Genomic DNA, 143,600 nt, shown 5'->3' with positions numbered 1-143,600 from the left:
TGTACTCATAGGACTCCGATGTTTTGTTAACCTATCCAGCAACCCCAACATTCAGTCTGTAAACTGGGTGGGTGCGACCTTCTCACGGCAGACTGTTTATGAACGTAGATGCCTTTCCTACCCTTCCCCCTTTTTTGTCTGCATTTGTTTGAGGAAGGAGGGACTTTCCTTAAATGACGGATTCTGTTGCTGTGAGAATAGGGTCAGTGAATATTCGTGTCTTCTATAATGACTTATTAGATAAATTTACTGGCTATACATTTCTTTTGCTGTTGAAGTAAGTGGTGACAAAACGTACATCATACTCATTAATCTTGAAAGGAGGAAACTCATGTGGTGAAACATTTGACTGTTTTTTCAAGTTAAGTGTTTATTTATTATTTAAACATGAATTAAGTGAAATAACTGCCATTTCCCATTAAAAAATACATTCGATTCTAAAAGCAACCAGTGGAGCTTATTTGAGTACAAGTAGTAAAAACTATTAGCTTCACGTCAAAAACATTTTTCTTCCAGTAATTAAGATGCCCTTCATGTTGAAAAGTTATAGCGGTCCAACTATCCATCTTAATATTAATGAACAACTGGAGTTGGATTGGAATCAAGATGAATGAGAACAGAGCTTCATCATCCAAGTGAAAGCCTCGGTTGTCACAGCAGCACTTGCACGTCATTTTGTCCTTCTGTAACCCTGACAGGTGAACAAGTTTGTTGACCTCATTGCAGTCGCGTCTGCCAAGGAGCAGGGTACATTATGTATTGAATAAACAGGCAGTTCTTGAAGCTGATGTGCTGGAGGTAGGAAAAATTACAATGGGTTAGGATCTGAGACATGTTGACAAGGGACAAATTGTGATGACATGATGACTGTGTCAGGCCAGGTCAGTACATCTCGCCGTATGCAGTGATTAGGAAAAGACAACATTTGAAATGACAACAGTGCAAGCGATAAAAGCAGCTTGCACTACTGCACTTTTCTACTGCTGGGAATAACCCAGGGTTCTGGCATTCATGTGGACATTATGTTGTCTCGCACCACTTACTTCAACATAACTGCAGACCAGCCACAACTTTTCATGGTGGCTGTGGCCTCATTTGTAAAAAATGCGTGCCATCTGACAAATGTAAAAACTGCGTAACATGATGAGAGTTTAAGGTTTTGACTTGATCTTTGCAATCCCCACTTCTCAATTGACTGAGCATCTATGATCTACTTGAGGATCTACTGCTAAAGCCTCGGTGCCTTCAGAGGTCCAGAGCAGCAGTCACGTGAGTAATAAATGACTGAGCTGTTATGGTCATGAAATTACTACTGTAATAACACCAGAGATGTCAGTAATATAAAGAGGATCTAAGAGTTTATCAAACAAATGCTACTGTGGTTTCTCTCCTCTTCCTTCTTGTTAGAAAGCCTTTTTTAAAATTTTATATGAGACGTGTGGTCTTTTGTGTAAAGTGCTCCGTTTGTGTACAGGGGTGTCCTGGTGTCTAGACAAACCTACATGTAAAGCTCATTCATATGCTCTGTGCTATGCTATGTGAACCTCCCTTGCACACTCACTACTCTCCCTCCATCATCATCTCTCTCTGAGCCACAGTAGGTCTTACTGTACTTAGACATCATACAATTTAAATGAGGCTTCCCTTTTAACCACAGTATATTTGTCTGCCTGATTCTGAAAGTTAAAGTGGATTTACAGTTTTATTTCAACCCGGCATTTTTCCATAAATGCAGCTATTGTGGCTCTAAAGCCCCTTTCAGGCGTGGATGTATTGGTGGCTTAAAGTAATGCCTTCTATCATAGTCACTTTTAAATTAATGTTCCTCTCATTCAGACGCATAGCTGGGTCTAGAAATGTTTAAACCGTGGCAAACCTTTCATAATGTATACCATGGCGCTAAAGATCTGGAATGAACAAAAATATTATATTAGCTGCTGATTTTTTTAACATAGTCCCTCACCCTCAGTGCCTTAAACATAATTGGATAAATTAAAAATAAAGTAAATGTGATCCTTAATTAATGTTTAATGCTTGCTCAGAGTTCTTTGTAGTCAATGACGCCTGGAACTCACTGGCATCAAAGATCGCCATCTTTATTTTATGGAAAGGTGATCAGATTGCTTATTCAGACATGAGCCAAAATGCTAATTAATGCAAAGGAGCGCATGTCTAAAAGGTGATTAAAAGTCATGTTAACTCAGCTATTAACTCTGCCGTATAAATCTCTACAAGTAGAGATTTGGAAGAAAATCAAGAATCAAACAAATCTGGGCTACTGTGCAAGATGACCTAATCACCTTCACCATTCATCTGCACAGACTGATTAGTTGTGAGACTGTAGATAACTTTCCATTGAATGTCTTCCTACAGAAAAGGCAATGCCAGCCTTCAGAAAAATGTTTTGTGTGTTCCAAAAAGTAGCAAAAAAATAAATCATTTTTTGTTTAATGTAATGGCTTGCTAGACTAGCCATTTAAGGGCTAGCATCAGCTAGTGATGAGAAATCACAAGAACAGACTGTTTCATTTCTGTCTGTGTGTTACTGGTTACATTGTTTGTTCATTTCACCTAGTTTTTGTTACACGTTACCTTGTAACAACTTCTTCTTATAGTATTAAGAGGTGAGCATTTGGTCCAGCCACTTTTAGTCTTTTCTGCCAGCATGGCTATGATTTATGAATGAATGTCTCCACCTCCACTGAAAAGGTAGAAGACTTCACTCTTCACCGCCACACCATTACAGACTACAACAGACTTCACTGGTGTTTAGAGCAGCTACCATACTACTATTTGGCATATCCACCGAGGGAGATGTCTTAAATGACCCTCTGCCGACATTGTTCCTGGTTTACTTTGGATGCACAATGAGCAGACACCATGTGGACATCTCTGTAGCACATTTATTTTCAGACATGGCTGCTTCAGTTAACAACAGAGCAGACAGCACAGGAAAACTAGAGTTTCCCTAGTTGGGTTGCCTTTCAAGATGGTGCATTTCCCCTTCTGTCTCTGCCTCAGTACTCAAATCTTTTTGCCCATTTGATTTAGCTCCTTCTCTGTGGGTTACACTAATACAGCTGACCATCAAACTGAAATGACCTACTAAAGTCCTTGTAATGCTAGAGAGGGTAATCATGAGCATTGCATCTAGCTACCAAATTTCCTGAGAACACTTCTGACAGTGTGAACACAATAAAATTCAGCCTCATGCCCATAAAAAAAGAATAGTAGTGTGGGCACACATGAATGTCACAGTTATCCAGATTTGTGCGACTCCTGATTTCTCTACATCTTTATGTTTGAGGTCAAAAGTGGCTGTAGCTCAGGTGGCAGAGCAGGTCAGCCGCTAATCAGAAGATCGGTGGTTCGATCCCACGCTGCCTCCTGGCTGCATGCCAAATATCCTTGGGCAAGATACTAACCCCATGTTTGCCTACTGGTGGTGGTCAGAGGGCCCGGTGGCGCCAGTGTCCGGCAGCCTCGCCTCTGTCAGTGCGCCCCAGGGCAGCGTGGCTACAACGTAGCTTGCCATTGCCAGTGTGTGAATGTGTGTGTGAATGACTGAATGTAGTGTAAAGCGCTTTGGGGTCCTTAGAGACTGACTAAAGCGCTATACAAATGCAGGCCATTTACTATTTACCAAAAGTACAAACTCTAAACCAAACATTTAATTTAGTCTTAATTGTATAACACCAAATCACAACAGCAGTCACTGCAAGCCGCTGCAATAATACAAAGAAACCCCAACTGTCAGACTACCTCCTGTAAGCAAGCACTTGGCGACAGTGGGAAAAGAAATTTCCCATTGAACAGGAAGTAACCTCCAGCAGAACCAGGCTCTGGGAGGGGCAAGCTCCTGCCCCGATCATGACCTAAGGACTAAATTCAGAGTGGTGTAAACACACAGAGAGTGTAAGGACGTGAGAAATATTGTAGAAAACGCATGTCAGAACTACAATTGTGACAATAAAAGTAAAGTAGATTGTAAATATCACGGTCTTATTATCAGAATTTGTAATTCAAAAACATATGATTTCAGATACTATGTTTTTCCGTGTTTTCTCTCTTCTCTATCCTTCCCTCCTTCTTCAGTCTGGTTGCTCATTTTAGATGGCGCTGCGTATCTTTAGGGCAGAAGGCAACGCTTTACGAGTGTCTAGCCTCGCTACAGCTGGGCTCTCAGACCACACACGCTCACCCATGGATGCAAACATGAAGTACATATTTGAAATGAACCTGGAAAAACAGCTCCTTAGCAGCTGTAACCCTGACTCTTCCCCTCTCGCCTGAGCAGTTATTATGCCTGATTTACTCATGTACAGTAAAAACACCTTTTCTGAGAAAAGATTACAAAAGAGTTATTTTCCATCCAAATGGACAATGAAGTGATTTTTTTGTCAGTGTACTTCCACTAAGGAAGTGGTGAAAACTAGCAGTAATTTTGCTCTTCTACACCTCACAATAGGGCAGGTGTCTTGTCTTAGATTACCCCTGTGATTATTGTCAGACCTGCAGCTGCCAAATATTGTGAAAAATAGTTTCCATGCACACAGGCTGGTATTGCTGTTACATACACCCTTTTTACAGGGACAAAAACGAGGAAAATTACGGTTTTACCGATTCACTTTAATCTCTCTTAGCCAGTGCTGATTTTTGTCTGTGTAAAGGAAGCAGTATCAAACATTTGCTTGTGTTTCCCATCCTTTCTCTTAAAAATGCTTTATATTCAGCTAATTTGTTTTCAACAGAGGTCTTCTGTAGAGAATAAAATAGCACCTGAAGTTTTTATCAACCTATCAAAGGTTTGCTTATTAAACATAGCTGCATACATAGCTATCTATTTGTTGCAGATAAACAGTATTGATTTTATGAAATCAAGGAGAGTTAGCTTATCTTAGCAATAAAGATCGTAAACAGAAGAAAACACCTACAGTAGCCCGTAATAGCCAGGTAGCTACTTGTGGTAGCAATGCACTGGACTATTTCTTGGCCAGGTGCAGAGACTTTCTGTTTGTCATAGTACCGTTCATCCAAATTTTCTGTAAATCAAAATAAAATTCAACATTTTTTTTCCACATGTGATTCTTCACGGACCACATTGCAATATAGGACAGACGGTTGTAAATAGGTTGCACAAGATGTTTATGGAAGCGTTAGTGTAGCTGAAGACTGGAATTAGTGAGGTGCATTATATTAACCATATGTCTGGGATTATACGAGAGGAGTAAAAACTGTTTGACTGTCAATCCTTAAATTTATACTATGAGTGTTTTCCCATCAACAGTTATTTGATCCAGATCCGTTCATGACTTTTCAATGTTGAAGTCTTGTCTCATTGGTTTGGTTTCCTTTCACACGCAGAAAAATCCAAGCAGAGTAAAATGCATTAGTATAAACCCACATGATAACTTGCACTGTTTATTGGTCAGCTGTGTCTCAGAGAAAGAGGGTATCTAAAAGTGAAAGAGGGCTTTGTTGCACCCCAGAATAAGAAAACACACCTGTCTACAGGAGCTGTTTGAGTCAAACTTGTGGAGTAAAACTGGTGGCTGGGTTACACTGAGGTGGATTACACTCCCATGATTCCCATGGACTATGGCGCAGGATGAAGATCACCCACTTTAGAGGATCTTGGCACCGTTGTTTTGGTTTAAATTTGTCCAAATGAGCGTCACCAGTCTGGTTTCAGAATGAGAATCAGAGAAACTTTATTAATCCCAGAGGGAAATTGAGTTGTCAGCATACATACAATAGACAACAAAGCAATCGTAATAAATGAAGTGCAGGAATAGAGATATAAATAGATAAATACAGAGATATAAATATAAATATAAAATGACATAAGTAATACTAATGTTTCTGGTATATTACAGGCAGGTATTAAACATGCACAGATGTGCGAGTATTCATTGTGAAGTACAAAAAGTAATTACAGTACAGTATGTTTAGTTCGGTTTGGTATGTGTGGGTCTGATAAAATAAAATGAATATTAACTTAGCAAAAGGTTTTACCCAACACCTTTTTTGACTTTATGTAGGGAAACTGGTGCATATCCACTAACCTCTTTTGTGGCTTTGCCCATCTTAGAAATGCCAATCATCATCATTTATGGGGCACGGATGGCCCCATTTTCCCTTGGGTTAGAGAAAACTGATTAGGGTGCTCTCACAGCAAATATGATTTGAAGTTTGTGTGCAGCATAAAGTTGGATTGACACAAATCTGCATTTATGTGGGTTAAAATGTTTCAGTTTTGGTGAAAATTTTGCTTCAGGCTGCATTGCTAAAAACCCCATCAGCTGAATTCCCCCATAGACTGTGACAACTGAATTCACGTGAGTAAAGCAAGGTGAAATTTTGCTTCACATTTAGTAATCACGTATGTATAATAGTAGTCTTTGTAACCTTTTTGATCTTTGTTGCGGCCTACCAATGTTCTGTCATCAGAAAACATGATGATGCAACTGGAGCTAGATGACTCAGTGCAGTCATACTGAACTATACACCGGGGAAGTGTCAATTTCAGCGGGGTTTGCTGCGATCGAGCTGTATCAGCTCAACAATCAGGTCAAGCAAAAATCAGCGAATAGCATCATGATGCAAGTGTGCGATAGCAGACGTAAGTATGCCATCCACCTGCCCAGTTTACACTGTGGTAAACAAGTGATCAAGCGGGACGACATAGCTGCACGTAATGTTTTGCAGGACCAGCTACTCAGAAGTTACGATGAGAGGAGCGAATGCTCTGGGGTGGCGGTCATTTGGGTGGCATAGAGCAGACTTCTCAGGAATCAGAATCATGAGTGTTGATTTAAAGCTTGTGGAATGACAGCTTGGCTCTCATTCCACAAGCATGACTATTAATGTGCTATTTTGTGAGCAGGCGAATTTAGCTATAGTGGATTCATTTTATCACAGCTTAGAATCAAAAAGCTAATAAGCACATTTCTTTAAATGTCAAACAAATTGTGCTGATTTCTGGTTGTGCTGAGGCAGCTCAGTTCATTCCATCGCTCACGTGGGGTGAACTAGGAAAAAATGTAAGCAATGGGAAAAAAATCTAGAAGTTAAACAAAAATATAAATACTTGATCTAATATAATACACACACAGTGTTAGATAAATTAATGCCACTGTTAGAAAAGACTAACAGTAGCATTAAAAATGAACTACTTCTGTGTGTGGATATTTGTGCAGGTGTGTGCACAAATGCATCTATGAATCATTCGAACGATTAGAAAATGCAGTTTCCCCGGTGATATGTCACGTTTTCAGTCTACACCGTTATATGATGTCACACAACAGTTCCCGATGTGACCAGTTCAAGACTCTTCTCCCATCGTAACATTGTCAGTTTTGTATAACAAGGCTGAATGCATCATCGGTTTGTTGTCGTCTCACTAATGTGTACAAGTATAGGTCTGTGTATGTGCACGCATTTTGTTGTGCAGAAGCTACAGTGCTGTTTTTGTGTGTGTTGTCTGCCGTGATCTTGCCTCGCTACACTGACTCAGTTTGTATGTGTGTGTAGGCCAGCAGTCTGTTTGTTGTATTTCCATGTGTCACAGTGAGTCATCAGTGCGCTTGTCATTGCCATAGCGACAATGCGGTGACATATGCCTCCTTGTTCACTCTGTGACTGACAAGACTGTTGCAGTGGTAAAATGCAAAGGATGTTGGGACAAGTCACACCTCTTCCTCTTCCTTCCTCAAGTGACATTCAGTGCGTCACTCATTTTTTCCCCTGACTTGTTCTGTTTATGTACAACAAGCCCCCCCTGAAAAAAACGCAGCAAAAGAAAACACAGACTTGCTGTGTAATATCCACGATCCTGCTCACTGAAAGAAAATGACCTGAGATGATAAAACCAACAGGAGTTTAAATCAAGTCATTTGATCAGTTTCCATTAGACTGGCTTCCATGTTTCTAATAAAACAGTTGTTTGGGTGTTTTGTGTCTTTACATGCTCACAGGCAGGAGTCTCTGCAGTCGTACTTTTCCCTCATGTTGTCATGTCTGGAAGAAGAGTCGAAACTTTGAACAACCTTCATACACCTCATCACTTGTTCACAAATGATTACACACTGATTTTCAAAAAAAAAAAAAAGACAAAAAAAAACTCTAGAAAAAACCCCTGCAGATCTATTAAGAAGACAGATCTGAACTCTGGGAAATACAATGACATGCATGTGTGGGGGGTATATCTGAGAAGTGAAGCATAGGGTAAGTATTCAGTTGGCAATTGGCAAACAGAGGGTGCTATTTATGCCAGTTTACCCTGTTTATGCTTGCTGCTTTCTCTGCAAGCCACTTTGAAACCTGCCTTTACCCCAGCTCCTTTTTTCATGCCGTGTCCACCTAATCAGTGTCATGTCTGCTGTCACTGATGCCTGCTAGACCTCCCAAGGGTGGTCTAGCTGCTGTTCTCCTTGCCTCAGGCTTTTGGTGTATGTGCATGTTGGGGGTGGGGTGGGGGGTGCTCTCCACCACCTCAGGCTTTCCACATGTATGTGGAAAAATATATCTGCAGATGGACTGAAGTGGTCCTGATAGAGTAAAAATAACTTTGGACTTTCTGGAACCAAATGTCATCACTTTTAATCATCTTTACTCCTTTCTTGACCTTTGACTACCAAATTCAAATTAATCATCCCTGAGTTTAGGTTAATTTGGTGCCACATTTTGTCACATTCCCTCAAGGCATTACTGCGATATCATGTTCTAGAGAATGTGATGGATGGATGAACAACCAGGAAACATAACGCCTCTAGCACAGCTCTCACTGCCATAAAAATGCTTGTCAGGGTCTAATTTAAGCTCTAGCTCTGTTGCAGATGTAAGCTGTTGAGATCTTACATCTGAAAACATGCCTTCATCAGAATGAGGTGAGGTGGACATGTTTGTGCTTGGCGTTTCTAGCAACTTTTTAGATATGTGTCGAGTCTGTTTGTTCTACCAGTAAAGAAGAATCATTCGCCGGCTGAGTGTGGAAATGAAACTGGAAAGAAGCTGTTGGATTAGTGTGGTGAAAGTTTACTAAAGGTATCAGGTAGCATGTTAGAGTGAGTTTAGTCAGGACTGAACAAAAGGGCACAGATCAGACAGATACATAAATAAAAAGATAGTAACTGTTTCCTTGTCTGTTGTTCTGGGTATATAGCTCACCTACAGGCGTTCTTCAGCTGATAAATTCAGGATATATTGAGAATTGACTTTTGCACAAGAGGAAGGATAAGATGAAATTTGAACAAAAACTGGTAAAGTTAGGATCAGCTGATTCTTGTAGAGCAGGGAGGACAATGGCAGGGGAGAGCTACAACTTTTGAGAAATGTAAGTAAGATGTTACTTTAAACTGAAAACTGCACTCACAGAATCGGCTGCTGACACTGACTCTTTCCAAGCAAAGACAGCATGCTAACACAAAGCTGCTGGTGGAAAAACTCCCCAAACCTTTCAAGCTGAGTGTATGCCGACCACAGCCAGCCAGATCCTGATCCTCCACAGGTGACAGACGCAGCAATGAGAAGCCATGCTTGTGATGCTGAAGTCTTCATTTCTACCTGTATCTCTTTCTGCGAGCAGAGCTGCAGTAAAGTTCTGTTTGGGCTGGGCTTTAACTGTGCTGTTGGCTTTGAGTTAGTACTTAAAGACTAAACAAAAGAGCTTCTATGTGTCCTCATTAGGATAGGGATTTGGGTTGGTTCATGGGACTCTAGCCTAAGGTTTCTATTGTTAATTGGTAATTATTTGACAGAGCATGTCAGGCTTTGTTAGAGTAAAGCAATGGAATGAGGAGGAGTATAACGAATCATCTTCTCAAGGGTGTAAAAAAAGGCCTTTACACACCAGACTCGTAGAATCCGTGCAAATATTTCACCAGTTAAAAATATTTTTTCTGACATTGTTCACACTAACTGTGTAATTGTGTGTAATGAATTTACAGCATTTAGTTTTTCAGACCAAGCTCAATTTTGGGTTTTTTTTTTTCAACAAACAGATCTGACCAATCAGACTACTTAATTTGACAACAAACAACAACTACAACTTGAAGCTCAAAATGTGCTCGTGCTGAATATAAAATGACATGGAAATAGTAAAATTATACTATTTTACGTCAGATGCACAGCTACAAGCTGCTCCGGGTCATTCAGAAATCTCGGAAATGACTCCTCAGATGTGGTCCAATCGTTGCCATCAAGAGCTCAAACTTCCCCACTGACATCCTGAAATATGTACTAAAGCAGATACAGATTCCACTCCTGAATCAAACCATCAAATCCTCCCTGCTGCTGCCTGCTCTAGAGAATTGGATAAACCCAGAATTTCTTCCTTTTCTTGTTTAGAATCAGGACTGACTTCAGTTTTTTTAACGGTACATTTTTAAAGGACATTTTCCACAAAAACACAACACGTTTGGTTAATTTATATGTTACATGGATCTGGAAAGTTCTTATTTCATGTCACTTTTTCACAACAAGCCCAATGTGTAATGGCCTTAAGTGAAATAATGCATTACTTTCAAAGAGTAATGACTAATGTATAATACATTACCTTATGTTTTACTACACTGGTAATGATTTGTCTGTGTAGTAAGTCTGTGAAGACTATTCAGTTTAAATTTTATTCAGTTTTATTTATATAGCACCAGTTCACAGCAACAGTCACCTTTAGGTGAGGCCCTATATTAACAGAAACAGTCAGATGATGCCATGTTGAGCAAGCACTTTACAACAGTAGGAAGGAAAAACTCCCTTTTAACAGGAAGAATCTGGCAGAACCAGTTTCAGGGAGGGGTAGTCATCTACCACTAACGGTTGGGGGTGAGAGAAAAGAGGGAGGAAGGGAGAAAGGACAAAAGACTCACCTCTGAAACATGTGTTTTTAAACAAGCATACATGGCCTTTCAGAAGGTTTTCTGCACCTTTTTTATCTCATCAAACAAAAAGTATCTTTTTCAGCAAATCCTCAGACTCCTCAGTGATCGTTTATACTGACCCACAGCAACATGGCAAATCTTCACCTGTACCATGTCATTTGATTCAAAATGTGCAAATCAGTGCTTTTCTGTATGACTAATAAAGACGTCAGTCATCACAGCATTTATCAGCAAATAGTTTTCGCTGAATATTGATAGCATAAAGTGTTTGATCTAACCACCAGTTCATCAACATAAAGCTTTATATTTATACTTTTTATTTATCTGAATGTGTGGTAAAGGAGCCTATCAAAACCTGGCTTATCCAGGTTTATAATACAGCCATATGCTAGGGAATAAAATGAAATAACTAATAAATAAAGGAAATATTCCTCTCTTTTATTCCCTGTGGGTTGGAAGGTATAAAGGGTATCTCACGTATTCATTAGCTGCTATATTCACATGAATACGTGTCGTGGAATGTGTTATCTATAATTTACATTTTCTTTTTATATGCTTGCATGCGAATGTCTTTTGAGAACCACAAATGGGCGCATCCTCATCAGCACAAAGTCGTGCATCTGCAGGTTTCTAATGGGAGAACAAGCTGTGTGAAAAGACAAAATGTCACCGGGCGGTCCCCGCTCCCAAACTCCAAACTCAGGGCATACTTAGCATTTAAAGCCAACCGCGTCCTCCTCTCCCACCCCACACTGAAAGAGGAGCGCTAACATTTAGTGGGGGGAAGAGAGGGAAAGGATGCACAGACGGGCGTTAGCCAGGCAGGCGGCAGATTCCTCCGGCCCTGTAGTGGAGCCGTGGGGAAGTTTTTAATTCCGCCACCCTTATGGTTCATTTGTCCTCCAGATCCCCCTTGTGAAGTTCGGGCAATGACCACTCATGTGTGCACTGCTGTTGAATTATTAACAAGGGAGATAAGGGAAGAAGAAGATGGGAAGATAGAGAAGAGAGGAGGTGAGATGAAGAGGAATTGCAGGGGAGGGAGAGAGGCGAGGGGAAGTGAGAGGCACGCTCAGAGTGCTGCGGTGAGGAGGAGAGGTGTGGAGATGTAGCAGGGAGGTGAGAGGTGAGGTGAGGAAGACAGGGGTCAGAAAAGTGAAGTGAAAAGAGTGACGAGAGGTGGGAGAAAGATGGTGGAAGGGTGAGAAGAGGCAGAGGATGAGCGCTGGACAGCAAAAGGGTTTTTAGTGCAAACCTTTAAAGCTTCAGCTGTGGTGATCAAATACGCACTGCTAATTTAGATATGAGAAGCAGCTTTAAAATACTTTAACATTGTCTCGCATTATTATTATATGACAGCGCGACTGAACTGGCTACCACATATTAATGCTTCTGCCTAATATAAAGACAGGTGACAAATTAAAGGAAAAAGGAAACCCACCATATTGTGCCATCATCTATTGTCAGGACAGCTTCGGTGAAGCTTGGCATTGATTCTTTAAGTCTCTGGAGCTGGAGTGATGAACATCAGTCTGCCAAAAGAAATCAACCTAGAGTCTTCAGATTGTCAGATCTCAGTGTAAATGAATACCTGCAGCTATTCATTTACACTGAGATCTGCCTGTGAAGGCTGCAGCATATGATTCACATCATTTTCATACCCATCAAACCATTCAGCCCTAAGGACGGGGGCGTTGACATCCTAGAGGAGACTACTTCCATCAAGATAGAAATGTTTTATCAAAGGATAAAGTGACCCTTTTTTCTTCTGACAAACCCTCTCCTCTGAAGGGTGAAATGCAACACCACAATTACAATTTGTATGTTTTATACACACATTATATGATTACAAAGGAATTATATGGTCCAATATTTAGTAATAGCCAGTGTATTACCAGTGTATTTATATGTAGCTACGATTTACATTATGATATGTTATGCACAACAAATAACTGGCGTTAAAATAAACTGACCTGTTATCAACCCATAAAAATTCAGATTAATGTGGTTTTCAGTGTTTTAGCCATTCCATTACAAGAAGAAATAATAGCAGTTATATTGTTTTATAAAAGCAGTTTGCCCAAATGATTGATAATATAAAAACGTAATCCACAATCAAAAGAACATGACCTTTGTTTTCATTGTTATCTGATGTGATTTCTGTCATTTAAAAAAAGTAGGTATATTTCTTGGTGTCTATGCTATTCTAGGCTCAATTCTTTATCATTTTTATTATTTATTATTTTTAAAAGATGAATAGATGCCATTCTTGTTGAACTCATATCAACAGAGACAGAGATTTCCTGAAATTTAGGCCAGAGTAGGAGGAGAATATTCAAATCATTGTTGAGATGAATATTGAAACAACTGCATGATATGTTTAATATGTTTCTGGTAGTGTGTTTATAAGGAGCTATAAGGAGCACATAATTGGGCTGTAGAGACACAACACACACGTAACATTAGGTACTCAGGTCACTGTTATCATACAGTCATTAGACAGGGACCTGAGCATGTAAAGTGCACGCACACACACACACACACACACACACGCAAAAGAGCATTATACTGAACCTGCAGATAACAGCATGCACACAGCCATACTGTACATGCAAATGCTTTCTTTTACAAATGAATGAATAAAATATGTTAATGCCCTAAACACACACACACACACACACACACACACACACACACACACACATACACACACACACACACACACACACACAAGAAAGAGTTAGAATCAATGAATGCGTTGATTAGTTTGGAAATTTGTGTGTGCATGTGTGCGTGTTGTGTATTTGCGCGTGTTGTGGGGGATGTGTGTGTGTGTGTGTGGGTTGGGGGGGTATCCTCCAAAGGGAGAAGCCAACTCTCTCACACACACATACACAGAGTATCTGGGGGGTGGGGGTACAGTAAGCCCTAGTGGATTTGTAGAAAGGCCCGGATTGTTCATTAATAAAGAAAGGATGAAAAGGGGGAGTGGATGAAGTGATGTGTGTGTGTGTGTGTGTGGGGGGGGGGGGGTTAGGGAGAGGGGGACAAGGAGAATGGGGAGAGAAGGGAAGAGAGAGAGAGAGAGAGAGAGAGGAGGAGGAGCAGGAGGAGGAGGGGGTACACAGTATTAGACGGTAATTAAATAATCATCTGTGTTGCTCTCGTTTACTCCCTCCCCTCTTCCTCCTCCGCCTTCTCCTGCAGCACTAGCGGCCACAACACCTGTCACAACTCATCACCCTCACACACACACACACACACACACACACACACACACACACACACACACACACACACACACACACACACACACACACACACACAGAAAGAAGAGGCTACAGAATAAATCACATCAAAGGCATAGACGCAGTATGGACACATGCAGAGTCTTATGAAATTTATGCACTCATACATAACATAGACACACTCATACTTGCTTGTGCACACAAATGTGTTGATAAAACACACAGGAGAGCAGTATGAGAACACGGTGTCTGAGGTGGGTGTGTTTTAGAAAGCAGGGGCGGTTTTCAAATTACTCTCCACAACTCAGTTGTCTTCTTAGGCCGCCCCTTCATCCTTAGGAGCCACCTTCTTTCTATTCATGCACTGGGTCTTTCCTCCAACGTAAGTTAGCTGCTGTCCAGTCTAGGTAAATATGACGGCCTTAAAGTACCAACATCAATTCAAAAAATAAAAATAAAAATAAAAGGGCACTGATACAAGGCTGATTAAGTGACAGTTAACAAAAATAGTTGTTTAATTACAACAATAACCTATAAATTTAAGATTTTTGGTTAGTTTCTAACTGTTATAACTGACAGATATCATGAAGTCCAAACAGTTTTAAATGTGGCCAGTTTGGTTTTATCTTTACATAAAGCATTTTTTGATTCATCAGACCACTTCCTTACAGATAAGCTATTCATTTAATGTATATGACTCTGACAAGTGACATAAGAAAAGTGGTAACTAGAAATTGTTTTTGAAATTGAGTCTTTGAAAAAAAAAAAATTTCCCTAGTAACTGAATCATATTTTCTTAATTTTATTCATATCAACATTTTATTCATAAGTTTACAGTAGAGTGCTGGAAAAGGAGGAATATTGGTAGGGATCCCGTCATACATTCAGAGAAGGTTATAATTTAAAATTCACAATGTGTGAACTCACCACCTATTTTAACTTCCTGAACAAAAACTGTCAGGATTGAGAAAAACACCTAAACTCACTGAGCAAGTCTCTGGATTTTCATGAGCTTTGTTCTGACACGCAAGTAACTAATCACTTTCAAATAAAGCATTTTCCATAAATCTTTCTAAAAGTGCAAACATGGAATACGACATGTTTTTGTAACATCAGAAAACAATTCTCCACCCTAATCATTTATGAGAGTACTGACAGTTAAAATTAGGTTATATAGTAACTATGTTTTTCTCTTTAATTAACCGCTACAGAGAATATAAACCATAAGAAACAGCACAAATCACATTTATGATCCACGTATATGAACTGAGGGATCACCTGTATAACCATACCCACTAAAACAGACACACGTTATCAGCTCACATTCACCAACATATAGTCTCCAGATCAGGCCCAACCTGATGGAGAACTACATTATGTATAATTACAGTCAGCCATATGGTCATGGGGACTGCTGGGCAGGCCAGCAGGGTTGAACTCTGAGGAGAAGACACATGCATCCACAACCATGCTGCAGAATACACATTCAGTAGTGTTACTGTGGATTAATTCTCATTCATTGATTCATATTCCTGAGCGCCGCCACAGGGTCTCCCAGTGAAATCCAGTGTACAGGTCAGTATGGCTAGTTAATGAAGATCAGAGATTTGTGCCTCTGTATGGCAGGAAGTAAACAGGATTCTGATTAACATCTGATGGGAATTGCTCATTGATTTTGTCTCCTGTTTTTGTGGTGATTATAATGTTGCTGGAAACGATCAATCTGTCCTGACATAAAGAGTCAGATGAATTTGTGGAGCCAGTGTCCTATATGTAAACCCAAAAAGTGAAATAAAAAGAGTACAGGATTTAAAGGAGATGGAGGATTCTTGTTAGTGTGCTGATCATTTACAGACAGGCAATAAACACAAAATAGACAGAAGAGTGGCACTAATGTTATTCGTTCTGCAGATAGCAGTCGTATCACTCTGATGATGGTCCTGGATGAAAAGTCTCATCTCATAACTCATCAGTGTGATGCCAAAGACCATGAACGTAAGTACAGTTGTTTTTGTTAACATTTCATCAAAAATCAAGGCATATGCAAACACTGTACAGAACATCCAGATTCTATACATTTTGGATTAATGGAAAGTTGGTGTCGATACAAAATTGTATTCTTACATCTGTACAAAACACACCAAAGTGCAACTTTTAACTGTTGGTGGCACCTTACAGTTTACATGAACTCATCACTGGCATGGATGTCATCGTGTTCTTGGGGCTTTAGTGATTTCTTTGAAATATTCTTTTTCAGTGATGATTGAATGATTGTAGACCACACAAAAAGAGTTAAAATTCTGGAAAAAAAGCTCATCATCCACACAGAGATAAAGTATAAGTATAGGTTTAAATATACACATACACACCAGTTAAACTTTCCTTTGGTAGAGTTCATTTCAATTGGTACAGACCCAGTTTTTAAGCACTGTCCCCAAATTTTCTATAGGGTTGAGGTCAGGGTCTTCTTAACACTATTCCAGAAGGTTAATGTTAGCATGCTTTATCCAAAACCAGCTTTAATGTGTTTGGGATCATTGTCCTGCTGGAACACCCATCTGTCCAAGTTTAAGCTTGTTTTTGAGGTGAAGTTGAAGAATTTGGAGGCAGCCCTCCTTCTTCATTATCCCAGCCACTTTGTGAAACAAGTACCACTGGGAGTAAAATAGTCCCAGAGCATGATGCTACCACCACCAAGCTTGACAGTTGGTACAGTTTTCTTAGTTTTGAAATACTCACCTTTACTCTTCCAAACAAACGGTTTTGTTTTATCTGACAATAAAACTTGAGGACAGCTGCAAATTTCAGTCAAGCTTGAAGGTGTTGATTTTGGAGCAGGGTTTCCATGCTTGCTTGGTACCCTCTCAGTCCATAGCACTGTAAAACTGGCTTCACTGTGGATAATGGTGTTGGTGTTCCAGCAGTGTCCAGTTCATGGCAGACATGAGCCTTGATGGTTCCTGGGCTGCTACTGAACATCATAACCAATATTCACTCATCTCAGATCTTCTTCCAGTCTTTGGAAACGTGGTGACACATCTGAATAACTTTTACTTATGTACAATTATTTAAGCTCATGGTCCTGGAATCTGCAGTTGTTTAGAAATGGCAGATTAACCTTCTGGAATGGAGTTCCCAAAACTCTGACCTCAACCGTATTGGCATTTTTTGGACTTTACTGAAAAGCTGGGTCTCTAACAGCAAACAATAGTTCAAAGAAACCATGCAGATTCATGCCAACATTAAGTGTATGCAAACTTTTGCCACAATTGTACATAATCACATACTGTCTATACCATGAAAAATATGAGGTTGTGCACACAACCTATTGGTGATTGTAGTATCCAGATATTTCACTGTGGAACAAAGAGATGATAAGGAGAAGCACTGTGTTATTACACCCCGGAGCTTGTCGAAATTTAATAAGGAAATAACAATAACTTAAAGTTGTTATTTTCTGTATGACTCAGTCTCTCACATCACTGTGAAGGAATTTTGGCTCCAGAGTAACAAACTTTAAAGTCCAATTACCTGCTTTTATAGATAATCAGACTTACTGGTGATTATCAGTTAATTTAATGCATTTGATTTAGCAGAACCTGGCTGCTACTTACCCTCTGAATTCTGATGGAACAAGTAAAAGTGTACTAAATAGTGACATGTAACATAGGTACTATGTCCTGTGTTGTTATTCTTCCAAGGTTTTATTTACTTACAAGATAGATAGATAGAAGTTTATGAGTAGCAAATAAATGCACACACATTTAATGGCTACGGTATCTACAGATACTGAAAGGGCAGGATGTGATTATTGGAAAGAATGAGTTTTTCCATCTATGTAACATAATGAAAAGGAAATATTCATATTAGGGGAAAACAAACCATTGAAAAGCTGCTCATTAAACCTCATAAATAAATGCAAATCATCTTAATTAGTTCGAGGACCTTGGGTGCTTCTGAGCTTCTTCTGCGCCTCTCTCTTTTCTCTCACTTGTTTTTTTCCCCCTGTTGTTTGTTTTCTTGCCGTTGTTGTTTTTGAAGTCCATTCCCCCCCTTCGTCTCCTCCTCTTCTCCATCGCTGCCATTCGTCTCCCTCCGTTCTCCTCCCCTCTGGTTTCATCGCTGTACCGGAGTCTCATGGCTCTTTCATTGATGAGTACCCGACCTGGACTTACCCTCTCTAGATGGCCAATTCATCAGAGGGTGAGAGGGAGGTTTGGAGAGAGCGACTGGGTGCGGGTAGGAGATTCAGAATACTGGTGCCACTTTTGGCATCCACTTTTTGGCGCAGATATGCTTAAGCATAAATAAAAATCACTCACAGCAGGGAATGTGATTAAATTCATGGGATGCATCTAAAACTTCTAAAAAAACATCAGGAGAAAATAATTTCACAGCATTTTCTTCACATAAAAATCTAAGAAATGTTAGCGATTAATGACGATAAAATGTTCTTTAATCACAGGGAAATGCACAGAAACACTATTGATCTGTCAGTCAAACTATCTATGCCTTTCTACAGGTGTAGCAGTGTAGCAGTGCAGAAAGGGCCGTGGGAATTTGTTGGTCACAATTTCTTACTCTCTCACAAGCTGTTATGAGAGAAAGATGTAGACTGGATGTCCATATTGTCACTTGGTGTACCTGTTATTAGTTCAGGGACTCATAATTGGTCTCTAGTCTATCTGTGATATCTTTATGGACCTGTAATGGGGCCTTTTGCTTAGAGGGGACGATGAGAGGAAGAGATAATTGGTCCTGAGGTGCCTACACAGGCTCATAGGTGCTGCTATGTACAATTCACAAATTACCCAAGAAGCTCACACCTATTCACTTTAACAAGGTGCTGTAAATTATGGTACTGCATACTCATCTGGGAAAACACCGGTCTTAAAAAAATGCAAAATAGAGAGGCTCTGCTGTTTTTATTCATTGTTAAAGGGCAATGTGTTGTGGTAACAAATAATGACTCTATGTGCCGTTTATTTCGTGAGAACTAGAAACAGATTCTAGATTCTTTACACCTGCGAATGATCAACAAATGTAAGCAGAACACTGGGCGTGAAAATAAGCAGTGCCCTGGGAACAACAGTCAAAGATTTATACCACATGACTTAAACCTTCATTGCCAATGCAAAAAGTAAAAATTGGGGCTTTAGCACCCCAATTCAAATATACCTTGAGCATACAATTTACAATGTGCAACAGCAAGAGCAGGTCACCATCCATGTCACTATTTATTTATTTTCTTTGAGTTTTTGGCCAGTCTGTTAGTGCTTCAAATTCCTAAAACGGGTTCTATGGGCAAAAAAGCGGATCTGCAACTGTCTTTTTTTGCTGTCTTTTTAAATCCTTGCACATTTTTTAGAAGCACTGCACATTACAAAATACTAATGCAAAGTGGCTATTCAGCATAGCCACACTGGCACTTTTTAGTCTTAATGTTTAATCTTTGGATTTAATAACTGGTTAGTGACCAAGACCAGGCGCTTTAACTGTATGCCATATGCTAATCCTAGCTACGCCTTAAGCACAATCTTGTCTGAACGTCTCAATTTACCATTATATACCAAACACCCCCTGTGATTTTGGTGATGCAAAAATCACCATTCAAGCTATCATACTACTAAACTGCAGTTTCCCTGCAGTCCATGTTCTTAAATGGTTATTGACATCGACATGTTGTTTAAGGAAACTAAGAGAAAGTGACTGTTTCAGTTTTTTGTTTTCTTTTACTCCCCTCGACTTTAACATGGAGGATTCAAATCAGCATCTTTTATTAGCCGAAGTTGTTCGATAACCTTAACTATGTTTTTCTAATCCGGAAAATTTTCAGTAGCGTTAAACTTGATTAAACCTTAAAACAGAGTGCTGCAGTGTGTGAGGCGGTCATCAGAAAACAATCCGTTTGGTTATAAACTTGGAAACAGTGAAGTAATAAGTAATAGTAGTAAAAACTGGTAATTGAATGCATAATTTTTGCTGAATAATTTCAATAATTAAGTCCTTGTTAGCCACGAGGGTTGAAACCACAACAGCAGGAGTTTTGCAGGAATCCCAGCAGCTGGACCGGCAGGCAACACAGAGACGAGTGCTATGGGATCTTTGGAAGTCAATGTATTATGCCACAAAATAGTCGGGTGTGACCCTGGTTTCACTTACCCTGACCTACATACTGTGTACCGACCACTGACACACATCCGCACACTGACGCAAATGAGACCGAACCACGCACCAGAAAGTAGACACAGGTGTTAGAAACACATGCCCCTTGCCACACATAATGGGCTGCAGTCTGCCAACGTTACAGTAAATATGCCAGTTATATGGAAGGTAATAGTCTGTAATGACTGATCAAAGCACAGCAGTTCATAATTTCCAATAAGTTTAATTAAATAGTAAATCGATGCTGTTGTTGGTCACGGATCAGCTGCATCAGCTGCATCTTCAAGCAGTTATGATTATTTCAATGTTACAAAACACCCAGCGGAGGTCTAATTAGATTAAATGACCAATAAGTTGCACTTATTAAGCGCGCTCATCAGCCACACTCCTCATAGACAGACCTCTTTCCCTACATTGGCACTGAGTGCTTGTGATTTCTCATGTTGTTATTCCCTCCACAATAAATTATTCAATATTTGTTTGAATAAATGAACATGAAAAATAATCTCCAATGGCTGCAGAAGGCAATAGCTAATTGGAATTAAAGAAAAAAGTTTGAGCCTTCTTTTTTGTTGTTGTTGTGCTTCTTTCTTTTGCACTCTTGCCTTTTATACTTTCTTGCATTGTACCAACGGACTTTTTTCTTCTTTCATGTAAGTTCATTACGTTTAATTTATTAATGTCCAATATTTAATGTGCCAAAAATGTCAGATTCAAACAGACGAAAATGGGGCATTTTCTCCTGGTACGAGGGATGCACAAGCTGTTTGCTGCTTCTTGTTGTGACTCTGGGGGCCGAACGAGGGATGGGAGGGGAAGAAACAGAGAAGGAGAGAGACAGAGGGGAGGGGAAGAGAGCGAGAAAGAGTGAACTCTTCAGTCAGACCTGAAGTTTATCTTTAACCAAGCTTCGAGCTCCCAAACCACAATGCTGCTTGGTGCCAAAAGGCACAACTTTACAGAAACTAACCTCAAAACGGGGCTGGAGTCGTCGGGAGGAAGACAAGTTTACAAAAACAAACAAACAAACCTTGCAACCTTACTGTAACTCTGAAGAAGAGCAACTTTCTATGGATTAAATTTAGTGCAGCTCTGAAGAACAAATCCTTAACTTCCAACTTTTGTACAGCCGTGAAATTTATATTTGATAGATACAGTGATTTCTTATGCAGCTTCAGTGTGAATATGAAATGTTATCTCCTGTGGTAGGAAAGCTTTCAGCACGCACTTACACAAACGCACAGAGCAGCCGTGCATCCATTGATCAGCGAACAGTTTGTCCTTGATGTCTGCCCCACTGTCATTGTGATCAATGTTTTATTGACGAACTGGGGAAGAGTCAGCTGACTGACACACAGACACGCACGCACACACCTGTGATGAAGATGTGTGAGAGCGTGAGTGACGCTGCCGCCTTTTCCGTCATCATTCTAATGACAGGGATGAAGCAAGCAGACAGAAAAACAGACACGCTTTCAGCAAATCTATTTGTTTAATGCTTTTATATATTCTTTATCGGGTAATCTTTAAAAATCTTTACAAGGGAAGCCTTTAAAAAACATACTAGATTTTTGTCAGAAAAATAATTTTGTAGCATTAAACCGAAGCACTTTTGGATGATTAATATGCGTGTGTGGTCTTGGAAGACGTGATTGATAATCATTTGTGACTTTTAATGTGGACATTGAACAAACTCCCACGCGTGCGCGCACACACACACACACACACGTAGACGCAAATTTAGAGTTGCTATAGCAACAGAAGGCTAGCACACAATGTTCAAGAGACGGTTTCTCGAACCATTTGCCAATTTGGTTAATTATGTCTTTGTGCCCGTGAATAGGCCTTGACTCCCCCCTCTCTCGCTCTTCCCCACTGCCCCCTGTGCCTGTCCTGGTTCAAGCCTGAGCACAGCCAGCTGACACACACACACACACACACACACACACACACACACACACACACACACACACACACACACACACACACACACACACACACATTGTTTTTTTGCGGGCTGGGTCCAGGAAACTGGGAGCAGGCGGATGGAGGTAGGACCACAGAACAGCAGCTCTAATGAGCCACTGGCTGTCAAGAACGGTTAGGCTGCTGCGCAGGGCCAGTGGAGTGGTGAGGCCTCCACACGCATACGCACATACACAAATACAAAAAGCGAGTTGGTCCAGAGACTTCTTTGGTGACTTCTCGGTTTGTTTCCTTTCCTCGTGGTTTTAAAGATTTCCTCAGCTGTGTCACTTTTTGATACATACTAGTGGTGTATCAGTCTTTTCCCTGATATTCTCTTCATCTCGTTTTCATTTACAAAACAAAGCCTACAAAAAATACAGATTATCTGCTACTCATGTTACACACAAGCCACACAACCTGCATTGCACATGCAGCTGAAATATTGCAGAGTGTGGATATAATTGATGCAATCAAAGTGTGTGTGCCGTGTGTTTTGAACGTGCATCCTTTAGTTCCAGTCAGCGAACCCTGCTGTCCACTACATATGTTTACTATGTTTCTCTGCCTCTATTATATGAATGTGCACACCGGGTCTCACACAATGACAGCCATCTGTCAATACACACACACACACACACACACAAACACACGCACTCATGAGTGCACACTCACAAATGCTGTGAGCTCCGCCTTCAAACAAGAATAAAAGCTGAACATAAAGTTAGCAGAAAAAAAATCCACAGATTTGTGCTGACAGAGACAAAAGATCTTGCAGCAGAAGCAGCTGAACTTCTCCGTTTGTTTTCACACTTTCCTCACTGGCAGATGTCACAAGAAAAGTTGATGAGCTTCTCGTCCCACACGCCTGTCGAGATGAGATAGCCGGGGAACCGGCTGAGGTTAAAGCGATGTGAAACCACACCTGAGTCTTACGGACTCTGCTGTCGATTTCATTCAGTGGCTGCTTCACATTGTGCTGTGTGAGATTATGCTTTGATTTGGGAGTCTTGACAGTTCAAAAGCTCAGGCAGGAAACAACCGGGGGAGTGATTTCCATGAGTCTTCACAGAAAACACTTCACTGGTGTAACCTCGGCATTGTCCTGTAGTAAGCATATCTGACTGGAAATAAGTAGACTGTGGAGAATGTTTGCCCACAGCAGGACAGACCGCAGAGGAGACTTGCCCCACAATGAAATTAAAGTACAGATGTTATCAATTATCAAGAGCCTTGGAGTCATTTACTGCACTGTGTATCCTCATCACCACTTTCTTTTGCTTAATTATAAATCTGTCTAGTCTGCAGTCACTAATTCTGTTAAAGAATTTAACAATATTTTAGGTGTTATAAAGATACTTCAATCACCTCAATTTTTTGAGGGAATACATGGGAAACAGCTGATTCAGTTTTCCTTGTATGTAACAACACTCATAGTGTTTTTTAATGCATTTCACTATATTTTAAAGATACGCTGCTGTTAAGGGTTTTTTACTTGATCTTGTCTAGCTACAGTAATTTCTTAGTTGCTATACAGCAGATGTCTGCCTTTAAAGAGAGACAGTCACACAAGTTAACTAGCAAATGATGGTTGTTTTGCATTTATCATGAGAGATTGATCTGGGAGCCCATTACTGATGAGTTAGCCTCTGAGGAAATTTTCAATACTTTGAAGCTTCCAGTCATATATATATATATATATATATATATATATATATATATATATATATATATGTATGTATGTATGTATGTATATATACTATATATACTATATATATATATATATATATATATATATATATATATATATATATATATATATACAGTAATTCTGACGGCCTGATGTGGTCAGCCAAACATTACAAAAATAAAATATATGCAAATTGGGTGTATTCGCCTGCCTAGATTTCAACACCATTCAATGTCATTTTCAATGTCATTGACATTTTTTGTATATGTCTTGCAGCATCTTCCTCTGTTTCTCTTTTTCTGCCTGTCTGTACTTGTTCCGGTGACATGAGCAACACCATTCGATGATGGACGTGTCAAAATTTTCTCTTTTTTTGCAGCTGAGGAGCCAGTCGGTTATGTAAAAAGATCACCTTTTCCTGGAGATTAAAGCCATCAGTAAATTGTCTCTGAGAAAAATCCCTGTCCACTTCCAAACAGCGCTGACCCTGACCTTTGACCTTTATCATGAATCAAAGCTTTGCTTGGACTTGTTTCACCAGTGATGTGTGTAGGAAGGAGAGTAAGAGCAGGAGCATCAGATGCAACAGTGTCCAGTGACTTAACGGAAATGTGTTTTAATAATAGTAATAATAATAATAATAATCATTATCATCATCATCATGGGCTGATAATGAGGCTGGCTGATGATGACACCCCTGCGAGATCGAGAAACAGTCTCACATCAGTGTGGTTTTTAAATCCTCTCTGTCACTGGGTTTGGTTTGTGAACGTGACACACATATAGACTGACACACTGAATAATGAGGGAGTGGAAGAGGAGAACGAGTGACAGTGGTACAGGATGAGATGGACAAACAGGAACGTTGAGTGAGATGAAGGGATGGATGAGAGAGATGGAGGAAGGTAGTAGTAGAGGAGAGAGCTGTCACTGAGACTCTGTTAATGATGTACAGATGGCCTGTGAGTCTCCACTCCCCACACCAGTAATCTAATGAGGAGACATGGATTACCGTTAACTCAGATTAATTTTTAACATGGTGGAGGAGACGGTGATGACAGCCATGATTATTATCATTACCATAATCATTCCCACTTTGTCTGCCACTGTGTGTATGTGTGTGTGCGTGTGGTTTATTAGATATCCGTGTGTGCGTGTGTGTGTGTGTGTGTGTGTGTGTGATCACATGGGTTTGAAATTATTGTACGCAAGCTTGCAAGATTTTTTTTTAAGAACCTTGTTCATTTGCATTGAGTCTAGACATGACATCACGTCATCATCCTTTTGTTTTTCATAAACAATATGTGTTGACCCTCAGTCAGGATGGGGCAACATCTCTAAGACCACCAAAAAACACAGCATAAAATAAAAGCCCTTTTGTGTTGGGTTGAGGGAGTGAGGACAGGAAATGGGATTCAGAAAACTGGATTCCCACCTCGCTAAAGGGTTTTAATGTGGAGTTTCATGAAGTTATGAATGCATGGATAATGGGAGAAGAGCGGGGAGGGAGAAAAAACAAAGAAACATTTAATGTGGAGAGAGAAATGAAAAACTAAAAGGAAGGTTTGGCCCTAATGAGGAGACTGAAATAATGCTAAATGTGATTACTGTATCGACACTTTTCAACATGGAGGCTGATTCGTTCATATTGGAGGGGAAAAGACCGCACGTGGGGTGTTGGGAAAGGATTGCGTGAGTTGCATGAGTTTGTAGGTGAGTGTGTGTTGGGGGCAGAGTCAGACAGTGTCTAATCCTCACAGCTCTTTCTCTTATGACTATGTTAATGCGGATGAGACGAGATAAAACAATCTCAGTTATTGTTACCTTAAACAATGAATTAAACTGTTGTCTGTCGATTCAGTTGGGCTTCAGTCAAACTGAGCATGCTCAGTGAGATTTTTTTTTTTTGTAAAACTAAACCAAAGCATATTCAGTCTATGGGAATTAAGATTTTATGATTTTATACTGAAGGTACTTATTTACACTGACATGTTTCAAAAGTTAATTAGTAGGTTGTGATTTTTAAAAAAAAAAAAAAATTTAACCTCTGAGTTGATTTTTGATATTAACTATTGCATCATGGCAAAAAACCCAAATACGATGTTCAGAAAAATGTAATTTTTTTTTTGGTTGGGACGTTTCATGGGTTTCTGTATTTACTGTGACCGCCACACCTTTTATGCCCTCTCATCTCCAGGCATAGGCACTGTATCACTGACACATTTAAGTACTGTTAAACATTGTTAGTGTTACAGAGATGTCACATGCACACATCGGCACACACATCAGCGATCATACACTGCATCCCTGCCCGCTGATTTGGGGTCTTCGATGCAGGGATGTGGGCAAAGACACTGGATGGTGAAGCCGAGCTGTCACTTTGCTTGCCTGTCTGCCTTTGCTGAGGTGCCCGTCTGTGTGAGGGGTTTCCCTTAATAAGCAGGTCCCTAAAAGCGCGCCGATTACCCCAATTAAATTGTGTTCCCATCACAATTTCTGGGTCCAGGGGCCCAAGAGCCTGTTAGCCTGTCTGAAAGAGTTGACAGTAGAGCAGGCTGACACACCCAGTCGACTATGTGCCACACATACCCGTGTACCCACATTAAACCTCAGCTATATATTCGCTGGCAGAAATCTCTAATAAACTCTTGACTGATATTTGTATTCTTTTGATTTCTCTTTCTGTTTTCTTTCTCATTCCCCTCTTTTTCCCAAGGTTTTTTCTTTTTATGATTTCTCTCTGTTTTGTTGTTGTTGTATTTTTTTGCTGGGCTGCAAAAAGCCCTGCACAGGACTAATAAGCCACTTTTGGACAAAACAGCAGCTGGTAATGCAATGTCAACTTGTATTTTGCTTTTGTGGTTGTATACAATGACGATTAAGAGTACCTTATAGTGCTGTAATAATGTGTTTCACCAAGCAGCATAGACTTGCAGTACAAATCTCCAAAGTCCCATTTTTTTTTCTTCTTTTTGAAGTGGTCCTTTAGCAATAGCAGTAGTGCCACATTATGTAAACATCTCAATCCATAGAACTGTACTACTGGCAACATAATTCCTGTACTGGCCTCACGTGTGTATACAAACAGCCAGAAATAGCAGCTGGCCTCTCAGTTTGACAAGCTCCAGCCTCTGGTAATAGGACAGCAACACACCCATGAAAATGACAGAAACTGTAGATTCCAGTGGCAAACCTGCTTCTACAGACAACTGGAGCCTTAAGATGGCAGTAATTTAAGGGATTGATGCAAACAAGCAAGAAGCTTTATGACAGAATGCTGGCATGTTTTACTCGATGCCTATTTTTTGATCTCACTGGACAAGCACTGCTGCCTTGCTTCCCCTGACAGAACACTACTACTGTATATGAACAATGGGTCAAGCTTCCAAAAAGCCGTTGGTTTTCTCACTCTTTGACTGCAGTAAGCACTTTTCTGATGGAGTTTATATCTCAGCAACTTGTTTCAATTCTAATAAAATGAAAACTGAATGTATTTTTATAAATTATACTCTCCACTGTAGTCATAAAAAAGGATAAAGCAGGGTATGCTTGACTGACAAGTGACCAGCCAGTGAAGTGCTGTGCTCCTTTTCATCAAACCAGAATTTAATTCTCAGCTTGACGTTTCACAACAGAACTAACCAGAGGATGAAGTCATGGTGGCCACAGTTATCTCTTCCAGTTTCTGTCCATCCTAAAAAGTATTCTGAGTACAGATATCTACGAAGTATGATGATATCCATTTTCTGCAGTCTGAGCACACCTATGAAAAACTTGGAGGTTTGGAAGCAGAGTTTTCTTTGGGATAATAATAGCATGGCTATTGACCTTTGCAACTTCAGACACCTATTACATCGTGTCATTATCGCATCTTCTTGCACTCTCTTTTTCCTTTGTATTGTCACCTGGCTCGAGTATTATTTCATTAATTCTAGGGAGTTAGACAAATTATATGCATAATGACAGTAGATAGATACAATTTCTTTTGCAGACTTTCTGGAAACTCAACTGATATTTGTTTGCTTTTAGTTGGAGTCTTCACTGCTGTATCTACGTTACATCACAGACATCAACTGAAATTAGCTCCATGAATCTGCATCACCAAATGTTTGGCATCAGGTAGAAACTCGAAATGAAAATTACAAAGTTTATGTGACACTTTTGGCAGTGAGACTTGCAGGCATTTCAACTGCCTGTCTTACCGTTTGCTTCTCTCCCTCATCTTCTTCACATAAATATATTTTGTTTACTTTCACACTCTCACAGTTGCACACATACATACATGCAGAACAGTGGTGTCATTTCTGAGAGTTGCTGTTGTCTGGCTGTCGCAAACCCAGTGCTGGGCCTGCTGTTTGGGAGAAAAACCTGCATTGGGCAGATCCTATTTAGACAGATTAAAAACCCCATGTCCAGCTGTCTACATCAATCCATGCACTGTCTCTCTGACGGTCCCACCAGATACACCCCTGCTCTGTTGCATACTTGCCCCTGTTTCTCTCTATCCCACATCCATCTTAATTTATTCGCGTGCATTATCTTCTCTGTTGCTCTGTCTCCACTCTTGCTTATTCTCCATATCATCTTTATTTTTGCTGCCGTTTCCCTGCAAGACTATAATTTAGTGCTTGAAGCAAGGAGCTGCTGTCACAGTGGTTCTAGCTGTTGAATTAGATTAAGGGGAGCACAACAAATGCTGGTGGGGATGAGTTGGCTTTTCTCAGCAGCGTGGCACTGTAAGCCTTTTTTCCCTGAAAGACTGCAGAGATGCACAAGTGGTGTGGCTTTCAAGGTACATGGAGATATAGGTGACTAAACTGTTTTTCTTTTGTCTTGCAGATGACACATCGAGACTTACATGAATGATAATACAAGATTCGTTTCTCCATGAAGCAACAGGAAAATGGGATGAACAGGTCCGTGCTGTGTTACTGAAGAGATTTCGATGCAAGAAAATAACATGTACGCAACAAATGGCTTTGCACCAGAATTAAGATGGAAATAGTTTGAGACCCCAGAAGGAAGCATAAATTCAGCTATTTGTTTTTTTTAACACTGTGTGAAAACCTTATTGGATTGGACATGGCGGCTCAGCTGTGAGTGTGTCTGTGTGCGTAGTTGTGCACTTGGGTTTTCACATGTGTCTGCTTGTATGGCTCAAAGCACTCAAGCGTGCATGAATGCGTAACTGTACATGTAGTGTGCATTTTGAATATGATTGTTGTGTATGTGAGATTGGGGAAGATTGAGAGCATGGCAGAGAGACATTCATTAGTAGCTCTGACCCAAGGCTGAATCCCTGATGATGCCAGAGAGCCCAGTAATGGTCCTGTACCTCCCCCTCTATCCTTTAGCCTTTATTTTCTTCCTTTTTCTAATCCATGGTTCTCCACCAATCCTTCACTCTATCACTTTATCACATCATGCTCTATCCACGTCATGCGCAGGAAATAGGTGCTGAAAATTGAAAAAAGATGAAGATGCAGATATTAATGTCTGCAATGAAAAAATGTTAAATGGCCTATCCTAGTTGATTAAAAATAGGCTTGGTGTTCTGTGTTATCCATCCATCCATCCATCCATCCTCCAGCTTGTCTGGGGGAACACACTGGAGAGATTACATCTCTCGCCTGGCCAGGGTATGCTTTGGCGTTCCCCCGGACAAGCTGGAGGAGGTGTTATGGTTAATTGTGCTCAATTAAAAATTACACATATGTGACTCATGCTGTTAATTTGTCTTAATTTGTCAATGCTTCAGATTCTTAGTGGTTATATCATAAAGCAAATAGATAGAAGCATAAAATCCATTAAAAGAAAACAAGAGTTAACTGTATTTTGTGTGTCTGGTTTTGCCTTGTTGCTGTTGTTCACACAATAGTGTTAATGTTGTGTCATTGCAGCTAACAGGTGGAGGAAAAATAGTCAAGTGCAAAAAATAGTGCAAAAAGTGTAGAGTGACAAATAAAGGCGATGTTGTGGTGGATGAACAGATCAAACACAGGTTGTTCATCAAAAAGACTTGGGAATTCTGTCCAATACGAGACCAAAAGGAAATGTGGAATATTATTTTAAGAATAAATGGACATTTTATCCATGCATTGTCTTCCATTTATTCAAAGTGAAGCCACAGTGGCAGCAGGCTAAGCAGGGTGTTCCACATGTCCTTCTTGCTGGTTACACTTCCAGTTCCTCCAGGGGAGGATCCCAAAGCATTCCCAGGCCAGATAAGATATATATCTCTCTCCTGTTCTGGGTCTACTGCAGGCTTTCATACCAGTTAGGGGTGCCTGGAAAATCTCCAAAGGGAGGCGCCCAGGAGGCATCTTAACCAGATGCCCTAACCAGCTTCTTTCATCGAGTCACGTTTTCAGGATGGGGACAAATATTTTCACATTTTAGCTGCTCGTTAACGTAAATAATCTAATCAGCCAATCGCATAATAATAATAATAACTTTCATTGTTTAGGATTTCTCAAAAAACACAAGTACAAGGTGTTTCCCACACATTAGAGATAAATACACATGTTCATACATACAGACACATAATCAACCACACAGTCAGACATTCATTACAACATACACGCACACATACAGGCAAATAGTTGCAAACTATAGCCAAAAATAAAGGGCTAAAGCTAACCTGTAAAATAAGTTTTCAGCAGCAATTTAAAACAAATAACAGAATCAGCTGATATAGCTGCATCTAAATGCATTTAGGCGTGTAGACATGACAAAGATCACTTGCTGAATTTCAAACTGAGCCAAATCAGCAAAATGAGGAAGAAAGGCGAGTCAAGTGAATTTGAACATGGCATGGTTTTTGGTGGGGAGATGTATGGTCTGAGTATTTCGGAAACTGCTGATCTGCTGAGATTTTCCCACACAACCATCTCCAAGGTGAAAATGCCTTGTTGATGTCACTCAAATTCATTACAACCAAGGTATGCAGAAGAGAATCTCTGAACACACAACACGTGAAACCTTGAAGCAGATGTGCTGCGGCAGTAGAAGACCACACCGAGTGACTCTCCTGTCAGACTATGATTTTAACAGGCTCACCAAAGCTAGAAAATAGAAGCCTGAAAAGATTTGCCTTCAATTTTGGCTCAGTTCAACTTTACGTTTCCATCAACATAAACCCTTCTTTTAATCACATATTTAAAAAGCACTACTAGTTTGGCTTTCTGCTGAATTCATGACACTATGACATCACAAATAACTGGGCAGTTACAGTGATGCTCCTAAGCCATCACTCACCACGACATTGTAGAGACAACATTTGGATGGATGGACAGACAGACGACCTAGAAAGGCTCCATCATCAGGTCAGGAGTTAGTCTCCATGGGTTGTCCACATGTGAGGGTAGTGAGATGGTGGAGTGTACCAAAGGCGTCAGAAAATAGATGACAGAAAATGAAAGAGAAAAAGTGGGGTGTGTGCACAAGAATGAGGCTTCTCCTGTCCTGGCTCTAATGGTTCAAATGAGGCTGGGGAAGAGGATGCTGTGTATGTGTGTGTGTGTGGTGGGAGAGAGAGAGATAGTGAAGACGTGGAAGAGTATAGGATGAAGGGGTCTAGGCAGAGCAGAGCTAAGTGACTCAGGCTAGGCACCATATGAGCTGGCAGCTTGTCACATCCCAGCCCGTCACCGAGCGACTGGATAGCAGAGGCTGTTTCGCCACAGAGCAGCTCCAATCACTTCAAACTCTCACACATGTGGTTTAGATGATTTCATTTTTAAATGTTATTCTTTTTATTTATTTATTTAATTTCATTAAAAAAGAATCACGGTAAAATCAGAATAGTGTGGAGGAAATGCTACGATCACTGGATTCAACTGAGGAAAAATTATTCTGAGTCTGAGCAAATCTTTCATTTGTTAAACGTCAAAAGCTGCATTGCAGGCACACACACACACACACACACACACACCTATATATGTGTGTGTGTGTGTTAATATGGAAATACGGCTGTGATAAAACAAAAGAGCATCAAACTTTGAGAAAAAAAAGTTCAGTTCATTCAGTAAGCTCATGCCTTTTTATACCACCCCCTTTGCTGTAACATCAGTTTCCTCTGGTTGGCTGCAGCTCACCTGGCTTCCACAAACAGGACCAGATGCTTAAAACCAAGCAGGCTCCAAAGGTAAATTGTCAGCCAAACTTACCAAAAGATATAATTTTTTTTATTCTTGACTGAAAATATAAACTTTTCAAATCCATCAATACATGTTTGAGTGCCAGTCTGATCAGGATCGGGAGAAAGGACAGGAGGAACAAGAAGCAGGATGTGTCTGATGTCTCGATAAATACACTACGATCAGTACCTTCTTACCATAGGACATTTAGCCTTTCAGTTACCTGAAGTGTAAGACAGTGTCTCAGTTGGTTTCTATTATTATGTGTACACGGCTATGGAAACTGTTTTTGTGGTGCAGTTAATTAGCAACACTGGTCTTCTGTTGGTATGCAAACTATTAACTAGTCTAGCTATGATTATGATAATAACATGCCCATGCTATGATGCTACTCACAGCTTGCTGTTCTGAATCCTCAAATATTTTTGCTTTTTAATAATGATACCTGTTCTTCTGTTCATTTGAGCTAATGAATAATAATAATCACATTGCAGCATCAACATAGATTTTGACATGCAGCTCTGATCAAGACAATTACATGAAGTTTAAACTTGGGACTAGAAAGAAAGGTGATTTAAGGGACTTTGAATGGGGCATGGTAGTTAGTATCAGACAAGATGCTCCGAGTAAACTGCTGATATACCCATACATCCATGTCTAGGGTTTACAGAGAATGATCCAGAAATACAAAATATCCAGTGAGTGGCAGTTCTGTGGGGGAAAATCCTTTATTAATGCCAGAGGTCAGAGGCTGATAGGAAACTTATAGCTAATAGGAAGGCAGGAAGTACAGAGGACTGACTCAAGACTTTGTGAACTGGTGCCAGCTGAACTACCTCCAGATCAACGCCAGTAAAACCAAGGAGCTGGTTGTAGACTTCCGCAGGCACAAACATCCTCCACTGCAACCACTGAACATCCAAGGTATGGACATTGAGGCTGTGGACAGCTACAGGTACCTTGGTGTTCATCTGAACAACAGACTGGACTGGACTCATAACTCAGAAGCCCTCTACAGGAAAGGGCAGAGCAGGCTGTACCTGCTGCGGAGACTCAGATCGTTTGGAGTGGAGGGCCCACTCCTGAAGACCTTCTATGACTCTGTGGTGGCCTCAGCTATCTTTTATGGTGTGGTCTGCTGGGGCGGCAGCATCTCTGCTGGGGACAGGAAGAGACTGAACAGGCTGATCCGAAGGGCCAGCTCTGTTCTAGGATGCCCTCTGGACCCAGTGGAGGTGGTGAGTGACAGGAGAATGGCAACTAAGCTGTCATCCCTGTTGGACAACATCTCCCACCCCATGCAGGAGACTCTGACAGCACTGAGCAGCTCCTTCAGTGGGAGACTGCGGCACCCACGGTGTGGGACGGAGAGATTTCGCAGGTCTTTCCTCCCCACTGCTGTCAGACTCCACAACAAAGACTTTAACTGATCAAACACACACATCCACAAATGTGCAATAACACTAATGTGTAATAATCTTTTCTGGCATCGTTGTATTTTTACTCAGTTGTATATAGCATTTGTATTCTATTTTTATTTTATTGTATATTTTACTCTATTTTATTCTACTGTATATAGTATTTTATTTTATTCTATTCTGTACAGTTGTGTACTGTATTTATTCTTATTGTATTCAAATTTTTGCTTCATAACCTTTGCACTGTCCACTTCCTGCTGTGACAAAACAAATTTCCCACGTGTCGGACTAATAAAGGTTATCTTATCTTATCTTAGGAATAACTCCAATACCCACACGTTACAACCACATATGCAGGAGAGCATCTCTGAATGCACAACATGTCAGAGCTTGGGCTACAACAAGACAACAAGACCACACCAAGTACCAGTCATGTCAGCTAAGAACAGGAAATTCAGGCTACAACTCAAACCGGCTGACCATACTTGGATAATAGAAGTTTAAATCACATCACATTCAGGTAGTGGGGTCAGAATTTATTGTAAACAACCCAAAGGCATGGGTCCATCCTGCCTTCTATCAAGGGTTCAAAGGCTGGTGGTGTAATGGTGTTGGGGATATTTTCTTGGGTTAACCAACCCAACTGACTATGGGTGCAACAGACTCAGAACCCGATCAGGCTTTACTTCACCTCTCACCCTATGAGTAAGACACACTTGGTGTGTGGCTTGCTAATGTTGTCTGTGAAATTCGGTGTCTTGTGCTTTCAATGCCTCTTTCTGCAGCCTTTTAAGACAAGCACACACTGTTTACACTGCCGTCTTCAGCACGCGCTTCATTGTCTCTCATTGGAATATTCATGCCAATTAAAACCCTGCTCCTAAAAATAGACTACTATGATTATGTTGGCAGGGAGCAGAGATCCTGTATGAAAATTAGCTGTGTATTAATAATAAGATGGGAGCAGAACATACAGTTTATCCCTACATTAAGTTATTCATTTAAGTTGGGCTTGTTGTTACTGCTCAGACGGCTGCTCAGAAGGTGAACTCATAGCACTTCAGAAGCAACTAATTGAAAACTCTACTCAGGCTTTCATCAAAATGGAAAATGGCTGTTTCTCAATTAAGTTAAGGGGATTATGTGTGTGTCTATGTGCATGTGCGTGTGTGTTTTGATGAATTGCATTGAATTTCTGTTAATTCCCCAAAAAGAAAATTCTCCAAAACACGATTATGAGACACCCTGAAATGACAGAACAAGATAGATGGTCATGTGCTGGCTGTGTTTTACAAATCTGGTATATGTATGAGACAAAATGTTTCAATTTTGAAAACATAAAAAAATAGTTTTCAATAGAACTGAAGGAGAATTTCTGAACACAGCAAACTCAAGTTAAAGCAAAAAGGAACCCACAGTAGCACCATCTGAACGAAGATCACTAGATTCCTTTTGACCTAAATTACTGAACTCACATTGAATATGTCTATGTGCTAAAAAAAAAAAAAAAAAAAAAAAAAACCCTACCAAAATATACAATACCTATTTATTAGACAGAGTGAAGAGTAAAGATGGATCATTTGCCATTTTATAGGAAAAAGTTTTTGTTGAATGTGTGTTTTCGGGTAAGGTGATAAGGTAATATTATGCCAGCATTATCAGACTAATTTGTTGCACATTCTTAGCACTTCAGTCACTGGATATCTCATTTCAGATAATCTCTTTCTGCTCCACTTCTGCTTTTTTTCTATTGCCTTTCACCTGGAAGTGTGAATATTAATACTGCAACATATCTAATGTGCTTAAACCTGTAAAACCCTATGAGTGTGCTAGGGTTTCTCTTTGAATTCCTGGAACGGCAGTGTTTTAGGCAAACAGAGAACGTTGCATACGAGGTTGTTTTTATTATATAGTACTGAAGGTTTATTTTAAGACTACCAGTCTGTCTGGGTTCCTTACAGAGAATTTTATTGTTGTATTGTTTTTGACCAGGGAACAATAAAAATTATTGCGAACTTGTGCAATGAATTTGCAAATTTGCTTTTGAATTGGGTGCGTCAAAGATGGAAAACATGGTCTTAGGTTACTAACAGTCAGTTAATATCTTCAGGGCAGCTTTGGTGCATCAACACAGATTCTGCAATCAGTCTGCTATCAGGCAATTACATGCAATGTGGTCAACTGTCATAAATTGATAAAAAAATACATTGAAAATCTGTTTCCATCTGCATACACAGAAACTCACATTAAATAGAAATGACTACTTACATTTAGTCCAGCCAAACCTCACCGATTTAAAACTTTCCACCACAAATAATAGTGTAGTTGCTGTAGTTGCCTCCCATAAATTGACCTGTGCAATTGAAACTGTTGGTCATAGTAACTTTTTGCGATCTGTCGCTGAAATGCAGAAACATTCAAAAATGACTTTTTTTTTTTACATTAAGTGAAATATTTTCATGTCATTTATCTCATAGCCTTTATAATACAACAGTGTTCAAAAAGTCTATACAAAATGAACTCTGTGCAATACTGAAGAACTGAAGAAAACTTGAAACCAGCAACAAAGACCATAAACTGGGAAATGTATTGTTGGTGACACAAATCAAGTAAGATGTAGGGTTGCTCTCCTGTATTCCAGTATATGGTCAGACTTCTTACTGATTGTGCATTTAGTCCCTTTACATTTAGACACTTCAGACTCTTTTTAATCAGAGTGCAGCATCGAGTCAGTTAAACCTCTGGGATGTTGATCTGGTCTGTTAAGTAGCAGAGTAAGCTGTTGATCGGTTTCAGATGCTTTGCACATTTTTACCTACTTCACCTTTTCTGACTGTTTTTCACTATTTTTGCATTTGGCTAGGGTCAGTGTCACTACTGGTAAAATGAGGTGATACCTGGACCCTACAGAGGTTTCACATGTAGTGCAACTCCTCCAGGATGGGACATCAGTACAAATGATTGCCACATTTGCTGTATCTCCCAGCAGAGTCTCACAAACATGGAGGAGATTCCAGCAGACAGGTAGTTACTCTAGGAGAGCTGGCTTTGGACTTGCCATCTGCTCCTTTATGCAAGGAGAAACAGCTGCCAGAGCCTGCTAAGCACCTCAGATTGGCAAGAAGGCCGGACATACTTTAGTGGTCCCTGTGCTCGCTGCCTGACAACGTGGAGCCCCACTGGCATTTGCCATAGAATACCACAATTGGCAGGTCCACTACTGGCACCTTATGCCAGTAGTGGACCTGCCATTTAACCGATGTGAGCAAGTCAAACCTAGCATGTGACAGATGCCAAAGTGTATGAAGAAGCTGTAAAGAACATTATGCTGCATGTATCATCGTTCAGCCCTGGGTGTTGGGTAAGTGATGATCTGGGGAGGTATATCCATGGAGGGGCACACAGACCTCTATAGGTTAGGTAACAGCACCATGACTGCCATCAGGTATCAGGATGAAATCCTTGGACCCACTGTCATACCCTACACTTTTAGTGGTCCCCCACACTCGTTTTAAAACCCAGAGGGGACCGATCTTTCCAAGCTGTTGCACCCAGATTGTGGAATGCACTTCCCCTATTTCTACGGGGTTTGGACTCAGTGGAGACCTTTAAATAGCAGCTAAAGACATTTTTATTTCAAAAAGCTTTTAATTAGACCAGGGTTTTCATGGTGTATTTTATGACTGTATTATGTTTTTATCTTGTAAAGCACTTTGTAACATATGTCTGTGAAAGGTGCTATATAAATAAAGTTTACTTACTTACTTACTTACACTGGTGCAGTGGGCCCTGGGTTCCTCTTGGTGCACATCAATGCATGGCCTCATGTGGCGAGAATACGCAAGCAGTTCCTGGGGGATGAATGGTCACAGAATGGTCCCCACACTCACCTGACCTAAATCCAACAAAACACCTCCGGGACATTATGTTTTGATCCATCAGCACCTCCAGGTTGCACATCAGACTGTCCAGGAGTGATGATCTGGTCCAGACCTGAGAGGAGATCACCCAGGACACCATCCGTCGTCTCATTAGGGTCATGCTCAGATGTTGTTAGGAAAGCATTTAAGCATGAGGGGGGCATATAAACTGAGTATCATTTTGAACTGCTGCAATGAAATTTACCACATCATTTTTCACACTGATTGTTTGGGTTGATAAGTTTAATTTCCATTAGTAAAGATATCCATATGATAATATGATATGTTTTTAAAGTGCTCCAACAGGACAGTAACTGGCCTTCACATTCATAACCATTAGAATAAAAGCTTGCCTATAAATGCTTGGGGACAGAAGGCAAACATAGTATTCTGTAACACATATAATACCTTGAAGACTAATATGCTGACATTTTGGTTATACCATCAACATTAGATGCATTTTGAATGGTCAGATGGTATTTATTTCCCTAATCTTTCTTTGGTTATTTCAGGTAACAGGAAGTGTCTGAAATCTTTGTGTATCCCATCAAAAAATGTCCTAGAGTGAAGTTAGTCGAGATGGCAGAAGAGGAATACAAAGACTAAAGACAAAGCGGTGGGAAGGAGAGATGAGCTTGGAAGTGAGAGGAGAAGGAGAGAGAGGGAGAGAGAGGTGTCCGTGACTCTCTTTCTCCAAATAAACAAAAAGTAAACACCGGTGGAGGAAACACTGTGACACTTGATGCTGCTGATCGCTCCTCCACCTGCCCACTCAGGTTTCCCAGAAGACCATTCTGCCAACCGCAGGACAAAAGCAGCACCAAAAGCCAACACCTCTCTCCCCCCGAAGCACTCGGACACAAAAGCGAGGGAGAAAAAAGCGATACAACACCTTTGTTTGCCGAGATTAAAACATGTTGCATTCTCTGCCTCCCTCCCTCTCTCCCCAGAGGTAACTCTACCAGGCAGGAGATGTGACTGTCAGTGAACTCTCTCCGTTCTAGGCAGCGCATAAAATCCGCCTTATTATTTCTGTGTTTCCTATTGTCTCGGTGTCATTGTGGCGAGTCTTGTGACACTGTGATTAGCTGATCAGGCTTGGCACAGCGTGAATGGGGCATCTCCTTTTGCTGTGCCTCCTGTGTGATACAGGTATAAAGTTGGTGATGTGACCAGACTTGTGCCCCAACCCAATTGTTAATGAACGAAACACAATCGCAGCTGATAAAAAGCAAAGGGAAAAAAACAAAACAAAACACCCTTACCTTCCCATATAGGGAATGCATCTCTGGTGATAACAGCTCAAGAAAATCCACACATGGACTAACACAAAGTACTGCTGATTCAAAGAATAGGTACAGCTCTATGTGTGCAGCAAATGCCTGATAAATTGAGCCATCTTGTCGTCGAGTTGGCAACAGCTCTTACGCAATTCCCAGGATTTTTATTCCACAAAGTTAGGAGTTAACATGTGCACCAACACGCACATCAAATCCACCAGTCTGTCACTACAATGGGCAACTGTGGTAGGGAGGTCGGCCCCCAGATGCTCACTCTCACCACGGGGAGGTTTGTGGCAATCTGGCAACTGCAGTAGGAGGTCTCACTCTCATCAGCACTGCTGGATCAAGACCACTTCCTTACCTTTCTTTACTTTCATCTGCACGGGCTTTAAAATAGAGCTCACAAATTATTTGCCTGCAGTTGTTTCAAACCTCTTTCTTCATACAAAATCATTTACACTGATCTCTGAGGAAAAATTCAAGGAAAGAAGGGATTGTTTTATGGAGAGAAGTGCAAACTTCGGAAAGGCTTATGGAGACCAAACTCAACAGATACATATAAGGCTCACTTCAAACTCTCCCCTTTATCCCGCAAGACAACAAAATGCCCAGATAACGACAGTGGGTGAAGAAGTGTAAAGTGGAGGTGTATTCAGGTGCCATGTAAGCTGGTTTAATCCTCCTTCATAGCATTTGTTGTGTCATTAAAGCTGTATGGGTTTGGGGATCATGTGACATGGGGCCTATTGACTTCTGTAGCCCTTAGCTAGGACACAACAGAGAGCCAGTGTAGTGTTCAGGGTTGCCACAAGTCAAAAGTGGATTTTCAAAGGCAGGTGTACCCTCAAAGACCACATAGGACCTTTTTATTTTCTAGAATAAAAACGTGATAAAATTCAATAACAGGAAGACAAAAATAGACTCAACGTTTTACTCAGCAACTTTATTTTTGTGCAAATCTCAGGCAACACAGTAGCTGAGAGACAAGAGATATGCTTTGCTTATACGTACCACAAGTCATCGGACCTGGCTACATGGATAAAAGAGTACAGATGTGCTATGGCATCCCTTTATGTGCCATGTGAGTGAAAGCAGGCTTTTTTATTTAGATAAACGTGCTGAGGTTACTGCCTTTATTTAAAACCAGTCCATCGTTGTCCAACAATGAATTTTAAGACTTAATTTCTATTATTACATTCAGCTATGTGAAGGATTTTACTTTTATTCTCACCGAGCCTTGTAAGAAAAACATTCTACATTGCTGTTTCATTCATATATTATAACTGGAGAAAATTATTTTCTATAGGATACAGTACCATAAAGAGTTACAGCATATAGAGCGTGTAATATTGTGCATTTGATATTTTTTTTAACATGAAAAAACACAAAAAAAGTACAATGTTGTCAAGAACTGCAGTTTCCCAGTGATGTTGGTCATTCAAGTTTTCTTTAATAACAAGTTCGATTCAAAGGTGAGACGAGATGGCACCATGCAGTGTGTAAGGCTGAGGTTTCCTACAAGAAGCCAAGTGAAGGATGAATGTATTTGGTAACAAAAGAAAAGAAGTATTAAGGAGTATTGTACTCTGCAAAGAAATGAAACAGAATACAGTCAGGTCCAGTCCAGTCGGCTTGTGTTTGGACAGAGACGCCCTTTGTTGTTTGTTTGCAGTTTTACTCTAAAAGTCCACAATGGATTTTTTTTTTTAAACGAAGCAGTACAGATTTGATTTGAATTTAGACTTTCAGCTTTAATTTAAAGTTTTACCTTACTGTGCTATTCACAGAGCTATTCTACGTTATTTAAGCTATGTTGTGCTTAATGTTTTGGCTGCTGTGACACAGTATTTTCTCAAGTTTTAGGATAAATAAACGATAAAATGTTAAGTGTTTGGGTATTACAGCCATGTAACAAACAGTTTATCTACGTTCATGGGCTACATGAGCATTATTTCCCCATAATATACGACCCTGACTGTAAATACTAAATCTGTAACTCTTAATTCTTTTTTTTTTAATGAGACAGTCCCAGTAAATATGACTCTACGTTGGCTAATTGTTAGATATCATGTTGTATGTGTTGCTGCTCTACTCAGTCTGGCTACTCTGTATTTGCCTCCTGTGCATCGTACCATACAGCGTTGATACGAGGTAGCAATTTTTTTTCCATTTAGAGCTGTAAACCATACAACCCAGGAGAATGACTAACAAATTTACATTCAGTACATTATGACAGAACAAGGAAGCAATATTGCTTTTGGCTACAGCTCTTATTGCTGTCTTATGACAATATTAAAATGGCTCAGATGATTTTATAAAAGGCTTTGATTTTTTTTTCCCTTTGATTCCAAGTGATTTTTTTAGACTCCAAACTGCCCAACATTATCCACAGCTCATCACCCTCCCTTCAGAAAACTCTACACACTAATCCTTACCTACCCAGTATCGGCAAGCCTCGCTGTGCTCCAGTATATTTAAGACTTTATATATGCAAAAAATAAAATAAAATATCGCAAATCTGCCAGGGACATGATGTGCAATTAAGGAAACACACAACAAGAAAAAAACCTCTGTGACAGAGTACTTAAATAGCATGGCTGATTTTCCATTAAAAATGGCTGAGATAAACTTATTCAAGATCTTGTAAACTGAAATGAGTTTCTGAAGTCATGTGAGTTACATTTAACAGGATTCAAGAGCTTTTTAATGAGTCCAAATACTCAAATTATTTCACCACTGTTTCAGCACCTAAGCCAGGATGTTTCACCCTGATCTCATTTGGGCTGCTGGTGTTCCCTAAGAGCACCGGTGAAGGTAGCTGTCCACACGTGCAGGGCCGTTCCGGCAGAGAGGGTGAGGAAGAAGAGGAAGGCAACTTGGAAACCAAACCAATCCACCAAGCCTCCGGCCAGAGCGCTGAACATCAGCTTCCCCAGCACCTCGAGAGTAGCCAAGAAACTGTAGTGGGTCGCCTACAAGGAGAATTGGCAGCCGAGAGGTAGGATGAGGGGAAAAGCGATTAAAAGAGGAAGGTAAAGTAGAAGGAAGTGAGAGGAGAGAAGGGGAAATGGAGAGTTTGGGAAAGAAAGACACATTGTGAGTAAAAAGAGATAGCAGTATTGGGAGTAGAGTGCAACACAGTTACAAAAAAAAAAAAAAAAAAATGTGAGACTTCATCCTATCCATCAGCACAGCTTATCACCTTCTGTCTCTTAGGCATTAACATAGTTAACAAAATTAACCACTACATGGAGAAACAGGGCGAGAGATTAGATCTGAAAACTTCTGGGAAAAACAAACTGCAAAAGAAGAGAAAAATACGAAATGCTGGAATACTGGAAGAGAAAGCGTGAGATCATGGCCTGAGATGATGGAAAGAGGCCAAGCGAAGCAGGCTATCTGATCTCAGCCTTAAGGCTTTCAAGAGCGGAGTGAGAGAGGGAGAACAAGAAGGAAAGAGATTACCTAATCTCCCCACGCCTCCTCCCTCTGCCCAAGAGCAGCAGGTAGCTCTGACAAACATGGGACTCTAGTGACACCTAGACCATTACCTGAGCACATTAATTAAAATTAAGAAAAGCAGAATTCATTAGAACAAATGCTTCGAGTCCTATAATCAGAATACATTTACAAGAAGCCTGCACTGTTAATTGTGAATTTCCCAACTCTGGGGCTAATAAAGAAATCTTATCTTATCTGATAAAGAAATATTTTTACAACTTTGTCGGGTTCAGAATTGTGCTTTTGTTTGCACACTGTCAACGAGATAAACAAGGGTAACATTACAATCCCTTAAATGTCCCGTGCTGCAAAAAATACTCGTAAGTGTTTCTTACTAAGTGACTAAGTGTTTCCTGCGTATTATTTGTATTACTGTAGGAACAGAGCCGTGACAGTTCAGTCCAATAATTTATCAGCAGATTAACCCTTAACTGGGATCACTTTGATTTCTGTTTTTTGTTAAAGCAAAAACATTTAATATTCTCTGCAGTTCACTACTGTCTTTTCTTTTCTTATTTATGACATTTTTTTTTTTGATTTTGGAGAATGGACCATGCTCACTAAATCAGCTGAGGGCATTTCTCACTGGAAAAAAACAAAGACTGAAAATCATATCAGAATCTGATGAGTGGTGAGTGGGGTCTGTGGTCTGCAGGCCGAGGTAGAGCGCTCTGAGAGCCTGTGTAACCACAGTTAAGTGGAGTGCCTTTATTCTGAGCAACTTGTTTAACGGATTCGGTTTCTTTCTCCTGGGGATCGTTAACAAGCACTCACAGTATCAGTTTTCTGTTACTGGATAGCACTACCTTCAGTAACGCACACATTTACACACCAAGAGCAGGTGAGCTAATGCTCTCCTCTCATGTATGTACACACAGACCAAAATCCCACACCGACACTACAAAGCAAAACAGCCAGTCTGCGTCATGAGAATCTCTCAGATTAACCTCTGCTCTCCTCGTGAAATGCTGTACTTGTTCTCTCTACTTTCATTAAGTTTAATTTCATAACTGGATCTTGGTGTCTGTGCTTCAGCTTGTGATTTTTTTCCCCCTTCATCTTTCTTTTTCACTTTAGGACTGACAGCAATTTAAATGATAATTTGTCACCTTCAGAGATTGACTGAGTGACGTCTGAATGGCTGTGTGAAAAACGATCACCTCCAGGCAACGCTGGCCCAGATACGACGGGGACAAAAGGAGTTATGTCAAAGAGGAGAAAATGAGCAAGGAGAGGAAAAAAATCAGAGTTGGAAAAGAGAGTGTTTAAAAGACTAGATAATGACAAAGAGACAGGCAGTAGGAGGGACAATGTCAGCAAGGGGGCCCGCAATGCAAGGAAACTAGGGCTGCTGAAACCTTTGACATTTTCCGGGTAGAAACAGCTGATGACAACTGACAGGTACAGGTGACAAAAGGTATGGCACTTAATGCTGAAAGATTTCCTTCTCCGGCATCACTTTGACAACCAAAGGAAATGAGCTAACATTACACAATTTAACCTAAACAGAGGTGGTGGGGGGGAGAAAGACAGAAGGTGAAAACAATGAAAAGACTGTATTGTTGGCTTGTTGAGCCACAGGAGACCTAACAGTAAAGCACAACACAATTAACACTAAAAAAAGATGATGACAACAGAGCAAAACTTGTACATGAAAGCAGCCCTGGTCTAGTTAATGAGCTTGTTGGCGGGACAGAACTCCTTTTTACCTGAATGCTTTCCTCGGCCCTCTGAGTGCAATGCATCATGGTAGTGAAGGTGAGCGTGGTGATGAGACCACCCAGGAAGTGTTGAACACTCATGCTCAGGACTGCCATACCTAAGAAAGCACACACACGCAAGTAAAATGGATCAAAACCAGCCTTGACGCATCTGAGTCTAACTACAATAAGACAACAGAAAACCCAGCGGTTCCTTTTCTGAAAGCAGGCAGAAAGCTTGCAGCTTTACACGTCGTTTTCTCTGCTACACTACTCACTTTACAATTCTATGTTAAAGTGAAAGCAGAGAGACAAAGCAGCGAGAAACGGTAATCTGCTGAAGTGCAGCTCCCCCCCCCTCAGTCCCAGTCCCCAAAACACATGTAGTGTATCCTCTGAGGGGAAGTGGCAGAGCAGTGTTAGTGGGGAAACACAGAGGAACCACAGAGCCTATCTGTCTCTGCTCCCACTAACACTGAATTATTCACTCAAGCCGCCAGAGTTTTTGCCGAGCAAGACTCTTCAGTCAGCGACATAAGACTGGTGGAGTCAAAAAGATACACCGACTGATCAGACTGGAAGAACGGGAAGCGGAGGGTTATCATGTAATATTGAAATATCTGAAACTGAATGGGTTTTTTTTCTGTTTTGAGGGTTTTTATTCAAGTTTTCCTGAAATCTTTGTTCTGGGTTTAAAATGGAGGCGGGAGATGCCTCCACTTTGAGTTGGAGAAGCTTGATAGGGTAAGAGACGGGCTCAGGAGGAGATGAATGGCGTGAATGTGAATCCCGACCGGCTGTTCAGCGCAATCAGATGTGTCATTCAGACATTAATGAATGAATAACTGTCTGGAGGGAGACCTCTCCTACAGACGTCCTACACGTCATGCATTAAGACTGAACGCTTGAACTATAGGCCACTGGTTAACACAAGGTCTAACAGCATTTGAAACTGCCAGTGACAGGGGGGTAGGGACAAATAAGTAAATACTTCTGCCTACTCCTTTTCAAACAAATAATGGAATGATATTTTGTAATGATTGTGAAGGCTCATGTTTGAAATGTTTGAAATAAAAATGAACTGAACTGAACTGAACATTAGTACCAGGCTTTACATCCCACAGTTAACCTTTCAAACTTGACCCTCTTTTCCTTCTAAGGGTTCTTCACTTGTCATACAGCTGACACAAAAAGTTTCTCTCTCAATCTCTCAAAAATCTCAAACATTTTATATTGTAGTCATTCATGATTTCAACAACTCTCATTTTCCCAATCTTCCTATTTTAGTTGCTCCCATTAAGGGATCCCAATAGGATCGTTCGCCTCCATCTAACCCCTTGCATTCTTTTCCGTCACTCTAACACTCTGCATCACGAATCTTCCTCTTTTCTTCCCGCCTGGCAGCTTCATGTTCAGTATCCTTTGTCCAATAATCCCACTATCCCTCCTCTGCACATGCCAAAACCAACTCACCCTTGTCTCTCTGACTTGTTCCTCTGATATCCTCATTTCTAATCTTGTCCATCCTGGTCACTAAGCACCTTCAACTCTGGCACCTGTCTTTCTGTCAGGGCCGCCATCTCCAAACTACACATCATAAAAGGACTCACTACCATGTTGCAAGCCTTTCCTTTCCCTCTTGCTGCCCTCACCTGTCACAAATCACCCCTGACACTTTCCCCCACCCACTCCACCCTGCCTGCACCCTCTTGTTCACCTTTCTTCTGTACTGTCTGTTGCTTTGGAGGGCTGACTTGAGCCATTTAAACTTATTATACCTGTCTCTCTTACTTTTGCTGACTTTCACTTCTCTTGTCTTCAGAGCACACTTCCACCTAACCAGGCACTCATCCGTCAGCTCTCTACTCTCACTACAGAGCACAATGTTATTTGGAGACATCAGTCTCTCCATAGGCTCCAGCTAACTTCATCTGTCAGCCTGTCCATCACCACTGCAAACAAGAAGGGGTTCAGGGCCCATCCCTGATGTAATCGCACCCCTCACTTCAGACCCACCTGTCACTCCTACCACACACTATACAAATTGCCAGTTTAATTTGATACAACATTCAAACAAATTTTAAAGAATAAAAAAAATAATTAAGAAATAATGGCATCGTGATGGCATTCTGAGATCTCTGCAAGTCAGTTTTGGTTTTTAGTGTTCACAGTTTTCTCCTGTTTTCTCTGAGTTTTTAAATTACATTTTGTACCACAGATGAAATCCCCAAATTTTTTACAATATTGCACTGAGAAATCCATCCATCTTCTTAAGCACTTCCCCAACCAGGGTTGTAGTGGGTGGAGTCTATTTCAGCTGACACTGGGCAAAATGCAGAAAATACCTATCCTCAACAGTGTGAATATGACATGTAACAGTCTGTGATGATGTCTGTGAAGGTTCTCAGTCATCCAGGTCATCGTAGTCTAAGGAGCTTGGAAAGAAAAGCGTCTGGACTTCTTTAAGTTGCTTGAAGACGTTTCACCTCTCATCCGAGAAGCTTCTTCAGTTCTAAGGTCAAATGGTGGAGAGTCTGTGATGATGTGTCTTGGATGAGGTTTTGCTTGGTTCTTTGTATGGCAGTTTTTGGTCTGTATCATCCCCCTTCTCTAACTTCCTGCCCAATCTGCTCTGAAGCCTGACATGACTTTCTTTGCAAATAGACTTGGCATGTATTTTTAATGACACGGAGGACACAAGCCATTCCTGGAATGCTCCAAAATGCGCTTCACCACACCCTGTGGCATCCTAAGCACTGACTGAGAGGCTGCAAACAGGATAGGCCCCATGCATATCTTTGGAGTGTGCGAAGAAGCTGGAGCATCTGCAAGAAACTGTTGACACAGGAAGAACATGCAAACTCCATCGAGGCGGTCCAAAGCAATAATTAAAGAAGAAGGTTTTGGAACCCCTACTTCTAAAAGTCTCCTGTTATATATCCGACTGGAGCGATGACGTGTTAGGCCAATGACTACAGGTCAGCTTCAAGTGCACATGGAAATGCATTAAATCTGAATGAATCTACTGAAAGATTTACATCTTAACCCGTCACAACAAATGTCTAATGTAAAACCCTGCTACCGAAGTCTTACTTAACCTCAATATCAAGTTACTTTCCTGTCACTATAAACAAACAAAGAAACAAATAAATTAATAAATAAACATCAGCTGCTTAACCACAGAACAAACACTACGAACCTCATTTTACACATATCCAGAACCTAAATGCACTAGCAGAAATACCATAAAACAATAGCATTGCAGTAAACCTGACGACTATCATTGCTTGTGTCTTGCTGAGCCTGCCATAAGCACTGACCAGCATTATTTTTGCTGACTTCATTCCCTGCTGATAAAACTGTAACTGTGGCCACTGTTAGGCTTCGTAGCTTCACTGTGTTTGGTGTGTGTGTGATATTATTCACCGCCATTCACAATTTAAAAAAAAAAGAATATAAAAATTCTAGGTTAATATGGGTCAGTGAGTATTAGCACTTGTTTATTTGATTACTGCATATATGCTCATTGACATGATGACCAAACATGTAGCTCTTTGTTTTCATTGCCCGCTTCTGTCATATTTACATCAGAGCACCAAACATAAACCGAACTAAATAATCCAGAATTGTAGCATTTGTTAAAATATTTTGAAATCATTTACTTTGTGACCATTGTCTTATTGTGGGTTTGCTTCTCACCTTTCATGAGCGGTGATGGTTCGAGGACAGTGAGCAGAGAACTCTGGAAGACCATGCTGATTGTTCGCAACACAAACACGCGCCGCATCAGGGCCCCGATGCTGAGGAAAAACCAGCAAACAAGAAGAGCATCAGAGAGCTGTTAACTAACTTTTAAGTGTATTGATGAGCAGTGTGATACCTGATGAAAGCCACTCCGAGCTAATATCATTCAATTTAGAGACACTTTGTTTGTTTCTTCGCATTTCACAGACGCACGCGCGCACACAGTTACATACGTGCACGTGCATAAGTAAACAAGTCCCCAGACACTAATTGATTCCCTGTTAGTGCAAGAAAATCATCCCCCTGTGGGTCTGGTTCATGACGTAATCAATAACCTAAGGAGATCCCCAGCATGAGAAAGATAATTAATCACTGTTAACATACATAAAAACACACACACGCACTCACACTGTTGTGTGACATCAGGGATTAACAATGCCAATCACTCAGAGGATGCCTGCCACTCAAGGGACTGTGTGTGTTTGTTTATGGGTTTTTTTGCATGTAATTATTTATGTGTTTTAAAAAAAGGTTGTGAGAAAGAAAGGGAAACACAAGACAGGTTATCTGATTTAGTTAGGTAAGAAAATCTGAATTTATCTTTCATATTCAGACAGGCTCATTAAACATGTCTGCCAGTATAAATGTGACAGGAAACGAGGAGAAATAATGGTTCCCAAATAGATCTGTACCAGGGCTGTCGTGATTATATTTTCCAGCGGAGCTATCAACTATATTGTTAAGTTATTTGATTACTTGATTAATGTATTAAAACCTGTGCGTTTCAAAACATCTCAAAACCTAAAACCCAAGTTGATGCCATAAACTCTTTTAATTTAAATGTATTTTTATTTCTGTTCAAGACCTCCCCTTTTTCTTCTTTCACTCTTCCCTGTATCTTTATCTGGCTCTCTCTTCCCCCTGCACCCAGCGTTTCCTTACCTCTCTACTGGAAAACCAATCCTGCATCATTCACATGCTAAAGACATTCTTCTCTCTGTTGCTCCTTTGCCTCCCTTCTCAATGACAGCCTTTCATATCACGCACTCTCAAGAGATGCTGAGAGATGTGTGTGTGTGAGAAAAAGAAACCTCCCTGGCTGCCACCTCACACGGGCCAGGCCCAGATAAGAATAACTACGTTCTCAGGTTGCCAGGGGCAGTTGTAAAGGGGGTCACTCACTGACCACTCAGCCGTTTCTGATGGTAGTGAGGATATACCTTCCAACGGAGCTTTTAGAGGAGGAACAACAGCCCAGCCTAACTAACAGCCCTTTCTGTGTGTGTGTGTGTGTGTGTGTGTGTGTGTGTATGTATGTGTGTGTACGTGCAGGTGATGAGAAGTAGTAACCAAGTGGAGGAGCTCAGTGTACGTACAATCAAAAACTAGTTTTAACACTGAATCTACTACACATTTGTCATAACAGACCCACAGGCACAAACCACTGCTGTGCAATGATGTGATTTCACTTTTTAATTCTCACAGCTTGTAAAATCAAGTTAAAACTAAGGGGTTATCTTCAGCGGTCACATGAGAAAGCATCATACCAAAAATAAAAGAAAAACAGTTCATACTTGAGAAAAAGAATTCTTGATGCTCACAAAACAGGAGATGATTATACGAAATATTCACTCCACCTGTACAGGAATGGACTGTGAGAATCCAGACCAGTAAAAACATCACTTTTGCAGAAGAGACACTTTCAAGCCAGAGTGAAGCATGTCAAGGACAACCCGGAAAAAGATTATGCAGACTGGAAGCCATCCTTTGGTCGGATGAGACAAAACTAGAACCACAGTACCTGCAAAGAACCCACACAGGCACAGGGAGAATGTGCAACCCCCACGCTCAAACCCAGAGCTTTACACACAGTTCAAATAAATTACTACTATAAATTTCAGGGGAAGACAGTTTGAGACTGGATGAAGCCAGTGATTTATTTCCCAATGTAGTCTTTGAATTTTATTGTACAATGGTTTTAAGCCTAAAACATCACCAAGAATACTTACTAAGTATATTTTGGGTCAGTGCAAAACCTTGCAAAACTAAAAGATTGGTAATGAAATTGATGGCTTGTACAAAATTAAAGGTATATTTTCCAGGCTAAAGCTGTCTATCTTGTGCAAAATAACACATTTAGAGAGTATTCTCTGTGTTGTGAGGGTGTGAAGATTTTACCGCCTTTACAAGTTACATAGGTGTGAAATGGAGAGGGAGAGTGAAAGATCAAAAGCCAAAGTATGACAATGACATCTTTTGAAAGCATTTTCCCTAAAAAAAGAAAAAGAAAAGAAATCTTTGCCTTTGGAGGCTTTCTTTGTGTTTGCTAGTGTCACCTGACAAGTGGAGAAAGCCTGGAATCCAAGTGGAAGAAAAAGGACAAACAGACTGACATAAGAGAGAGCACATGGCAACTGATACATGTCAACAAACAGGCAAGCAAACACACTCATACAGCACTGACACAGATAACAAAACAGGGCAACAGAGACTTTGCTTATCCATTAGCTCGTCATTATACCATGTACATCTAACATATGCTAATTACTTTATGCACATAGGTGCAGAATATTCTAATCAGCAAAGATGTGAATTAATAGCAAGAATAAGGATTTATATTAAGACTACATCACTACATGGAGTGGGAACTAACACAATATCCTCTGTCCGGGTATTGTTGTTAGTCACAGTTCCCATCACATCACAATGGCCATAGGCAGGGCCGTCCTACAAAGTGATTCTATAGGCAGATGGAAAAATCTTACATAACTGTGGTCAGGTGCAAATGGCACAGTTTTATGATCTCTGTATTTAACATGGAAAATGTTTAAAAATCTTATTATTAACACAAAAGATGTTTATTCAAACATACCAGAGTCTATAGAAATTTCTCTTTTTTTATTATTGTAAGATTGATAGGGGTTTGTTTTTCCTGAAAAGGTTTTTGGTATAAACAGTAATTAACAAATCTCATAACTTTACGAATCTTTAAAAAGTTTTATAAATTACTTTTTTGGCTCCTCCCTTCAAGAGTCACCAGAGTGGATCATCTTCCTCCATCTCACCTGATCTTACCCCATTCCTAGCATCCTCTTCTGTCACAACAACCCTCCACATGTCCTCCTTCACCACAGCCACAAATCTTCTCTGTGGTCTTCCTCTTTTCCTCCTGCCAGGCAACTTAATCTTATCCAGTATCTGTACTCTATACATGCCTAAACCATCTTGCCCCTTTTTGTCTCCAAACTGCATCTAAGCTGTCCCTCTGATGTACTTGTTTCTAATCCTATCCATTCTGGTCACTCCCAGTGAAAAGCTGAGTATCTTCAACTCTACCACCTTTCTTTTTGTTAGTGTCACCATCTCCAATCCATACATCATAGATGGTCTCGCTAACATCTTGCAATTCAATTCAATTCAATTCAATTCAATTCAATTCAATTCAATTTTATTTATATAGCGCCAAATCACAACAAATGTCGCCTCAAGGCGCTTCATAGATACAGAGAAAAGCCAAACAATCATATGACCCCCTATGAGCAAGCACTTTGGCGACAGTGGGAAGGAAAAACTCCCTTTTAACAGGAAGAAACCTCCGGCAGAACCAGGCTCAGGGAGGGGCGGCCATCTGCTGCGACCGGTTGGGGTGAGAGAAGGAAGACAGGATAAAGACATGCTGTGGAAGAGAGACAGAGATTAATAACAGATACGATTCAATACAGAGAGGTCTGTTAATACATAGTGAGTGAGAAAGGTGACTGGAAAGGAAAAACTCAATGCATCATGGGAATCCCCCAGCAGCCTACATCTATTGCAGCATAACTAAGGGAGGATTCAGGGTCACCTGGTCCAGCCCTAACTATATGCTTTAGCAAAAAGGAAGGTTTTAAGCCTAATCTTAAAAGTAGAGATAGTGTCTGTCTCCTGAATCCAAACTGGAAGCTGGTTCCACAGAAGAGGGGCCTGAAAACTGAAGGCTCTCCCTCCCATTCTACTTTTAAATACTCTAGGAACAACAAGTAGGCCTGCAGAGCGAGAGCGAAGTGCTCTAATAGGGTGATATGGTACTACAAGGTCATTAAGATAAGATGGGGCCTGATTATTTAAGACCTTGTATGTGAGGAGCAGGATTTTGAATTCAATTCTGGATTTAACAGGAAGCCAATGAAGGGAAGCCAAAACAGGAGAAATATGCTCTCTCTTTCTAGTCCCTGTTAGTACTCTTGCTGCAGCATTTTGGATTAACTGAAGGCTTTTCAGTGAGTTTTTTGGACATCCTGATAATAATGAATTGCAGTAGTCTAGCCTGGAAGTAATAAATGCATGAACTAGTTTTTCAGCGTCACTCTGAGACAGGATATTTCTAATTTTAGAGATGTTGCGCAAATGGAAGAACGCAGTCTTACATATTTGTTTAATATGTGCGTTGAAGGACATATCCTGGTCAAAAATGACTCCAAGGTTCCTCACAGTGTTACTGGAGGCCAAGGTAATGCCATCCAGAGTAAGAATCTGGTTAGATACCATATTTCTAAGCTTTTCAGCGCCGAGTACAATGACCTCAGTTTTATCTGAGTTAAGAAGCAGAAAGTTAGTGGCCATCCAAGTCTTTATGTCTTTAAGACATTCCTGCAGTTTAACTAATTGGTGTGTGTTATCTGGCTTCATGGACAGATAGAGCTGGGTGTCATCTGCATAGCAGTGAAAATGTATGCTATGTCTTCTAATGATGCTGCCTAGGGGAAGCATGTATAATGTAAACAGAATTGGTCCTAGCACCGAACCCTGTGGAACTCCATAATTAACCTCAGTGTGTGAAGAGGACTCTCCATTTACATGCACAAATTGGAGTCTATTAGATAGATATGATACAAACCACTGCAGTGCAATACCTGTAATACCTACAGCATGTTCTAATCGCTCTAATAGAATATTATGGTCAACAGTATCGAATGCTGCACTAAGGTCAAGAAGGACAAGCACAGAGATGAGTCCACTGTCAGAGGCCATAAGAAGATCATTTGTAACCTTCAATAAAGCTGTTTCTGTGCTGTGATGAACTCTGAAACCTGACTGAAACTCTTCAAATAAACCATTCCTCTGCAGATGATCTGTTAGCTGTTTGACAACTACTCTTTCAAGGATTTTTGATATGAAAGGAAGGTTGGAGATTGGCCTATAATTAGCTAAGACTGCTGGGTCTAGAGATGGCTTTTTGAGTAAAGGTTTAACTGCAGCCACCTTGAAGGCCTGTGGTACATAGCCGATTATTAGAGATAGGTTGATCATATATAAGATCGAAGAATTAATCAATGGCAGGACTTCTTTGAGCAGTTTTGTAGGAATGGGGTCTAAAAGACACGTTGATGGTTTGGAGGAAGTAATTATTGAAGTTAACTCAGAAAGATCGATTGGAAAAAAAGAGTCTAACTTAACATCAATGGAACTAAGAGTAGCTGTAGATAATATTACATCTGTGGGATGATTATTGGTAATTTTTTCTCTAATGATAAAAATTTTATTTGTGAAGAAGTTCATGAAGTCATCACTAGTTAACGTTAAAGGGATGGTTGGCTCAAAAGAGCTCTGACTTTTTGTCAGCCTGGCTACAGTGCTGAAGAGAAACCTGGGGTTGTTCTTATTTTCTTCAATCAGTGATGAGTAGTAAGCTGTTCTGGCTTTGCGGAGGGCTTTCTTATAAAGCAACAAACTATTTTTCCAGGCTAAATGATGATCCTCTAAATTTGTGACACGCCATTTCCTCTCCAGATTACGAGTCATCTGCTTTAGGGTACGTGTTTGAGAATTATACCACGGGGTCAGGTACTTCTGATTAGAGACCTTAGTTTTCACTGGAGCTACAGTATCCAGAGTCGTACGTAGTGAGGAGGTGAAATTATTAACAAGATAATCGACCTCTGTTGGGGTAGCGTTCAGATAGCTGCTCTGCTCTGTGTTGGTACAGGGCATTGACGATGATAACAGTGGCTGGATTATATTCTTAAACTTAGTTACAGCGCTTTCAGAAAGACATCTACTTTGATAAAGTCCACTCTCCACTGCTGCGTAATCAATTATTGTAAAAGTAAATGTTATCAAGAAATGATCAGACAGGAGAGGGTTTTCAGGAAACACTGTTAAATGTTCAGTTTCTATGCCATATGTTAAAACAAGATCTAGAGTGTGATTAAAGTGGTGGGTGGGTTCTTTTACATTTTGAGAGAAACCAATTGAGTCTAACAACAGATTAAATGCCATGTTGAGGCTGTCATTTTTAGCATCTACATGGATGTTAAAATCACCCACAATAATTATTTTATCTGAGCTCAGAACTAAATTAGATATAAAGTCTGAGAAATCAGACAGAAACTCTGTGTAAGGCCCAGGTGGACGATAGATGATAACAAGTAAGACTGGTTTCTGAGTTTCACAGCTGGGGTGGACAATGTTAAGCATCAGGCTTTCAAATGAATTAAAAGTCTGTCTTGGTCTTTCATTAATTAATAGACTGGTGTGAAAAATTGCTGCCACACCGCCCCCTCGACCTGTGCTTCGAGATTTCTGGTAGTTAGAATGACTCGGGGGTGTTGATTCATTTAAACTAACATAATCATCCTGCTGCAACCAGGTTTCTGTAAGGCAGAGTAAATCAATTTGTTGATCAATTATTAAGTCATGTACTAACAGAGACTTGGAGGAGAGAGACCTAATATTTAATAATCCACATTTCACTGTTTTACTCTTTGGTTCAGATGTGGATACTGTATTGTTCTTTCTTTGTGATTGTTTAAGTTGTTTGTTGCTGGTTTTTAGTTTGTTTTTTGTCTTTTTGGAAGCAGACACAGTCTCTATGGAGATGGGTTTTTGGGGGGGTAGCAGGAGGAGAGAAGCTGCAGAGAGGCGTGTAAGACTGCAACTCTGCTTCCTGGTCCCAACTCTGGATAGTCATGTTTTGAGGGGTTTAATAAATTTGTCGATATTTCTAGAAATGAGAGCTGCTCCATCCAAAGTGGGATGGATGCCATCTCTCCTAACAAGACCAGGTTTCCTCCAGAAGGTTTGCCAATTATCTATGAAGCCCACATCGTTTCTGGGACACCACTCAGACAGCCAGCAATTTAAGGAGAACATGCGGCTAAACATGTCACTCCTGGTCTGATTGGGGAGGGGACCAGAGAAAACTACAGAGTCCGACATTGTTTTGGCAAAGTTACACACCGATTCAATATTGATTTTAGTGACCTCCGATTGGCGTAACCGGGTGTCATTACTGCCGACGTGAATTATGATTTTATTGAATTTACGTTTACCCTTAGCCAGCAGTTTTAAATTTCCTTCAATGTCGCCTGCTCTGGCCCCTGGAAGACAATTGACTATGGTTGCCGGTGTCTCTAGCTTCACATGTCTGAGAACAGAATCACCAATTACCAGAGTTTGACCCCCGGCGGGTGTGTCACCGAGTGGGGAAAAACGGTTAGACACATGAACGGGTTGGTGGTGTACCTGGGGCTTCTGTTTAGGACTACGCTTCCTCCTCACCGTTACCCAGCCTTTCCCCAGCTGCTTGGGGTCTGCCGGGGAACAGCTAGCGGGGCCTACGCTATCTTCGGCTGCACCAGCTACAGGGGCCTGGCTAGCTAAGGGTGAGAGCAGGGTGCAAAGCCGAGTCTCCAATTCAGTAAAACCTTCACTTTTTCTCTTGCCGCTTTCCTTCTGTCATACATCACCACTAACACTCGTCTCCACCCACCCCACCTTTCCTGCACTCTCTTCTTTACATCTCTTGTGAACTGTCCATTGCTTTGGATGGTTGATTCCAGGTATTCAAACTCCTTTACTACCCCTTCTCCATTCCATAAGCATTCTGTCTTGCTTCTGACTTTCATTCTTCTTTTCTCCAGAGCATACTTTTACCTCTGAAGTCTATCTTCCACCTCTTCCCTACTCTAACTACAGATCACCATTACCATCTATAAAGACCATAGCGCACAGTCTTCCTTCCTGACTCCTCTGTTAACCTATTCATCACTATTGGAAACAAGTAAGGGCTCAGAGCAGATCCCTGATATAATCCCACCCCTGACAATGTTTATTCATCTCAAACTGTTGTAATTTACAATTGAATGTTCTAACAGGTACCTGTCTGCCACCTGTAGCAGAAAGTCTACCATCTTATACCTGTCTGTAAAGGTGACAATTAAAAAAAACTAGGTGGATATTGTGTCAAACTTGAGGGGTGCTTGTGTGTGTGTTTGCATTGTGTCTTTGCACACATCAGTGTTTGTCTGATGGATTTGCTGCTCATGTCCACGCCCCAGAGAGGGGGTTCCCATGCTCTCAAACAAGGCAGCGTTTACTTAAATTACTGCAAACCATATAAAGAGTGATAGGAGGCTTAAAACATGAGATAGAGAAGTAAAGGAGACAGTCAGTGCACACAAAATCACAGACGAAAATAATGGTGGGTAAGTAATTTCTTGACAGCCACTCTTCCACTTAGACCCTTTCTGATAAAGCTTCAGTGAACAGTAGGTGAAACAAGTGAAGTGAACTTTTTCACCAGTTTCCTCACATTTTTAAGGACTCACTACATACACACAAAGCACAATTTTTGGGCTAATAGCTCTTTGAGAATTGTTTGATATTTCACGTTATGAAACCACTCTGGCCTATGCAACACTGCATAGTGTGAAAAGTATTACTACTGTTTATTTCATCATCCTTAGTTAATCAGTGTGTTTATTGGACTATTATTTTGTCTCAGTTTTACCGAAGTAAACACTAAAAAGTAATTAACACTGGAAATACTCAAAGTCATTATAAATTTACAATAAATGCTGGAGTATTATAAAAGATTAGAACCATAGGACACTTTATTTTAGTTTCCATATAATGGCCCAGTTGCTTAGAAGTACTGTATTTATCTCACAACATGCATAGTGTTCAGAGCAGAAGTTAACGACATATTGTGATCAAGTATCTGCGCTAAAGAGGTGATTGTTTTGTGTGTGCGTTATGCTTGGACACCAGATGTGAAACCCATCCAACAAGACTAACACCTGGGCTCATCGGATGGTGATCATGAGAACACATGGCTACATCAAAAGGGAATGGGTTCTTCAAAGGGGAATGTTTTGACAAATAGTATGACGTTGAAGTCTGACCTAGCTAAAAGTAATAAACTACAAACAAGAGAGTACCATTTTATTAGAGCTGAATACCTGCTAGAATGGAGGGAGGAGGGGGAGGGCACAGTAGGCCATTCTCTATAAATTAAGACCCCCCTCCTACCACCCGGTGTGTCTGTCTTTAATAGGGTTTGATTTTGTTTGTCTACTGTTTGCATCCCCCAGGGCATTTTTGTCTCTTTTTTTGTCTGAGCTTTGGGTTTATTGGAACTGCTTTTCAATAAACTCTTTTATGCAATTTAAACTTGAATCTACAGTGGTTTTTTTGTATTTTCTGACTACATTAGTAATAGTTTAAGATTTTTGTTTAGAGAGTAAATCAAATCTTCACCTCCAATTTTTGAAACAACAGAATAGCCTTGTTGGTGCCTATCAAACTATTATCTCTGCAGTTTATTCTTGGATTCAATGAAAGAAATGGGTAAAAATGATGTGTTTTTGGCACAGCCTGCTTGTAACAAAGTACCTAAAGATACAATTTAAAATTGGTTCTTTGCTACAGTTCTCTGTTATGTATAGAAAAATTACAGGTTCATCTCTTGAGTAAGGAGTCTTTTTATGTTTGAATGATTCAGGGGACAGTGTTATGTGGCTTAACAAAAAACAACTAAACAAAAATAAGAAACCCCAACAACATGCTCTGAAATGGTCAGGTTCAAGGACTAGACTGAAAATGAATGACAAAGCAGTCAATGTCCCAAGAAATATGTTTATAGCCCTTTAGAAAACCCAAAGAACTATTGTGATTTTGCAATGTCTTCTTGGATTGATGGTGATGGATGTTTTTCAGTACTCTTTAGCACTTGATATTAAATAATCGATTAACTGAAGAAACCTACCTGCCAGGTTACTTCATGATTAAATATCTTAGTTTCAAGCCCAGGTGACTATTACACAGTTTCATGAAGAATGTGGAGTTAGTGACATGCAATTTAAAGTTTTTCACAGGCATTTTACACATTTTTCAAGGGCAAACACCCCCCAAAGACGCCGCTTAAATTGAAGGGTTTTGCAAAGTGAGACCACTGAAAAGAGTCACAAAATACTTCTGCCACAGAAAAGAGCCATGGTGAAACCAGTGATAAATGATGGTGCTGATGAAGGCTACCTAAACTGAGCGAGCAGCAGGCCTCCCAGGGATGATCCGCAGATGGAGAAACCCATGGCGATGACGCCGTTCCAGAAGCCGAGCTCCCTGGCAGTCATGTGGTGATCCAACAGGAACAGAGGAAACATGGTTACTGCACCCTGCTCACCTGCATACACAGTGATAGTAGACAGAGGTGGACAAGAAGAAGAAGTCCAAATGAATGATGAATTAAAATGGGTGAAGTGTCAGGGTGGTGGTAAAGGGGTTGTAGGATACAATGAGTAAAAGACGCATTATCTACCGTATACATCTGACTAAGCATTGCTATTTTCACCAACGGTAAATATAAGAGACACTTTCTGAATACACATGCGTATTCCAATCACAGTCAAATATTATGAGGGTGCTGTATCAAACTGTTTAGCCTGCAACACTGAGAAAAAAAAAAAAACATGGTTTTCCTGAGATGACGACTGCAGAATCAAATGCGGAACATGTGGCGCACCCAGGCCTATTCCTGGAAAGTGTCAATAATAGATGCCTGACAAGAAAAAGAATACCCTCAGTCACTTTATCAAACGGGGGCCTAGCACTTTTCCTAAAGCACAAAAAGGAAAACACAACAAAAACACAGAAACTTCCACAGATGAAACAGACCGCACAAAGACCTTTCAGTCAAAATAAAAAGTTTCTGTCAGGCAGTAAGACTTTCTCTGTGTGGTATTGAGTGTGGGGGTAATGTTCTGCTGAACATTACAGTAAAATATTCAGTGGTGCCGACTATACGCCATTATTATATTAATGGAGACTGACTTCAGAAAGACAGTGGGACCAAGGAGCTGTATGAGTGACAGCTTGGCTCCCAGACTGCTGTCAAATACGACACAACACAACCGACGACTCACTCACTCAGTCAGCCAGGAGACAAACAAAAATAGAGAACGAGGGGGGGGAAAAAAAGACAGATGAAACAGACTGAAATGAAAAAAATAATAAGAGAAAGCCGAGAAGCTAGGTAGGGAGTGCAGCAGCGGAATTAGAGTGTCACTGCCGAAACAGCGGTGTGACAAGCCTGCGGAAATTCGGGGAAGGAAACGTGGATTCTCCACGTCTCCCTCCTCTGTCACTCATATTTTATTGCTGGAAATTTGCATATGGCTATCAGAGATGGGAATGACCATGTTCGAGCTTGTCCTGAAAGGTCATTTAGTCAGTTAGAAAGGATTACTTCTAAAACAAAAGTGTTTGACTGTAAAATATTTGTTGTTTAGTGCTTCAGAAAATATGCAAAAATGACCCAAGAACTGCCACTGCAGCAAATCTAAAAAGGTTTCTTACATCACACAAAGGAGGGAAACCCCATAAAATGTGCAGATTTTAATAGTGGTTGATTTATATTGCTATCTTGAAATGAATAAGTCACATGTACTAACAACACATAAAACCAGAAGTTTAAATTTCACAACTTGTGCATAAATAATAATAATAATTAAGGAAAAATAATATTACACTGATACATCACTAAAAATCAATGTCTCAACTAACTACTCAACTACTATATAGTCAAAACTATTTTTACAATAAATCTAAAATAAGTTTGACTAATTATAGAATGGATTCAGAACAATTTTGACAATTCTTCAAGGAGCAAATTCAGATTCAGAGCAGAATGTTTTTGGGTTCCAGCCACACAAATGTAAGGATATGATGCTTTCCCTTTTTCTACATCCTGATAAAGTAAATATTTTTAAGTGCTGGTTGTAAAAAAAAAAAAAAAAAAAACCCAAACAAACAAACAAAAAAAAAAAACCCCAAGCCATATTTTACTGCAGTAAAAGCAATTAAACGGTGGCAAAAAGGGAAAATCTGAGTAAATGAGTGGTAACAACGATGCTGCAGACATTAAAATCCTTGAACTTTAATGCACCTCGTGGGGAAAAAAAACAAAACACTGGAGTTCATATTAGTTTTCATCATCGGTATCTTATAGAGATTACACTCATGAACAGTGACACAGGAATTTATTGTTGATTACAGTATGGCACATTTTTTTCAGCGGTCAAGCACAACTTAAACATATAGCAGCAAATTTCTACAGAAAACAGTAAAATCCTTTCAGTCCATGCACTCTGTGGGTGATGTCTGTGCATTACTCACATTTTAATCTGTCATCCTCTGTGCTGAACCGTTCTGAGTTGCATCAACTGAGCAATAACCATGTTAGTCATAATAAAGTAAACACTGGCAGCAGCAGTACCCATGATGCCAGAGTTGTTTACCCATGGTTCTGCGCTCCTGTGCCTGTCTGTCTGTTGTTCAGCTCAAAGCTCAGAGCTTTCACAGTCCTGCCTTCAACTAATTATTTCTTTAAAGGGGGGAAGGGGTGGTAACATGCAGGCACGCACACACACACACAACACAAGGCTGATTATTCCTTTCTATAAATATTCTCAAAGCAACAATTGTCCATTTCAGCAGGGATTTCATTAAACATCTGCTAAGATTAAACAGAGTGGAGGGAAAATCAGAACGAATGGAACAAGACTGAAGGAGAGAGATGGCAAGAGAAGAAGAAAGTGAGGAGGGAGAAATAAAGAAAAGGTGAAAAACTAAGAGAAAACAGGAATATAAAAAAAAAGAAAAAAAGGAGAGAAACGAAGAAAGAAATAGGTGAAAAGGGCAAGAAAAGCAGGGGCAAAAGTGATGTGGTGCAAGAGACGACAATCATAAAATACATAAAATGATATGAGTTAAACATGACTGGAGAGATAGGACAGGGATGGAGACTGCTAGAGACAGAGGAAGAGGAGGAGGGGCAGATGAACACAGACAATGTTAGGAGGTTAGTGAAGAGGAAACAGAGGAGGAATGGCAGGCTCAAAGAAAAGTGTTTACAGAGAGAGCAGAAAGACAGCATTATTTAACATTAAGAGTGACAGCATGAAGGAAGCTCTGTTTATTCTACTAATTTAAAAAGCGCCCTATAGTAAGGTGGTGCAGATGGACAATGATCTCTGGGATAAGTGACGATCTCTTGACAACCAAGAGAATATTTTGTTTTCTCATCAAATCATGAAATTATTACCATCAATAATACATTCATATGACAGTTTATCATGTCTCCTCAACTTTTTAGCTCTTGGTGTGAGTGGCCGTGAGAGAAAAACTGTAGGTGAAGAGTACAGAACAGACAGATGAGCTACTTTAAACATACATAAAGAAGTTGGAAGAAATCAAAAAGAGCCAGGCAAATGTTATGACATAATACTGTTTTAGCTGTCCAGCTGATATCTGTCCACTTCTGTTAATTACAGCAGACAACAAAGCTCTCCTGCTGGTATGCTCTGTTATTTCTCTTTGTGCTGGAAGTGGGAAATAAGCTCCCCGGTGTGTCTTTTCCTCGCTTTCATCAGGAGCAGTAACACTGTTGTTTTTTGGGGCACACAGTATGAATCAGGGTGGGTGGCTAGCAAGTGCCAGTGCACAAACGAATAACAAAAATACAAAATCTGGCATTGATCGATGACACTGATGATTCACATCATTCTGATAGATATCAAAACCATTCAGTGAACCCACGTGCCCTATGGATGGAGAACAGATGACAAAAAACATGCCATCATAGGATAAAAGTGATCAGATCAAGCAGGACAAGTGGGCCCAAAATATGCATAACAGTGATTTTCCCACTGAACTGGTCAACTTTTCCTTAACTCTTTGCCCCTTAAAAGTCTACTAGGAATAACCTTTGAAGCTCTCTTCTGAACTGAGAGGTTTCTGTCACATGTCATACACTGTGTGTCCATGAGAAGTGCATCGGCTCGCCTTGGAAAAACCTGAAAACTATTGGTCATTAAACCACGTATTTATTGAGATATACAGAAATATCAAAAAGCGTCATTAAGAGTATTGGGCAGGTCATCAAATGTCGCCTTTATGGGGGAAAGAGTTAAGCCTCTCGCCTGTCTGTATAAGCGTGTTTGCAGCAGACGGGGGATAATTGGTTATACGTATAGGGATCACAGACAGATAAGCTTGAGATGAGGGGAAAAGGTCAACGAGGGCATTGGGGTGAAATGCTGACATTCATGCTGCACCTTAAACAAAAGAGCTGGCAGAGCAGGTCCAGGAGAGATCACCGAGGACACACAGTCAACATTTAGTGACCCTTTATCACTCCCTGCTGAAAGCAAGGTAAAAGGAGACAGGTTCATACATACTACATGTCTCAGCAAAGCACTACACACACTCTCTCACACACTCACACACACAAACATAGGTATAAACACACATACACCTTCAGCTCTTTGGGTTCCCTCAGGACAAAAGAGTAAACAGAACCCTCTCTGAACACAATTACATATAATCCTGTGTATATTAGGCTATTGACACAAACAAGTCCCTGCAGATCGATGCAGATGTTCCCCATGGCCCGTAGGTCTCACGAACACTGAACGATACATCATCACTCCAACTCAAACCTGCTGCATTACTGGGCTGCTTATGCTTGTCACTTGTGTTTATTTTCTGAGTGCAGTATTACTATGCACATCCTTTCCATCTTATGGCAGCTGCACAGTTTCCATTTAGGTTTTTAAAGCATTTCAAGCAATCGGGGCAATATCCTCAATAGTCGTCAATTAATAAAGGCAGCTGATGTTGATTTCAGTTCATTAAGGCAAATAAATCATAAATACCTGTGGTTCATGTGGTAAAAAGGAGGATTGATATCTTTAAATGTCTAAAATGATCATGCACCCATGGATAAATGTGTTTATTTCTCTTTCCATTTTGGTCTCTGTTTCTCAGGGCACCATGTGGCGGTTGTTCATTAATTCATCCCCTCCTTCAGCCTCCCTTCCTGCAGGCCTTCCTTTTCCCTCTGGAAAATAACCCCCACTCTCTCTCCAAGTTTTTCTCTAAATCTGCTAGCTAAATCTAATGCAGCAGTGCTGCATTAAATCCTTTCCTTGCAAACCTTATATATTTTTTAAATTGCTGAGGCATTGATGCAACTTTGTGGTTATCCTGGAGACATTAGTTGATGGTGCCAATGAGCTGTATCACAGTACACTGCTGCAGTTTCTTATATTATGTTTCCTAAATTCATATATCCTCAAAGCCATCTTTTGAGCAGGAAATGCTAAAGTTAAAAGCAGGAACAAAGCTTCACTTCTACTGTTCATCCATCCATCCTTACACCTGAGCTGTTTCCTGGAGAAAGTCACCAGGGTTCACCACTTGTCAAGCATACAGGGCCTCTGTTTGACAAGTGGTGGACTGCAAATTGCTGCTCTGATGTATTTATTTAGTATTTAAAAATGCTACTTATTATAAATAAAGGTGGCACAGGCACACTTGTACAGCAAAAAGTGCTTATATGGACACACAATCAGATTTTAACTTCCTCTATATTTATCTATTCATACACACTAAAGCATCTGTATTCCAAGGATAGAAAGCTGACTTTTAGTGTCTTTAACACATTCACATACATATAGTATTTAATAAATTAGTTCGCCTTATAGCCACACTGATGTCCAAACACTCTTTTGTTTAGACACGTGCACTCGTAGTATCGTGACTTAGCTAAATGTGTTTTCCTATGGATCAAATTCCAGCTTATCCGATATTTAATGAACTGATGTAAAGGAACCTCATGGAAGTTTGCTAACAATCAAAAGTGACCAAATGCACCATGGGAATATTGGATGACAGCAGGACATCAAAATGTTTGTGTCCAACACTGAGCTTATTTGGAACTCATATCCACCATTGTTTGTCTCTTTTTTTTTGGCTTTTTTCCCATTTTCTCCGTCTGCTTCCCTCCCCCTCGCTCCCTACGTCCATTGCTCTACCCAGACAGTTCTCCCATCATGCCTGTAGCCTCAGATGGCACAGGGGTCACAGTTCACACAAGGCTGCCAATGATTGGCTACAGTGTTGGATGCAGCACAAACTCAGAGTTCATTAGGGATAGATGAGGGAGAGGGGTGTAAGTTTGTATGTGTATGTGTGTGTGTGTGTGTGTTGGTGTGTGCGAGTGTGAGAAGTTGGGGGTTCAGACAGGCAGATTACCGGTCAAACATACCCACATAGCCCTTGAACAAAAACAATACTGTCTCACATAGGCAATTATGCTGGCACATCTAGGCCTAATCTAAAATATTACACAACCATTTATTTTTTGTAATGCAAAGAAGGGGGACATTTAAATCAAACCAATATGAAAACCTAACAAGTGAGAAGACTTTAAATGTATATCAAAGGCATTTATTGCTGTCATCATTAGCATGAGCCAATGGCGTGCACGCGCGTGTGTGTGTGTGTGTGTGTGTGTGTGTGTGTGCATGCTATGTAATGGAGAGAGTGTTGGGTGTGGAGGGGGATGCTCCCGAGACAGATTAGGGGGTCCAGCCAGCCTTCATATTTTGTCTAGTAGTATCGTCTGCTGGGGCTTATCCGATTACTGAGCCACCCTTAACACTCTCCCAAAACAGACACACACACACACACACACACATACATATATATATATATATATATATATATATATATATATATATATATATATGTACATATATATATATATATATATGTACATATATATACACGCATACACACACACACACACACACACACACACACACACACACACACACACACACACACACACACAACTGAAGACTATGAAAATATGAGGAGACAATTATATTCCCACCACCCACGCACAGTGTAAACACACGCACAGAAACACACATCACCAGGATGCGCCATCTTCCATTTCAGGTTCTGAATGCCACAGACACAAAGACACTCTAATCCTTACATAATCCCCTTCTGCTACCAAACACCAAACTCTGGCCACATCAACTCTCTCCCCCCCATACACACAAGCTCAACTATTTCAAAACTACTTTAATTTTTTTCCCTTTCTTTTCTTTTTCTTTTTTTTTGCTTCTTGTTGGAAGAAACTCGTTCAAATTCAAAACTCTGTGCATTCAATTAAGAATGCATTTTCATCTCAACTTTGTATGTGTGTCACTGTGACTTTAAAAACAACTGCTTTATCTGTCTAACGTCTCCATTTCCCAATGTGCACGCAGGACATGCCTTGCAAGGATCACTTCTCTAACTTCTTCAATGCGCTTGTGAGAGCAGTACTCACAGAAAAACCACCAGAGACATCTAGTGGTGATCTTTGGGCCCTACATCAACACAGCAGCGACTTCAGAAATTCAAACTGGGACGAAAAAGGGCTTGTTTCTAAAAATTCTGCATTTTATTGCCTCTGGAAAGTTAAGACTGGACTAAACAGAAAATAAATAAAAACAAATCAAGTGTTTTTATTTCTAAAATTGGTATTATAATCAAATCCAGCTCTATGTTTAATACTTATTTATCCTATACCGGGCCTTGGTAGAGCCTCTCAATTCATCCATTCTCTTAAACAAGCCTCCCTTTAAGCTTTGCTCTTATGGGCCTCTCATCACTAACAGAAGGTTGAGCAGCAGGTGGGTGAGGTTTCTGTACTTGCACCCATCCATTCATTCTCATCCTTTTTAGATTCGAGGGTGGGGGATGACACAAAGACACAGACAACCATTCGCACTAACATTCACACCTATGGGCAATTTAGAGTTTTCAATAAAGCTAAATTGCATGTCTTTGGGTGGGAGGAACCCACGCAAACACAGGAAGAACATGCAAACTCCACACAGAAAGACCTGATGGTGGAATTAAACTCAGGACCTTCTTGCTGTGAGGCAAAAGTGCTAACCACCGTGCCACCATGCCAGGTGCCACTTGCAACTTTTACCAAGTTAAACCATGTTAGAGGCATTTCCTACCTTTGACATGATACAAAGATTTTTGATATAATAATCCGACACTGCAATAGTATAGACTCGCTGGCCACTTTGTTAGATACACCTGTTCAACTGTTTACTAGCACATATCTAATCAGACAATCATATGGCAGAAACACTATAAACTTAGGCTTGTAGACATGATCAAGTCAGCCTACTGAAGTTGAAGTGAACAGAAAGAAAGAATTTAAGGGTCTTTGAATGTGTCATGGTTGTTGGTGGCAGACTGGCCGGTCTAAATATTTCAGGAGCTGCTTATCTACAGGGATTTTTTTTCCAAATATTCATGTCTAAAGTTATGGAGAATGGTCTGAAAAGGGAAAATATCCAATGAGCAGCACTTCTCTGGGCTAAAATACCTTGACACTGACTATGTCAATACCCATATGACCATAGTGAACTCATCTTTTTGGTACACTGGTTTCTTGAAGATGACAAGGAGTTCTTTGTACTCAAGCGCTCTCCAGAGTTACCAGATTACAGTCCAATAGAGCACCTTTGGGATGTAGTGGAACAGGAGATTCACATCATGCATGTCCAGCTGACAAATCTGCAGCAATTGTGTGATGCTACTAAGTTAATATGGTCCAAAATCTCTGAGGAATATTTCCAGCAGCTTAATGAACCAGATCAATGAAGAATTAAGACAGTTCCAAAAGGCCAAAGCAGGTCTAACTTGATACTAGCAAGGCATTCCTAATAAAGTGGCCAGTTAAGTGTATAAGTGAAAATAACAAAAAAGGAAAATTCTGCTTTAAAAAAAAAAAACATACACTATGAGAGAACAATTAAAAAACAATCTATAACTACTTTGACAATAAATACTGAGCATTATTGCCCTTCTGGAAAATAAGCGAACATTTATCACGACAGATCACTTTACCTAAACTTAAACCAGTGCTTGAATAATAATCAGACTTACCCAGTTTGTATGTTAGCACATAGAGAACTGTCCAAGGTGTGCCAGGCACTGCCAGCAGCTTCCTCCACACCCTCCACGGCCGTACAGCATCTGCTCCCTGCCCTCCCTTTTTGCTGCCTTCTGCCTGCTGGCCCCTCACAGTCTCATCATCCAACACAGGGGCCCCCCACACAAACAGGGCTACACCAGCATACACAAATGTCAGCAGCATAAACATCCAGCTCCATCCAGCCACGTCAATCACAGCTAGCAGCCCACCTCCGGCAAACACTGACCCAGCTTTATACCCTACAACTTGTGCTGTGTTCCCAAGGCCCAGCTCCCCACGTCCTTTTAACAACCCCACTGCAGCTCCATCTACAGCAATGTCCTGAACAGAGGCCAAGGTGTTCATTGCCAGCAGGGTTCCAGCTACACCCCAAATATGTGCCTCTGGGGCCAGGGCAGCACTGGAGAGGCATGTTAGAGCAAGGCCAGAGACTGTTCCCACCAGCCAGCGACGCTTAGTACCAACTCGGTCCACCAAAGGCGCCCAGAGGACTTTGAGTACCCAGGGGAAGTAAAGGACCTTGGTAAAACCGATGCGGGTGAGAGAGTGCCCAGCTCCTCGCAGGTATACAGGAAGCAACGATGACTGGAGACCATAGGGAATGCCCTGGACAAAGTACAGCAGGCCCAAGAACACTAGTTTGTCATTCATGATCTATCCCCAAACGTGACCCTGTGGTAGAGCAGACACTGGCTTGGTCCATTGGTCAGGTCACCGTCATTGTTTTGATTAAAGGGGACTCCCTCAAATGGACTGGTTGTTCCAGGTGCGCAGGGCCTGAAATAAAAGACAGAGTGTGAAATTAAAGGTTGTTACAGTTAACGTCCACAGCTCATACAGGCAGCCTTAAAAGGCTGGGTCTTCACTGCTGCTTTATTGCTTCTCTGCCCAGCTCAGTTACCAGCAACGTTGCCCCAGCTAACGAGAGCCCCCTCAAAGTCAATGACTCGTGCTAATCATGTTCAGTACTGTTGTCATTACATCTGGTTCATCGTTTACCCTGAATCACAACTCAAACACGACTTTGCGTCGTTTACATTTCACTACAGGTGCACAATTTAAGTTTGTTGCCTAGCTACCGTTAGCAAGCTAGCTTGCTCTCAAGCTAAACGTACTCAAGCGATCAGCTTAAAACATATTTCATCGGAAGTCTAGTATTATTTTTGGAATTTTATTTTGACCCGGAAGTAACTAGAAAAATATCAGCGTCTGTTCTAAGCAAAATCTTAAAGCATACTTAAAGGAAAGTTAGTTAGCTCTGTGCCAGCTAACCGGAGAAGGTGCTCCGCTTGTTTTCAGTCGGGATGAGCTATGAGGTTGCCAGATTCTGGCCAAACAATCCCCCTTTCTGCGATGCTAAACCAAGAATAGTTTATTCCATCATTTAAACTTGTTTTTTTTTCACGTGTAATGATGTATACCGGCTTTTAAATCTTTTTTATTTTTTTATTTTTTACAATTACCACGCAAGATATTTTCATTACTACCCATCTAGTAATCACATAACGGCTGAACACGCTTTCTGCATCTGACTCGGTGTTCAACACCAGCATTTCTATATAGCACATGATGGGAAAACATGGATTTAAGAGACTCATTTAAAATGTATTCATATTGTACTCATACTACCAATGTGTAAATGTTCGTCATGGAAATGTATGTCATGGTAATTTGGGCTTTTAATAATTTCTTTGAACTTTTCTTTTTACAAAGTGGATTTATTGCACAGAATACATATTTAATGACTTAGATCAGAGCATGATGCCACCACCACCATCATGCTCTTAGGTTTGAAATCCTCACATTTACTCCTCCAAACAGAGATCTTGTAATTATGGCCTGAACGCTAATTTCTCATCTAATCATAAAACATCTCCAAAAGACATTTGGCTCGTCCGTGTGGGAAGCTGCAAATTTCATTCGAGGTTGTCAATTCTGGAACAAGGGTTGTTGTTTTGGTGGGCACCGACGCTGGCATTCCAGCAGTTTCCATTTCATGACAAGCTTGACCCTTGGTGGTTCCTGAACATCCTAACCAATTTCCTGTTATCTGTGGGTGACAGTTTGGGTCTTCTTCCAAACCTTGGTAAAGTGTTGATATAATCCAAATAACTTGTACTTCTGTATAATTTTCAGAACTAATGATAAATTAGCTGGTTCCCCCCCCCCCTTTAGAAATAGCTCTAACAAATCTGGTTTATGCTGGCAAAAGTAAACTACCAGTTGTCAATCACGATCACTATCAAGTCAATAGGCCTTGGCTTTGTCCAGTTAAAGACATTGTAGAACCTTCAGCACCACTCCTTCCACCCTGGAAAAATAACAATTCAAAGACTTTCACACCCATAATGTATGTATGTAAACCTTGACCACTTATTTGTTCTCATGTCTGATATGTATTGTACAAAGAATCAAGACCACTTCAGTAGAAAAAGCTTTTATTTGCAGAATATCAAATCTCCTTCAAGAGTAATGGTAACATTAAGCTATTGGCATGTGGTGATCTGGATACGTGAGCTGCACTGTGATCACATCAGCTTCTCTTTGGACTTTAGTTATAGAACCTAGTAAGTGCAAGCAAAGTCTGTCTAGAACATAGATCTTCTGGCATAATGCTATGAGATCTGCGCTGAAATAAAAAGAATTTCTCAGAAAGGAAACGGCCTACCTGCACTGCCCTGCCAACTCCAGGTTAGTATTCGCTCATTGCCAATATCATCTAACTATCATGACGTCTTGCAAAGAAAGACAGTCTTGTCAGGTCTCCACAAGCACAAAAGGCACATTATGTATTTAAGAGATAACAGGCGATTTTCCACAGTTGTACACTGGCATGGATATTCTGCTGTATGAGCTTTGATCCCAGCGATAGGCTGTTAGTTTTCACCCCCACAAAGAGCGAGCAGAATCTTCTCATAATCATCTGCGGTGTCATCCTAAATTGGGAAAAAATACAAGTTGTTTTTTTGTTGTTGTTTTTAAATCCATAAATCTTTACATGTTTTCTTTTGACATTTTTTTACCGTCATATGCACAATCCATTCAAAACTGAACATCTGGAATGGGTTTAACTTTTAGATGTTTGCTCACCAGAATGTCCTGGTGGAGTGTTTTGCCATAATTCTTCTTGTAGTCTTCCTTGATCTGCTTCATGTCAATTTCAGAGCGGCTCACCATGATGCGGGTCAAGATAGGCTTGCGGGTACCTTTACCCTGAAGGGCAGAAAAGAGCCAGTCATGAAACATTTATATTATAACATACCATTGATTATATTATGTGGAAAAGATAACAGAAATATGAGATTAATGGGAATTTTTAAAAGTAAAAGGTTTTAGATTTGACTATTATTTCTATTTAGTGAAGAGCTGTTTTGCTACAGAACTTCAAGAACTGGACAAATTATAGGGGATTTACTCTTTATATCTATGCAACTGACTAAATGCAAGTCAGTTTGTAACTTAAAAACATCCACCTAGTTATCTTGTTTTGTAAAAACTGAGATCAAACATGTCAAAAGGTGCTCCAGTGGGCAAAGGAATACCCTTTTTCAGCATTATGATGCTACTATGTTCAGACATTCACCCAGTGATAAATGTATTAAATGCATTAAGACTCCTTTGTCCATGGCTCAGGTTTCTCATGCTGGGACACTTCTCCAGTTCATGGGAGCCTATTTCTGACACTGACTAAGCCGTTTATTATTTATGTGAATTAGCCGATTAGATCATTTGTGTGAATTAGCCAAAGTTAGCAAATTCTGATCCAAAGCAGCCCAGCATTGTTCACCAGTGTCTAATTATCTTCTGTGAGAAGGAGGTATTTGGGGTTCAACAGCTTGCCCAAGGACACGTCAATATATAGATGCAGAAACTGGGCACTGAACATCCAACCTACTAAATAGCAGACAACTGGCTCTAAAACCTGACCACATTGACAGCCAATCAGTTTTTTCAAATGGCAATTGGCATCACCCAAATTAAAGAGTACTTCTACATTTATCCCCTTGTGAATTATTTTCCCTGTAATATTTAGTTGTTCCTGTAGCAGCCTACATATACTGTACCTTCATGGCCAAGTAGAGTTTCTCTGCAAAGAAGGCAGTTCTGCTTCCAGCACACTTCACTGTGAATATATATATATATATATTTTAAGTTTTAATCCAGTCCATCCAGAATATGCTGATTTAATGCTAAAGTAATAGAGTTTAGAGGTTTCGTAAACAGAGGTTTATGACTTTACCAACTGCTGTGAGGCAATTCTCAATATCTCCCTTCAGTTCGAGGTCGAGGGCTTTGGCCACATCCACTTTGCTGTACTTTTTGTACCTATCAAACACTGAAGCAGAAGAAAGATTAGGTGTTATTCCTAAGAAGGAGACGTTAAAGATAAGACTTAAAAATATATATATATATACTTAGCGGTGCAAGAATCAAACCAACCTTGACGGAGATGAAGGGCACTCCTGCTGGTTAGGATGTCAATAAAGACAGCGCAGTTTGTGCCCTTCCTGGCCTCTCCCGCCTCATACAGAGCCCTGGCATCACTGTCAACCAGCTGCTCGCTAACTCCTTCAGTCCTGGCAGCCTGTGATATGAAGAAACAGATTGATTCCATCAGCACAGCAATCAAACTAGCTAATTTAATAAATCATGGATATTTTTAAGAGTTGGCAAGTTGAAAAAGCACAGTAAGCACAAACAATGTTCTATTTAATGCCACTGAATTCACCAAGAAAGCTTAACATTTCTCAAAATTTAATTAAAATGTGGCTTTTAACTTTAAAATGTGAACAGAGTTTGTAAGATATCCAAATGTGAGTACACGTGACTGTATGTGTGTGTCTAGGGAGTAAGTTTGCTTTTTATAAACAGCTCAGTGTTCCAGCTTCAGTGGGGAGTCTTATGTTGTTTCAGAACTTAGAGCATCCTGGTGCTATGACAGAAATGATTTTGGTAAAGATCCTGCAACAGAGCAGTAAATAAAAACACACTCAAGTACCTTGCAGAGTGCAATGAGGGCCGTTCTGAAGTCTCCACTAGTGTCAGACTTGATGTCGTCTTCCAGCTCTTTCTTGTATTCTTGGCAAAGTAATCGCAAAAGAGGAATTAGTTTTCCCACTGACACTTGTGTCATTGTTCAAATTTTAGCTTCTGGAAACTGAAGATTGTTGCTTGAACTTTGGCACAAACCTTCCTTGTAGACTTTCTTTAGGTCTAGGATCTGCCTGTTGGTTCGGGAAGCTAAAATCTCAATCAGGGTGTCCTCGTCTGTTCCCATACCCTGAGGCAGAGTTACACAGATAGAAGGATTGAGACAAAGTCTCTTAATGCTTCACAAAACCAGTTAAACACCTTTTAGCCACCTCCCTTTAGAAAAACAAAGGATTAATATGTTTAAGTGGGTGGATATCATCATGTGCCAACAATAAGAGATCATGGTGAAACCAGAGAAAGCATTTACACAAATGTAGTCAAGTACTTTCTAATAGCTTTTTCTGTCAATGTGCTCATCTTAGTAATGTGTGTTTGTGTACCTTCATTGCCAATTTTAGCTGCTGGGCATCATACTGGGCAGGAGTTTTCAACAGAGCCAACACGACTTCCTCCAGATCTCCCTTCAGAGCATTTTTCAGGGCCGTGTCCAGAGGCTATGAGGTATCAACGGATGATTAAATGTATGATCCAGAGGAAGTAATGTTTCCTGTCAGTTTTGGAACGTCTTGTTCTGATCGTGTTTGTCTAATTGTCATTACCTTGCCGTTGGCCTTCTGGTAAGCCTCTTTAATCTGCTGCCTCTGCTCGTTGCTCCTTTTGACCAGAATTTCAATAATAGTGTGCTCATCCACACCTGCACAAGCGAGTAAAACAAGCATTCCTGTCATTCTGCAGCAGTATGACTGTTCAGCATTCATTGTTTGGTGTGTGTGATCCCACAGAGAACAGAAGGTAATCACACATGATGGCCAGCAGAGGGTGTTACGATTCTTGACGAGGAAGACAAGAAAGTCTGTACTTAACACTTCAATACACATTGCAACACCAAAGCATGCTCGCACACGCTCCACAGCGTCCCTCATGCATTTCAGCTTCACCTTTTGTCTTGATGGCCTTGTCCAAGACTGCTGCATCTCCACTAGGGTTGAAATTGAGCGCTGGCTTCACCGTTCCTTCATTCTTTAAAGCCTGAAACGTGCCAGATTATTGTGTTTGGTAAATACTTGTCTGCAGTTTAGAGGAATGTACAAGGTGGGATACAGAGGTGAATTTTTCAAATGTTTTAACTACAAAAGTGTTGAAACCCAGTAACTAGATCCTTGAAATTAAGGCAGAAAAAAGGAGCCCCTACGGTTCCTCCCTCATTATTTCAGATGCCAACACAAAACTTTTAAAATGTTGGCAGATGCCCTGTTTGGACTGAAGTGAACAATAAAAAAAAAAGAGTCCAAACTGTTATCCTACAACTTGTGCAACTTTTTCTAAGCTTACTTTAAGAAATCAGGGAAAGGAGAAGTACCATTTTGTTCTGTTTGCAGAGTTTATAAAGGGAGGAGCTCAAATTCCGGCTTCAGTGACTCATACATTCCCAAAACACTCTTGTTATCATTCTCTGTGCATATAATCTTTACAGGCCCCTTTTTACTTTAATGATGTTTCTATAATTAATCTACCACCATTTTAATTAATTTCCTTCCTCTCTTCAACATCTAAACTCATTCAATCTTTTTATATCGACACCTCCTACGCAGCGTTTTTCTACTCCGCTCTACTGCCAGATCACTTTTTCCACCCTAGCATACCACAGGAAGAGACGAAAAAAAAGGAAAAACAGGGTGTTTGGCCTTAGCAACTGGAAACACAGTGTTACGTACTGAATCATCGGGCATGCCCAAGTAAACGCTCTGCTCCCAGAAGCCCTGGATGAAAGACATGGTGGGGAGTGTAGTCTGTCTGTAAGAGAGGAGGAGAAGGAGAAAGTCAGCAGTGTTTGATCCAAATATGAACATTTATCGTAGCATTTAAAGTTTTGTTTCTCCTTGTGAGAAACAGTTGAGCATCTAAAACTAAAGTTTTTTTTGTAAATGTTGCTCAAAGTAGTGACTCTTTTGGCAATCTTCTAAGTGAAGTTCTAAAGTATTAAACAAAAAAATGTGTTTTCTTTTATCTGCTGTTGGAGAGGTCAAGTGAAAGTTCAGATATCTACTCTGGATTTACAATAACCAGTTTTCTATAATGACAAGCATCTGTAGCAAACACCCTGGCCACACCCACTCTCATCTCTGATACGGACATACATTATAATGTGGGATAGAACATATCTATTTATATCATCCGTTTGACTGATTTAATGTTAGAATTTGCTTTCTCTACGTAGTTGGGACAGCCGAGCACTTCAAGACAAACTTTAACCTCACACTCCCCTCCGCCTCGTAAGTTGCACCAATCAATATACCTTGCTCCAACTTTAGATCTCATCGGGGAGAGGAGACCAAAAGCCATCAAATCTCGCTCCAAACTCAGCTGAGTTCAGAATCTACAACGCCAAAGATTTCCTGGGAGTCAAAAGACTTACCGTGTTGCCTTAAAGAGAAGAAGTTTGTCTCACCGAGTTTCCAGGGGCGTTGTAGTGACAGAAAGCGTGTATTTATACTCGAGCACAAACCACTCCTAGTGATGGGTCCAGCCCACGCCGCCCTCCGCGGCTACCATTGGGCTGAATCTCTGTTGTGTGTCCTCGGCAGCTGCAATCTTAACGCAACATCCGGATTCAGTGTAAGAGCTGGCAACAGATCCTCCTGCAGATTTAAAACAGCCCCTTTGCTTACTTGAAAACATCTGCCGATCACGTGCCACGTATAAAAAATGTTAATAAAAATTGTGATCTCGTGGACATGTAGGACATCTGGGAGTGGTGTGTTCAGGGTTGGGTTGCTGCTTGCGGCACAGGGAGGAGAGGGCTGGGCGGCGGGGGACTCTCTGGCTGGCTGGAGCACCAACCCGCAAAATAAAAAATAGAGCACATTTCATTCATAATGTTGTAAATCCAAGCCCATTATAATTATAATTTGAATCTTGGGCTGTGCGAAAACCCAGAAATACACCCTAGACAAAGTGAATCCGTGAACTAAGGTGTAGGTCTATTAGGTTATGTTGTGGTGATCCTCTGGTTGGGGGATGTTTGTTCATACTGGAGTGCAAAATTAAAACCAATGGAAGATGGACAAGAAAAGATCAAAGCCATCAGGTGCTCAGTTTAGAAAAAAGAGAAAAGAAGAGGAGGAGAAACGAGCAAAAGATACAGATAAGCAGATGTGTTGTTGGATAATGGCAGGTCATGTATCCTGAAACAATCAGAATCAGAATCAGAATACTTTATTAATCCCTAAGGAAATTATGTGGGTTACAGTTGCTCCAAGAAGAAATTGTAAAAATAGTAACAGTAACAGACTAAACTCCAAACAATACATTATGTTACAGATTTTACACATTTAAGAAATAGTGCTAATATATACAGATCACTCAATTATAAATATCAAGGATTAACAAAGGTGATTATAAATAAATATCAAGAAAATTGACAAGAATATTACAGAGTAGAAAAGAGCGTATGGATAAAGGGTGTAACTATTGCAGTGTTGACATTGTATTAGATGGAGAGGTTGTACAGGGAGATGGCCACGGGCAGGAATGATTTCCTGTCTCGTTCAGTGGTGCTTTTTGGTAATCTCAGTCTCTCACTGAACGTGCTCCTGTTGGTAGCCAGCATGGCATGGAGTGGGTGGGAGGTATTATCCAAGATTGTCCTTATCTTATCTGCCTCTCAGACACCACCTTAACGGAGTCCAGCTCCATCCCTACAACATTACTGGGCTTGTGGATCAGTTTATTTAGTCTGTTGCCATCTGTGACCCTTGACCTGCTGCCCCAGCATGCAACAGCATAGAGGATAGCACTGACCACAACAGAGATACACCAAGATAACACTTATTAGTAGAGATAGTGAAAACTTCTGTTTACGTTTGTTAGCCACTTGGCTATGATAGTAAACAGCAGACACTGATGTAGCTTACTGAATCTTTTGGACTGTGTTCAGCACAATATTAATTAGTCATATCAGTTGTTGATTTGTCCTATTCTCATTGTATGGTGAATTATGATGGCTGTTTGGTAAGTGTTTGCATACTATGCATACTCTCTCTCTCTTCATATATATGTGTGTGTGTGTGTGTGTGTGTGTGTGTGTGTGTGTGTGTGTGTGCATGTTTCGCCAAAGGGAGTGTTCGTCTAGGGCGCCAAACAGGTTAGGACCTCTACTGGTCTTACTGGCTGGTAGATCAAATATCTGTCTTTGACGTTCCTGCTGTTTTCTCTTGTCTTTGCAACAAGGTTATCCACGGTGACATTAAACAGTATGACAGCACTACTATCATGTATTTATGTGGGAGTCCAGCATTACATTGTGTGTATGAATAACTAAGCTAACCAAGACCTCAAAATTCCTCCAAAGTCTAAGCTTTGGAGTGATGAGATAATGCGTGTCTCTGAGGTGTGTTGTGTTGTCATGACAGCAGGGCCAGGTTGTCATACTCCTTGAAGTCTGCCTGTCTCAACAGAGTGTTAATGCTGTCAGTGATTGCAATATTTTAACCCCGTCAGACTTTGTAATCAGACGGAACAATTGAATTCCCAGAGGCTAGTGGCGACATGCAATAAAACCTCTGTCACATATACGATATGTCCTGATATTTTCCGGTGATGAAAGACTTGTGTGATTAATTGGTTGGAGTTTCCAGACTGGAGAAAAAGGGTCAGTTTGATATCCAGGGTTAGGGTTGCCAATGTGGAGAAATAAAGGGAAACAGCAGGCAAAGCTGCATTTTCATTAAAGTGGTATCACGGGTGGATTTACCTCTAAGGAAGGTGTGTTAAACAGATGCTCAAGCTGTGGGCCAAATGTTCCAAATGAGTTTCTCAGTCTAAGAAAGAAAAAAAAGGAAACTGTAACAGGGACCCTGAGCCAAGGACAAAAGGACAACAGTAGCAGCTGCAACTGATATGATTTTATTACAAAATAAATTCTATTAGCAAGAATTTCTGATTTTGTCTTCATTCTCTTCTTATTTTCTGCATGTAGGTGGTGTGTTTCAGTTTTATTAACTTTATTTGGGTAAGTGTAGGTTTCCAAGAAAAGAAAGAGAAAAAACAGAGCCCAAGTGAAGTGTGTGTGTGTGTGTAAACTATATATGTGTCTGTTAGTATGAGGAAGCATCCAGTTACAATCTCTATCTCACACACAGGAAACCTGAGGACTGTTTATGGCATCTTTTTACCCTCTGGCTGTGCAGAGTTTAAGCTGGTACCCGGTGAAACTCCATCTCTGCAGGTTTAATATTTAAAGACTGTTTAGAGTTTGGTTCCCATAAGAGATCAGGATCATCTCGTTCTCCTGATCAGCACAGCAGCACCCTGGCCTGAATCACATCAAAGGGATCTGAGCTGTTCTGACAACCAGGTAGTTCTGCTTTTTTTTCTCTCTTTTTTACATTTTTGTATTTAAATATACATTCATTTGCATATTTTTTACAGTTTAGTGGATGCTGTTATAGTAAATTTGCACAAGTTTAGTAAAGGAAGCTGAAGATTTGTCCTGATACGGCACAGTGAAATGACAGAATCTGAAAATAAAAATAGGTCCACAATGAAAGTTTGGGATTTTCAGTTTTTCCTGTTCTGAAGCTTGCAGCTTATAGTAGCTTGGAGTGGCTGACTGAAGGATTACACTCCTTGAGTGAAACTGCTGAGTGGGCATTTAGACATCTGCACATAGTTTGAGGGCGCGATTGAAAGTTCAAGATATAGATTAAAATATTTGAGGATTTTCAGTCTATAAGTTCATTTTTTTTTAGCTTTCAAAATTCAACATGATTTTTCCTTTTTGTGTGTTTCAGACGGGTCCACTCTCATGTGTCAACTTAACAGAGATCAACCTAAAGAATACACTGAAAAAAAGGGGATTGTCCATCTCTTGGATTTATGTAAGCATCTTGCGTGTATTTAACACAATTGCCTCATGCTTTAAAGTTAAGTGTAACTATATAGTGTAGAAACTACATGATATGCAGAGCGGGTAGATTAAATTGTTCATATCATGTTTGAGTGAAGTAAGTCAATAATATATCAATGTTAAATCTCGCGACACCGCATGGGATTTCAGTCTCGTGCGCTTTGGATCGTGGTGTGAGGAAGGCATCCATCTCAGTCAAGTCGAGCAGCCGCCTCTACCTTTTTCGGTAACGAAAAATATAAATTGGGTGGTTGTTAACTTAAAAAAGGCTACCTTGTAATTTGAACACAAAAATTTCATGTTTTGAGCCAACCATCCCTTTAACGTTAACTAGTAATGACTTCATGAACTTCTTCACAAATAAAATTTTAATCATTAGAGAAAAAATTACCAATAATCATCCCACAGATGTAATATCATCTACAGCTACTCTTACTACCATTGATGTTAAGTTAGACTCTTTTTCTCCAATCGATCTTTCTGAGTTAACTTCAATAATTACTTCCTCCAAACCATCAACGTGTCTTTTAGACCCCATTCCTACAAAACTGCTCAAAGAAGTCCTGCCATTAATTAATTCTTCGATCCTAAATATGATCAACCTATCTCTAATAATCGGCTATGTACCACAGGCCTTCAAGGTGGCTGTAGTTAAACCTTTACTCAAAAAGCCATCTCTAGACCCAGCAGTCTTAGCTAATTATAGGCCAATCTCCAACCTTCCTTTCATATCAAAAATCCTTGAAAGAGTAGTTGTCAGACAGCTAACTGATCATCTGCAGAGGAATGGTTTATTTGAAGAGTTTCCGTCAGGTTTCAGAGCTCACCACAGCACAGAAACAGCCTTAGTGAAGGTTACAAATGATCTTTTTATGGCCTCTGACAGTGGACTCATCTCTGTGCTTGTCCTGCTAGACCTTAGTGCAGCGTTCGATACTGTTGACCATAATATCGTATTAGAGCGATTAGAACATACTGTAGGTATTACAGGTACTGCACTGCAGTGGTTTGTATCATATCTATCTAATAGACTCCAATTTGTGCATGTAAATGGAGAGTCCTCTTCACACACTGAGGTTAATTATGGAGTTCCACAGGGTTCAGTGCTAGGACCAATTCTGTTTACATTATACATGCTTCCCTGTCCAGGGTGTACCCTGCCTCTTACCCTATCACTTCAGGGTTATGCCCCTGCAACCCAGCAAAAGATAGGAGGATGGTAGTTGTTGTAAATCCATCAAATTTTTATGTTAACCAGACTCTAGACTTTGTTGAACATTATGTAATATGAAGACAACATGTAGTATTTAAGTGACCAAGTAGTATTGGGGTAAAAGTTATTGAATAGTGTTGAAATAAAATCACAAAATTGTGAAGGATTAAAATATTCCAAGAGCTCAACTTACTTCATCTAAACATGTTTCAATTATGCTTTATCAACACAAAATGCACAGGTTTATTGAATATGAATAAGTTGTGTTGATTTAACTCAGTTGTTTAAGTTTCTGCCAAAGCAAAACAGTTGTGTGTAACCAATGTCCACTATTGAATTAAGTAAATCCAACATGGCCTTTTTTTTTTCAGTGTAGCAGTGACCTGCACCACATATTTATATACACAATGTACGTGAACTCTCCCGGAGCTGAGGGTGGATCCTATTCATTGACCTTCCTGGGAAAGAAAGTAGGAAGACATCGATCTGTAGCTCCTGCAGGCAAGCAATGTGAGTTTAAAAACAAAGTCCCATTACTAATGGCTTTTATTTGTATGCATGGTGAAAACAGCATCCTTGGTTGTTGTTGTTTTTTGTTGTTGTTGTATCTAATATCACATAAGAATAGAGCTGACAGAGGGTATTGGGGGCAGACAGATGAAGTTGGACATGGGTTAAATATTTCAGCTGCTTGGCTGCCTCCTTTGTAAAGCATTGAAGCAGCCAGTGCATTGGAAAAAAACAGAACACATTGTTCCTAAAAGAACCTGGTTGAAAATCTAGATATGAGAACCTGTGGAACCAGATTGAAGCACATGCACGCACACATACTCACTGACAAGTACACAGACTTACATGACAGTTGCATTAATAACTGGTAGCCACTACATCTGAATAGAAATGACACCAGGTGTGTTTTTCACAATTATTTTTTATGTGCAATTGAATTCTCATGGATTTAAAGGTCTCTATATCCCATGAAGATGTTATCAGTACCTTAAAGCTGCGTGTCCTCATGCTGCACCTCCTTTTTGTTCTTTCACCTTTTCTCTGTCTACAACCATCAAAAGTCTATCCAAAGTAATGGCAGTGGAGGGAAGGATCATACCTCATCTTTTCATTTCACTGTCTGTATTTATAGTTCATATGTAATATGTTTCTCTCAGTTGCCTGGGAGACGACTTTCAGGTCTGCTTGCCCCGAGGACCGTGTGGTGTCCTCGAGGGTTGCTAAAGTCCCCGTGGCAGCGCAGACGCTGGAAGAGCTACCAGGCAGTGTACCAGAGCTTCAAGATGAAAGGCCATGCCCGATTATTCACAACACACAGCTTGACCAGTATGAGAAAACCACAACAGGTCAGACCAGCTGACTTTCAGTTTTGCCCTGTTTTCTGCCTTTTACCGCTGGGCTCTTCTATAGCCTACTTTTAAACTCATTCAACTGGATAACTGTGTTTGTATTCCAGTAACTTTCTCTCCAATTCCTGACATAATTTCTGTTTCTCTGCTGAAAGGTGTTTCTGTGAGGACAGTTACAACATGACAACACACCCACATTCCTGTACGAGGAACAAAAGAGGGCAGAGGGTGGGATGGGTTCGGCATGACACGGAGAATGATGAAGCTGTCAAACAGGGCCAACTTGTTGAATATTTTGGATTAGGCTGTGAGTGGCAAAGCTTTGAACTGAGAGAGAAAGTAAGCCAGAACTAACTTTTTACTTAACTAGAACATATTAATTGTGTTATAATCTACTTTTTGATTGCAGCCTTCAGAAATGTAAATAGACATTAAACTGAATACCATGAATTACTCAACATAAAAATGTAAGACATGTTTGAAATCTTAGAAATAAAATGGAAATGTTTCCAAGTGATTTACGTGTTTTCTTTTTCCCAAGAGTCCTTCCATGTAAGTGCAATAAAATGATCATAAATGCGTTATAATAAAGAGGCGTCATGAGAGTACAAACCTCAACCAGATTAGCTCACTCTGAGCAGTATTTACTTGTAGGAGAATAGTATTGTATGGGTGGACGCTCCCTTAGAGTAGAGTCACTACTCCTCCACTCGGCTGGCCTGGGAATGCCTTGGTGTTCCCTGGCATAAGCTGGAGGAGGTGGCTGGAGAACGGGAGGCCTTCAGTTTTTTTCTATCTAGGCAGCTCATTCTCTTGACAATACTTTGTGTAAAGATAGTTAACATGTTGGGCCCAACTTGAAAAAAAGGCAGATGTGAAATGCAAAAGTGAGGTCAGAGGTCAAATGTCACATGATATATGGATACCAGCTGAAATGTGACAGTAAGAATCCCCATATATCAGTATCACAATCTGAATGCTCCCAAAACAAACCGATGCAGTAGAATTTTAAGCATTCAAGAAAAAGATAAAAGACATTTTATTGAGGTTTAACCTTATTTGACCTTGAAGAAAAGGTCAAAGGTCCAAAGTAATGTTATATTAAGAATCCCCATATATTATTCCATAAATGCATATATGCTGTCAATGCAAACAATGACAGTAAGAAACATTTTTAAATGCTCTTTATGGCATTACTGTATTATCACTTTGACCTTGAGATCAATGCATTGAGCTTGAATGAGAGGTCAGAGTTCAAATGTGACATAATATTTTAAACCTTTCTATGCTACCTTTTATATATATGTTGACAGTACATGGGCCAGCACAAGGCCAGTTGCAGACACACCGGTGGTCCTGCGCTGGCCCATGTGTGGATTACCTCTGGCAAACCTGATCTGGGCCACCAAACGGCTGTCATTCTTTGCGGTATGTGGGCCATGTGTAAGTTGTGTGCAGCCACGAGCTGCAAGCCATGTAATCAAGCCATATAATAACAACATGTGCCGGAACACAAAAGTGCGAAAGTAACATGACAAAACTCTGTTCAGACAGTGAATGGCCTGATGCTTTTATATGCTCCCAGATTACTCAGTGTGTTTTATACAACATGCCACATTTACACACTTTCTCTAAAATGAGTGCTTCCTAACTACATTCACCCAGTTGACATGCAGACTGAAGGAACCAGGGATTGAACCACTAACCTTCCGATCAGTAGGTGACCTGCTCTACCTCCTGAGCTACAGCCACCTACGTGCAAAGACAAGTAAACCGTCACTAGGTTTTGGATAAAGTATACACTCACAAACCTGTCAAATCTGCATTTGAAATGTTGGCTACATTAGCAGTATAGTATTGCAACATGGCATTTGGGTCTTCTGACTAAAATAGGAAAATAGGAACATAAATAGTGCCATCATTGCCAGACCTGACCCACATCTGGTTGACATACACTCTGCCATGACACCAGTCAGTCAGAAGTGCCAGCTTGATGCTGGATCCAGGGAAGACCTGTTTTCTATGAGCCCAGGCCACATAAACCAAACCACAATCGAGCCAGATATGGCATGCCATCACATCGACAGTGCCATCTATGGCAGGTCTGACCCATATCTGGGTGACATATGTCTTATCATGCCAGAAGTCAGCCAGCAGTGCCAGCTTGATACCAGATCTGGGCCAGACCTGCTTGCTATGTGGGTCTACAAGCAAGCTGGGTAAAAAAAAAAGTAGACAAGCAAACAATGAAAGTATTTCACAAGCTTCCACCTGTAAAGTATCATGACTATTTAATTCTATATATACATACAATACCAGTCAAAAATCTGGACACACCTTGTCATTGAATGTTTTTTCTTTATTTTTTACTACTTTGTAAATTGTATATACTAACTAAATCAGATTATTAACTCTAAATATGTTTTAAATTATATTTAAAATATATATTATATATTTGTGAAAGTCATCACTCTTTGCTTTGCTGACAGCTCTGCAAACCCTTGTGAGCTTCATGATGTAGTAACCTGAAATGGTTTTCACTTCACAGGTGTGCCTTGTCAGGGTTCATTTGTGGAATTTCTTGCCCTCTTAATTTCGGCTGGGAGATCAGTTGTGTAGTGCAGAAGTCAGGTTGGTACACACCTGACAGCCCTATTTGACAACTCTTAGAATTCATATAATAACAAGAACCAATCAGCTAAGTATAGAGAAACGACAGTCCATCATTACTTTAAGAACTGAAGGTCGGTCAGTCTGGAAAATTGCTAAAACTTTGAATGTGTCCCCATTGCAGTTGCAAAAACTATCAAGGGCTACAACAAAACTGGCTCACAAAAAGCAAAGGAAGACCAAGGGTCACCTCTTCTGCTGAAGTTAAATTCATCCGAGTTACCAGTCTCAAAAATTGCAAAACATCTCTACATCAACTGTTCAGACGAGACTGTGTGAATGAGGCCTTTATGGTCAAATAGCTGCTAAGAAACCACTACTAAGGAAAAGTGTCCTGCCATGTCTTTGTGCGAGGCAGAAAAGGTGAATGGATAGTCTCTGGTTCCCACCATGAAGCATGGTGTGATAGTGTGGTGGTGATTTGCTGGTGACACTGTTGGGGATTTATTCAAAATTGAAGGCACACTGAACCAGCATGGCTTCCACTGCATCCTGCAGAAGTTTGCATTTAGTTGGATCATCAATTATTTTTCAGCAGGACAAACACACCTCCAGGCAGTGTAAGGCTTATTTGACCAAGAAGGAGAGAGATGGGGTGCTGCACCAGATGGCTTGGCCTCCACAGTCCCCTGACCTAAACCCAGTGGAGATGGTTTGGGATGAAATGGACCACAGAGTGACTATAAAACTCTAAAACTCTAAAACTAACTTTGGGTTATTTCACATGCTTTTATTTACTACATATTTCCATATGTGTTCATTCATAGTTTTGTACCTTCAGTGAGAAATGTAACGTAAAGAGTCATGAAAATAAAGTAAAACCATTAAATGAGAAGGTGTATCCAAAGAAAATTGTATATATAAATATATAAATTATATAAATATAATTAGATAGTTGGGTGAGAATTTACAATTTTCTTCACTTAAGCGACTTAAAAAATTAGGGAAACTGTTTATGTTTACACAGGGATTACAAAGAAAGCTTCCAATAGACAATATGTGCTTACAGAACCTGTGCCTTCTGCTTTTTCATATCTATTCAGTTTTGATTGCAACTCTCCAAAAACATGTGCTTAACTGTTCAAGCTGTTGCTTATCCCCAAACTCTTTGGATGAAGAGGTGGGCCGCGTTCAGGCGCTGGATCACTGCCAGCCGAAGGAAACACAATGGACAAGAGGTCAACCAAGGTGCTGTAAAAAAGAAAAGAAAAAGAAAAGAAAAGTGCACTACTTACAATATCCTACAAAGGATATTGTATGAGAGGAAATGGGGGTTATAGTGTGTGCGTGTTTCCCCTGCAGTATGGGTGTTCAGTTTCTGCTTACACAGTAATTGCGTTGAAATAAAATTTAAAAATGCAACAATGTAAAACAGTCTGTGACAAATCACGAAAAAAAAAATTTACTTAAAGTAGCAATAATAAAAAGTACTGGTGATGGTGACCGTGTTTTATAGTGCACAACATTATTAAATTTCTAAAGCATCAGTGTTAAAGCAGCATCTCACTGTTGCATTTGGATGAAGAATAGCTAGGTTTAATAAATCCCAAACTAAGGCCAGCAAACCTCAAAAGCTAAATCATATCTGATATGCTGAGACAGGAATAATAATTGAAAAAAACAGCAAAATACAAAAAATACAGAAATACATGCGAAAAATACAAATAACACTTTCATTTTAAGGAGTCAAAGGACAAAATGGTTGGGAACCACAGATTCAGAGCAAAAACATATACTGAAATGTTAATTTTATAGTACTTTAAATTTGCAATTTAGTTTCTTTCTCTGCTGTGAGACGAGTGTGACAGTGGGTGTGGTGGAGTGTGGAAAAGTTACTTTTTATTATTGTTCGTTTTAATACAGGGAGGAGTATGAAATGTGAATCTTGCGAGACACCCCTGCATTCATGTCCTAATTTGATTTGTAATCCATTCTCTAGGCAGACCTTAAATTGACTATCTATAGAATATACATAAATGGACAAACAGAGCACAAGTTAACATAGGAATACAAGCAGATTATTCATGGCTGCATTGTTGATCCCTTTTTAGAAACTGTTTCAGTGAAGTTTTATGTGCCACATGCTGATTGCCCAACATGAACTGGCAGACAGGTAGATCAATGCAGTCTATCTAGTTTACGTCTATGTGCGTTTGCTTTTACAAGCTTAGTCATCATTTTAACATGATTTCCAAGTATACTTTGAGAACTTTACCTGTGTACAGATTTAAAATCATGCTCCTTGTGCATGGCACTAGAGAGATAGGTTTGCTACTAATTATCACTTTAACTAAGCCCCATTCTCTGTAATAAACAGTCATTTGCAGCGTGCTCTTTCTGCAGGCTCATCAGAATCTCAGTTGCCAGGCAGGAGTGATGCAGATCAAGTTGAGCAGTCACCAGGTGGCAAGGTCTACATCCCCTATGAGTCTGCTGAACTCTGCATTGCTCAGGTAAAACAATGAGGATCATCACAGGACAGTCGTGCAGACCAGTGGAGTTTTATTTAAAGTAGAACCAGTTTTACACTAGTGGAGGTATCACGGATTAATGTGTTAGAGAGACAGCTCAGGTTGGATGATTCAGGGACAAAGTAAGAAGGGAGATAATTAGTTTCTTTGAACTTGCAGATGGAAACAGATGACCTGCTTGGGCAACTCCAAAGTGAAATAGCAAAAAGAAGAAGAAAAACAAAAAATTAACATCCTAATCTCAATCAGCCTGTGATGCATGTTAGCATGGTCAAAGCAGACAAAGTAGCTTATTCTTCTTTCTCAGTGGATGATAAATATTTCTTCAGACCTTTTACTTAGTGCTTTGGCTGGTTGCAGGCATGCAGACACACAATGAAGACACTGTCAGACACTGTTGTTTTGCTCTCATTCACACTCACATGGCTGCCTTGATTGTGCCACTGTTGCCCTCGAAGGCATTTGATCAGGATCATGATACCAGGATGCATTTTTGTGTCTATCTGATATCTGTTAGTGACTGTGCGCTGTAAAAACAGATAGCCAAGGACATGGAAAGCATGAGTAAAAGGCATCTGGAAATGGTCCAGGAGCTGGAAGAGAACTTCCAGATGACAATGCGGGAGAACCAGGTGATGATGTGTGTGAGTGTCTGTGTGAGGGAGTCTACTAAAACAAAACAGTACTGACAAGGGTCCTCTCTCATCAGGATTGTACCGTGCAGAAGATCAGATCTCACTATCAGAACAAGTTAAATACTCTGCGAAAAATCCTGGACGTCTACCAGGAGAAGGTGGAGAAGAAAAAAGCAGACTGGGAGGCTAAAGTTGAGGTCGCAGTCCTTCTCCTATTTGCCGTACATGAACACCTCTATTGTTTTAATCTTGCTCATTTTACTGCAAATTTGTTGTGGTACATTTCTACTTTTAATTTTCCAGTTCATATTCCTTGTAATCCACATCTGAAATATTGAGTGGTCGGATGCATATTTACATGCATTCGTGTTCCTGTTTCCTGCAGAGCCTGAAAGCTCAAAACGAGCTGTTGCTGAAGGAACATAGAGCTGAGAGGAAGAGGAGCGTGGAAGAGGCCCTGCAGTGGCACAGAGAAAAGGTTGCATAGCAGTCTGGCAGACTTCATGGCCTCTTACGTCAATCATCGATCTTCTGAATGAGAGCACACTCTTGTGGCTATATTTGAGAAGAACATTGAGTCTATTTTAACAATATAATCACATAGATTTTCTTCTTTTCTTTCAATTAGAGCAAAATGCTGGAACTGTTCTCCAACAGGCTGGATGCCCTGCACAGTCAGCAGGCCTCCAGTGAGTTTATCTGCCATGATGTTAAAGTCTGTGAAACACCAAATGTTTGTGCCTAACAAATTATTCATACCATTTTGCCTTAAGCAGCATTGCAGGAGCTACAGATGGCCCGACAAGAAATAGGAAAAGTCCAAGAAATGTTGGTGGTCTCCACACAGGAGCAGCAGGAAACCACAGGGGAAGGTGAAAACCTGGAGATTGAAGGACTGTCAGCACAGCAACAGACAAGGGTGGGTTTGAATTTGTTGTTGTGACAGCTTGTTTCTCAAATAAAGGATAAAGCATGAAAAGGACAATAAGAAGAAAAGTTTAGAGTGTTGCTTTTTCTGTTTTGATTTATGTTTGGTGGACTAACCCACTTTTTAAATGAAGGACTGCAGTGATTCTGATCAACCACTGGAGGGCGCTAAAGCTCGTCTAGAGGAACTAAAGGAGAGCCTGTACCAGAGGGAGAGGGAGATCACTGAACTGCTGGAGGCAGAGAGAAGCCCCATCCCTCCGGTGCCTCAGCCACCCTGTGGCGTTCTGCTTTCCCTCGTCATACACAAGGTGCTGCTCACACACTAGTTAATATTAAACTATGTGGAAAATCAACTGCCAGCAACAAAATCAAAGAAAAATCATCTCTTTTCCTCCCCGATTTATTTGGGCTGTTGCATCAATTTCTCTTTCTTTAGGCTCATGAAATCTGCAGTGCAGTGCCTGAAACCAGAGCCCTGTTAGACCAGATGATTGAGGACAATCGGGTTGCTCTGGCCGAAGCCAAAAACAAACTGGACCGACTCAAGAATGTTCAAGAAGAAAGCAATGACAGAGAGGATGCCACTGACCAAGAGGGGTTAGAAATTGAAAAAACAAACAAACAAACAAACAAAAAGAAAGAAAGGGGAAAAAATGATTCTTAATGGTTCTTAATAGTTGTAATAACTGCTTAATTTCAAAATATCAGGTTAAGTTAAGTTACACACTTTACTTTAAAGGTTTTCTTATATTTCACAGGTCAGAGAAATACAAGTCAAATCTGTCTCTATTGCAAGAAACAGTGAGGGAAATTGAGGTCTGTCTAATCGCTTTAGCTTGCATTAAAAATGGAGAGAGCCCTGTGATGAATGGTAAATACATCTTATATTTCCTGAATATGTTGGCTCCAGCCAGTAATAGTAAATGAATCCATATAGTTACATCACATACATTCTTCACTTCTTTTATATAACAAAAATGTACATCTCATTGTCATAATACATTAGTAACTAGTAGTAACTAATTAGTCTTTTACATATCACTCTTGTATTTTCCATCTCCACTCAGACTGTGCAGTTTCAGAACTGGAGGATATCCTGGGTCAGGAGGCAAGCCAAACCACGGGTGGAGTTAAGAGTGCCGGTCAGCAGCTTCTATTGCTGCAGGATCAGGTTAGTTTTTTACCACATCAGGTCAGATCTGTCCACCCAAACACTACAGAAACCACAGAGGCATTAATCTGTCCACAGTGAGCTTTTACAGATACATGCAGCTCATTAGGTGTCACTTATATTATAAATCAACAGCCCAACAGGGTACCAAAGCAGCCCCATTGTTATTCTAAACATTGATTATAGAATGTTTTAACACAAAGTGCTGTAAATACTTGATTTTATGTTATGCATTCCTCACTTTGATAACTCTTTCATTATCATCATGGTTTTTTCAAGCTGAAGCAAGAAAAAGAAGAGAAAAAGAAAATAATTGAGAACTACACTTCAGAAAGGACCCTGAGGAAAAAATATTACAATATGGTTGAAGATATGAAAGGTATGCATGTGTGTCTGTACTGCATGTAGCACATTTTAGTTTCGACCTAAACTAAAAAGAAAAACATGTCTCTTCAGGTAAAATTAGAGTGTTTTGTCGGATTCGCCCTGTGAGCCGAGCCGAAGCTGCGCAGGGTGGCGCCATCGTTGTGGAGAAAATAGATGAATACTCTGTCACCGTAGAAACCCCTCGTGGACCAAGGGAGTTTCAGTTTGACAAGGTGTTCAGTGCTGAAGCCTCTCAGGAAGACTTGTTTCATGACACCAGCAGGTGAGGGGCCCGGCCCTGTTTATTCAATGTGACATAACAGACACAGGGAGTCCCAGATTTGTATCATAGCAACCTCTGTGAATTTAAAAAGTAGCTTCTACTATTTTAAGGTACCAGCTCAGGCTAACCAAAGCTACAGTTACCTAACATGTGCTGCATGGAGGCACTCAAGCATGGGTTAAATTGGGATTTGTGATGAGTGGGAGCTCTTATGCGTTAGACAAAATAAAATTCCTTCATTGCCAGTACACAGACGACAGCTGATGTTGCATTCGCTCATGCTGCTGTGCCACCTCTGTAGACTGTTTCGCTCAGTTTGGGATTCTGCTGCTGTGTAATGTTATGGCTGTTTAGTAGCGTTGAAAGGGAGCAAATTATGTTCAAAAACAGATTTCAAGAGTTGATGGAAAAGTAGAAACAGTGAGGTAGCTCCTGAGGTAACTTGACATCAAGCCTTCCATATATTTTGATGCTTTCAGCTGAGGAAAATGTTTTTCCCACAGGCTGATCCAGTTAGCTATCGACGGTTACAACGTTTGTGTCTTTGCATATGGCCAGACGGGCTCAGGGAAGACCTTCACTATGGTTGGGGACAAGGAACAGAAGAATCCCGGGATCATCCCGAGAGCTTTCAATGCCATGTTTGATATCATGCGCGAGAACAGCTCTAAATTCAGTTTCAAGGTAGCAGACATTATTTCACCAGCATATAAACAAACCATGTTTGGGGGAAAAAAGACATTGCTTCCCTTTGTTCCTCTCTTCCTGGTTACTGTGCTTCCTTTTAGGTTTCAGCCTATATGCTGGAGCTCTACAATGACAGGCTGCAGGACCTCTTTGCGAGCCAGGCTGGTGAGGCCCATGTACACACTCAATCCCATGGCCAGGCCAGGCGGGTGGAGATCAAGAGGAACAGAAAGGGAGTTGTGTTCGCCCAAGGAGCAGAGACAAAAGAGGCTTCCAGTGCCCAGGAGCTCTACGCTCTGTTCCAGCAGGCCTGCGCAAACCGACACATCTCTGCCACCAGTGAGCTCTCGATTCCGTGCAAAAGCCTCAAATAGGGTCCTGCTAATTGGTTTGGATTAATCGTGTTAGTTACAGTCATAGCAGTGGGGTGGCATTTAGGTACATCATTACAGATCTGGAAAGCAGCAGAAAGCAGCAGAGCAACAATATGCTGATGCTAAACCTTTATATATATATATATATATATATATAGAGAGAGAGAGAGAGAGAGAGAGAGAGAGAGAGGGAGGGAGGGAGGGAGGGAGAGAGAGAATCTGAGGACTGACTATTAATCAACATCTTCTGAAGTCGCACTTACCAGAAATATATAAAAATCCATCTTTCTTTGTCCTGTTGTATACTTGTCATTTTTAAAGAGATGAATGTGGAGAGTTCCCGCTCTCATCTTATTGTTGGCATCGTGGTGGAGAGCAGGAATCTGACAAATGGGAGTGTAAGCAGTGGGAAGCTGAGCCTTGTAGACCTGGCAGGCAGTGAGCGAGCAGCCAAAACAGGTGCCAAGGACCACCAGCTGAAGGTCTGCTCCTATCTTGTTTCATGGGTCAGTGAGTGGTTGAAAGATTTGTCATGACTTCTTTAAATTCTTCCATGTTCTCCTCTGTGCAGGAGGCAAACTCCATTAACAAGTCTTTGAGTGCACTGGGTGATGTGATCTCAGCTTTATCTGCCGAACTGCCCCATGTGCCATACAGGAATAGCAAGCTAACACAAGTAATAAATTAAAAAGTCAGTATTCTAGTTTTTTAATTCTGAACTCCAACGTAGACAAGCAGTTCAACCAAAATGTGTTTCATCTCTCTCAGGTGATGCAAGACTCTTTGGGTGGAAATGCTAAAACTCTGACGATCGTCAACATCTCTCCTACAGAATACAATCTTGACGAGACGCTCACATCTCTTATGTAACAAAGAGAGAAAAAACAGTGTTTTATTGTGTTTTAGCACTAAAAAACGCAACAGAATAACACTTGAACTCTCTGAACTTTGCAGTTATGCAACAAGAGTGAAGGCCATAACCAACAACGCTCAGAGAAATGTGGAAAGCAAAGAGATTGCCCAGCTGAAAGAGGTGCATGCCACTTTCACAGCCAGCTATTCAAATATATACATTTCTATTTAGAATTAAACCATAAAATAATGTGAATGTATTTTTTTCCAGGTGATCATGAAACTGAGATCTGGGCAGAGCGTGGAAGAGGAAGATGTTTGAACCGTTCTGCATCGTAATAGTGAATAAAGTTATGAGTAAAGATTGTTAGAGATGTTCACATATTAATTTAGCCATAATTAGTTGGACAGACATCACAGTGCAGTTACTGACAGTTGCTGTGAGGATTGCGTGTGGTTTCTTAATGAATGTATACAAACGGGCCCCCACAATAAAAGGCTCCATGTGTAAATGAAGATGTGAATAGAAATCAGTAGGTCATTCAGTTTGCACATGTTTGTGTGTGGCCAGTGAGTTCAGCGGCTGTGAATGGACATGCAATAGCACGCAATGTTACACTGTTGTTGACAAGAGTTATACCGATGAGTTTGTAAAATTAAAGCTTTAGTTCAAAGGTCAGGGGAATTGTAGGAAAGGTTAAAATCTGTTAATGTATCAAAGAAAATTTGTCCACTTGTACACAAAAATCTATATATAAAAATACAGCACTGTGACACAGATCTCATGACGAAAACAATATTTATTATTTAATATGTATCCTTAGTTAATATTTATTATTAAAATAATCTATTAAAAAAATTAAAATAGGGTTAAAATGCTTGCATTCTACTTTACCTAATACATATCCATAGCTTGGTTTTCTGTACTTAACATATCTATCTAGGTAGATAAGATTGTTTTTTTGTTTTTGTGTTTTGGAGGCATCCTTCTGAGCTAGTCCTCCCCTACTCACTTCAGAGTCAGCCTCATTGCCATCATCATCACTCAGAACAGTGTGAAGGTACAGACAGAAAGCCAGTATACATTACCACACAAGCACAGGCACATTACTGTTTTCAGATTGCATGTTTTATACAAAGCCACTGTCTGCAGCTGTTTTACGTGACTCAGTTTTACTCTTTCTATAATTACTATAGAAAGAGGCTAACTGTAGGCTGTATATGCTTTAAAAAAAACAATTTCCAACATCAGCTCTACTTTTTCTTTCAAAAATAGTACAAAAGTTAACATTTTATGCATACATTATAAACAATAACCGCCTTAAACCTAGTGGTATTAGTGCTTTGAGATCATTTGAATATTTGTTAATATGTTTGCAGTTTTTATAGCACACTTTTTTTTATGTGATATTAATTTACCTCAACATGACGTATAGAGGTCAGATATTTACAATAAGATTAAGTTATTCATCTTGTAATATTCAGGTGAAACAGTTCATTAAGAGCTATCAGCTGAAGTCTGTCCTTCATAGTTTCCAAAAGAAGGCACTCATCAAATGTTCACAAACAAAAGTTTGTCAACAGCTAAAAGTGTCTATTCTATTTCTATTTACAAAACTATTAATGAAGTCATTGTGGCTTACCCTGCTGCCATACTACATCACATTTAGCTTATGAAAATAACACTGCTCATTTTCATGCTCTTTACCTCTCGTATATTTTGGGTACTGTTTCTTATCTGGGTGTGTGGTTACAGTGATGGTAAAGAGAAGGATGAGTGGTTAATTTGGGGATCAGCACTGAGAGTAGATGAGTTAGCTTACAGGGTGTGAGTTAAAGCTACATTAAGAGGAGGAGATGAATGGAGGACAAAGAGCAAAGAAGGACATGACAGAGGTGTGAAGAAGAAGGAGGGGGGTAATTCAAATGGGAATGAACCCTGCATGAATGTAGTTTGAGGCCTGAAGGACTGATCAATGACACTCATCCTCATTCCTCCGTTTTAAACTGTGACCAGTCACTTAAGATATTAATGTAGCAGGCAGATGGCCTGAATGCTGTAAAATGACCTCATGTTCGCTTTGTGTATATTTATCTTTGTGTCTGTGCTTTGACCACATTTGCCAAACTGAGCACAAAATAGTAATAACTACAATTAATTTCCGCTGTGACATTCCAAAACATCCGAAAGATCATCATTTGAGTTTTCAGACGGTCTAAAATCTCTGGGAAATGGTAATCCTGTATGGACGTGGTTTCATAGTTAGACCAAAATCAGTGCTGAGATCCAGCTCCTGCCCTGGAACATTTTCAATACGTAGCCCATGAAGAAGCGTGGTAAGAAACACAAACATCTCCAAACGTGCAAATTCATCGCCAAGACAGCGTCTTTTTCCCATGCCGAAGATCTGGACCTTCTCTGTCAGCTCTTTGTTCAGGAGTCCACATGGATTCAAGAAACGCTGTGGACGAAATGTCTCAGGATTGCCCCAAAGATCACTGGGAAAGAATGAACATTTTAACAAATAAACAAAATGTTAAAAAAAATCCACACAGTCTTAAAAGATAAAAAGAAAGAGACAAAGTAGATTTTTACTGCTTTCGGCTACTCACGTATCATGGTTGACTTGATATTGATTAATGAAGACGCATGTGTCTTTGGGAATGAAATACCCATTAAATGTGATGTCTCTCGTGGTGCTGGAGAGGAAAACAAAATCAGAGGAAAGTGATAAAAAATATATATATACATGCTGAAAAAACAAATTTACTGCTGTCAAAACTTTAGGTCTTACCAGTGTGGTATGGTAAAAGGGACATATGAAGCATGACGAAACACTTCATATATGAACGCCTCTGTGAAAGGCATCTTGGCCTTGTTGGAAAACCTGGGCAGCTGGAGTTTGCCGATATGCTCATCTTAAAAAAATAATGATAAATAATAAAACATAATCTGTATCTCATCTTTTGGGTCTAAAAAAAATGTGACATAAGTTGTGATAAACTTGCAATTTTGTTAACATTATTTACATTTTTATTTTCATTTTTATTCTTGTATTCTAATATGCAGTGTTGGGAAGGTTACTTTTAAAATGTATTCCATTACAGATTACAGAATACATGCCCCAAAATGTATTCTGTAACGTATTCCGTTACGTTACTCAATGAGAGTAACGTATTCTGAATACTTTGGATTACTTAATATATTATCATGCTGTTTACAACTCCGTGAATGTACTATTGCTGTGATTTATTACTGTTACTGAAGGTCCGCGGCTCCGAACCCTAGTAAAGGGACCTCTGGCTAATACGGTGGGTTCTGTGTCGGGCTGAAAAATAGCTTTACTTTGTTGTCTGGGTCAACTTTGCTTGCGAGAGACAGAGAGAGGCGTTGAAAGGCTGCTCCAACGGAACATATTGTTTTTGGAGAAAAACACGAACACGGTGTACAGTCGAGTCTTAATAGCTTACTTAAAACTGGGCTTGTCAGGCACTCTTCTTGGCAGCAGTGGTTATTATTATATTTACATGCTTCCAGCTCCCGTTTTTGCTGGATGACAGCTCGTACTTTTCCTTTTTCTCCCTCCCTCGCTCACAGACACATAACGTGTATGGCAGTCCATTCTCCCTGCAGCACGGACTACACTGCCTATGATGCTACATTCTTTAGAGCTATACCTGTAGCATTCTACCTATTAGCTTAGCACAACAACAACAAAAGGCCTCTCTCACCCAGGAAACACGCAGAGAGAGAGCGTCACCCTGTAACCATGGCAACCGTAAAGCTGGAGCCTGGAACAACAGAACATAGCCGTCAAACAAAACCCAAACAGTCCTGACCCGTGACAATATGAAAAAGGGAAGTAATCCATTTATTTCAACAAAGTAACTGTATTCTAAATACCACCTTTTTAAACGGTAACTGTAACGGAATACAGTTACTCATATTTTGTATTTTAAATACATAACGGCGGTACATGTATTCCGTTACTCCCCAACACTGCTAATATGTCATGTTATTTTTTTTTTTTAATTTAAACTTAACATAAACTGATTTCCAGGCTGTGGTTTGCTTTCTTTCAGTTTGTAAAAACTTTATGCACATGTGCATCATAAAAAATTACAATTTAAAATATGCTGATCCTTTAGATTACTTTATAAATATTGCTCCACTAATAAGGCTTCCAGTACTGTAAACAACAGAATAAAAGCCTCTTAATTAAATGAAATGTAAGAGATGAAAAGGGGAATAATGTCAGACTATGTCTGTTCACTGCCTTGCGTGTCAGCGCCTTTGTGTCTCCCGGGAACTCTCTAACCCCTCTCCTGTTCTGATTCATCCTGCCTCCTCTTAGTTCTCTCTGTCTCTCTCTCGCTTCATCTCGCCCTCTGTGAAAATACAACGTGCCTCAGAACAGACAGCACCAGTTCTCTGAGCCCACTTCAAAAAGCGTCAGCAAATTGGACTGATCTTTTGTGAGTTTCTCTGGTCCGATTTTGTCTCTCCAGAAAGCGTGCTCCGGTTGGCCGTTGTTCAGTCTTTTTAATAAGGATTCTCCCTGATACTGCAGACATCACAGACGGCTGCATGCTCATGTATGGCCTGTGCATAGCTGCTAATGAGAGGTGCACTTCCACCCGTTTCTTGTAAACTGTGTGAATCCCATTTGTGGTGAATATTTTAATAGATAAGAACTACATTTACTACTGACTTATACTCATCAGTGATGTGGGACTCAAAACAATTAAGGAGCAACCTCCTATTTTTGGTCTATGAGAAACAGAATGATTATGAGTCCGTCATCAGAGCAGGAACAAGAGAGGACTTTCCTATTTAGCATACCCTAAATTCTCTGTAAGCTGTGTATTTGCCAGTTTCTAACAGTGGGTGACTTTGGTGAAGAACCGAGCACACTGTACAGCATATGAGTTTGTTTTATTGGAGCATAAGGCATCACCTATTTCCTGGTGTATTTTATCCTGGATGTCAGGAAACTTGATGAGGTACAACAGGCTCCACTGCAAACCAGCGATGATGGTGTCGAATCCTTTGGAAAACCACAAAAAAGGGGGGAAATTCATTATCACCATTAGGATTTATTACTGGCATAATACAAGCGTAAAAGCATCATAATGTGAAATTTGTAGTTTGCCTAACCTGCTCCAAAGATGTCTATGACAGTGTGAATGATCTGGTCATTAGAGAGCATCGAAGTATCTTTGCTTTCTTCTCTTTCTTCACAAAGTGCAATTAGAGCGTCTGTAATGTCCCGGATACGGTTCTGCAAACACAGATAACTTTACTCCTTCTAACATCAAGCAGCTGTCACTGCTCAAATATAAAGTTATCTACTTTAACTGCCAGCTTGCTTTAAACCTTAAAAGTAATTAGGGAAGGGACAGTAATCAATTGTGGTAAGACGCGTGTCTTCCAGTAGAGTTGCTAATTCCTAATTAGAGTGCGTGCGAACATTTTAGCCATCTCTGCACAAGAACAAAAAAGGTCCATCACATGGAACTTGTTAGTTATTTTTTTGGCTACAGTTACGATCATAGCTACCAATGTATGAGTTCAATGTCAGATTAAAGAGCCGGGATGCAAATTAGTGGCACAGATCTAAAGAAAACAACACCAACAGACACATTATTTACAACATAAGGCTGTGGCGACATCTATTAAAGGTCACTGTGCAAAAGATCAGTTAAAGTTAAGATAATATAAAAAATATATTAATAAATTGCAATATTCACAAATCATTAAGAAGCCTGGTTGCTGATTATTATGAAACTGAAGTTTATGTCAGTAAGTCATGTACAAAAATGAAATAAATAGAACTTAAGTAAACAGTGATTATATGGCACAGATTGTACTGTCATTTTTCCCCATTCAAACTAAATTCTTGCCTACATGTAAGTCTGCATACTTAATTACCTTATCAAAGGTGTCAATGTGTTCCTCAATGTTCTGCTCCATGAATCTGTTCATCCTGCGGACGTACTGGACTATCTTTCTCAGAGATGGACTCGGAAAGTAGCGAAACACGGGGAAGAAATCAGCCTGGTTCCCCGCTGCAAAGAGCTTCAGGACCTCGTTGTTGACATCAACAATAGTGAGAAACTCCTTATCACTGTAGTCATACCGTTTCCCAAAACAGAGTGCACAAACGACATTTGCCACTGAGGTTACCAAGGTCGTCGCTGGGTCTATACCCTCCGTTTCCTCTTTAGCAGCTTTTTCTCGAATAACCTGCACCATCCCTGCAGCCTCTGCACATATGTGCTCCTCTAAGAGGCAGGTGGCACCAAAACCCCTTGGCTCAGCCTGGGAGAAAGACCTGAGGGCATTCTTACACAGCTTCTTATGGAGCAGCCACACAGGCCCGTAGTTCTCATTGAAAGTCATGCTGCTCCCATTGGCTATAGCAGAGAAGATGAAAAGGTTAGGTCGCCCCGCAAAAGCTTCCCCGTGTCGAACCAGAGCCTGCCTGATGGTGTTGTACCCACTCAGAACGACAACAGTCAAAGAGCCAAGGCGGAGCTGGATTCATGACACAAACAGATAAATTAACTCATGCTCACTCTGTTGATCTGAAACTAATAATACAAAAACTATATATAACTATATGTACCTTGAAGATGTCTCCATACTGAAGCCTCAACCCAGTTAGAGAGAGATGAATCTGATCCCCGACCTGGAGCAGATTCCCGACAAGGGGCCACGGTTTGGGGCCAGGAGGTGGGGGGTATTTTGTGTGGTCCAGCTGGGAGTCAAGATGGAAGTGGAAGAAGGATCTTTTACTCTTTCGACCCCAGATAACCATCAGGAGGAGGGTTAAAAGACAGAGTGCAACAGTTACACTAGATAGAGAGCCAAATAAGTTCTCCTTGATTGGCAGAATCCCAAACAGCAGTGGCCTCATGTTGCAAGTAGAACGACTGAGAGATATGAGAGATAAAGGTGAAAGTGAAGAAACAAAACAAAAAAAAACCAGATCCTTGAAAGGGAGAAAACAGATCCTCGTTAAAAGAAAAGAAAATGTGCCTCATACTGTGTCCTGTAAAAACCAAACAAGGAAAGAATATAAAAAAATAAAGAAATGATAAGAAAGCCATACAGTAAGATAAACTCACCATACAGTGCCCTCGGAAAGTTGGCGGAGAAAAAAATTTACAGCTCAATTTAGACAGCAAAGAGCAGACACCAAAATATTAGGTAGTCAGACGTTTGAGGTCTGACCCTTGGGAACTTGTGATGAGAGTGGCTTGCATTACGGGATGTCCCATGCAGCAACAGCAGCCAGGCCCCCTGCAGAGGGAGCTGCCGCCCATTCACAAAAGAGAGGCACACATAGTGAGAAACTTGGCTCAGGGTTTTGGATGAGTCCGACTGAGCAAGCCAGAGGACTGCATCAGCCAATTTAACCACAGACTGGAACCTTACACAGCATGGTCTCCTCCTCGCCAGTTCTTACCTTGACTAGCAAAGGTAAATTGTAAATGGTTTTTATACTCCACTGGAGCAACCAAAACACTTCATACATGGAGACTGTGTGATGCAGTGCAAAGGCTAAAAATGTTTTTCAAACTCATTATGTGGTATTATTACCAGCTTCCTGGCCCTGACCACCAGAGATGCTTTTAAATAAAAACTTAACACTTATAGAAACAATGTTAGTTGTTAGTTGGATGATTTGTTTATAATTTAATACTGCACTGCCTCTTCAGCTAAAATCGGACTACTTATGTCTTCGCTGTGCATGATTCAGTTCTCTCTTGATGTTTTAGGCTGTAGACTGGAAAATAAACTGCCAGACTAAGGGGGAAAAGTTTCAGCTATTAATTTTGAACCTCCCCACACTCTTGAGAGGACAAATTAGGGCCCCGCTGCCTGTGGACCGATTATCTAGACATAACAGGATTTCATCATCACCAAGGAGCCACCAGGTTGACGATCACTGCTCTTTAGAACCAGTAGTATCAGAGTGAAATGAAATGTATGGAGTGTATTAGGAAATCCATGTGCAACTGCATGTATTCCAATCCTCTGTCAAAGAAACGAGACGCAGTGTAATGGGTGATTGCCCTGAAAGCAAAGAGATGGATTTCAACCCTGCCAAAAGGATCCAATACCTGACCCACGCCAACAGTTCTTCATTCACTTATAAGTGGAGAAAATGTGAGATTTAGGCTACCCTGCGTGTTCCTGTCTGATAGGCAGGAAATGAAGACTGCAACACAGCAGCATTGAGCGAAACAACTTAACAATGGGAAATGACTGTGTCCCACCCTGCCTGTTTATGTGCTGCCTGGTCACAACATGCTGGACCACCCAAAAAAAACTATTTTGAGCTAGGAAAGTATTTAGCAACTCCAAATAGCTTCCAGAAGTCTAGCCCTCCCCACTCACTGCCACACCATCACACAGGCGCCTTCAATCCAGTCAGTCCCCATACAGTCCAGTGTAAAAATGTTAACTTTATATCATTAAAAAGATTGTTTACAGTCTAGCAGCTAGTCGCTACATGCCAGTCCTCATCTCTGCTAATTTGAATCACTGAAATGGACCACATGTTTGAGCTGCCAGTTTCTTTTCAACAATTTTGATTTAAAGTAGTCCATAGCACACAATAAATACCGGATATGTGGGTCTCTGTATTTTATTCAGACCGCTAAGTTTGCTGATACACCAATTCTTGGTTAAATTCCCTCTAAATGTTGAGGAAAGCCACTTCAGTGTTCCCTTTATTACTTTCTCTCACATAGGATACACTGGACCATCATTTCTTGTCTCACGATATAAAGAAAAAAAGCATCCGACCATTAACAAAAACAAATGGTTAACACAACTGACGACAAGTGACGTCAGTCATCAGAAACGACTGCTTTTCCATCTTTGCCATAACTTGTTTTAACCTTTTAAAATGTGTTAAACTAATGGCTGATGCCTAAACACAACACTGCTTTATTCAAATCTACTTTTTATGAAGCTGTAAAACAATTTGCAACTTTGGGAAAGCGCCTTAGAAAAGGGTGTTCATATTTAAGTAGATTTCATAATTCAGTTCAAAACAATTTCTTTTTTTTATATAGCACCAAAATCACAAAATCTCAAAGCACTTTATTATTTTAAAGTTAAGGACCCCACAATAATGGAGAGAAACCCCGAACCTGAACATAGAACAACACAGTGGCAAAGAATCTAAAACAAGCTTTGTTTTCTTTTTCTTTTATTACTACTGTTTCCATAAGGAATGAGTGACGGCACAGTGGCTATCCATGTTTTATATAGAGTCAGTGGAGCCACTAATAATTGCCATCCACTTCTTGAAAGGACAAGAAGCACAGTGTCGGTGAGAGCAGACTGCTGGAGGCCACTGTGGGGATAGTTTAGGCTCTCGTAAATTAAATTAGCTTCTCGTTGAAATTGAGAAACTCAGTGACGAACAACGACCAACCTCTGCTGGGAGTTATTCGTTTATTTATTTACTTATTCCTGAAAATTCACTCAGAAGCCCGGGGCTTGATTATGTGACATCAGTACTTCTATCAAAGCCCGAGCGCCCTGATAGGCTATAGAGTGGACGCCCCTCTCTGGGAGGAGAGCTTTGGAGCACTCGGTGAAGGTGCTTGTTGTTGGTGGTCACAGGGTGGAAAGTACGTACAGGCTACCCTCAAATGTAAGCTTGACTGTGGTGCGCATACGCATATATAGCTAACGACCTTACGCATCTTTGAGAGCGGTTGCTATTAACCGGTCTCTGCGTTCAGAAGCTGCAAGAGTGTTTGAGCATTTTGAATCTATACGTTCACATTTCTTTAATATCCTCAGGTCCAAAATTGGACAAGGCCCACCCCTCTCCCCCCTGCACTTCTTGGAAGCAATCAATAACGGCTGTACCCACCTTTATTTCTCTCCTATGCACGGGCCACCGGGAAAGCTCTCGCCCTGTAGTTTATTTACAGTGTTTCCTCAAGCAGCTGCTGCACATTTACTCAGAGAAGCGTCCCCCTCCTCATCTCTCAGTTTGTACATCCTACTTTCCTTTGCGTTTTAATCCCTCCCACAATAGATACAGGCCGAGGAGCTGAGGAAGAGACATGCAGTGAAAGGAGTGGGGGGTTACAGATATTTTGCTTAAAGTATAAGAATTATGGTTTGCTATAACCGCCTGCTACTGAATTTGATGACCTCAGATTTCAGATAAATATAAGTTTGATGAAATACAAAACTGATATGATCAGACAGCTGAACTAAAATAATCTACAAACATAAAGGATCTCAAGATTTATTGATCCTGTTAATCTTTTCTGCAAAGTATGTATTACAGTTCCCCTACCTCCACTCTCCCCCTCCACTGTCTTCCAGATACATTTTAGTAACGGACCTGCTCCAAGATGGTGCACTTAGATTGATTTCCAGGTTACAGGCAGGAGGATGGATGGCACAAAATTGTAAAATTACACTAATAAGATGGATAAGCTGCATCACTCATCAGTTATACTCATTTATTTTTCTCCTTCCCTTTCACAAAGGATAGTCCAGTTCTGTTGCTGAAGGAAGTAATAAAGGAGGTGCTGGAGCAGCTTTTTGAGAATTTGAACACCTGCAGAAGCTTCCAGGTTACTATGCAAAGGTGACTGAACACAAGCAAGAGAAGTGAGTCTGAAGTTCTGCTAAAAGGAAATGACCTTGTTTGACCTGGAACCACAACTGATGGGAATGTCCCTTATCTTTCCTGTTCTCTTTGATTTTATTATACACCATTTCTTGACGCAACACTCCCAGGGATGCGTGTCTCTACCCAAGGTCTCAGATCTTTTTTGAGTTAGGCAAATGCAGGATGCTTTCTTTAATGTATGCAACATTAACATTTACCCAGTGACCTTGAACCACCTTTGTTTGGGCACTGAAGCGACAAAATCTGAACAGTTGCTGCAGTTACCTAAGAAATATTTAATACACATTCTCTCCAGAGGCCTGGAGGTGAGTGAGCCAACTAGTTTCTCTGACTGAGAGATTGGTTCCTGTCTCACAAGAGAGCAGCGCCATCTCCCCAGTGGCAGATGACACTGCCCTCTTGAGGGAAAATAATGTTACTCCAGGCCAACAAAAAGTTTTTTTCAGTGGCAGAAGCAAGCTTCAATAAAACATACAATACTGTGCACACCTTGTGCTAGAAAAGCTGCCATGGATGGCTCCAGAGTCAGTAAATTAATCAAGCCAGACTTTTCAGTGGTATCAGGTCCAAGTACTATCCACCATCCAGAAAGCTTATAAAGTGTAACAAAAAAACAAACAAAAAAACCCCCCTCAAAATTTGGGCGTCACAGACAGCATATTCATCACCTACAGTCTTATAACTGACAACAACAGGGTCATGTAAGCTAACTTTAAGCTGGTAGACAACAAAGCTAACTAGCAACAGCTGACAAGCCCGACTTAGCTGAGGTGTTCTTGATGAGGGGAAGACCTTAAAACATGGGAACAGATTGTGAAGGTCATGTGCTGGCGTAGACTCACATGTAAGAACATATTTGCATAGCACATTTTTACACAAAAACTACAGAATTCTTTATAACAAAATACCAGAGAATAGAAACAAAGGTTAACCAAATGCAAGTGTAAAAACATGAGGTTTTAGCTGTTTTATGAAGGTGATCACTGAGTCCACAGATTTCAAGTTCAGTAATTCATTGTTCACTTGCTCTGACAAGCAAACAATGAATCACAATATTTTATACATGATGAAATAAATGCATGAATAACAGTTTCCAGTTCAGAGTGTGACACAATGAGACTTTACTTGGAAATATTTCTTAAGTAATACAAGCAAGTGATTTGACATGAACGTCCAACATGCAAAGGTTACGCCAAGGTTGTCATGGCCCTGAGTCTGTGGACTCAGTGGTTTTGATTATTATCATATGTTTCAGGTTAATTCTTGTTAAGATTTTCTTGTTCTTATGGTTTGGTTTCTGTTTTGTATTCTGAGCTCCTCCTGTTCAGTGTCTCTGTACCTGCCCTGGTCCTACGTCTCTGTGTTCCCTCCCTGTTGCCATGTCCGTGTCATGTCGCGTGTTATCCCGTGTTTCCTGCATATCATTCTGCGTGACTTTCTGCATTTTCTTCTGCAAGTCATGGTTTCAGGTTTGTTTAGTAAGTTTTTCCCAGTTTAGGTTTATCTTAGTTTCTGTTGTTCCCATGTCCACTCAGTCTGTATTCTCACCATTTTGAAAATAAAGTTCACTCACATCAAAGCCAGTGCCTGGCTTTTGGGTCTGCCGCTGCAACCGTGACAAAAGTTCCAGAGAGAAGATTTAGCAAATGTGGCACAAGGACCGAGTTTCCATTATCTTAGACTTAAATCTGTCAGGGGACAAATAAGGACTTCTGCTTTTCCTTCGTTAAGTCGGAGCACCTATGTAGGATCTGTAGCTAAGAATTATCTTGGGACCTAAAAGAGATATATAACTGAATGTCATCTGAATGTAGCAGTGATTAAAAAAATGTCCTCAAAGATGTTCAAAACGTGCTGAAGAGCCATCAGATATAACAGAAAGGGCCCTAAAACAGAACCTTGTGGCACGCCATAGGTAATAGAAATAGAAGAGGACATGTACTTCACTGTGTTTATGTCATCACTGGTCATCTGCATTATTAAAGGAGTGAGAAGTGTCTTCACCTAGGCCATGTGGGGGTTGCAATATCCCATACGACATGTGTTGTTTTTATACACTGACGTGAGCAGTAAAACCTTTGAAGTGCAAATTCCAGACTTTTACTGACAATGAGTTATGACACTATGTGATCTGCCTGCACTGGACCCCTGGTATGAACAATGTAATTTCTGTAATGTGTCACAAGGGAGCGCTCTCCATCTGATTGTCCAGTGACATGCATTCCCAAATCATTGCTGCTTACTACATGTAGCTGCATATATTTAGGCTGTGAATTAAATCATTAGTGCTTCATGTTGGGAATATTTACTAATCCTAAGAGAATGACATATTCACCTGATTACAGAACAATGCAGTAAATTACAAAGACAAGTCTTTGCATTCCTCTACCTCTCATTTTTTTCATTTCTACTCTGACTAATATTTAATTTTTAATATTTAATATTTAATAATTCGACTAATAAATAGCCCTAACTAATTCCAGTGTCTGCTCACTCACCTTTTCTCTCATTCTTCCATTCCTTGTTTTCCCTTTTTATGGTAAAAATGTAAATGGCGCTTTACTCAGTCCCTAAGGACCCCAAAGTGCTTTACACTACATTCAGTCATTCACACACTGGCAATGGCAAGCTACATTGTAGCCACAGGTGCCCTGGGGTGCACTGACAGCTGCCGGACACTGGCGCCACCAGGCCCTCTGACCACCACCAGTAGGCAAACATGCCCAAGAATATTTGGCATGCAGGAGGCAGCCTGGGATCGAACCACCGACCTTCTGATTAGAGGCTCACCTGCTCTGCCACCTGAGCTACAGCCACCCCATGCATGACTGCACTGTCTCCAGTTCTTTCACCATCTCCTACTTTCCATTTTTTATTTCCTTTCTTTTTTCTTGCCCTCTATCAAACTGTCAATTTAGGTCAAGTTCAGCTGTGGGACACACGGGGCTCTGAGGCCGACCGACAGCTCCTTTGACCTGGTGATCCACATCCTGTGTAGACAGAGGCAGTCCAGTTTTGTCCTTAACTCTGGCAGACACACACTGACTCTCTGGATGGTAGAATTTCTATGAAGCAATTTGCTGCATATGTTCGAACATTAAAACAAGGCCAGAGTTACAGATCTAATACTCCATTCAAAACGTCTGAGTTTGTGTACATGCTCAATGTATAGCTAACCTACGCAGACCCCACCTGACACTAGGATCGAGTATGTGTTGATCAACATTGACTATGTGCTTCCCTAATGAGGAACAAACCCTTTGGAGATAAGTAGAGCAACAGAATCTAGGTTACTTATTTACAGTGTGCTGTATTTCCAGTCCAAACTCTTTCATAGAAAAAGGCTTCAAGTCAAGTGTGTGACAAATAAGAGGTGAACGCATTAGTATGGGAGGATGGTTTTCACTATGTTTTCAACACTCCCTAGATGCAGCTCTACAAATCTTCTCTTTGTTTAATGAGGGTTAAATCAGGTTGTGTTGTCAAAGGGGATAATTCTCAAAAGGATGTGTGTATATCGAGACAGAAAATGGGCACACCAGACAAAATTATGTGATCACATTGTTCCTGGGAGACAGTGAAGCAGCAGGAGGCCCCTTATCAAAGCAAACATCTTCCCAATTATGCTTGTTGACTTGGAGGTGAATCCCGCTGATTACAAAAATGGCTAATAATTAAAAATGTGTCTAACCATACTGTACTTCCATTGTCACGTCAGATGATTAGTGAGCTTGCCGCCTCCCGGGACACATGAGGTAAACTGGGATTGGGTCCATCTTAATGGTTATTTGCACGTGCAGGCAGACCCTCAAATGACCCAGGAGAAATCCTTCTGTGACAGCGCGCAATCCTGCACATTTCTACTTTCTGACGCTGAGAGCTGAAAGTATATAAAGAAGCTTGGAGACTCTCCGGTCAGCTGACACCGAGAGGAAGGAGAGAGCAGCTGCAACATGCCTGTGATCGGAGTGGAAATACACCAGTCGGGGGAAACTGCATCAGCATCACCCACAGGTAGCACAATTTTTTATGTTTACGTAATGTAATTCCACAACCATTTTCTAATGTTTGTTGAAAGACCAGATAAGAGTGCTTTTATAATAATAATAAAAAATAATAATAATAATAATAATAATAATTATTATTATTATTATTCAAAAAAACTGATCCTAATATTGTTTATAAGATTGAAGCTAAGACTGTCAGGTGATAGACATAAATGTTTAAAAGTAATAGGCTTAATTTGCCAGATTTAAAAGTTTATAAGTGCTATATCGACACATAGTTATGTATACATAATCTATTGTCTGGCTTCTCTACAAAAGTATACAAGTGATATAGTAACATATTCAAACTGTCTTTTATCTGACACAGAAATCCACAATGCCTTAATTAAACTTGTTTCTTCCATATGAGCCCATGCATGATTGGGTTTTCAGCAATTACAGTGAAATGCACCTCTGCTCATATTTTGCCCTGGCACAGCACTTGATGTTCTCAGATTCTCTCAGTTTAATTAAGGTCTAGTCCATTCTTCTGAGCCAGCAAACCATGCCAGTGCGTGGTCATGACCCTTGACCGTCCAGTTTAAAAAAAGCTGACAATGCCAATAACTAATTTGGCACAGTTTCTATTTACTCCACTGGGTTGGGATAGCATCGTGTGCACAGGGTTACTATCCTCACTCAGTGACCCAAATGTTAGCTTTCGCAATCACGTGTGTGTGTGTATCTATCTGTGTATTCACACACCTAATCAGACAAAGAGACTTGAACAACATTGTGTTCCATTTCTGTTTTTTGTTTTTTTCAGAGAGAAAAAATTACAGCTTGAGCTCCCAGCCAGCCAATGGTTATGAACATCAGTCTGGCAATGGGTTCAACCACCAGGACCACAATTCCCAGAATGCAGATGGATTGGAGACAAATGCACTGCCCACTCCAATTGCAAATCCCCAAATTGTTTACACTAAGGTAAGCTGCAAGCCAAGAAGCAAAGCATATTTATAAGATGAAATAATTTGAATATAGGAAATATTTACCAGTCCTTTATCAATTGGGATACAGTAATTACCTGGAACAGCATTCAGAGATGATACCCTACACTGTCAAAGAGTGAGGGGGATACATCACACAATCTTTGTCTCTCTTTTACCCTCAGGTGTTCATCGGTAACGAGTGGCATGAGTCATGCAGTGGCAGAAAGATTCCTGTGTATAATCCCACCACCGAGAAGCTGCTGTGTGAAGTGGAGGAGGCCGACTCAGTGAGTATTTTACACGTCGCTAGTAAGTTAGATGTGCTTTTTTAAAGCTTTACAAGAATTTTTTTTGAATTGTAATGTTTATGGAGCATTATTATGACTTACATTGTGAGCACTTTTTTGTACAATGTCTAACGTGTTGTATGCTGTGTAGATTGGGGATCTCCTTAAAGCAAATTTTTCAAGTAAACACATAAACTTGATCTGGCGTGATTGTGGTGGTAACCTCCTTAACGTGTGCTAATAACAGGATGATGTAGACGAGGCAGTGAGGAGTGCCAGAGCTGCTTTCCAGATGGGATCACCGTGGAGATCCATGGATGCCTCAGACCGAGGCCATTTACTTAACAGACTTGCCGACTTGGTGGAGCGAGACCGGCTCTTGCTAGCAGTGAGAAATACACATACACGTACCTGAAGTAAATCATCAGTAAATGTTGCTCCACAAAACATCACGACTGGATTATTATGACGCTGTGTGTGCTTTTTTGCTTGTTTTCCAGACACTAGAAGCTCTAAACTGTGGCAAAGTTTTCCTCGTGGCATATTTTGTAGATCTGATGGCTACAATCAAGACCTTGAGATATTACAGCGGCTGGGCAGACAAGATTCACGGAAAAACCATCCCCGTAGGTGAGTTAAATTCATTTTTTTGATTTAGATCAGATGTTACACGTGTTTCCATATTTGAAACCATCAGCACAACAAAAACTGGATGCATTCAGTGCTATAATAAATGAACTGTGTGTGTTTTTCCTTTTTTGGTTTTTTAGATGGAGAATATTTTACCTACACACGGCATGAGCCCATTGGAGTATGTGGTCAGATCATTCCTGTAAGTGAAATAAACACTAAAGGATGGCAAACATTCAACTTTTATGTTACCAAGTTTTTGTGTTTTTTCAGTGTTTACATTCAGCCAGCTGTGAGTAAAGTAATGGTCCTGAATGTGGTGAAAAAATGTTTTAACTTGTTTTTTTAGCTGAACCTGAGATAATTTGTTGATTGGTTCTGATTGTGTCACATTCATTATCACATAAATCTTTTAAACCAAAAAGTCTTATGAAGCAAAAACTGGAAATTGAGTTTGCACTTTGGCATTTAGTGGAACTTCCCGCTGATGATGTTTGCGTGGAAGATTGCTCCTGCTCTGTGCTGTGGGAACACTGTAGTCATCAAGCCAGCTGAACAGACCCCTTTATCAGCTCTGCATATGGCTGCACTCATCAAAGAGGTAGTTAGATTTAAATTACTAATCACCCACAACAATTATATGCAATTATATAAGTGCAAAAACTGGCGCAAGTCCATTTCTTACTGAAAGAAGATGACTGAGTGGCTCTCTTTTCAACTCTCTGTGTTCAGGCTGGGTTTCCTCCTGGAGTGGTGAATGTGTTGCCTGGTTATGGTCAGACAGCAGGCTGTGCCATTTCTCACCACATGGATATAGACAAAGTAGCCTTTACCGGATCTACTGCTGTTAGTATAAATCTCAGCACAGTGTGTCTGTGTGAACAGCTTGCTCTCTTCTGTTTTTGTGCATTTCACTCATGTACAAGTGAACTCCTTTACTGTAACCATGCGGCTCACATGGTTGTCACTGGTTGCCAGGTTGGAAAACTTATCCAGAAGGCTGCAGGTGAAAGCAACCTGAAGAGAGTCACACTGGAACTTGGTGGAAAAAATCCCAATATTGTCTTTGCAGACTGTGACTGTGAGTGGGACCTTTTTTTCACTTGATTACGTCACATTTCTCTCTTTAAATGTCATATTCTCTTATACCTTTACCATGTCTAACCATTTCTGAATTGAACAAATAAAGTGCAGCACCATATTAAGTCACACTTGTGGTGTATAAATCTTTCTTTTAGATTTGATATATATGATATATCTTGTAGTAGTATTATCTTACTGTAGTGGTTTTCCCTAACAAGTGAATGATCCCTCGTTTGAACCTGGGAGTAGAAGAATCCCTTTGGGGTCGTGTCACGAAGGGCATCTGTTGTTAAAAAGAAATCTGCCAACTACCAGCAGTTAAAGGTGGCTTTTCTGTGTATATGTCTTGCAGTAGAGTACGCAGTGGAGCAGGCACACAGTGGTCTGTTCTTCAATCAGGGCCAGTGCTGTCTGGCAGGATCCAGGGTGTTTGTAGAGGAACCAATCTACGAGGAATTTGTCCGCCGCAGTGTAGAGAAAGCCAGATCCAAAGTCCTGGGAAACCCACTCTTGCCAGGCGTGGACCAGGGACCACAGGTATACTGTGGCCTGAATACTGTTACCAACTAACAAGTCAGACAGGTCAGAATAATATGAGCTTTGTTTATTTTTTCCTCAGATCGACCAGAAGCAGTTTAATAAGATAATGGAGCTAATAGAAAGCGGGAAGAGAGAAGGTGCAACTCTGGAGTGCGGTGGCTCTCCAGGAGGCCAGCAGGGACTTTTCATCCAACCCACCGTGTTCTCAAATGTCAGAGACCATATGCGTATCGCTAAAGAAGAGGTACTCCCACCCCCAACGGTGGAGCACATATTAAAATACGTGGTCTAATTCTACTGCTCTTTTTATTCCTTTTGTAAGATTTCTCTACCATCCTCTTGCAGATATTTGGCCCGGTGCAGCAGATTATGTGTTTCCGCAGCATCAGTGAAGTCATCCAGAGAGCCAATGCCACACAATACGGGTTGGCAGCAGGAGTCTTCACTAATGACATCAACAAAGCCCTTACAGTCTCCTCTGCTCTGCAAGCCGGCATGGTCTGGTATGGATCACATCCTTTGCACAGAGCATGATAACTGAAGCCTCTCTTAAAGTCCCATTAGACTTTGGAATAGTGCAGCTACTACTATTGTATGCCTGTTTTTAAGGAATAAGGTGAAACTAATGCTGCTTTAATTCTAGGGTGAACTGCTACAATGCCATGAGTATTCAGTGTCCATTCGGTGGCTTCAAGATGTCTGGGAATGGGAGAGAACTGTGAGTGTTGCCATTTTGAAATCTAAGGAAATTAACCTGTACATTTGCTTCATTAATGTCCATCAAACAACTACGTAATCGTTGCTTTGAGACTTTGTAACAATACACTGCAACTTGACTAGTAAACTCGTTCTCGTTTTAATCAGTAGTGCTTGTTTTAATTATTTCAGGGGGGAATATGCACTGCAGGAGTACACTGAAATCAAGGCAGTCACAATCAGAATATCACAGAAGAGCTCATGATACTGCCAGTCTACATTTCTCCTGTTTAAACCACCAGCCAGAGTCAGATCATTAGATCATGCTGCACCTGCATGTTTTGTAGCCACTTTGTGAATATTTATTCCATTTTCTGCTCAGACTTTCTTTATTTTTGTCATATACCCCCAGGGTTACATGACTTTTGTCTATGGTGGTCCTCCAGTGTACAGGTTTGTAAACGGATTGTTCTTTGAAGTGTTGCCTCTCGTGTGTTTGATAGTTTAGTTACACCATAAATGGCAATTTTTCATAAATAGAACATTTTAATAGATGTCATGCAAAAAATTAGAAAGTCACTTTAAAAACTATGTACAGGAATTTCCACATGAAATCAGTCGTCTGTATAGATAAGCAGTAAACTGTAGACTGATTCCACTGTAGTAAACAGGAAAAAAAGCCGAGTCCTTGGTAGAAGTTGCTGAGACATAGAGTTTGTTGACATTTTTGCAGTTGTAATACTACTGACACAGATAACTCACCATTTCTGTATTTTTTAACTGAGTTGCTGCAGTAACTACAGACTTTTTCCAGTGTTAGGTATGACTGATGTCTCATCTAGCATGTTGAAAATACTAATTGAATGCTTTTCATTCATATAATAAAATTACAATAAAAAAAATGATGTTATGAAATTTGTGTTCATTTGCATCATTGCAGTAAATCCAAAATTGATTCCTCCTCCATATGCAGCTGGAGCCATCCTAGCAGATATCTGTAACTGTGAATCATGCTTCTTATGTCCTCGGAGGAGCGCCCCGACCTCTCCCTCTGCCAGGCCCAGGTATAGGGCCCCTGAGATGTCCAGGAGGCCCTCCCCGTGCCCGAGGAGGATGGGCTACTGGCCCTCTGGGGTTTGGGGCAGCCAGTGACACCTCCTTTTGTAGGTTGACCCCTTTCCCCGCTGATCCTGGCTTCATTTTGGTAGACTTGCTTCCCTTCTCAATTACAATATCTAAAAAGACAGATTGAGAGTTGGGAAACGTGGTCAGGTCAATGGGGTGTTAATTATCCTACAGTATATGCAGCTGAAGATGTATGTGAGTGTACCATGAGGCGGCTCTTCCTCAGTGGGAGGCGGTATTAGAGATTTATTTGGCAGAAGGTCCTCCAAGTCTTTCATTACTTGATTAGTGCTGTCCTTGTTGTTCCTGCGGTTCTTCTCCTCGTCTCGGGCCTGAAGTGATGACCAACAAACCCGACAGTCATTTGCTTTGAATCTAATCTTGAACTTTTGCTTAAATAAGGGATATTAAGAGAAATTCATACTGACCATTTTCATCTTCTTTTTAAGGTCCAGGTTTGCCTGTTGGTATCCCTTTGACACTGTGTTAAGGTAGTAGATGGCCAACCTGTTACACAGTATAAGTCTTTTACTGTGCCACTGCAGATGGATTAGATTACAGTCAGGCTTTCCACACAGTGATAGATCATATTGTTCTGTCATTTTGTTCTGTGTTTATGTACATGCACCGATCATGGAAATCTCAGGCAAATTTATATTTTGTCTGGGTGCCATGACGTGTGTTACTTTGCCTCATCAGTTACAAGTTTAAAAGAACTGTTGTTAAATTCATAAGCTGCACAGGTAGCTTATCTGCTCTTTGTTATCTACCCAAACGTAATGTGATAATGTCAGAGTGGAAACAAAACACTGTTCGCAAACACTGGTTTTCTTGCCAGAAAGCTTAGGGTGAGCAAATAAAATGCCACTACACTGAAAAGCAGCTAATGAATAGCCTCCTGAAACTTAAGCTGCCTGCTTAGATACACCACTCCAGGGCTCAGGCCAGCTACATGCATATGAGAAAGACAGCACAAAAAGTATCCGCTGTAGCCACCTGCCACAGGGTAGGCCACAAAAACAAATGGAAGAATGGAAAATTCAAAATACTGAGCAAGGTGTAAAAAGCAAGAAAGCTAGGTTGGGTTTGTCTGCAGGGAAACTTGTTGCTTGTGAGAAGAGATGACAGAGATGTTTGTACCTGAAATGACTGGCAACTACCACAAAAATATTCACACGCATGCGTTTTCCCCATTAAGAGCTATAACAAGGATAAAGACTAACCAAAAAAAATCCACAGGACAGCACACATGTTTTATTTGTGGATTTAAATTTAAATGGAGGATTAAAGCTGGTCCTTTCTTTAGGAGCACCTGTACAGAAACTAGACCTGCCAGATGACCACAGTAATTTAATTTATTAAGAAAAGAGATTGTTTGTTAACTGTAAAATGTGTTTGCTTACTTGACCACATCTTCACCACAACTATAGATGCCACCGGTACTGCTTTTGTCCTCTTTCCCTGCCCTCATCCCCAGTCGGTTGCGGCAGATGGCCGCCCCTCAATAAGTCTGGTTCTGCCTGAGGTTTCTTCCTGTTATAAGGGAGTTTTTCCTTTCCATTGCTTGTTCATAAGGGGTCATCTGATTGTTGGGATTTTCTCTGTATTATCGTAGGTCTGTACCTTCCAATATAAAGCACCTTGAGGGGGCTCTTGTTGTGATGTGGGGTTAAAGTGAATTCCTCAAAATCAGTGCCACTCAGTTAGGACAATGTGATCCGCCACACCACAAAATCAGGAACAGATAGACACCTTAAACTCTCTCTACTCTCTGAATTCTTCAGATCCCAATCTGGGTGAGTATCTGACAAACACACTCCATAGAGACCAACCAAGACTACCCTCCGATTATCACGGCCCACATTTTCACTGTACTCCTCCAAGAAAGGCTGACTTTTGTTGCCACTGTGTGGTAGTGTCAAAAAAGACAATGTAAGGGTAACATCACCACATTATCAGTATTCACTAAGATAGAGACAACTGAAATGCACACAATTTGTTTTTCTAAATAAATAATAAGGTGTAGGCAACCTTAAATATATTAGCAGTGCACAAAAGGATTCATTTGTTTTCTTACATTTATCATGCACGCTTAAAAATACACAAAATGTAAAAATGTATCTTCATTTAGCAGGTACAGAAGCCATGTTTGACTTATTATTTAAATTAAACTTACACCATGAGGAGGACGGCAGGCACGATGAGTCCAGGATTGGTGGCATACGTAAAAATGTTCCCTATGAAAGCTGGTAAATCCTGCGTTATAGTCTCCATAACCACATCGTACATCCTGTCCTGACCACTGGGGGGATATTGTTACTGTTATCATTATTGTTACTAACCCTTGGATTTAAAAAAACAAAAACAAAAACAAAACATGTGCATGCAGAAGTATGCTTGAGAAACCTGCCAAGAAGCTGCAGATTAAAATTTTTTATGTTCATTCTTTAAGTTGACTCTAATAATTATGTTAATGATCATCTAGTGAATCTGAATAAGCTTGTTCATGCATATTATTAACCGAATAAAATATTTTAATCTGCAGAAAAAGAAAAAAGATATTTCATGCACCACCTTAGATCTCTTATTTTAACATCATACTGACCTGAATGGACCGCAGTCGAAGGACGGGGGCAGGGTCATTATCGTGTAAACAACAGGAAGCAAGCTAAGGAAGAGCACGAGGAGCAGCAGGCCCATGTAGAAGTTGTTGGACCTCGATGCCTTGAAAACTCGCTCGTGAGGAACATTACAGGCCATCACTGCCCAGCACTGGAAGTACATCGACGTCAGGAGACGCAGCACATTCAGACCCACCAGACCTGGAGCGTAAAATGCTCCCATCCTAAGAAAAACAACATATTAAGCAACACTGTTCAAAAAGAAAAAAGATCCCGATGCAATTTCAAACTAATCAGCCACTGAATAGTGTAATTAGTGTTATTAGAGATTTTGTGATTGCTGCATTAATGATAGGCGGATCAAAGAAACATGAGCTGTGTTTCAGCAGAGGGAAGCTTATTAGTGAGCCATTCATCTCATTAGAGAATCTCCGGTCAAGCAGAAAGGAGTCAGAAAATAAAATCATCGATGGAGTAATTCACCATATCATTCCTTGATTGAAGATAAGCCCCAGCACATTCCCACTGATGTCAAACTCTGCATATGATGGCTGGAATAAACACACAAACAACATGATTCGCATGTTCTCCTGAATTAATAAACAGCAGGTCAATACACTTTGCATTTGTTGCTCTCTCTCTCTCACACTCTGTAATTAAGTTCTCATTGTAGTGTCCTGTTTCACTCTATGTTGCCAGATGTCATTGCAAAGTATCAGGTTGATGTAGATGGATTTACGAACTGCGGTGGTAAACCCCTTGAATTAAAGCAGAAAGTCTGCACCTCCTCCTCTGTTCATGTGTTCAGTAATACCAGAATGATAATGACATAACCACTACTTAAACTGACACAATCACCTTAAATTCCCATGAAGGACTTGAGACAAGTGGTGCAAGTGCAGACTTAAAAGTTTTATTTTATTTATTTTTTTAATTGTGTTAACGGCAATTGAGCAACAATCAGTTTTGAGGCCTGCTGAGGCCTGTTCCCTGCAAACATTGCTGATGAGCAGGACATTATTTCAGTCAAACAAACTAAGACGAACATATGTTAAGGGCACGGGACACTGTGACCCACTGACACACAATTAGGAGTACTCACGAATCCGGCCTCCAGGTCCCAGCACCAGCAGTAGTTGAGGAAGCGAACGATGATAGCTCGCCCAAAGTCACCGATCAAGATAGTCAAAAAGGTTACCTGCATGTCTGATACGATAAGTTTCACAAATTCCTGCAAGGTAAAAGTAAAGACATAAAGAAAAGAAAGAATTGTGATGTTGTCCATGTCCCCAAATGTTTATTTATTCAAATACTTAATTTTTCAGGGAATATGCTTGGTATGAACTAAATGTATACCAATCAAATAAGTTTTGTTTGATCAGAAAATTCACATTTTATAATGTACCTATGTAATAAGATTACATGGAACATTTACATTAGTCATCATGGGCAGAACATATGTAGAGTCTATGACCCCTACCAAATTGAAACAATGTTGCACTGATCACTGCGCTAGCATAGATAAATAGTTATTAATGAACTTGTGCAACACAAATTGACCGATGATTTTATGAGTAACTGTAATGTGATTATTGTGTTACACACAATTTAGTGTAATTACAGTAATGCAGTACTTTGTAATGTGTTTCCCTCAGCACTGTTATACATAAAGCTTCTACTAACTATTCCCACTGATGTCTCCCAACATGGTCCTCTGACAGCATCTGCAGGGTTCACGACCAGTGGAGGCACATCCGTCGTGTTGTAGTAGGAGCTGTAGTTGGCATTGTACTCATGTATAGCCCATTCAGTGGCATTCTTGAGCTCCTGCTCCGTTTCCAGCTGAAAAACATTTAATGCATCAAAGAAAAATTAAGGTGTCAGTGTTCATGCAGCATATTTCATACACACATCAATGTAGTTTCCAGGATTTAAAAGAGAACTGATTATTGGGAATTTGGGAAGGACTGTTCACTTTCTGCTTAAGATGTAAGTTAAAGGTCCGATACCACTGTCGCTTAATTTAGCACAAACACAGGAACAGTAGCCAGGATCTGACTGAGGAAAACAAAACCTGCATAACCGGCTATGAGGTTTAGGGGGCAATATTTCACACACACACACACACACACACACACACACACACACACACACACACACACACACACACACACAAACAAACACACACTCATTTTCATATCTTAGCAAGGATATCTAATTGACATAATGCTTTCCCTAGCCACTTACCCTAACCGTCATCATCAATGACGGTTAGGGTAGGTTAGGAATGCCTAACCTTAATCCTCAGCCTAAACCTAACCATGACCTAATTGTAACCCTGACACTAAAACCACATTTTGAGCCTCAAAAGTGCCTTCAGCGTTGTGGGGACACACATTTTGTCCCCATAAGTGACTGTTGGTTAACACAAGTATAGTGGCATGCAAATTTTCTGTCCTCATAAATGTGTCTAAACATGTGTGACAAATATGCAAAAAACCAAGACATCTGTAGTGTACATTACTTTTCACAGCAGTGTATAAATGCAACTGTAACTAATGCATGAAGGCACATCAGCCATACCTTGTCATTAACTTCATCAAAGAGAGCAAAGAGGAAGGTGTAAAGATTTCCCAGGAAGAGGGCGAAAATCCTCCCCAGCTGCCACTTAAGGGCAATACGGGGATGATAATCTTCCAACTCTGCGATGGTTTCAAACAGTGGAGGACACACTAGTCCCAATAGAGACATCACAAACTCCACCTGATACAAAAGACAAGAGAGAATGTAAACATTTATTTTTCAAGCCTCAACTTTCCCAACTTTTCATCGCTCCTTGTGTCAGAAACCTCATTCGGTAAAAGAACACCATGTGCTCAGTGTAAACCTGCCTCGTTCTTTTGAAACCACGTGAGAGATGCTGGATCCATCTTAGCAAAATCCTGAGAACGTTTCACCACAAAGTAGATGAGATAACCACTGCCACCGAGACAGCACAGGATCATAATATTTGCCAGAATCCTGAGGAAACGTTGGAGATGGATGTTTTCATCCTTCTGGTTCTCCTTTTCATCTACAATGGACTCCTGCATTACAAATAAAGAAGCACTTAAGATCTCTTTCAGTTTCAAGTTACACAATTTAGCACCTTCACATTTCAGAAGTTTAAATCTCCCTGCAAATGGCACCAGGACAGTTTTCCCCACTTTTCTTGTTAAGTAGATTTTTATGATTAACCATCTTAAATTGGGGCTCAGCATATGAAAATGTTAACATGGAGTACATTATGCTCGCACCTCTCTCTTCGCTGTAACACTATAGGGGATGGAGAGATCAGTGGCAAATTAACAAGTGGGATGTGTTTGCTGGCAGCGGGAATGACATGTCCAATATGGACCTATTTTATTTACACCACATATGAAAACTTCCTTCTGAAAATCCTCCAACATGCACACACACGCGCTAACCTTAAAGCTGGTGGTTATGGAGGCGTACTTATTATCTGCAGTTTCGGGGTTTCCTATGAGGTAGTCCCAGCTGGTGAACATCTTCCAGCTGAAGGTGAACTCTCCTTCATCACCCCCATCTCCTCCCTCATTTGCATTACGAGCCATCCTGAAGAGACAAACAAAAAGAAATGATAAAGAAACCCTAACAAAAAAAACAAACCCTTCTACATAATTTTAATCTGAATGCCCACATATGTCTTGCCTACGTTCTAATGACAACCATTAGGCTGTATCCAAATATTCCAACACCAGTGAGCAGGTATGACAGAGGGAGTCTGAACTTCAGCACGCCAATGTTTCGTTCGTTGTTGTAGAAGCCATAAAACAAAATAGAGTACTTGCAGTATCCCTGTTGATGAGAAACAGAAAGGTATGGTCACGCATACATACAAATACAGTCTGCACTCAAGGTAAGTTTCTCACCACACCAATGTGGTGTGAGGGTGTAAAGGCTGCTATCTATATTGCTAACATGCGAATGTTCATTCTCTTCTGCTTATCAGCGTCACAGGGGGCTGGAGCCTATCCCAGCTAAAATAGGGCAACAGGCAGGGTACACCATGGACAGGCTGCCACCCTGACACAGGGCTAACACAGAGCAACAGACAACCATTCAGACTTACACATTTGGGCAATTTAGGAGCACTAATTAACCCAACTCCACCCAGATGGTGTAGTCAAACTCATGACTGTTCTTGCCTTGAGGTATCAGTGCTAACCACCATCGTGCTGCCATGAAGTTCAAACTGAGTACCAGAATTCAGAAGAAAGTGATTTAAGTGATCCAGGAATTCTTGTTGGTGCCAGCAGGCCGGTCTGAGTAGTTCAGAAACTGCTGATCAACTTGTGCCTTCCAACACAACCATCTCTACAGTTTATAGAGAATGGTTTAAAAAAGAGAAAATATCCAGTGAGCTGTAGTTTTCTGGGATAAAATGCTGTTTCAATGCCAGAGGTCAAAGGAGAATGGCAAGAAGCCTTTATCTGATAGAAAGGCAACTAAGACCAAGATATGCAGAAAGCCTCTCTAAACATCTTAAACCTTGAAGCAGGTGAGCCACAACAGCAGGTGCTGCTCCCCTCATCTAAGAACAAGAAACTCAGGCTGGCTACTTGAACTTGACACTGAGTTAACTGCACTCTTATGGCATCCACAGTCACCAGATCTTACCAAAACATTATCAAAAGTTTAAAAAAAAATAATAATAAAAAATGTATTTTTCTTTTCTTTGGTATAAGAGCAAAAACTACTGTTAGCCAGTCTGGGGAAAAAAAGAGAGCTTGTGTGTGAGAAAAAATGAATTAAGGGATGCATGAAGCTAGGATCCTCACACCAAAGTCAAAGAGCACTGAGAAGTCCATGGCTGTGTCCTGTTCAGATCGTGGCACAGTTTTCCGGGGAATGGAGCCATAGGGGAGACCCATGAGAACCTAAATGCAGAGGAGAGGGATGGAGACATGGATGGATGGAGCTCAGCATTTGCCACATTAGCTATTGCCTGCTAGCATACATAAAGACAAAGCCTACCTCTGGCAGCACCACCAGACCAAACATGAACCCAAACAGGATTAGGTTCAGGCCATACATCCACCTCAGAAAAATGAAGTAAGATGCCACCGATGATCCAAAATGACCTGGGGGGAAAGGGGGTGAGGTGAAAATACATAATTGTGAGGACAGCGTATTAGCAAATGTAAGATTATAGCTTAGTGATTATTTGGTTTTGTGGTACCAACTTTCTACTTCCTTTATCTTCCTCTCCCATGGTATACATGCTGTTTTGAAGTTGTCAAAGTCCCGATTAAACTTGATAAGTTTCTAGGGGAGAGTGCAGAGAAGCAAACTTAAACAATATTGCTCAAATTATAAATCAATGCATTTTGCTCAGTGAGGACGTTACCTTGGTCATCATGACTTTAAACGCATACAACTTCTTGCCTCTTCCTTTCCCGAGAGCACCTTCGAATTTTTCAACAAACTCCTGGGCCTCCCTGTTTCAGGCAGTACACAAATGTGCAGCAATGAAATGCCATCCATGCCCACATCCAACTGAAAATCATGATCTACTCAGTGAATTAATTATTTAGTTAGTGAACAGGATGTACAAACAACAGGTTTGGAATGATTTACTGATTGATGACACGCTGCATATGTTAAGAGCACTGGCAGGAAGACACAGCAAGCAGGAGGTCAGCTCACCACAACAACATGCATTAAACAGTGTCAAGCTCATGAAAAGTTAAGGCAACTCGGCTATCATGTTCCCTTTCCAGAAACTTGCCTACATACATAACAAACATACACACTTACCTCACAAACACACACTGACTTACATAAGCCTTAGCCCTGGCTGGGAAGCCAGAACAGTTTGCTGTCTTCTAACATATCTAACAGGCAGAGATACAGCCAGCTTGGCTCGTGCTGAGATTTTATAGGAACCTGTTGTCATCTATACAAATTCCACAAAGGGCAGAATTTCCATACAGTGCATCCAGAAAGTGTTCAGACCACTTCACTTGTTTCACATTTTGTCATGTTACAACCTTGTTCCAAAATGGATTAAGTTCATGGTTTGTTTGTTTTTACCTAACAGTTCTGCATTCAATATGTCCATTGTGATGTTGAGTGAACAAAAGTTTCCTCAAAATTCTTGCAAAAATCTTTTTCATTTTTAATAAAAAAATGAAAAATATTACATGCATGTACTGTAAGTATTCTCACACTTTACTCAATACTTTAGCAATAATTGTAGTCTCAAGTCTTTATGATTATGATGCTACAAGCTTGAAACGCATATTTCTGGGCAGTTTCTCCCATTCTTCTTTTCAGAACTTTTTAAGCTCCATCAGATTGGATGGGGAGCACAGCCATATTCAGATGACTGTGCTTCAAGTCTGGGCTCAGAGTTGGCCACTCAAGGACATTCACAGAGCGGTCACAAAGCCACTCTTGTCATCCTGGCTGTGCGTTTAGGGTCGTAGTCTTGCTAGTCTCAGGTGGCTTCTGTCTAGCCCACATGGGCCTGATTGGTGGTGTGCTGCAGAAATGGATGTCCTTTTGAAAGGTTCTCCTTTCTCCACAGAACAATACTGGAACTCTGTCAGAATGACCATCAGGTTCTCAGTCACCTCCCTGTCTAAGGCCCTTCTACCCGATCACTCAGATTGGCCATGCAGTCAGCTCTAGGAAGAGTCCTGGTGGTCCCAAACATCTTCCATTTACAGATTATGTTGGAATTTTGGAATAAGGCTGTAAAACAATGTGGAACAAGTGAAGTGCTGTGAATACTTTCCAGATGGACTGTAGATGAATAAAAGCCTAGATGTAAACATTTTCATAGGTTGCAGGACTCAAAAGAAGAAACATGCTTTGCCCTGTCTAAAAACACAAGTAGTTTTGTCTGTTTGTATAGTCGAGCATTGATGAGTGGAAGTACCAAACAGGTAAAGTAGCAGTGAGCAAGATTTAATAATAAATGTCCAACTTCACATGGTATTAAAAGAAAATGTGCACCAGCAAAAATGGAGTAATAATCAATTTTAAAAATGCACTCAAAATATTTTTATCTTTAATGAACAGAAGTTACGGTTGTAACAAAAAGCAGGCCAAAGAAGAGGATTAAGAGTTGGCCAGAGTTTTTTGTTTTCATTTTTACTTGAGCAGTACGAGCCTCCTCTTCATCCGCCAAGGTTTGTTCCTTAATGTAGCAATCAGCTTCTTCTTTTCTTCTACTTGTTCTTTCAGGGCAGCGATCTCTCCCTCTGACATCGACTCTTCATCACACTCATCTTCAGAGGAAGAAGCAGGAGAGCTGCCAAAGGGAAGCAACCGTCACTCGCAATGACTTTGAGAAGGCGTAATTTTCACACGATTCATCACCTCAAGAAAAGCTTTCCTGGTAGTGTTAATTAGTAGATTTAAATCTAACTGCACACACTGCAGTGTTCACTTAATAACCCCAGTTCCAAAAAAGCTGGGATTCTGTGTAAAATGTAAATAAAAACACAATGCATTGAGTAGCAAATCTCATAAACACATATTTTATTCACAATGGAACAAAGACAACAGATGTGTAACTGTGAAGATGTACCATTTTGAAGCACGTTTTGAATTTGATAACAGCAATCCCACCCCAGCAATGCGGTCAAATTGATTGGGCGGCATTTGATAGTACAGATGGAGAATAACCCAAAACATACATCCGCTGCAGTAAAGGCCTGACAGAGCATTAAAAAGGAAGTAAAACAGCATCTGGTGATGTCCATGAGCTCAAGACTTCATGCCATCATTGCCAGCAAAAGGTTTTCAACCAGGTATTAGAAATGAACATTTTATTTTCAGTTATTTAATTTGTCCAATTACTTTTGAGCCTCTGAAATGAAGGTATTGTGTTTAAAGAAATTGCTTTCGTCCCTCAAATTTTTATGCAATTTATTTTGTTCAACCCACTAAATTAAGGCTGAAAGTCTGCACTTCAACTGCATCTGAGTTGTTTGAATTAAATTTCATAGTGGTAATTTACAGAGCCAAGAAAAGAACTACACCTATATCTGTAAATACTTATGGACGTAACCGTAGATGAAATACAGCTCTCAGAGAATACTGCACCTGCTCTGCTTTCCATTCTTCTTTTTCTTGTCCTTCTCACTGCCTTTATTTGTCTCGTCTTTGCCTTTAACATTTCCCTTCTTCTCCTTATTCTGATCCTCTTTCTCCTGTTTGGAAGACGCTCTTCCTCCTTTCTTCCTTTTACCCTGATCTTCTTCGCTCTCCTCATCACGCTCCTCATTTGCAGCTTTCCTCCTGGAAGCTTTGGCTCCTTTCTGTCTCACCCTTCGTTTGTCTTCCTCATCGTCTTGGTCACTGTCTTGGGGCTTGGTCCTCTTCCTTCGTCCCCTTTTCCTCGGTGCCTCATCTTCATCTTCTTCTTCATCCTCATCATCACTGACCTGTTTGGTTTTACGCTGTGCTTTGGCTCTTCTGTTTTTGCTTCTCCTTCTGGCCTCATCTAAGACACACACACACACACACATACATACAAATATATATTATTTTTTTACATAAGGTTTGCTATTGAAAATGCAATAACATGTCCCTGAACAAATACAACCATCAACAATAAGAACTGACAAAAAGGCCCGAAAATGCCTTAAAAGCTATAAACATTTTCAAAACTTTTTTTTGTTTAATTAAACAGACAGAAAAATTGTTCCATTTGACTTACCTTCACTCCCACTGTCCAACGTAGCATCCACCTCCATCCCAACTGAACAGATGCATGAATACAGCCATTTAGATTCAAATGTTTAAATAAATATAGTAATGAATGAATGAGTCAGTTTTCCCTATAATAGCATTAAAACATCTTCTCACCATCTTCAGCCTGAATTATAGCATCGTTTTTCCTTTTTGGAGGCATCCTTCTGATCTTTTAGTTATTTATATATTCTTTTTCTCTACTACTACTACTACTCACTTCCGACTCAGTCTCATCTTCATCCATGAGTCACTCAGTTCACTGACACAGTACACTGTGAAGGTACAGAAAGAAAGTCAGTATACATAACCACATAAGCGCACACACACACCACACACACACACACACACCTCTGTTTGTGCTGCTCAAAGGCTGGGCTCCATGACAACAGCCAAAGAAACCCAGCCCTTAGATGATAATCAGGAGCCAGAGAGAATCTGAGAGACAATGGACTTGTCTATCAAAATGTTAACTGATATTATACAGGGGAGAGATATAAGAAGATATACATTTTTGGTGATTTAACACTCAAGTTTATTTGAATTGGATAATGACCAATATCTTGAGTCACTGTCATATACAACATGTAGCAATGCAACAAAACCGTTTTGAAAAGGAAAACTGATGGTCGCCTTCACTTACTTGCCACCCCGTTAGGAGACAACCAAGCAAATGCAGAAATAAAGGTTGGGCCACATTAAAGTTGGATGAAAGCTTAAGTAATCCTGATTGAAACAAGTCGCTGTATTTAAATACTATACACAACATCCTCTAGGGTGTAGAACGAGCAAACTAGTGGAGTAAAAATCAGTTATGTTACTTTAAAGGCAAGACAATTAATTTCACAAGCTGTTGATTCAATAATGGGTCCCGATTTTTAGGTTAAAGTACAGGGTGGACCATTTATATGGATACACCGTAATAAAATGGGAATGGTTGGTGATATTAAAGTCCTGTTTGTGGCACATTAGTATATGTGAGGGGGCAAACTCCTCACGATGGGTGGTGACCATGGTGGCCATTTAGAAGTTGGCCATCTTGGATACAACTTTTGTTTTTTCAATAGGAAGAGGGCCATGTGACACATCAAACCTATTTTGTAATGTCACAAGAAAAACAATGGTGTGCTTGGTTTTAACGTAACTTTATTCTTTCATGTGTCACATGGCCCTCTTCCTATTGAAAAAACAAAAGTTGTATCCAAGATGGCCGACTTCTAAATGGCCACCATGGTCACCACCCATCGTGAGGAGTTTGCCCCCTCACATATACTAATGTGCCACAAACAGGACTTTAATATCACCAACCATTTCCATTTTATTACGGTGTATCCATATAAATGGCCCACCCTGTAGAATAATAAGAGAAGGTGATAGCTGCTGTCATTTCTTCTGTTAAAGTGAAACAAAACTGCAAATAAATTCAGTTTAAATTAACAGGAAGTGGCAATTTTTGATTGGTCAAATTCATTCACTGTTTTGAGAAGTCGTTTGTGATAAAACTGCCTGGAAGAATTCCTTAAATTAACACTGCTGAATGCTGCTAAACATGAGGTTGTCCACTGGACGGACAGACAGATAGAGATAGATAGCCTAGATTTGATACATGTGGATAAAACTTAAATCAAGAAATGTTTCACCATTTTGTAAAGGTCTCTGCAAAGCACGAGCGGGTAATTCTCCACAATTGCAGGTATATGTAACTGGGTTCAGGTTCTGCGGCAGCATCTACAAGTAAAGAACTGCCCAAGCTCAAAGTCCAGGCTATCACCCAAAGCAATCATAGAATTGATCATTTAATTAAATGCTCCAAAAGGCACTGATACCAAAAACACAGTCAGCAGGTCTATTTAGTGAAGCTGAAGTGAGCTTCCACTTCCTGTGTAAACATTTCTGTACACATGCTTATTTCTAGTGAAACGCTGCTCATATCAGGGCCCCGACTTCATTTAGAGGGCTGGTTTCAAGTAGCTCCTTTAAGAAGTGCAGTTTTTGGCACTTGAGCATTGCCTGTGCTTGGTCTCAAAAATTTCACATGTTTCTGTGAAGCATGTTGAGTCTTCTGTGAAAACTCAGGCAGGGCTAGAGAGACAACCGTACTGACCTTTGCTCTCATACCCAAAACTGGACACCCTCCAAGGAATCAAATCAGTGCTTATACTACCACAATGCCTCACTTCTTCCTTCTCTGTTATTAGTGAATAAAAGATGCCCATTGCAATCACCTGGCGTTGAGATATCCGGTAATGTGCAACCTGTCATGGCTCAGTTTTCTGCCACATTGAAGAGAGGGACACCAGAAGAGAGGGACACTGGGACAGAGCCAAAACACAACTCCAGAAGGAGGGTGAAACAGGGGGCATCAGAGGACTGGAATTACCTGGACAAATAGAGTGTGGGGCAGATTATGACTGAGTCTTGGTGTACAGAGAGGATGCAGATTCTTTATTGCTTATCAAAGTTGCGTCAGCTTTCACTAAATATTGTGATTGACAGCCCCTTGGCTGCTGGTGAAAGAACAAAGCATAGAGACTTACTCAGTTCTCAGGATCTCAAATAACTGCAGAATTAATACTTAATGCTTACTCGCCATGAATTGATCATGAGCATCAGTAGAAGTGGATTTGACTGACACTGAAGGTCTGTTGCATTATGAGCTTGCTAGCCTGTTGTCATAAATAATGTAGAAACAACAGTTATTTCTCAGCAGCCACCTGGAAATTGTACAGATCTAAAACTTCATCAAATCAAATCTGCACAAAACTGAGATGAATCAGTGTAAATATAGACTGTCAAGTTACTAAAGTTCAATTAATGTTAGTTTTGGCTAACGGTGTTACGTCATTGATTTAAATGTCAGGTTGACTGACAGGACTGTTCAGTGTCCAGCAAGTGCAGAGTGCAATTAGCTGTCGGGACACTTGATAAGGCCGCTCATTTATCAGATGATACGTGATACATGATGAGGGTCAAATCTGAATTTTTGGCACAGTTTTGTTCATTTTGCTTTGGCAAAAATTAATAACCTGGCTTCTGATGTGGCAATTAAAACTCACGGATTGTATCATATTTACCATATGTAGATAAAAAAAAGTAGAGTCAAGCTGAGCATCTAGTCCAGCAAGAGGTGAATGATTCATTTAACCCTTGGTAGTTAGGTTAAATGGCCTCCGTGTCTAATGAATTGTTTAATACTTTGGCCCAGTCACAGTTCTAAGAAACTACCAGGCTGGTTACTTTGAAGGCTGAAGAAGTGAAGGAAGACCCCATTAAATTTTGTATATATATATGTTTATATTTTCCCCACATTCAATATAATCAGTCCAGAGGAACACAGTCAAATTTGGCTTAACCTGCAACACAGAAAGTACAGTTTTGTCTTGATCGATCAAAAAAAAAGCTAGGTTACTGGACTCTGGAGCCATTCTTAGGAAATACAGATGAACTACAGATATTTGCGGTATTTGAAATTTCCAGGCTAAAAACATGGTTCTACACATCATAGAGAAGTGGACTTCCTTGTTGGAAGTCTGCAGATCCAGAGGGTGCTTTTAGTTGGTTAATAGCTTTAAGACAAGGACTGCATGAGAACTGTAATGTAAAATTAAAAAGAAAACAAAGCACTGCTTTTGTTAACATATATTTAGTAAACGAAGGAGTGACAGTACAGTTCATCTATCTTTTCATCATATACACAGACTGTAAAGGAAAAGAAAACGTATTCATGAGAAGCGATTAATGTGCACTAACTACTATCAGTCCAGCATGAATTTCTCAGTAAAGTGCTTTATTTTCCCATATTTGTTTTGTGTTGTTGTGTCAGTGTCTCTGCAGGCTCGGCACCCTATACATCCTGGGCTCGGTTTGCCGAGCAAAACCAGGCAGGTATCCAGAAGGCCCGTGGTTGCCACGGTCGTGGGTCCTTGAGCCAGGGTCTCTGCTGGACGGCATCTGGCGTCCTCTCCCGCCAACTGGAGGAGGGTTCTGACCGCTGACGTGGATATCTGTATCATCTGCAATCAAAATAAGAGGAATCTATGATTTCAGGTGTGTAGACAAAACAATGACACTGCTATCCGCCATCAACACAGAGTATAATCCAGTGGGGAAAATAACATTTGACAGTTCACACTGTAACCCTTTACTGCTAATATTACGAAGACTAATACTGCTTCTGTGTTCCAGATTAATCTCAGCTGTGTGTTGTCCTGTTGTCCATTGTGGATCCCTTACTTGCTCTTATAATAATTATTATGAGATTATATTTTTGTTATTTTCTAGTTAAGTGTAGAGGATGGAAAGAGCGAGAGACAATACAGAGATTCTAAAGAGAGTATATTTGTATGAATGGCAGCATTTTACAGGATTAACTCCACTCTAAACATGGCTCGGACAGGATGACTCCAACTACATTGATGTGATGGAATACAAATATGTTATCCACTCGTGAAATTGGGGTACATGTTGCTCTGTGCTGAGATTGCATAACAAAGGGAATATTTATATGAATTCAAAAACTTTAATATAAAACAACTATTACAGTTTGCTTCATGTACAAGTCTATGGAGTGGCAGGGTGATTTTCCAGTGTCTGTACTGAATAATGCTACTTTAAGTGTTTGATGATTTGGTGGACTGCCTCTATGTAATTAGAGACTGACATAATGTTGTGTATGTTTTTCATCTTACTTCTTAAACTCCTTTAATAACTGAGCCTTTGCCACAGGTTTGATCACTTTAAGGCTCCATTTTAAAATGGGTGGATTAGACTGAAATCTCTGATTATTCACTCTGAATTATTCTGAAACACTACAATAGGTCATCCAACTAATTAGGTAACTTGGGGTTGAAAAGGTGAAAAGGGTTGACGATATTTGTAAACAGCATATTACATTACATATTACATATTACATTATGACTGGGAACTGAGCCCCCCTAAAAGTTTGAACCTAGAATCGCCCCTGACCCTAATCATTAAAGAGTTCAAAAGCCTGCATCTCTGGTGGTATGAGGATGCATCGCTGCCTATGGAAATGCCAACTTACATATTCCTGAAAGGTACATACAGGTTTTAGAGCAACAGGGAAAACCTTGCATATTTCAGCATGACAGTCTATCAGGAGAGGATGGTTTCATAGTAGAAGATTCTGGTGCTAAACTGCTCTGCCTGCAGTCCAGACCTCTGCCCATTAAAGACATTTCAGGACCCAGGATTGTTAATCCATTCCATCCATTCCTCTGCCAAAAGCCCAGCAGCTGCTCTCATCAATTCTCCAAAATTAACAGACAGCTGTTAAAAGAAGAGGGGACGTGGCCCTGCCCCAAGGTTTTTGAGACGTGTTGCTGTCATCAAATTCAAAATAAGCTGATATTTTTCTCAAATGGTAAAAAATAAATAAATAAATAAATAATCCAGTATTTGATATTAATATAGCACTGATGGTGCTATTAATATTTGTTTTTAATTTCCATTTTACAGCATCCCAACTTTTACTTTTACGTTTGTTAATTTCAGAACAAATTTGTCAAATTTCCTAAAACAATAAGACGAATCTTGAAGTTGTGAATTATCTTAAATCATCTTAAATCTTCAGGTTTACCTTCTTTATTAATATTCTTTATTAATATTTAAATTCAAAAGACTCACCTTCTTGATCCTGTACTGAAGCATTGTTGTTCCTTTGCTGCTCTTGTGCAGTCTTTCTGGCCTCCTCCAAATCCATTTGAGCTTTCAGTGCTGCTCGTTTGTTCTTCCTCTTGTTCTCCTCATTTTGCTTAAAAAAATCCCCAAGAGACAAAAACAAAACAAAAACAAAAGATACCCACACGTGTTATTTTTCAGATCACTCAGAGCAAGCACATACATTTACCCAGCATCTCTTCTGCAGATTTGTTATTGGTGGAACCTGTAGTGGGTTTTTGGATAGATCTGAACTGTCAGCCTTTGCTGCTCTCTGCTGGAGAGATAACACTAATACAATTGCGTGACAGCAGTCATGCATCACAGTGGCCTCGGGCGGTCTCTTTGTGAACTTCTGTGCTATTTGAAAGCATACCAACTGCTAAAATTAACTATGAAAACAAACCTAGAGAACACTAGGTTACACCAACTTACACACATAAAATTTCTTGGGATATTTTTTACTCTCAAAACTCATCACTTGATTCTGAATGCTATTCAGGTGCAATTTCTGGTCAGAGAAACCACAAAACAGCTACAGCAGTACGTGCTACATTAGAGGAAAAACAAAACTGAAATTACCATTTGTAGCTTTTTCTTCAGCTCCACATTTGCTTCTCTGTAGCTTTTGGATGTAGATTGCAAGTAATAAATGGCCAGTCTGAAAGATAAAATAACACATGATTACCACCAAAGTTCTTACCACTTTAACACTGAAAGAAAATGATGACAGCATTGTGAAATATATTTATTTATGGATTTACATAGTCTGCTGTTAACTCACACCATAAGAAGAATGAAGGGTAGCACCAATCCAGGGTTAGAGGCATAGCTGAAAACTTTGCTAAACCATGGAGGAAAGTCAGACTCCAGAGTCTCGTGGATCACATCAAACATGCGGTTCTTACCACTGTCAAAAAGATGGTAGTGGTTATAAAAACCCAAGTCATTTATATTTTAAAGCTAGATACCCTGAACTAGTGTCATTACCTGAAGGGTCCACAGTCAAATGAAGGGGGAATGGAGACAATGGTGTAGATGGCAGGCAGTGTGGACAGAAAGAGGATGACCAGCAACATGGCCATGTAGAAGTTGTTGGAACCAGAGGCTTTGAAGACCCTTTCTTGTGGCACATTACAGCACATAACAGCCCAGCACTGCAGGTACATGGAGACATGGAGCCGGATGACGTTTAAGGCTGGCAGACAGGGCGCATAGAAGGAACCCATCCTGAAAGCAAAGATTAGAAAAAGCAGGACAGATGCTGAGCTAGTAAGAGGCTTTTATCAATATGAAAACCATGTTGAACCTAGCTGAAAGTAAAACACCATCCTGAAATAAGAATCTTCTGAGTGAAACAATTGCTGCTTTCCTACCATATCATTCCTTGATTGAAGATCAGGCCCAAAACGTTCCCACTGACGTCAAACTCAGAGTAGGATGGCTTTTACAAATGAGAAATTAAAGGCAACTATTACTTTTGGCACACTTTTTTTTTCTCCAAAGAGTGACATTTTTTAAATTCGAGTAACAAATAAGTGATAGAAAAGATGACTCACAAAGCCAGCCTCTAGGTCCCAACACCAGCAGTAGTTGAGAAAACGAACAAGAACTGCTCTCAGGAAATCACCAATCAGCAGTGTGATGTAAGTTGTCATTGTGTCAGATATGATCAAGCGAACAAATTCCTACAAATGAAGAAATCGTTTAGCGTTAATCTCTTGTCAACATCAAAATTAACATCATCACCCACTCTGAAAACAACAGTTTTATTTCAACATAAAAGCACCTGAACATTTGTAATGTTTATTGCTTTTCACAATAAGATCAGAGTATGTTTCCTTAGTTAATCCAACAGAAATCCAATAATACAAAGTTAACTAAAGTACAAAGCTAAACACACTGCAGCCACAATGTTCACTTTGATTTTCAACTAAAGCATTAACATAATAACGGGGGAAATAATGAATTGAATTTGTAAGTTTGTTCATTTCTTTGGAAATGCACAGAGTCTGATTTTTATGGTAGTTATGTTTTAACAGAGAGAGACAGCTCAGAAGTATTAATTTATTTGCATGTCATTGAGTGAAATAATGATTTGATCTCCAAACAAAACAAGTCTAAATACTTCATGGCCTCGTCCAGTGGCCCCTCATTGCAGTTAAATTATTTTACCCACTATATTCATGTGATTGTTTCATATTGTCCTTAATTTTATCATTTCCTTATTTATTGGTATCCACAGCCTAATGCCATAACAACAATTACATCACTTAGTTACATAATAGTACAGACGCACACATGCACACTGACCTGGCCTACCATTGTCTCCCAGCAAGGCCCTCTGGGCACATCAGCAGGGTGGATTGTGACGGGTGGAGCAGTACTGTTTTCTGAAACGGTGGCATTGTAAAGACTGGCCTCCCACATGGTTATATTAAACTTCACTACCTTTTCCTCTTTCCTCTGAGACAAACACTTCGGATTAATCATCCTATCAAATTACGATCTCATAAATCGATACTCAATGACTTCTCACTTTAAGGTTGATCTCATCCATGAGTGCAATAATGAAGGTGTAGAGATTTCCCAAGAAGAGGGCAAAGATGCGACCGAGCTGCCACTGCAGGGCAACCCGCGGGTGGTAGTTCTCCAGGGTGCTGATTACATCAAACAGCATTGGACAGAACATCCCCAGTAATGACATGACCATGTTCACCTGAGAAATACATCAGAAAACTAATGTAATTACTTTGAGGACATCTTGGGAGTGCATGGGTTTTTGTTTAGTGTGTAACTTTGTATAACGCCTTACAAAAATGACATTTGATGCAACTGAATAGCTGGTGGCTGTGATCGCTGTAAATCTGGGCAGAATATTCCCATTGACATGAACGGTGAGCACTCCTGTGAAAACTAAGTACATGCCATGATTGCAGAGTTGTAGATTATAGGCAGGTCTTTAGCTTTCAGACAGATTTTCAGACAGATGTCCTTTGATGAACATTTGACTCTAGAATACTTTAGCATGCATTTATTCAGTTCAATATCTGCAAGGTCCTAGTTCCTATGGCTGTGAAATAACCCTAAATCATCAGCCCTCCACCACCATGTTTAATAGTTGGTATGAGGTGGTTTTGCTGATATTCTGTGTTTGGTTTTTACTGTGTTTTTCACAAACATGGTGCTAATGGCCAAACATCTCCACTTTGGTCTTGTCAGTTCAGAGGACATTGTTCCAGATGATCTTGTGGTTTGTTCAGGTGAAATTTACAAACGTAAACTGCGTTGCTGTCTTCAACATGGTCTACATAAAGTCTTGTGAAAACTTTATTTTTCACATGACTCAAAATGTCAGTTTAAAATTTCTTCCTCAGTGTAATTCACAGAGTAAACTGAGAATATTTTAACAACTCACCTCAAACAGCTTTATGTAGAACACGTGGTATGTGCTACAGCTAACGAACTTCAACATTTAGATCTGGGTCTAGGTGAGTTTGCTCAGGTATGGAACTTGTTGCTTATCTGCTTCATCATCAGCCAATATTTAAGAAACATCTCCAACATCCAGTCAGATTGTGCATTTTTCCTGACTGCTAAACAGGCTTCTTTATGCTCTCCTGTAAACTTTAAAGTCTAACGCCTTTATTTCGATGCTTTCCAGTGTCCCCCAGTTCCCATAGAGCAGTTCACTTCTCAGATTAACTTACCTGTCACAGTCAAACTGGTCCATTCCTCCAGAAATACTCACTGCACTCTCACCTGCTCTCACCTTGTGTAAAGAATCTTACCTGGACTCACCCACCACGCCCCTCTCCAAATGACCTGATCACTTTCCCTTAAATGCTCCTTAGTGACTATGTTAAACTATAAAACTCCTTTCTTTGGGTTTGGATTGCACTTTTTATTGTCACTATTTTGGCCTTGGACAAGAACTGCAGGACAAATATTATGGTGTGTTCAAAACATTTAAACCTCAGCAAGTTTTGCTTGCTGCCAAAATTATTCATAAACTTCCTTTTGTAAATGTTATTTCTCATTAATTCTCCCTCTCTCTTTCTCTCATGTCTACCTCATTCCTTTCCCACCACGTGTGATTCTCCAGTCCATCTAAGGCAAATTTCTGAGAACGGCGCACTACAAAGTAGATGAGATATCCACTTCCTGCTAAGCAGCACAAAACCAGGAAGTTGGCCAGCACACGCAAGAATCGAGTCAGATGAATGTTGTCATCCTTGTGGCTCTCTTGCTCCTCTAAGATTGCCTCCTAAAGTGGTAGAAGAAGTGGTAGAGTGTAATGTAATGTACTGTATGATACTTGGCTTGCATTAATCAGCATACTGGAAAGCAGACAGTGAGCTGCACTAACCTTGAAGCTGGTGGTGATGGAAGCAAACTTATTGTCTGCTGTTTCAGCATTTCCTATCAGGTAGTCCCAGCTGGTGAACATTTTCCAGCTGAAATTGAAGCTGTTATCATCGCCGACCCCTGATTCATTTGCATTACGTGCCATCCTTTAATTTAAAAGTAAGTACATGATTCACTAAAACACTGTGGATAGAATAGATTTGTCTTTTGTATATAGACATAGCAAACATACGTTCTGATGACCACCATGTAGCTATAGGCCACTGTACCGACACCAACCAGGAAGTAAGACAGAGGCATACGAAACTTGAGCCAGCCAACCGTACGCTGATTGTTGTAGTAGCCATAGAAGAGGACTGAGTATTGTGCGTAACCCTGTGGATACAATACTTTAATTGGGGGTGACTATTTATTACTACATCAGAGGAGAAATTGCCAACAAAGACAAATAAAATAATACCCACTGACCCCAAAGTCCCAAAGAACAGCAAAGTCCATCGCACTGGCCTCCTCAGCTCTGGGCACAGTCTTTCTTGGCATGCTCCCATAAGGTCGTCCCATTAAAGCCTGTTAGCAAAATGCACAGAGAAGGATTACATTGTTTTTGGGGGGATGCAAAAGACATAATTCAGGTGCGGTGCATGAAAAAAAAGACAGCATACCTCCGGTACCATAACCAGGCCAAAGGTCAGACCAAACAAGATCATATTGATGCCATACATCCACCTCAGAAAGATAAAGTATGAGGCAACTGAGGAGCCAAAATGACCTGCAGAGCAGAGTACAAAATAACATGTGAACAAATGAATATGTGCATCTGCTATAAAACCACAATGTAAGCTATGCTGCTTCTCACAGAAAAGATAAGGCCTTGGAAATTAGAAATGATATATGCGACTATTGAGCAGCCCTTTGTATTTAAAAAATAAAAGCACACCTACTTTCAATCTCCTTTATTTTCATCTCCCATGGGATGCATGCAGTTTTGAAGTTTTCAAAGTCCCGTTGGAATTTCATCCATTTCTAATGATATGAATTATTATTTTTTAATGAATCATGTATTTGTTTATGTTATTTAATGATTACATAAAGAAATAAAAGTAAGTCCTCACCTTGGTCATCAGGACTTTGTATGCATAGAGCTTCCTGCCTTTTCCCTTTCCCAAGGCGCCTTCATATTTTTCCACAAACTCCTGAGACTCCCTGAAATAAAAAAGCAAAATACCAGAAGTTCAAAATACTTCTGGTATTTTGAATTACAGCAGAACAAATCATAATGATTTATCCATATGAAGTACCTTAAAGTGACAAGTTTCTTTTTCATTGGCCAGGGTTTTCCCCTTAGACTTTGGATCAGTTTCTTCCTCTCATCCACTGCCTCCTTCAGCTTCTCCAGCTCCTCTGGAGAGAGACACTCCGGCCTCACCACATCCTTGTCACTGTCCTCTTCTTCATCATCGTCCTCTTCGCTTGTCTCTGGCTCTGAACTGAAGCATTAAGTAGTATTGTGTTTAATGTCTTTTAGGGCCCTTTTTTGTCTAAATGACAGAGTTTTCCATAGATAAGGTGAAATTATAAGATGATACACTACCTTGTTTCAGCCTTTTTGTGCTTTTTCTTTTTTATGTCCCGGGCTTTTTCCTTTACCAGCTGTTTACCTCCATCTTCTTTCTTCTCTCCCTTTTTGGTACTTCCCTGTTTCTTTTTTCCCTTATCAACATTTTCATCAACTTCTCGCACTTCCTCCTTCTCCATTCTGCGTGTTTTTTCATTTCTGATATCCTTTCTTGCTTTTGTTCCCTTGCCACCTGTCAGTTGAGCTTCTTCCTCTTCGTTGTTCTTTCTTCTGCTTGTTTCTTGTTTACTCTTAGCTCTTTTTCGCTTGCTTCTTTCTCTTTTCTCAGATACGGCCTGTAAATCCTCTTCCCCTTCTCCCGCCCTTGTTCCTCCTTTTCTTCTCTCATTTCTCCTCTTCTTTTTCTGCCTGTCACCATCTCTTCTTTTTGTTCTGTGTGTTTTACTCTCATGTTCCTCTTGCAAGGACAAATCTGCATCTTGTTCACCTGCAGTTGACATTTAAACATTACTTTTTGTTAACTTCTTACTATTTATACTCACATAACACTGTCAATCTGTCAGTACTGTTGCTTTCTTTTCACTGCGATGCTCACAGAAAGTTATCTTTTGATACTGTGAAGTTGGCTCGTGCTAAATTAAATAGTTTCCTTTCCTCTCTCATGCTATCGCATGTTTTAAGGCATGATAGTACTGTGATGACTGAGGAAAATCAAAAGAACTTCAAATGATTTTCAAAGTGTGTTTGTGGCAACAGTAGTGGAGCATCTGTGTGAAGAAACAAAACACGTGCATGGAATTATTTTTCAGCCAAAAGTCAAACATAAATAAAGTCCAATAAGGTTTTTTTGTTTTGTTTTGTTTTTTTAGTAATTTTGCTTATTTAAAGTATTTTTAACTTTACCATTATAAACGAGCTGAAGACTAGGGCCTTTCAGGGATTCATCTAACCTTCATCTGCATAAGTACCTGCAAAATCCAGTCCAGTGTGAACAATGGGAGACAGATATTTTATCAATGAAAATTAATTAAAGAATTGAGTATACCTTGTTTGTTTGTTTTTTCATCTTAGCCATGATAACTGCATATGCCTCATAATCAGTTTATCTTATGCTTCACTTCAAATTCGATAATCTGTGGTATCATGTCTTTTAAAAATGATGGTCTCACACAAACTAAACTTTGTTTTAATCATCAGGGCAAGTTTGATATGAGCACACTACAAATAGATGAGAGTTCATCACACTGGAACCCATTAAGTCTTTGCAATCTTCATGACCTTGAGGCTCCCCTCTATTTTCTGTTACCAGAGTCCCAGCTTAATACAGTCAGTGGCAACTTCATTAGTTACACTTGTTCAGCTGTCTTTTAAAATCAATATTTAATCAGCAAATCATATGGCACCAACTCAATGCATTTAGACGCATAGACGAGGTCAAGATGACCTGCTGAAGCTTAAACTGAGCATCAGAATTGGGAAGAAAGCTGCTCTAAGTGACTTTGAATGTGTCATCGTCATTGGTGCCAGATGGTCTGAGTGTTTCAGAGATGCTTTAGTGTTTACAGAGAATGGTTTGGAAATGTCCAGTGAGCAGCAGTTCTCGAGGCTTTTTCTCTGGGTGATTTCTGCTGTGATGTTTGGATTGTAGAGTCAAAATTTGTTGTAAAAACACAAAAGCATAAATCTGTCATGCCTTTTATTGACAGTTCAGGTTTTTCATGGTCCCTTAAATATCATCCTTTAAACACCCTGCACAACCTACCTGAGTATTGCTGCTGAACATCCCTTTATGACCACAGTGTACTCATCTTCTGATTCCAGTAGGATAAGTTTCCATAAAATGTCCATTGAGTATATATGAATTTAAAAATTAAGACTGTAGTTTAGTTGCATGGGAGCATATTTGTAGCAAAGAATGTGCCTTTTAAAGTGATGCCTTTGATTTAAGGGTCCACAGAAAAGACAAACTTAGGTCTTATACAACTTTTTTAAGTTACTCAACATGAGTGATGATCATAATTAGATTACTGGAAAGTTTAAGATCTCCTGGTTAAAAACTGACAAACGTGTGTCATTACTGATCATGTTAAGTCCTAATTGATACAGTATAATAATGTTTCAAAGTGCAGATTTAGTATAAAGTACATATTGCAAACACAGAAACTACAAAAATAATAAGAAAGGAAAGATTTGCTCAAAGCAAGACATGTAGGCTTCCTGCTATTTCACAGACCAGATGTTGATTAAAGAGCTTTTTTAGGTTTGCAGCGAGATGAGTAGTATTAATTCTTTCTCTTTCTGAATATTGTATTCTGTGATATAAAACATTTTTAACATTATCGTGCTGTGTTTTTCCTGCAACTTTACATTTGTTATTTTTAAGATAAATACATCTGACTTCTCTACAACATAACTAAACCTTTCATCCTCTGATAACCTCTTTATAAATCCAGCCCTTCTGGGGGTTTTTTTTTTTCACATCTCCAATACCACAGTGAACCCTTTCACTGGTGGAGCTTAACCTACCTCATTGTGCACCTCGAACTATTGTGCACTAAAGGGGGATGAAGAGGAAAACAAAGAGGACCACTGACAGACTGAACAGATATTTATGTAGTCGGCCTTTTGATGTGTGTCCTTAGTGTAACCGGAGTGGCCAGCACATGGGTCATTATGGCTGGGTGCAGCAGAAGGGCACAAAAGAGGCAAACAATGGCTTAATGAAGGGAGACGGGATGACTAAGCCCACAAGGATGGGGGAGACAGCCAAGGGCAAGAGGCCAGCTCCCAAATATGCAGCAGAGTGAACAGGAGGCAAGAACTGGGTGATTAAACATCTTTGTGCTGGGCAATAGCTGGCGTTTTAATGATTTTATTAATTAGAGGCAGACATCAAGTAACTGTACTTCATCTTACTGAACATTAACCTCAATAAATTAGGATGTTTTGTCAGAAAAATACACTCAAATCAGTTATCACAGCTACAACTACCACAAAGACCAAAAGCTCTTCCTCTATTTAACTAATGAGTATTTACCAATATCAGCATTTTCCCTAATAAACATGTTGATATTTGTGTAGAAATTAGATTTTTTTTCCAGTAAAGGCCTGTAAATCGAATCGACCTGTATCATCCCAGCCACAAAGAATTAATGTACTACCGTCATAAAAACTCTAAAGAATATGTAAAAGCATGCTAATGGGCTTACTGTCATTCTCAGAGGTGATCAGACTGTCCCGAGGCATCTTCCTCTCATGGTCCTGGAAGAATTTCTCCACCATCCAGAGGTCATGTAAGCTAGAAAAAGAGTAAAGCTACAGTGTTTCAGTGGTCTTACGCTGGTCTCCCTCCTTTTACATCTTCTGCATCTCAGGTGAGGATGCAACTTATCCAAATGTGTGTGGGGGTGGGGGTGAGTGTTTAGGGCTGGTACATGATGAGTAATTCGCATGAGAAGTTTACTTTTTCCTCGCCACCCACTGACCCGAAACAGGGACATTGATAGCCTGGAAACCCTAGAGCCACACAATTTCACTAGCAATCAATTATTCAAAACAGTTATGACTTTCTTTATGTGGCTGTGTGTGAATGTTTATGAGCGAGTGTGTACTTGTAACTATGCAGGTGAAAAGACCAAAGCAGAGGGGGTTAATTGAGCAGCCAGCCAAAGTGAAGGTCAGTACTGTTTGACATATGTCTTTGTGTAATTTCATTGTGATTGAGTTGCTGGGGTTCAGTGAGAAGTGGAAAAGTGACGTTTAAAAAGTTGCATTCACCTTACAATACCTGAAATACCTAAAAATACTACCAATACCAATATCTATCAGTGTCCTGAATGCATTCAATCCATCCATCCATTTTTTACCACTTACCTGCGTTTATGTCGTGGAGGCAGCTTCAGCAGAGAAGCCCAGACTTGCCTCACCCCAGCCACCTTTTTCACCTCACCTGGGAGGATGATGAGTCATTCTCAAGCCAGCTGAGAGATAAAATTTCTCAAGTGAGTCCTAGGTCTGCCCCAGGACGTCTTCCCAGTACGACAAAAAACCTTGCCCAGGAGGTATCCTAGCCAGATGCCTGAACCACCTACTCTCTACTCCAAGTCCCTGTCAGATAACTGAGCTCCTAATTCTCTCCTAATCTCTAAAGAAGAACCAAGCCACCTATTGAAGGAAACTAATTTCAACCACTTTTAGCAGCACTTTGACGTGCATGTCTCTCTTTTCACGCTCCACTCTCCCCTCACTCATGGACAATACCCAGACATACTCAAACTTCTCCACTTTGAGTTTTTCCATTTTTTTTGGAATTGGTGATTTCAATTTCTGTCACTTCAAACTTGGCCACAAACCACTCCAGTGCAAGCTGGAGGTCATCACTCGATGAAGCCAACAGAACTATATCATCCACAAAAAGCAAAGATGAGGCAATCCTGAGTCCACCAAAGTTTAGAGCCTATACTACCTGGCTACGACTGATGGTGTAGTATGAACAGAATAGGTGACATAGGGCAGCCCTGGAGAAGTCCAACACCCACTGGGAATGAGTTCATGCTGGAAAGTTGGACCAAGCTCTCACTGCAGTTGTACAAGGACCAAATGGCCCGTAATGGCCCGTAACAAGAGCACAGAAACCCAAAACTTCCAAAGCAGTTCTCATGGGATACCCAGAGGGACTCAGTTTAAAGCCTTCTCCAAGTTCATAAAACACATGTAGACAGGATGGGCAAACTTCAAAGCACCTTTAAATATCCTCAAGACGATAAAGACCTGGTCCAGTGTTCCTCATCCAGGGCGCAAACCGAATTGCTCCTTCTGAGTCTCCCCTGCAGTACCTTGGGTACCTTGGCATCGACTTCCTTGGAGAAAATGATGAGTGTGAGCCCCCTATATTTGGGGGTCCCCCTCTGGTCCCCCAGGGCAACAATCACCCCATTCTCCCAATCCAGAATCACCACCTCAGTTCATCAGGCAATGTTGCAGAGACGTGAGTCTTGTCTTGCAAGTCTTGTTCCTTTGTCTTACTGAATTCCTCATGCACCTGAATTTTTGCCCCAGCTACGACTAAAGGTGCACTCCACTTGTTGTGCCAGTACCTGTCAGCTGCCCCTGGCGTTCAATAAGCCCAATAAGCCTGACAGCTCCCTTCACCTCTGATGTCCGCAGTCTGGTTGTGGGATTACCGCCACTACCTAAAACAACTCCAGAGTGGAACAGAATTCAGCCCCTCTACAGGAAACTGGTTCCAGAGCCCAAGCTCTGCACTGAGGCGAGGACAACTATATTTAGCCACTATTTCTCAACCTCATGCCCCAGCTCCGGATCCTTGCCCACCCGAGAAGTAAACTGGACCCTTGATTCAAGGAGGGTAAATGGTTCCGATTTTCTTTATTTACATACCCAGCAGTTCAATGAAACTGTTTTCCCACACACTTTCTTCAACATATGTCCCCGTCATTTCTGAATAAATAGTAATATGTGCCACGTAGTATGTGTCAAACATTTTGAAATAAATAAAATCATCTTCATAACTGACTCTAACTGTTAAAGTAATGGCACTTGTTAAGATGTGAGTTGTTTAAAAAAAACACTCAAGATGCTTCTTGTTCAGAAACAAACAAAAATGTCCTCTTATTAAACTAATGGAAAGGTCACAGCTGGTCACTTGGATTTAATTGTGTTTTGATGCAAACTGTTGAAGAACATACTGTAAAAGTGGTCTTGTCTGACTCCAGTATGTCTGGTTTTGAGGCTAATTCAGAGCCATTAAGTCTGTTTTGAGTCTGCTCTGTGGCCACACAAAAGTATGAATGTTTTTAAAAATTACATTTGAGCTTAAATATCCTGTGTTTGTCAGTTGGTTAGTTAGACCTTAGTTTCTTCTTTGGATTTAGAGAGAAGGTGAAAATATTTGCATTTTAGAAAGTGGCTCATACACAACAAACCATGTGATCATTAAATCAGATGTAGAAGGATTTTTTTTTCAGTTAAAGAAATCACAATAATATATAATAACAACAGAATAAATGATGCATATTAGACTCAGACGATTAAAAGAATTGGATGAACTTATAGTTCATAAAAATGTAACTCTTAGATACAGAGAGATGAAATCAAGGTTAAAAAACCTGTAGAGGGTGGTGTTGCTCTACACTGAGTCCAAAGTGGATTCCAAACAACAGGAAGAAGAGACAGGATGACACATCAACCTTCTTAAAGTTATGTTTTATAGTCATGTGACTTGTTTTCTGCATGTCTTTCTGTTAATAACCTTGTGCAGGAAAGCCCAGAGTTTCAGAGACATGACACCATGTTTGTGTGCATGTGTACAAGGAAAAAATGGGAAGGGTATCGGCTTTCTAAAGCTAAAGTGAGATGCAGCTATGAGAGTGTCAGTGAAGTGGCAAGGTGAGGAAGGTTGACAAGGCTACTAGAGCAGAGAGTGACGTTTTAAAAAATAAAAAATGCAAAATTTGTATTCTGCTGCTTTGTAGCCAGAGGTTTTTGCCACACAAGGCTCCAAACAAATGAAGACCATCTTGAACCGACAGTCTAAACCTGTGTTACATGAGACCTCTTGGATGATGTGGCCAAATGCTTGGCAGCAGAATTTGGACAAAGCATTGCCAAGGCAGAGGACAGGGTATTGCAAATTTGGAGTAAAATTTGTCTAAAACAGGCCTCTATTGTAAATGAGACACTGAGTCTCAATGGAATTGCCTGTATAAGAATAGGTTAAACAATAAAATAAAAGTTATCTTACCTGAGTGTGAATATAGCAATATCCCTTTCCTAGCAGAAACATAAGGGAATAAGCAATTCACAAAATTGTTGAACTTCAAAGCCTGGTGTGTTGAGATACCTACATTAAGCAGGATAAGTTTAATGAAAGAAGATAAAGAGATAGTAGTTTACATCACGTTTAAAACAATGTCTTGAAAATTTTTAGGTGTAAGAAAAGTATTTATCATCTTATATAGAGTTAATACAGATCATCAGAGGCTTGTCTGAGGTGTGCAAATAAATATTTTCTGCATAACAAAGGTAGGAGATACCTGTTAAGAATATTTATTTTTTGCACAAAAGGAAGCATAATGCATACAGCCAGAGGCACATGGCAGATCACAAGACAGAGATTCAGTTACGAAGGTGTGATACGGTAAGCAAGAAAGTCCTGTCTGACAGATACAAAAGCTGTTCTAGAGATGCTGCCTGAACCTCACAGCCAACATACAGGTATACATATTAGGTTATAAATTTTTGTAACCACAGTGGATTAAATTTTCAGATATGAGGATTGCTTTTAATACTCAGTCACTGACTGCCTGAAGTCTAGAAACTGCGCACTTCACCAAATATGTTCTGCTAGGTCTTTACTACAGCAACCATCAGTTGCTGCTTGCTTGTGGGTCTCTACCGCCCTCCCTTAATTTTTGTCTTCAGTAACTGCAAAGCATGCTCTGTTGGGTTGCAGTCAGGTGACTGTGTTGACCATTGAATAATATCCAATTTCTTTGCCTTGAGAAACTCATCGGTTGCTTTTGGAGTTTGCTTTGGCTCATTATTGATTTGCTCAATGAAGTGTTAGCTAATCAGTGTTTGGAGCGTTTAGCTAAATCTGAGCAAAGAGTATAACACTGTACACTTCACAATTGTATCCTTCTATTTCTATTAGCAGTCACATAATAATAGTAAATACCAGAGATCCTGTTCTACTGGCAGCCACACATACCAATGCTGTAACGCTTCCTAAAACATGTTTGATAATGTGGTTAATCTTTCTTTTGTCCAAAGAAGAACCAGTGCAGCTTCGTTTAGATTTGTTCTGGCAAAGTCTAATCTGGTCTTTCTGTACTTGAATTCAACCATTGGTTTGGACCTTGTTGTAAACCAAATATTCTATAAACTTGTATTTCAATTAATGAAGGTCTCTCTTCATTGTAGACTTTGACAATAATAGTTCAATGAGACTGTCCTCAACTTGTTGGATATTGTAAAGTGGTTTTCTTAAAGAATGAATTTGGCGATCATTCACTTTAGTTGTCTTCCTTTTTCTTCTAGGACTTTTGGTATAACTGATCTTACTTATGTTTGGGAATTATTTGGCCAATCCTAAATCCTAAAATTTTGCTGTATATTCGTTTGGATTACTCAGTCTAAATACAGATTCCATCATTTGCATCAACATCTCTTTGAGCCTCATATGAGCATTCCAAGAATTGAACTTGCTCCCAAATGCAAGTTCAACACTCACTGGGAATCACTGACTGCAAAGTTTGTTATGGAATAATCAGGGAATAGAGTTACCTTGCTATGAAACTGCTTGTTACTCGTTACTTGTAGATTTAAAGCATATTCAAAAGCAATACATTCATATTTATTCCAATACAAAAATGATTGTGAAACAAAATTTAAACAATTTAAAAGACTCTGAGAGCAGCAGTTGCTACTGAATGCAACCAATAGAGACCAAAATGAAACTTATTAAAAACTTGGAATTTGTAAGACACAAGTGAGCTGATGACCAGTCATTTTCTCTTAGATTTTACCCATCCAGCAAACTTGAGAAGCTGCTTAAAAGACAATTTTGCCAACTGGCCAAATGCAGTTAAGATTTTGTTAAAAATAAAAGATGAAATGTTTCAGGTCGATGAAAAAAAAAGACTCGGAAAAACAGAAAAACATGCCCACTTTGTTTGGTGGAAAGGTGAAAGCACACTTTTCGTCCTCAGCACTACTGCAAATTCCTCAGACAACCCACACCTTTCTTGCTATGAGTTGGCATTGTTTACCGCTGCACCACCATGCTTTCTTAGCATGTGGGAGCAACAAGCCTTAATGGTTCAGAAGCCTGTACAAACAAGCCCACCTTTCATCTTTTTTTAGCTTCACACTGTCTAAAATATAGTATAGATGACATTTAAGAATAAAAAAAATATTGCCTTGATTGGTTGCCGGAAAATATTATATATATAAAAAATATTTTTTTTAAATATACAAAACAAAACCCAAAAGAGGCGTATTTACTGGGAATAATAATAATAATAGAAATTATACAGAAATACACATAAACTCATACATGTCTAAGAGGCTGAGCGAGTGAGCATGAAATGATAGGAGCATGTTGAAGTGCATGCAAAGCACAGTTTATCTGTGCATTTGTGTTGCTCTTTAGTGAAACAGCCCTTGTAGCTATCAGTGTGCAGGCGTTAGACAGTGATTCATCATTTGATAAAAGACTACTGAGACCTGCAAACCGCCTGCATGTACTGTATGAGTCAAATAGCATTTCTGTAACAGAATATGTCTGTAGCCAAGCCCCCTGTCCCCTAATGCAGGCCAGAGAGGCCGGAAAAGCAGCATAGACTTAGAGGAAGGATGTCTAGTGAGGGTTACAGGCACTTTACTGTACTATGCCAAAATAAATATGTGGAGTTTTTGTGTTTGTGTGTGTGTGTGGGGGGTGGGGGGGGGGGGGTCCTACTTTTAGAGAAGCATCACCAAAACCAGTTCTTTTCCAGCTGTACTGGGTAATAAACACAAATTCGTAAACACTTTCTGCAGAAAGCCTGCCTGTGTTTCCCTGATAACAACAATCTACCAGTGAACTTTGAATAGCATTCATGTTGCCTAAGTTGCACAACTGTTGACAATAAATGTAAAGCAGCAGGAGGTTTTGGCCCTAAGGGTAAAACTGTTTTTGTCAGGGAGAAAGAAGAGAGCTGAGAGGA

At 40.2% G+C, this 143,600-nt stretch overlaps 7 protein-coding genes across 13 annotated transcripts; 2 read left to right on the top strand and 5 right to left on the bottom strand.

The window, feature by feature from the left end:
* Window positions 1–39,629: 39,629 nt before the first annotated feature.
* On the bottom strand, window positions 39,630–68,164 carry slc33a2 (solute carrier family 33 member 2). 3 transcript variants are annotated; one of them, XM_085180149.1, is made up of 6 exons: window positions 68,042–68,164; window positions 66,721–67,546; window positions 57,949–58,096; window positions 47,608–47,708; window positions 43,918–44,027; window positions 39,630–41,679 (listed from the first exon to the last, which is right to left on the bottom strand). In XM_085180149.1, the coding sequence occupies exons 2-6, from the start codon at window positions 67,418–67,420 to the stop codon at window positions 41,482–41,484; spliced, it is 1,257 nt and encodes a 418-aa protein (XP_085036275.1). In that variant the 5' UTR covers window positions 67,421–67,546; window positions 68,042–68,164; the 3' UTR covers window positions 39,630–41,481. The 3 variants fall into 3 exon arrangements, with proteins under 3 accessions (XP_085036275.1, XP_085036274.1, XP_085036276.1); XM_085180148.1 differs by having other exon boundaries at window positions 41,384–41,679; window positions 68,007–68,142; XM_085180150.1 differs by lacking the exon at window positions 39,630–41,679 and adding an exon at window positions 42,655–43,709 and having other exon boundaries at window positions 68,007–68,157.
* Window positions 68,165–69,190: 1,026 nt separating this feature from the next.
* anxa1a (annexin A1a) lies at window positions 69,191–74,491 on the bottom strand. Its single transcript, XM_085180151.1, has 12 exons — window positions 74,340–74,491; window positions 73,639–73,717; window positions 72,862–72,952; window positions 72,523–72,617; window positions 72,304–72,417; window positions 71,960–72,050; window positions 71,769–71,848; window positions 71,210–71,354; window positions 71,010–71,105; window positions 70,834–70,892; window positions 69,860–69,982; window positions 69,191–69,705 (listed from the first exon to the last, which is right to left on the bottom strand). The coding sequence occupies exons 2-12, from the start codon at window positions 73,696–73,698 to the stop codon at window positions 69,646–69,648; spliced, it is 1,014 nt and encodes a 337-aa protein (XP_085036277.1). The 5' UTR covers window positions 73,699–73,717; window positions 74,340–74,491; the 3' UTR covers window positions 69,191–69,645.
* Window positions 74,492–79,018: 4,527 nt separating this feature from the next.
* On the top strand, window positions 79,019–91,647 carry kifl (kinesin family-like). 2 transcript variants are annotated; one of them, XM_085180141.1, is made up of 22 exons: window positions 79,019–79,554; window positions 80,211–80,399; window positions 84,159–84,260; window positions 85,416–85,525; window positions 86,083–86,175; window positions 86,253–86,375; window positions 86,564–86,656; window positions 86,807–86,867; window positions 86,955–87,097; window positions 87,240–87,416; window positions 87,545–87,705; window positions 87,867–87,979; window positions 88,176–88,279; window positions 88,559–88,658; window positions 88,736–88,928; window positions 89,432–89,612; window positions 89,717–89,954; window positions 90,311–90,471; window positions 90,561–90,665; window positions 90,758–90,855; window positions 90,944–91,022; window positions 91,113–91,647. In XM_085180141.1, exons 1-22 carry the CDS (start codon window positions 79,452–79,454, stop codon window positions 91,161–91,163), a joined length of 2,778 nt encoding a protein of 925 aa, XP_085036267.1. In that variant the 5' UTR covers window positions 79,019–79,451; the 3' UTR covers window positions 91,164–91,647. The 2 variants fall into 2 exon arrangements, with proteins under 2 accessions (XP_085036267.1, XP_085036266.1); XM_085180140.1 differs by lacking the exons at window positions 79,019–79,554; window positions 80,211–80,399 and having other exon boundaries at window positions 84,092–84,260; window positions 91,113–91,641.
* A 44-nt stretch (window positions 91,648–91,691) lies between these two features.
* On the bottom strand, window positions 91,692–100,983 carry cyp1d1 (cytochrome P450, family 1, subfamily D, polypeptide 1). Of its 3 annotated transcripts, none has more exons than XM_085180145.1 (8): window positions 100,744–100,983; window positions 97,471–97,777; window positions 96,774–97,379; window positions 96,000–96,123; window positions 95,800–95,889; window positions 93,637–93,760; window positions 93,455–93,541; window positions 91,692–93,340 (listed from the first exon to the last, which is right to left on the bottom strand). In XM_085180145.1, exons 2-8 carry the CDS (start codon window positions 97,759–97,761, stop codon window positions 93,058–93,060), a joined length of 1,605 nt encoding a protein of 534 aa, XP_085036271.1. In that variant the 5' UTR covers window positions 97,762–97,777; window positions 100,744–100,983; the 3' UTR covers window positions 91,692–93,057. The 3 variants fall into 3 exon arrangements, with proteins under 3 accessions (XP_085036271.1, XP_085036272.1, XP_085036270.1); XM_085180146.1 differs by lacking the exon at window positions 100,744–100,983 and adding an exon at window positions 97,973–100,727; XM_085180144.1 differs by lacking the exon at window positions 100,744–100,983 and having other exon boundaries at window positions 97,471–100,727.
* A 3,292-nt stretch (window positions 100,984–104,275) lies between these two features.
* LOC146507075 (aldehyde dehydrogenase 1A1-like) lies at window positions 104,276–110,035 on the top strand. 2 transcript variants are annotated; one of them, XM_085180143.1, is made up of 14 exons: window positions 104,799–105,534; window positions 106,333–106,493; window positions 106,681–106,785; window positions 107,033–107,173; window positions 107,286–107,415; window positions 107,556–107,617; window positions 107,888–108,016; window positions 108,148–108,261; window positions 108,394–108,496; window positions 108,851–109,035; window positions 109,118–109,282; window positions 109,384–109,541; window positions 109,682–109,756; window positions 109,927–110,035. In XM_085180143.1, exons 1-14 carry the CDS (start codon window positions 105,474–105,476, stop codon window positions 109,997–109,999), a joined length of 1,662 nt encoding a protein of 553 aa, XP_085036269.1. In that variant the 5' UTR covers window positions 104,799–105,473; the 3' UTR covers window positions 110,000–110,035. The 2 variants fall into 2 exon arrangements, with proteins under 2 accessions (XP_085036268.1, XP_085036269.1); XM_085180142.1 differs by having other exon boundaries at window positions 104,276–105,534; window positions 108,148–108,496.
* A 716-nt stretch (window positions 110,036–110,751) lies between these two features.
* Window positions 110,752–123,334, bottom strand: tmc2b (transmembrane channel-like 2b). Its single transcript, XM_085180152.1, has 18 exons — window positions 121,599–123,334; window positions 120,646–120,801; window positions 118,891–118,981; window positions 118,727–118,808; window positions 118,518–118,624; window positions 118,322–118,420; window positions 117,196–117,338; window positions 116,948–117,095; window positions 116,372–116,566; window positions 116,064–116,243; window positions 115,164–115,322; window positions 114,583–114,711; window positions 113,964–114,031; window positions 113,465–113,704; window positions 113,036–113,161; window positions 111,288–111,366; window positions 111,065–111,191; window positions 110,752–110,969 (listed from the first exon to the last, which is right to left on the bottom strand). The coding sequence occupies exons 1-18, from the start codon at window positions 122,021–122,023 to the stop codon at window positions 110,752–110,754; spliced, it is 2,772 nt and encodes a 923-aa protein (XP_085036278.1). The 5' UTR covers window positions 122,024–123,334.
* Window positions 123,335–125,549: 2,215 nt separating this feature from the next.
* On the bottom strand, window positions 125,550–142,242 carry tmc1 (transmembrane channel-like 1). Its single transcript, XM_085181539.1, has 19 exons — window positions 137,079–142,242; window positions 133,885–134,356; window positions 133,592–133,780; window positions 133,406–133,496; window positions 133,235–133,316; window positions 132,956–133,062; window positions 132,762–132,860; window positions 132,526–132,668; window positions 132,295–132,439; window positions 131,998–132,192; window positions 130,465–130,644; window positions 130,239–130,391; window positions 129,485–129,613; window positions 129,302–129,369; window positions 128,916–129,155; window positions 128,710–128,835; window positions 128,508–128,586; window positions 127,893–128,019; window positions 125,550–126,259 (listed from the first exon to the last, which is right to left on the bottom strand). The coding sequence occupies exons 1-19, from the start codon at window positions 137,149–137,151 to the stop codon at window positions 126,066–126,068; spliced, it is 2,892 nt and encodes a 963-aa protein (XP_085037665.1). The 5' UTR covers window positions 137,152–142,242; the 3' UTR covers window positions 125,550–126,065.
* Window positions 142,243–143,600: the final 1,358 nt, after the last annotated feature.

Source organism: Neolamprologus multifasciatus, chromosome 12, assembly GCF_963576455.1.
Source record: "Neolamprologus multifasciatus chromosome 12, fNeoMul1.2, whole genome shotgun sequence".
Taxonomy (NCBI): domain Eukaryota; kingdom Metazoa; phylum Chordata; class Actinopteri; order Cichliformes; family Cichlidae; genus Neolamprologus; species Neolamprologus multifasciatus.
The sequence above is the reverse complement of the archived record's forward strand: the minus strand, read 5'-3'. Positions and strand labels throughout refer to the sequence as shown.

Bases quoted from the DNA above. Each gene is read 5' to 3' on its own strand.
- slc33a2 (XM_085180149.1), bottom strand. From the start codon at position 67,420: ATGAATGACAAACTAGTGTTCTTGGGCCTGCTGTACTTTGTCCAGGGC. The intron at 47,709-57,948 runs GTAGCCTTCATC...GTTTTTCCTCAG, and splicing joins CTGCTGCTCGCTCAGTTTAG to CATCGGGGCCCTGATGCGGC. The intron at 44,028-47,607 runs GTGAGAAGCAAA...GTGCTTTCTTAG, and splicing joins ACCATCACCGCTCATGAAAG to GTATGGCAGTCCTGAGCATG.
- anxa1a (XM_085180151.1), bottom strand. From the start codon at position 73,698: ATGTCTTTCATCCAGGGCTTCTGGGAGCAGAGCGTTTACTTGGGCATG. The intron at 72,953-73,638 runs GTACGTAACACT...GGCACGTTTCAG, and splicing joins TGGGCATGCCCGATGATTCA to GCTTTAAAGAATGAAGGAAC. The intron at 72,051-72,303 runs GTACACAAACAC...ACTCTGCCTCAG, and splicing joins AGCTAAAATTGGCAATGAAG to GGTATGGGAACAGACGAGGA.
- kifl (XM_085180141.1), top strand. From the start codon at position 79,452: ATGTACGTGAACTCTCCCGGAGCTGAGGGTGGATCCTATTCATTGACC. The intron at 86,868-86,954 runs GTGAGTTTATCT...TGCCTTAAGCAG, and splicing joins GCACAGTCAGCAGGCCTCCA to CATTGCAGGAGCTACAGATG. The intron at 90,856-90,943 runs GTAACAAAGAGA...TGAACTTTGCAG, and splicing joins GAGACGCTCACATCTCTTAT to TTATGCAACAAGAGTGAAGG.
- cyp1d1 (XM_085180145.1), bottom strand. From the start codon at position 97,761: ATGAGGCCACTGCTGTTTGGGATTCTGCCAATCAAGGAGAACTTATTT. The intron at 96,124-96,773 runs GTAATTAAGTAT...CTGTGTTTGCAG, and splicing joins ACATTGACACCTTTGATAAG to AACCGTATCCGGGACATTAC. The intron at 93,341-93,454 runs GTGAGTAGCCGA...ATTCTTTCCCAG, and splicing joins TATCAAGTCAACCATGATAC to TGATCTTTGGGGCAATCCTG.
- LOC146507075 (XM_085180142.1), top strand. From the start codon at position 105,474: ATGCCTGTGATCGGAGTGGAAATACACCAGTCGGGGGAAACTGCATCA. The intron at 106,786-107,032 runs GTGAGTATTTTA...TGCTAATAACAG, and splicing joins AAGTGGAGGAGGCCGACTCA to GATGATGTAGACGAGGCAGT. The intron at 108,497-108,850 runs GTGAGTGGGACC...TATGTCTTGCAG, and splicing joins TGTCTTTGCAGACTGTGACT to TAGAGTACGCAGTGGAGCAG.
- tmc2b (XM_085180152.1), bottom strand. From the start codon at position 122,023: ATGTGTGTGTGTGTGTGTGTCTTAGATGAGGCCAGAAGGAGAAGCAAA. The intron at 118,809-118,890 runs GTAACGTCCTCA...ACTCTCCCCTAG, and splicing joins TTAAAGTCATGATGACCAAG to AAACTTATCAAGTTTAATCG. The intron at 118,625-118,726 runs GTTGGTACCACA...CTTTCCCCCCAG, and splicing joins GAAGATAAAGGAAGTAGAAA to GTCATTTTGGATCATCGGTG.
- tmc1 (XM_085181539.1), bottom strand. From the start codon at position 137,151: ATGGTGGAGAAATTCTTCCAGGACCATGAGAGGAAGATGCCTCGGGAC. The intron at 132,193-132,294 runs GTTAGTGCAGCT...CTACCACTTTAG, and splicing joins CCATCACCACCAGCTTCAAG to GAGGCAATCTTAGAGGAGCA. The intron at 128,587-128,709 runs GTGAGTTAACAG...TTTATCTTTCAG, and splicing joins CCCTTCATTCTTCTTATGGT to ACTGGCCATTTATTACTTGC.